Below are 110,296 nucleotides of genomic sequence, written 5' to 3'. Positions count from 1 at the left end.
TTCCACATCAGCTGCTATTGTTGTAGAGGTATCATAGCAATCATTTTGCACATGGCACCCATATAGACATGAAAGTAGACTATCTGTTTGCACTTCAAAGAAATAAAAGAAAGAAAGAAATGCATAATGTACTCCTTGTCCTTGTGGGGACATTTTTTTTGGTCCCCGTAAGGAAAACAGCTTATAAATCATTCAGATTTCTGTGATGTGTTGGTATAGGGATAAGGTTAGTGTAAGGGGGATAGAAGATACAGTTTGTAGGGTACTGTCTGTATATAAAGTGAGTGAGTGAGTGAGTGAGTGATTGAGTGTGTGTGTTTGGGTGTGTATGAGTGAGTGAGTGTGGGTGTGCTCTTCCACAAAACAAATAAAGTCATGCAGGTTTGTAACGACATCAGGGTAAGTAAATGATGACAGTATTTTTATTTTTGGATGAACTTTCAGTGTGGTTATAAACATTTAAAGAGCAGAAAAAACACGAGGGTGTTCCCAACTGGCTTCAGTTCAGGGGCATTCCCTTGTAATGAGCTCCAGACTATGGGAGTACCCAGTAACAGTTTCCATAGTGACTGTCACAATATTTATTCTTTTATAATTGATGAACAGCTGAACATAATATGTTGATGAACAGCTAATTGTCTGTGTTTTACCCCCGAGGGAATTGTAAGACAAATAAAGATTAGCCACATTACATGTACAAACTGTAGGACAACAGTGACATCTAGTGGTTAACATGAGATATGACCTGCATTTGTATTTCTAGAATGACTTACCTATTTTCTTGGCATGATGATAAAATCATAGTGATAAATCTGTGAAAAAGAAAACATTCGTCTGTCAACGTCTATTATTATAAATTTAAATAAATGTAATGTATTATACATTTAATGTTATTATAAATCTAAATAATATCTATTCTCATAAGTGACCCCTCATCCTCTAAATTGCCCTTATTTTTGATATACATATGACATAATAATTTTGACCAGGAATAAGTGCCTTATAGTTTGATGCTTTTGTATAATCTGTAACTGTTTTTATCTTTCGTTTGGCATACGCCTTTTGTATAATGGCATGCAAAAATATAATTTTTCAGGGTTGATACATTGTGAAAAGTAACTAGTATAATGATATAACATGATATTCGGCTCACTTTTTTAATACTCTTTTCATTATTTATGCATTAATTAATTGATTATTATTTATTTTTATTTGATAAAAAAACAATAACACTTTATTTGCGATGTCTTTGTTGCCTGTTACATACTTACTGCAGTAATAACTGTAAATTATACATAATCACAAGCAGCTAAACCTGCTTACTATATACTATCTTACTATACTTACCCTAAAGTAAGTAGCCTACGTTTAATTAATATCAATCAGTACGAATGTGTAATTACATTTTAACAAGGCCCACTTAAAGTAAAGCATTACCAAAACACAGTCAACATTTAATTTCTATTTAAATATAACAGCTTTATATATATATTTTTTTAAATAATGATTCCCTTATCTTACCTTATCGTGGTAAAGGGGTCATATAATGCCATTTTTGTACAAGCTAATATGATTCTTTAGGGTCTAAATATAAAGTTTGTAATATAATTTAATTAAAAATTGTTATTAGTATTGTAAGAAAACACAAATTTTACCTGGTCAAAAACAGCTCTGTTTTCAGCACGGCGTTTAAGTGCATGTGTCTGTAGAGCATTATGGGATCAAATTCCCGCCAAATATATAGCGGTCGTGTATAAAAAAATAATAAGCGTGAATCAAAAATTTAAAAACACATGTAAAAATATATTGCACAAACTGAAAAAAATAATGCAAAATGATCAGAATAGCAAACAACGTGGTCACGGATCAAAATATAATAAGCGTGAATAAAGAAATAACAAGCATGAATAAAAACTTTAAACACATTAAAAGTTATTTTGCACAAAACTTAAACTTATGGTCATGCTTTGTTAAAAAGTATGGTTTTATTACTGTGTACTTTGTGCTTTCTTGCATTTTCTGCTCATATTTTACTCTTTTGTACGCTTGTGATGTTTTTCTCTTCGCTCTTCTTTCTATGTTCTGCGCTTGCTCTTCCAAATGTTGCAGTTCGAGTTTCATGTAAATTAGGGCGGGCTTAAGCGTCACCATTGGTCCACTAGTTCTAGATTGACAGATACTCCTCTAGCCAATCAATCGAAGAGGGGAGTTGACGTCACACCAATGCGACTCGTGGTACAAGCTGTTTATGTTTGTACAATTTCTTCAATTCCATTATAATATACTAAAATGTTATTTTTCTAATACTATTATATACTGTTAAATTTCTTATTTGTGCTTTGATATGTGCATTTATTAAATTCATTATTTTCGCTTGGCATACCAGCGTGATTACGTCACCGCACACTTCAGTGGGTGGTGCGCGCCCGTGATGCACTTCATTCTGAGTAAATATAACAACAAAGAAGCACTGCTGCACTCTCTTTTATTTCATTTTTCTTTAACCATTATACTCCTTTTCAGGAGTGCTACACTTACAAGGGAAGACGGCAGTTCAATTTAACTTTACAAAGGCTTTCAAGCAGTAAAGCTATCTGATCTCTGGACATAAATAATTAAATTCATTTTTTTTTTAGATACATGAGAATGTTAATGTGCACACTGGTAATTGGTGTTAAACAATATTACTTGGCTCATGATGTCAATATGTTAAGGCTGCTTGTAAGCGAAACATCCTGCAATTATGAAACACTACAATTCGTTGCAAAAACTAAGTTAAAAACGGCCATTGTCTGAAGACTTTAGGACTTTGACCTGTCGACGCATTGCCTACCTTTTTTTTATTAACCTCGCCAAATTTGACAAGATTATTGAAAAAGATTGTGTTACAGAGAAGATATAGAGAAACCAGTTGAATTTAATACAGTGATTTATTACAAACTTACTGTGTTTACATACATAGCTACATAATTGCATATTACTTTAGAATTAATGTTTTAAATATAGCTTAAAATTTGAATACAGCAACATCTCCATCAGCGATAGGTAACGTTGTTTCTAGAGTGCCGCTGTCCAGCAGAGTTTAGCGTCAACTCCGATTAAAAACCTCACCTGTCTTAAATATCCTAAAGACGATGATTAGCTGGTTCAGGTGTGTTTGATTAGGGTTGAAGGAGCTAAACTCTGCACCCAGGACCGACATTACACATCCTTGTTATTGATTAAATATGAAAGTAAAACGGCCAGGAGGTGGTGGCTGCTCGGAGAAGATCGACGCTCGCGGTGCCAGGTCAAGTGCATTAGAGGTGAATGATGGATCATCAGACAGGCATAACTGTAACAGGTCGTTGTTAGGATGACGAATTTAACTATACCATATTGCCAGGTATACGTATACCGGCAACAGTTTGAGTTGCAGGCACACATGCAGTTTAAAGGTGTCCTGTTGATGGTCGTCTTCCTGTATAACAAGTAAGCATCAGTAGCCACCACGAGTCGCATTGGTGTGACGTCAACTCCCCTCTTCGATTGATTGGCTAGAGGAGTATCTGTCAATCTAGAACTAGTGGACCAATGGTGACGCTTAAGCCCGCCCTAATTTACATGAAACTCGAACTGCAACATTTGGAAGAGCAAGCGCAGAACATAGAAAGAAGAGCGAAGAGAAAAACATCACAAGCGTACAAAAGAGTAAAATATGGGCAGAAAATGCAAGAAAGCACAAAGTACACAGTAATAAAACCATACTTTTTAACAAAGCATGACCATAAGTTTAAGTTTTGTGCAAAATAACTTTTAATGTGTTTAAAGTTTTTATTCATGCTTGTTATTTCTTTATTCACGCTTATTATATTTTGATCCGTGACCACGTTGTTTGCTATTCTGATCATTTTGCATTATTTTTTTCAGTTTGTGCAATATATTTTTACATGTGTTTTTAAATTTTTGATTCACGCTTATTATTTTTTTATACGCGACCGCTATATATTTGGCGGGAATTTGATCCCATAGAGCATCACAGTCCCGCCCACAGCCCGAGAGCGCTTTGGTGCCGGAAGTAAATTTCCCATTCATTTCTCCCATGGCATTGACGTTTTCGAAAATCCGTATCTAAAGAGTTTTAGAGCATGTCTGAGGATAACCAGCTACGGCTGGACTCATAGGCATACAACATATCATTTCGAGTGAAAAAACGACGAGGAAACCCAAAAAAAGTCAAAGGTACTGTGTACATATTTTCATTTCCGAGCGAAGGAACTACTCATCCCATAAACCACCGCGCCTCACTGAAGTCCTGAAGCCACAACCGCGAAAGAGCCTTTAGAGCGACTTTAAAATCTGACGACAGCCACGCGAACTTTTTCTTGTGCCGTTTATAGCAGTTCTTTCAGTAGTAAGTTAATTGTGTAAATAGACTGGAAAGCATGGCTGGCGGTCCGCGGCTCACGGGTGCAGATCTGGCGGTCCGCGTCGTTCTGCTCATCAGTTTCAGCGGCCCACGGGCAGGTTGCTGACAAATGCCTCAACAATTTCCCACTTGTGGTCCATGCTCATTTTATTCATGAAGTTATAGTTCATCCTTAATTTTAATAACATTTAATTTATTTTCTTAATAACAACAAGTGAAAATTAAAAAGTGAAGGTCAGCAAACCAGAAAGTGCATCATATTCAGTTTATTAACTTGCCATGAATTATTACACAAATGTTCAGTAAATGCATGAAGAGCTCTCTATGGCTCTGGGTATGCCTAAGCTAAATATTGTTTTGACAGCATCATAAAATGCTTGATATGACTCATACCATATATGAAGACTCCTCGGTTCAAATGTCACATCAGTGATACCGTGCAAAACAACGCAACACAGTTTTTTTTTCTATTTATCTTGAGTCTTCACGAACTTTCGCGGGGTTTACACGAGCTCCACCAATCAGATGCATCACTGTGGGATTGTGGGATTGTTTAGGATTGTGGGCAATGAAGTACTTCTCCAAGACTTCGCGAATAAAAGGCATTTATCTCAAAACAAGGTTAGTGCCCCATGAACTTTTGGCGGTTATATGAGCATATATAATCGCTTAGTACAGCCGTAGCTGGTTTTAAGTCTACCATGTATGGTTACGTTTTTATGGCTTATATCACAACTGTCAATGGAGAAATTGTATTGAATTTTTACTTCCGGAACCGGCTGTGGGCGGGACTGTGATGCTCTATAAATGATAATGAGCTTTGCTCACCCCGCCCCTCTGTTCTGTGAGGCAGAACAAACCACGTGGAGTGTTGCCTTGACAAGTTGAGGGTATATTTTGAAGAATGGCAGCGGGAGTCTCTGAGGACACTGTGCAACCGTATCAATTTGAACCGATTTGAATGTTTTCCCTGCGAAAACAAACTCAGCCACTACGTCTTCAGCGGTTCGGATTTAGGAACATCAAAATGATGCTGTGTTCATTATTACACCCAAGAACAGAACAACACAATCGCTTCAACTCGCCTCGACTCGGCTCGCTTTTCGCTCCGTTTTCTATTGCAGATCGTACCTCAATAATAGTACCTGGTCGTCATAGCGACGCCGCAGGAAACCCGTGTCTTAATCTTCTACGCGACACACACCCGCTAACGTTACCCACACGCTAATGGAGGAAATCGAGTGTATGCTGTTTTTGTTGTTTTCAGCAGTCTGCCGTGTTTTCACGTCACATTTTAGTATCGCCTCAGCTCGCTCACAGTCACAGGTACAACTATTGGCGCTTTTCCGCTACACAGTACCAGCTCGCCTCGACTCGGCTTTGTTTGGTTTTCCACTGTGTAAAATTTGTACCTGTACCTGCTGCAGGTACTTTCTTTCGTACCACCTCCGGCGAGGTTCTAAGCGAGCTGAGGCGATACTAAAATGTGACGTGAAAACACGGCAGACTGCTGATTGGTCAGAGAGAATCGTCACTATTCACTGCGTCATCATTTCACTCGCCAGATGGAGTGTCCTGAATAAAAAACAGCAAAAACAAAAACATCCAAAAACAGCATACACTCGATTTCCTCCATTGTCCTGTGTGTGTGGGTTGCGGGTGCCTCGCGTAGAAGATTAAGTCACAGGTTTCCTGTGGCGTCGCTATGACGACCAGGTACTATTATGGAGGTACTATCTGCAATGGAAAATGGAGCGAAAAGCGAGCCGAGCCGAGTCGAGCTGGTACTGGTAATGGAAAAGCGCCATTTTACACAGTGGAAAACCAAACAAAGGCGAGTCGAGTCGAGCTGGTACTGTGGTACTGTGTAGTGGAAAAGCGGCATTAGATGCCATTCTGCTCATAGACACAGACAGTTCTCCAGCTTATCAACAATTGCGCGGACTATGATGACATATGATGACATGAGGGCGGGTCTGTGTTGAAACGCTGCTGTCAATCAACAATCGTGGGGGGGGCATCCGACCGTGTGACGTCACAAGGTCGAACGGCTTGATTTGAGAGAGGGGAAAACATATACATGGATTTCTCGGCGACGTCATCACTGCTTGCACACGCAACCAGGAGGCAGAAAGACCCGCGGTCTTGTACTGGAGTAAAGGTTTTAGGCTAATAGCATAGTGGTGGTGTTGTCCAAAGTCAAAATACCAAGGAGTTGTTGCGTAATTTATTTACATGCAGGCCTATCTGTTGTTTTTCTGCTCATTTAAATTATACATGTTGCAAGTAATTCCAAATCTAGGCAAATGGAAGAGTGGGACAGAAGGAGGAAGTTGTATGTTACTATATTCTTTCTATTCATAATTTGACGAGCTGCACATGACCACATAGCACGTAGTTGTATGCATCAAGGGATTTGTACGCTCTAATCATTTCTCTTGTATACACACACTTGCCTGAATAAGATAATTATGGCTATATATCAGGCCATACAATTGCTGGCCACTTCTTGTAATCCAAAGATCGCCATGTATTGTGTAGGGATCCGGCAAGATCTCACCATTGCTGAGAGTAAGGTTTATTTATTCTTTTTGTGGCGTAGTTTTTCACCTATATTTAACAGCGCTTCGTCAGAAGTAAATACAACAGCCGTTTTTTAAATCCTATCCAATGGTTGAAAGGAAAGGAGTAACACGGTCACTAGTAGGTTGTGACGGCTGTCAATCAAAATGTGGAGCGGTGTATTCGTTTCATGTGTTTCCTCTCAGAAAACAAATAGATAATTTGGTAAATTTAAATTTAACAGAATTTATTAACTTGTTGCCTGCTGTGGTTGTTTTAATTCACATCCTTTCTAAAAAATATGAACGTTTTTGGTTTAATAGATTCTTAATATATAAGACTGTCAATGATCTAATTTCATGTTTTATATTTTATTTGTTCATTGTTTATTTTGTTGGGTTTTAGTTGGAGTTGGTCAGAACTGTTTAAAAAAAAAGAATAATAAAAAAAAAAAAAAATATATATATATATATATATATATATATATATATATATATATATATATATATGCGCATGATGCCTGCTGCCTTTGGGCTCAGTGATGTTGAATTTAAATGACATGTAATGATGTAAAATAAAGACATGTTATGTTACATAGTGATGTAATGGTGTTTTCTGGAAGGAAATGAACTAAAGAACAAATAATTTTCATCAGCTGAAAGGCAGAATACAAATGTTTTTATTAATTTAGATAAATATTATATAACAGTTTCAGGTTATGTTTCGGTGTTGGTTACATGTCCCACATTGTCCCACCCAAACTTATAATCGTCCCACATTTGGTTTGTTTGATGGTGGTCACCCTAATTACATTACTAACTTAGTCTAACATGATAATTCATACATACATCACAGTATGTCCGGATTTTGATTCGTAAACAGTTGGACCTTTTACATCTAATGTTATATTAATATGAAACACAAACAAACAGATCCAACTCTGAAATTGCAGTTTATTATTGAGTCAACAAGAAATTACAAACAATGCGAAATCTACGTTAATTACAATGTTCTTTTACAGAACTCGGCATAACAGCTGGCGGTTTTCTGCCTCCTGGATGCGCGCGCATCGGGTATTGTTTGTATACAAGAAACCCGTGTATAAAGAGATAAAAAAAAAAAACACTGGATGGATTTTTATCATTTTATGATGGTTGTGTACAGGCACTGCCAACACACATTTCAGTACAACCAACTTGTAAAAGTGCATGTTTCATTACATGACCCCTTTAAATAAAAAATGGCTTCAATAATTGAATTCAATCTTGTCGGGATCAAAATGTAATTCACACACATTTCAGCAGAATAAAGTAAAAAAAAGAAAAGAAAAAGACATCAATACAGAATTAATTCACTTTCATGCAGTATAGGCAATGAGACAAGATTAAACACTCATCTACAGTGATTTGAACAGTGTTACTCAAAGGCGACTTCATAGTGGTGTTTTGGTAGGAGTAATTACAGCTGTAGATACCCTGATGTGAGACGCCTACATTAACAAGGCTGAAAGTCGCACTAGATACATGTTTCTCAGAGGACACAGATGATCCATTTCTGAAGAGGTGGAATTCAGCATTAGCATTGCATCTTGATTTAGGTGTTGTGCATCTGAACTGAATGTTTTCTCCAGGAGAAACAACTGCATGTGTGGAGATCAGGGAAAGAGTGGGCTTCTCCAGGTCACCTGCAAAAGAAATATACATCCATTTAAAATTACTTGGCACTGCCACCACACATTTCAGTACAATCAACTTGTAAAAGTGCATGTACCATTATATGACCCCTTTAAGATGTGATGAAATACATGAAGCTTAATGTGATTTCTATTGCTCATTTCTCCCATAAAAAAAGATTTGACTTACCTCCTGAACAAACAACACCAGCATCTTCCCCATGATTACAGTTGTTAACTCCTAGTCCTCCGTGTGAACATTGTATGAGTTTTCCTTCACCTCCCGAACATCCAACATCATCCAGCCAGATCAATCCTTGGCCTTGACCAAAAGCGGCATTTTGAGGAGCGCTGATGGCTGAGCCACACTGTAACTGTCTGCACACCACAGCAGCATCATTCATGTCCCAGTCATCATCACACACGGTTCCCCACTGGCCATTATACTGCATCTCCACTCTTCCACAGCATGAATCAGACCCGCTGACCAATCTTATGTCTTAAAAATGTAAGAACAATGTGATTAAAAACTATGTTGTAAGTATTTGTATACTGTGTGTGTTTCACATTGTTTTGAGCCAAGCACCAAACGTGCGTAGCCTCTTTGCTTTCTCTCATTTTTTTAGACAATTATTATTTGGGGCCAAACACTATAAGCTTATGTTGGTTTTAATCACTTTAGTACTTTTTTCATCACAAGCAAAACCGCAAATATACAATGCCATTTTAGATCTGTGTAAAACACTTTTACCCAGTAAGCAGACGACACCTGCATCTTCGTGATGACCGCAGTTATGTTCTCCAATAGGACGGTGTGAGCACTGTGTGAGGGATGATTCACTTCCTGAACATTCCACATCATCCAACCAGATCTGATCACTTCCCTGGCCAAAATAAGCGTCGGAGTGTGCACTAACAGCTCCTCCACATCCCAACTGTCTGCACACCACAGCAGCATCTTCAATGTCCCAGGAATCATCGCACACTGTTCCCCACCGGCCATCATGAAGGATCTCAACTCTCCCAGAGCAGTCATTAGTACCATTCACAAGCCTGATACTAAATCCACCTAAAAAATAAAACAACTATATTATGAATCAAGTCACATCTTACAACATGCTAGACTTGCAAACTAGCAAAAACCGTCAGTCATCCAATGTAACTCTGAGTTTTAAAAGAGTGACTAACAGTTTGTTACTTACCAGTTCTAGAAGTTAGAGCACTGGCTGTTGAGATGAAAAACAGTGATATTTAAAAACACTGTACTTACAATCAAATATTATAATTTACTTTAGTGTCACCATCACTAAGTTTCCGACAATAACAGTCTTTGAAAGACTTCGAAATTTCAAATTAAAATTTACAAGAGCATGATTATAAACACAACAAGACTGTGAAAGTAAACTAATGACATTAAAGGTATAGTGGAGGATTTTCCCGAATTTTAGAAAAGAACCGCCCTCTCCACTTTTTGAAAAAATGCACATGCGCAACACTCTACCTGCTCCAGAGAGGGAACGCCTATTAAACGTGTGCACGAGAGAGCATGCACGAGCCTAGTTCTCCTCGTGCACGCTCTGTTTACAAGTTGCTGTTGGCATGGCTCATGCAAGCCTACTATCAAAGTAGATTGTTTGGAAGGGCATCCAAATTTGGCTAGTCACGTTTGGTGGCACAATTATGTTGCAAATTATAAACTAACTCAAAAATATTCATGCAAGACAAAATGTCAAATGCCCCTCCGTGTTTTATTTACTTATTATATTGATCGATTGAGTGAGGATTCAAGACATGATCTGCAATGGAGAAGTAGCTTGTTGCATTTGTGTAATAAATATTATGGTGAACACATTGGAATTATCAAAAATGAACACACAAGGTTTTAGAATATTTCAGCGTGATACCTTTTACCATTTGGTCATAAGGCTACTTTAAACAAATTGAGATGTTTACCGTGTCTGTGCAGTGTGTGACTTGTGCCAGGGCTAGCATCGCTAATCATAGCTTACATTCACTTTTACTAGCAGTGATTTTAAATGGATTTCTCCAAATAGCATGCCAAACTTTACCTGTCGAGTAGAAACTTCACGACTGAGGCATCAGTGGGAAGCCCAAGCTGTGCTTTTAGCGCACGCCAGTGTGTGAAATATTCTCCCAAAAACACTCTGGTCTTGTTTCTTTCTTCAGAGGCCTTTTTCTTCTTGTCATACAATTCGTAGACACTTTTTCTCTTGCGACCCTCAATGAATTTGGAAAAACCCGCTTCAATGAATGTCTGAAACCATAGCTCACCACACATATACACCTAAAAGTGCGCATGCGCAGAAAGCGAAAACTACCTAGGGACGAGCACGTACGACGGCCTTGCGTAAACATATCACCAGAATGATTGACAATTAGGAGGACCAATAGTCTTGATGATCCACCCGGAAAAAGAAAATCCTCCGCTATACCTTTAAGTTTTTCTGCTTGTCTGATGACGCTTAGTGTCCCAAACAACCTATGTAGTCCCATTTAGCCACTTGTTAGCAACTGATTTTTCCAAGAAAAGACAAAAATCACAAGAGGGTATTACTGATGAATTTATGTCATACAGTACAACGTGAAAATATTTTGTGATTGTTTTAACCACAGGCCTTATTTCAGGCATATATTTAGGCTAAAACTCAATTTCCGAAATTTGGCCTACAAATATACATCATCCTTGCCATAGATATGTATACGTAGATGCCATATTCGACTGCTCCAGATATGTCGATGCATCCACCATCTTGGAGCTGTCAAGATTTAATTTAATTTGCTGTAGTCATCTCACAGTAAAATCCAATGAGTTTTCTCCAAGTATTGCGCAGCCTCTGGTTGTAAAACCACAGAGATTTAAATTCCTGAAGAAATGGGATAACATTTCACAGGTGAGAATGTGTTTACAGTATATGTGTATTAACTCAATATTACAGGTTTTTAAACTTTTTTAATGTTGTATTAGCAAACACCTTCGTCTTATAAAGCATTAATGATAAACTAAATCCATATGGAAATCATCTGCTAAAGTATATTGCAGACACGTCGTGTAGGCTATAACGTTTGCAGACAGTCAACCTTCCCTCGAGTGTTTACGGACTGGTTTTTACTGTTCTGATGACGCATCTATGAATATATACTTTGATCCTATACTCAATATTGTAACACCAGAAAAGGTAATGTGTGATGTCAGACTTAACAAGTCTGATTGGTTTGAGCTGTTCGGATCCATTTCACATTTCCAGGGTTCTCAGAAGCGGAAGTCGTCAGTTGGGTAAACTTCTAGCGGTGAATGGGAGATGACAGCAAATTGTTACTGCGTAATTTTTGAATTTGCGTTTGCTCTAAAAGCAAAAGCAAAAAAAAATCTGCGATAACATTCCCACGACTCTCAAAAAGAGTGAAAAATATAGAGATTGATTACAGCAGTCAGAAGAGAGAGAGAGAGAGATGTCTCATTTGCCGTCACTCCCTCTGTTGTTGTATTAGAAACACCCTCTCAGCAGCATTAATTGATTTTTCGTCATTAAGGGTTTACACAATTGATGTACTTAAAAATAGAAATGTTTTTCCTTTCCGTTTTTTGACGTTTAGCATACAGATGACAATTCGTGGTAACGATTGAACAAGGACAAAAACGATTCCTGGATCCACGAAAATGGCCAAAAACAAAACAACAACAACAAAAACAACAACAACAAAGCAAACTAACACTGAATGCCAGGCCAGTGGATGGCGAGATTGGCAATGTTAGAATAAGGCGTATGTAAATAATTAGGCTATGTCTCTGCTGGTCATAGTGGTGCAGTAAATCTACACTTTGCTGGAAAAGCATTAATAAACTCTAATTGAGCAGCAAAAACAGTCCTGTAGTCTGAATTTTTAGTTTTGTCCATTGAGTGCATGCCTATAAACTGAACATGTACATATGCGCATGATGTCACCGTTTTCACAAATTCACATTTTTATTTACACTGATTCAATATGGTAACCTATTGTTTTCAAAAACTTGCACTTTACAACCTGTTTTCAAAAGTTAGCATTTTCCTATAGGGGAGACCGGGGACAGTTGCATCAGGGGATGGTTGCAACATGTCATTTTTCTCCAATCAGAAACAAGCTATAGTGATCATAGACTGATAGTGATGATGACACTCACACTGCACATGCACAGTTAGACCCTCCCCCCACCAAGAAGACAGTAGACATATGGTTTGTGTTGCAACTGTCCCCTGGGTTGGGGTCAGTTGCAACATCTGACTTCTTCCATTCAAATAAATACTGTGAAACGATATGTTATATGTAATCATCTTTAAATGGTATGGGTAATAAGCAGACAGATGCAAGTTTAATATATACAAATTTGGTTAGTCTAGTCCAAATAGTCTCTGAGTAATTGAGAGAAATGCAAAAAGTGTTGCAACTGTCCCCATGCACTGTGAAAACCAGGGAGCATCGATGCTCAGTGCTCACTATGTTCTCTTAACGGAAGTTCTGAAGCACAAAATGTGAGTCAACTCACACGCGCTGTTTTTTTTTTTTTTTTTTTTTTTTTTTACAATACAAACATTTTATTATATTTCAGCATAAAACATGGCTAGACAGGTACAATCTAGCAAACATTTATAGCCTAATTTATCTACGGCTGAAACGTTGCACGGATGTAACAGGAAAAATATTTAGGCGTATCATGTATTTAAACATTAAAAATTATGTCATATTTCTGTTAGTAACCCTTTATTTTAGTTTATTGAACAGGTCATTTTCATGAAGCATTTAAAAGTTAGATAGAGCAGTTAAGTTGTTGGTGAATGTCTTTTCAAAATCAATCATGTCAACGCAAACATAATGATAATCAATGTTTTCAGTTTAAGGTAACTCTCTGGTATTAGCCACGAGTTTCAGATCAGTTAAAAAATAAGTGAAAAGCTCAGAGAGATGACGGAGCAACTATAAAAGATGTAACCTATTATTGCTAGACTTTTACAGTTCATAATCTTTCAGTAGACTGTTTTATTATGGATGAAACATTGTGACATAGTAGCCTACTAGCCTATACAATTATCATTTTAATCTGTAATAAATTAGAAATTGTATTTACCCAATATCAAAATGAGAAGACAAGGTCTTGGCATTGCAGTCCTTGCGTTGTTTCAAAGTGCCTATGAAGATAAGAGGGTACTTCCTGCTCACGAGAAGAGCTGATGGTGCTTTGAGAACTGAAACTAGAACCTAACACACACTGAGTTAAGTGTAACTGTGTATAACATCAATGACTGTGTGTGTATCAGTGATGCGCGGGTTGATCTGAAATGAGCGGGTGCCTGCGGTCACCCGCGGTTACCCGCGGTTACCCGCGGTTACGAGTCATCCAAAAATATTTTTAATGATATTCGGGTCGCGGTCGGTCGGGTCGTTTGAAATAAAGATGCCAATTAAACCTTTGTAATTGATATAGTTTTCTATGAATACGTTTTAAATTTAATTTACACTTTATTGGCTGAATAACTGGCGCGAAGATGACGCACGAGCTCAGTCTGCAGGTAGAGATGGAGGCGGCAAGAGAAAAGATGAAGACTAGGGAGTGGAAGCTCCGCAAATACACAAATAGAAAGAGCAAAGTGTGGGAGACATTTGCCGACATAATGAAAGATAATGACCAAAGTGCTGGCTTTGTCATGTGTAGGCTACTTCTTGCGATGCTATTTACACATTTAATAACCACAAAACTGGCACGACCAACCAGGCACGGCGCCAGGATTCCAGTTTTGGATAAGCCAGAGCAATTGTGGGTGGGCCTTAAATTAAAAACGTTAAATAAAAATAAAACAAAAAAACGTTATCCAATCACTGCTTAGTAAAAAATATTGACTAATACAGCCTATTGTTATATTATCTGTGCGTATACATAGATTTTAATAGCTTGATGCTCTTTAAATATTGTGTTGCATTGTAAAAGTAAATCCGCGATCGCTCTCCATGGTTCTGACCAAAGAAGAGCGCTTTGGAATCTCCATTATGCATATACCTGGGCTGCATTTTCCGATAACATTGTCTCTTAGCGCGCTGCGATAACTTAACTAAAGGTATACTACCACTAAAGGTATATCATTGCTAGGCGTCTTCAGGGCTATCATCCACTCGCGAGGCAGAGGCGCTGAGAGGCATAGTATGGGATCAAATTCCCGCCAAATATATAGCGGTCGCGTATAAAAAAATAATAAGCGTAAATCAAAAATTTAAAAACACATGTAAAAATATATTGCACAAACTGAAAAAAAGAATGCAAAATGATCAGAATAGCAAACAACGTGGTCACGGATCAAAATATAATAAGCGTGAATAAAGAAATAACAAGCATGAATAAAAACTTTAAACACATTAAAAGTTATTTTGCACAAAACTTAAACTTATGGTCATGCTTTGTTAAAAAGTATGGTTTTATTACTGTGTACTTTGTGCTTTCTTGCATTTTCTGCTCATATTTTACTCTTTTGTACACTTGTGATGTTTTTCTCTTCGCTCTTCTTTCTATGTTCTGCGCTTGCTCTTCCAAATGTTGCAGTTCGAGTTTCATGTAAATTAGGGCGGGCTTAAGCGTCACCATTGGTCCACTAGTTCTAGATTGACAGATACTCCTCTAGCCAATCAATCGAAGAGGGGAGTTGACGTCACACCAATGCGACTCGTGGCTACTGATGCTTACTTGTTATACAGGGGAAGACGACCATCAACAGGACACCTTTAAACTGCATGTGTGCCTGCAACTCAAACTGTTGCCGGTATACGTATACCTGGCAATATGGTATAGTTAAATTCGTCATCCTAACAACGACCTGTTACAGTTATGCCTGTCTGATGATCCATCATTCACCTCTAATGCACTGGACCTGGCACCGCGAACGTCGATCTTCTCCAAGCAGCCACCACCACCTACTGGCCGTTTTACTTTCATATTTAAAATCATATTTAATCAATAACAAGGATGTGTAATGTCGGTCCTGACTCCTGGGTGCAGAGTTTAGCTCCTTCAACCCTAATCAAACACACCTGAACCAGCTAATCATCGTCTTTAGGATATTTAAGACAGGTGAGGTTTTTAATCGGAGTTGACGCTAAACTCTGCAGGACAGCGGCACTCTAGAAACAGCGTTACCTATCGCTGATGGAGATGTTACTGTATTCAAATTTTAAGCTATATTTAAAACATTAATTCTAAAGTAATATGCAATTATGTAGCTATGTAAGTAAACACAGTAAGTTTGTAATAAACCACTGTATTAAATTCAACTGGTTTCTCTATATCTTCTCTGTAACACAATCATTTTCAATAATCTTGTCAAATTTGGCGAGGTTAATAAAAAAAAGGTAGGCAATGCGTAGCGGCGAAAGGTCAAAGTCCTAAAGTCTTCAGACAATGGCCGTTTTTAACTTAGTTTTTGCGACGAATTGTAGTGTTTCATAATTGCAGGATGTTTCGCTAACAGCAGCCTTAACATATTGGCATCATGAGCCAAGTAATATTGTTTAACACCAATTACCTGTGTGCACATTAACATTCTCATGTATCTAAAAAAAAATGAATTTAATTATTTATGTCCAGAGTTCAGATAGCTTTACTGCTTGAAAGTCTTTGTAAAGTTAAATTGAACTGCCGTCTTCCCTTGTAAGTGTAGCACTCCTGAAAAAGAGTATAATGATTAAGGAAAAATGAAACAAAAGAGAGTGCAGCAGTGCTTCTTTGTTGTTATATTTACTCAGAATGAAGTGCTTCACGGGCGCGCACCACCCACTGAAGTGTGCGGTGACGTAATCACGCTGGTATGCCAAGCGAAAATAATTAATTTAATAAATGCACATATCAAAGCACAAATAAGAAATTGAACAGTATATAAAAGTATTAGAAAATAACATTTTAGTATATTATAATGGGATTGAAGAAATTGTACAAACATAAACAGCTTGTACCACGAGTTGCATTAGTGTGACGTCAACTCCCCTCTTCGATTGATTGGCTAGAGGAGTATCTGTCAATCTAGAACTAGTGGACCAATGGTGACGCTTAAGCCCGCCCTAATTTACATGAAACTCGAACTGCAACATTTGGAAGAGCAAGCGCAGAACATAGAAAGAAGAGCGAAGAGAAAAACATCACAAGCGTACAAAAGAGTAAAATATGAGCAGAAAATGCAAGAAAGCACAAAGTACACAGTAATAAAACCATACTTTTTAACAAAGCATGACCATAAGTTTAAGTTTTGTGCAAAATAACTTTTAATGTGTTTAAAGTTTTTATTCATGCTTGTTATTTCTTTATTCACGCTTATTATATTTTGATCCGTGACCACGTTGTTTGCTATTCTGATCATTTTGCATTATTTTTTTCAGTTTGTGCAATATATTTTTACATGTGTTTTTAAATTTTTGATTCACGCTTATTATTTTTTTATACGTGACCGCTATATATTTGGCGGGAATTTGATCCCATAGCAGAGGCGCTGGCGCCCTCCAAGCAACGGCGCTGTTTTTGGTAAAACATGATTTTGACGACTTCATTAAGTTTTGTTTTATAGAAAACTCTTTTTAAAAGATTTTCGTTTTGTATAAATTGTATCTTAATTTTGATCAATGTTTTATCAATCAATTGCCCGTATTTATTAAATAAGAAGCAAATAGCAGACAAAATAAGGCGCCGGTACGCGATCACTGCATGTGAACTGGAGGGCGCTGAAACTCAACTTGTGCCTCACAGATTTGATAAATATAGGCTATATATTACAGAAAGCTTGAAATGTCTACTTTTAAACGAAAATATTCAAACCAAAATAAATAGGCTATACTTTCTGATTATGTAGGCTAATCCATATGTGCATCTCTCTCTGGCGTTCATGGCGAGTCCGCAATCTCCGCATTGTCAACTTCATCTTTGCAGCGACACAGAAAACACCAGTTTATTACTAAACAATTAAATGTCTCCTTGCTAATTTAGACACATTCATAATCATTAGGCTACTTTAACCGGTTCTTTGTGGCAAGCTTTAAGCGTGCGGTCATTACGCTTATTCCTGTAGGCTAGCCTTTAAGTAATTAATTTAATATAAAGGGGCGATTTGTCCACGAATGGCTTAAATGAACAACTAGTCGACAAGGGAAAAAAACAGTCGGAGGCAGCCCTTATTCATATTTTCGAACCAGCAGGCCATCTGGGTAGGGCGAGCGACCATGAGCGGAGCGGAATATTCAGAAATGCGCTCTCCGCTCACGAGCTCTGATCGGAACAAACCCGAACCTTGCGCAGAAACATCAAAATAGACATAGCCAGCTTTTTAAAATTGTTTTTAAAACTAAACATTTAAACTATTTTAGTACAAATTATGAGCTTATATTGACGATTTTTTATAATTCTTGACAAAATTAGAATATTAAGTTATAGGCTATAAGACGCTACGATGAGCATTATAGCTAGGCCTACTTTAAAAAGGAAGCGGGTCGGGTACAATATTTTCTTTTTCGTTTTTTTTTGCGGTCCGAGTTGCGGGCGGGTTAGTTGAAAACGTCGGTCAGTGCGGTTTGTTTATACATTGACCCGCGCATCACTGGTGTGTATGTAGGAACTGATCTGTTCAACTCTCTATGCCTTTGATTGGCTAGAAGGGCTCTCCTTCGATTGGTTATTTGATTTGGCCGTGAAACGTCATCTCACGTTCATGGCAGGCTGTCGGCTAGTTTATTCTGGTCATCTTTACCGCCAACAGAAGTGAATTATGTAAGTAAACAGTGTAAAGTGCGTGCCATCACATTTATATTCCAAGTTCACATTTTCATAGCATGTTTAGGTCGTTTTTAGATTAGTCCTAGCAGTTTGTGGTTACCCTCATAGTGTTTGCCTTAGATACACCATCTCTCTTTCTCTCATACACACGCCTTTGCACCACCCACCACCACCAATACCACCTCTCTCTCACTATCTCTCAGGGGCGATTCTAGGATTTTCATTTTAGGGGGGCTCAGCCCCCAATGAGGGTATGATGTAAAAAAAATTAATAATAATTTGTTTATGGTCTAATGCTCATTATTAACTAGTCTCATTCATTCATCCAGTAACATGCATATGGCAGGGTTTTAAAATCGCTGAGGTCCCGAATGTGAGGTATTTAGGGGGGTTCGGGGGCATGCTCCCCCGAGAAAATTTTGATTTCTCTGATCTACATATGTGCATTTTAAGATGTTTTGAAGGCCAAAAAAATTGGATGACAATAGCTTTAAAACCATGTGCGGGTAGCTGTTTATTTTTCTCTCCTCATCAGCATCACACTCTTTTTCTCTTTGTTTTTATCTTTTCCTCTCCTAAAGCTGAGCTTTGACTGATATAGGCTTTTAATTTTTGTCTGTCAGTGAAGAAAGTAAACATAGGGTCAACTGATAGGTTGATTTATGAATCATTTTCTCAGACAAAGCTACCAGGAAAGCTAGGTAACTAAGTCCATCTACAATGAAATATAAATTATTTTATTTTTTAAGCTTTTTAGCCTTTATAAATCAACAATACGGTTGGTTATTCATCAAGTCACCCCGTGAAAATCTATTTAATTTCAAATCATTTAACTAACCAGCTAAACATGTATTAATGTAACTGTCTATTGGCAATATGATTAATCTGTTCTATATTCTGTTCTAAATAGCAACATGAATTATCAATTTTCCACTTCTATAAATAAAGTACTTAAAAGAAAATCACAAATCCCTTTACTCTACTCTTACTCTAATATATGTATCATGGTACAATTCTCCTGATTCATTATTACTTAATACAAAACTATATTTATTAATACAAAACAAAATAACTCCACATGATGTTTCTCTCTCTGGGCCATCTAGTGCTTTCAGACAATGATGTGTGTCTTTAATCATTTCTGTGCATGGCAGCATAATGTAATGCCGAAATACAAAATAATATGTTTTAAAGTTTAAAAAGTAAATTAAAATAAATCATGATCGTTTTCTAAAGTATGTTTTCATGGGTGTTAATCGCTTCATTTTTGTAGGAATAAAAAACAACTATCACACTGATAAGGGCTGAAGGTGTAGCCTACGCAGCGAAACGTATGGTATTGGATGAGAAACCGTCCCGTGTTGCTCCCAATGCTCCAGTAACATTACATTATGTAAACCAGGGCTGGACTGGGACAGAAAATCGGCCCTGGCATTTTGGCCCAGACTGGCCCACTACATATGATCATAAACACCACCCATCTTTGCACGCCTTTGAATATGTTTTTGTTTAACTCCTGTTCATTAAAACCGCTAATGCCATGTAATGAGTGAGTATAAACGAGTGAGAGTTAACAGATGAAATAAATACAAAATTGTAATTTATTAATACAGTCGAACTATACTCCACAGTGATGAATCAAAAAAACAAGCTATAAGCTGCACTGACAGTGTTTCTCAAAGGAATTTTGGTAAAACTGTGGTGGGTGGACCTCTAGGGGGGTTTGGGGGCATGGTCCCCCTAAGAAATTTTTTTGCATTTTAATGTTAAATTCATCAATCTGGTGCAGTTTGAGGGTTCAAAATTAAAAGCTCCAACCCATATTCAGTGTGCAAGTATAACAAAGAAAACAAATCAAACCTCTTTTAATAACAGTGTCTGTCTATATTACACTACTACATAATAATAGTTATAATATTAATCTCATGATAGTAGCCTATATATTGTAAAAAATAATGCACCGAAAAATAAAGAAAACTTTCATAATTAGTTTTGTACTAATTTCTAAACTTGAAAGAGATAAGCACATGATCTTTTATTTTGACGGAAACTGCATCGAGCTTTTATTTTGGCGGAAAACATGGATACAAACGCGTCTCATTAAACTTCTAGTAAATTGCTGTAATTGTCAACTATGCAGATGTGGAAATAATCTGTAACTGGGTTATGGGTTCCTACACTCATAGCCAAAGTGTTTTGAAAGTAGTTCTGCTTACCGCGGACTCTACGTTACACTTTCTCATCTCTCTCTCCTGATCCTCCTCACTATCCTCATCATCAGCCACTGGAGCTGATGAAGGTCCTGCTGCTGCAGAAAACATATATATCTTGACACATTTTACAGCGTCTGCTTGAAGGGCCTGTATCTATTTTTCACGCTATTTCTCTGCACATTCCTTGCGTTTCCTCTCCATCTCTCAGACTATTTTGACAGATACACACTTGACACTGCACGCTCGCTCAGAGCCCAGAGGGGGAGGTGTTTAATGATGTGATTGGGCCAGCCCAGTGTCAATCAAGATAACAACCAATGGGCCGCTGATCTACGCGTTTCATGGGCCGGTCTGTCAGTGGAAAAAAAAAACTAACGCTTACCTTTTTTTTGACCAATGCATTACACCGGCACTAACCCAGCGCTGTCAATTTAACAAAACAAAACGAATGGGCCGCCGATGTACGAGTTTTATGGGCCGTCAAAAAAAAAAAAAAAAAAAAAAAAGTATGAGATGTATCGGCCCAAAAGCACGTCGGCCCACCGGGCATTTGCCCGGTATGCCAGATTACCAGTCCAGCCCTGATGTAAACTGCAATGCATTTATGACAAAGAACTGCACCGATGCAGATGTAATATCATAGCAATCTATCAATAAATGCACTCACGACACACCTCGTACTCTCTGATGTTCGCTCTGCTCGGCGCCCCTGCAGATTGAAAATGCGCTAAATCCAAGCAGACTCAGATAAGGGGAGGAGCCGGAACTTGAAGCAGTTTGCCGCCGTTTCAAATGAGTTTTTTTAAAGGGGACTGAAGCGATCAAAAATGTATTAATCAAATATTTTTTAGGGGGGCTGGGCAGAAGTTTAGGGGGGCTGAAGCCCCCCTAAAAAGGGCCTAGTGACGCCCCTGCTATCTCTCATCACAAAACTCGCTCAAACATCTAGGACTAATCTAAACACGATCTAAACAGGCTATGAAAATGTGAACTTGGAATATAAATCTGACCGCACGCACTTATCACACTGTTGGATTGACTTCGTTTACTTCTGTTGACGGTAAAGAAGATCAGTACAGCACTGCGGTCAAGCCAGTCTAGCGCGCGAGCCGACAGCATCACCACCACTACCATCTCTCCAGTGGTGGCTGGTGAAAAATATCTTAGGTGGGGCTGTGTCATATTCAGTCGGTTTCAATAGTCTGGTACCATGGGAGTCTTTTAGCGTAGTGGCTCCGAGGTTGTAGAATGCTCTTCCTCAAGACATCCATCAAACATCCACCCTTCTCTCCTCCAAAACAAATTCATTATCTGAATATTACTCTTCAGCTCGCAGTCTGTAAATTATACATTGTTATTGATATGCTATTTGTTTGAATCCCTCTTTGTTTGTGTCTTTAACCTAACTTTGTGAGTGACCTCTGAATATTAGGCCTACTTTCTGCCCTTGGTATTGTGCTTTGATGTTGGTGTTTATTTTGTTCTATTCCTTAACCCAGTCCCAGTGGTTCTCAAACTTTTTAGAGTTGTACCCCATGAGGCTTTTAACATCCTTCTGCGTACCCACACTCTTCAGTCACACCTTTTTAAGTAAGGCACAATATTTGCCCCCTTAAATCGATTTTCCAGTGCATTTTTACCTTTACAAATACCTTTATAAAATAAATAATGCTTTAAATAATAAATGTTCATAATAAATGTTCAATAGAGAAACATGCAATGATGGTAAAAACAAAGTGATGCTTTTACGCATCTTTAAATTTTTTTCTTCATCGGAATGGGATCACTTGGTAACTTTTGTTGTATTAGCTATGTGAACACACAAAAAAATCATGGACATGATTCGGATATGTTAAAGGGTCGAAACTGCTGATAAAAGACAAAATATATATATAATTTTTATTATGATTTTTTGTATATCTTTCGTATTTGTCATGGAATAACTCAGGAAGGAAATAAGGCAGGAGGAAAATTCTTTTTTAGTGAAGTCCCCCTACATGTTAGCTGCATCTGAAAAAAAAAAAAATTTTTTTTTGGATAAAGGAATCAAAAGTTACAGCATTTGGAGAAGAGACAGCCTTTTTGTACATTTGACACCCCCTCATTGGCAATTTTTTTCTCCATGAAGAATATCTTGTCATAAAAGCAATAGATTATGTTAATTTTGGGCTCATTTTAATTGTAATAATTTGCTGTAAAAAATGAAGTGCCATTTTCAATGATCTGTGAATGTTTCATGAGCTGTATGATGTTTTTGACACATTGCAGTAGGCTATTATTTTATAGATTATGAAAAAATAACTAGCAAATAACTCAGCAATACTTAAGATTTTTTCAAAGTGGATACATTCACTGTAAAGTTCAGACTCTAAGCTTTCAAATGACATCAACTTTGTGTTAATCAAGGCAAAATTTTTGAAAAATATGGTAATGAATATTTTCGCAGCTAGGTGGCGCCTGCTGGCGGTACACTCGGTTTTAGAGGGATTACTCAGCACTCGTTAGGAGGTAATAAATGAGCTGAGATCCTCCTAAGCTTTAAAATGATATATATTTTGTGTTGATCCATTCAGTGGTTGCTTAGTAAATAGATTTTTTTCTTTCCGAATGGGAATCAAAAAAATAAAATAAAACAAATAAATAAACAAGTAATAAGAACTCAGTGAGTGTTTTACCGCAATTTTCTGACGTCATGGGATCACAACACTAAGAGATAGTAAATCTTTTTTTTTTGTGCGTTCCCGAGATTAGACCTTCCTTAACATAATGCCGAAAACCCGAAGTCTCTAGGTGGTCTGGTTGAAGAGTAGATAGAAGTGCAAGATTGTTGCGCAAAGACAGAACAGAAATCATGAGTTAACAATCGCAATTTTGTCCGGTGGAAAATTGCGCTAAAAAGCTATAGGCAGCCGCGGTTACAGGACATTACACACATTTATATATTTTTAAAGGCACTAGATGGCGCTCTTCTCGTCTTTTTTTAGGCCTGCACTCTATTTTGATGTGAAATGTTGCATTTATTGAAAAATAAATAAAAATAAAATAAAAATATATATATATTAATTCTAATGGAAAAAAATAGCTCATAAAAATTATATAATTAATGCAAAGTATCATAAAAATCTTTAAAAATTCTAAATAATAATAAAAAAATATTATTGAACAAAAATATATTTCATTGGTTTTCCAAGTTAAAGTTAAATTTTAAGGCTTCGGTCTTTTTTGACCGGAAGGAAGCTAAGTGTAACCCATTTACGAAGAAGCCCAGAGGGTTAATTAATATCAATCATTCAGTACGAATGTGTAATTACATTTTAACAAGGCCCACTTAAAGTAAAGCATTACCAAAAAAAAAAAAAAAACAGTCAACATTTAATTTTTATTTAAATATAACACAGCTTTATATTTTTGGTTATTTTAAATAATGATTCCCTTATGTTACCTAATAGTAGTAGTTATCTCTAATAGGTAAATATTCTGTCGGGGATAAAGAAGGTTCATTGCTAGTTGCTTGTCTTTTTAAATTAATGCGCAAAACAATATAGACAATGTAACAACGAGAAGCAAAATGAAAACATAGCAAAGAGAAAAAAGAGGGTTAAAAAAAAAAAAAGTAAAACACTGACAAATAAATATATAATAAAATACTTACAGGTTTTGTGAATTACAAGTCAGTTAAACATTAAAAATAATTGAAAACAATTGTTTAAAAGCTTTTTTGCTTAGATATTCTAACGGTAGTTCTCAGCGTTGGTTGACCTGACTGGACGTCGTTACGTCAGTAGATACTGAGCGCTTACGTCTTGCGGGACGGGTGCGCGCACGTCGCTGTCACTCAGAGTTGGTTGTAGGAAATGCGGACACGGCGATGTCAGCAGGGCCGTGTTTATCTCTTCCAGCGATGTGGCCCGATTCCCATTTCAGGGAGTTTTCTTGACTTTCTCAAACGCAAATGCACAAGTGCACTCAATGCCAGCACTGATACGGATCTGTTTGCGCGCGGATGAGTGGGAACCCAGTGCGGAGCGGCAGTGTTTAGCTAACCGTTAGCCCTTCAACACACCACCCTCCACACACAGACCCCTAACCGCACTTTTAGGTTTATCATTTAAACTTTCCTATCGGCCCAGAGGCTTATCAACGGCCTGCCTTCACTGCGCCTTAAATCCGTTCAACGTCGGCGGCGGTGGCGGGGGGTCACGGCAACCGGTGTGGACAGGAGCCCCCCCGGCACGGACGGACAGATCCCTCAGCTGCGGGTGAGTCTGCACACTCTTCTCTATTGTCCTCTCTCAGATGAGACAGATGTGTCAAAACAGATCAACACTGTTAAATAACACTATTTTCCTGCGCCGTAATCGGGAAGTTGAGCTGATCGGCCGCACTGGACACTCTAGGCATGAGCTAGCAAGTTAGCAGGCCAGTTTCAGCAACTAATTTAGTACATTACAGTTAACTTATAATTTTGTATACATCGTATGTATCACGGAGTGATTGGTGATTCTCGGCATAATTAAGACACGTTTGATGAGAGGCTGTTGAATGACAGATCGGACAGCACGATTAGCTGCTTTAGATTAAACTTGGCCATCACAAATCCAGCTACTCCTGCGGGTTAAGTCTCAGGTACCAAATGATCACTTTATGACCTTGCTTGTGTGTCTTATGACTGTAGTCTTCCGTTTAAAAGCGTGATGTATTTTTGTATAGATGTTGGTCTTTTAGAAATGGAGGTTTCCCGGTATCCGGTACCACTGTATTATTGTCCAGTCACACCTCACATGTGTGGTTTTAGTCACACTGCGATTGACAGCTCGCACGTTTGCACCTATGCCTTTTTTAATAACTGTCCCTGAAAGTTATTTTGTGTGGTTTGTTTACATCTCATCTCGGTCCTCACACTTTAGATATTATTAGTCTTGGTCACCCGGAACGAGCACAGTTCATGTGTATGGGTGGAGTCCCGCTAAGTAGCATTGTCCGATTCCTGAACGAATTGTTCTTTTGAGCCGAATCGTTTCAGTGAATCTTTTGAACCGATTCATAAAATCAGTTCGAACGATTAATTTACGCTTTGGCCTTTTAACCAACAACAACTGAGTGACTGATTAAAATTACTCCAAGAGTATTTGAAGGATTTGACAGATGGGGAAGAAAAAATACATTACTTTAATCAAACAGCATGAATATGACAGATATATGATCGTTTATCTTCACACACGAGTTGGTTGGTTGAATAATAGCTTTAAAATCCGTTTTCAGCCAATAGATGTAAATGTTTAGCATTGTCTAATGTAAATGCTAATTTATATTTAGGTACCAAATGTCTGTTCTTTTAAAGATTAATTTATGAGCATTTTTAATTACGCCATGTCTTAAAAGGATCATTGAATCGTTTTTGCACCTGTCTGAAAACCAATTTGTGCAAATGAGCAAGACTTCCTATCTCTACCACAAAGACTTCCTGATGAGTTTTAGAGTTTTACAGTTAGGTTATTAATAGTTTATTGCACGATAACTCTTTAGTACACATTACTTTTTAATAGTCATCTGACTTCTGTGAATGTTTTATCAGCTTTTAGACACCCTTATAGTTTGACAATCACACATGGTTTGTGTTTCAAAACCTTGTGAGCTGTCTGCCTAGACAGCATTTGTGCTTTACATTCACAAGCATGTTTCGAACTTTCAGCCACGGTGCTTCTGTCAAGGAATCACTTCCTTTTTATCTCCTGTCAGCATGTGTACTCGGTACACAATTATATATAGATCATACGGAAGTCTATGAGCCAGATCTCAGTGTAAGAGGAAATAGTGGTAACCTGTTCCTTTACACTGTACCTAAACTAGATCTGTAAAGACTTGTGCAGCCCATCATATCACTGTTGTTTGCATCTGTTTAATTCATATTCATTGAGACTTTCTTTGAAACAGCTCACCATTGTCTTTACCAAACAATTGAAAGGTCCTCTGGTCTGAATGTCTCTTACTCTTTAGGATATGCTTAAATACAATGCTTCATGTCACGTGTTGTTACCCTTTATTTATTTTAGTTCCTAATTTAGATTTAAAACGATAATTAATCTAAACCAATTTATGCTATTTTAATACTTATTCAGCAAGAATGCTGTAAAGACATTTAAATGTTACTAAATATTTATTTCTCAGGATAAATTGCATTTAAAAGAATATTAAATTGACAACAGCATTATTTCACAAAATAACTGGTTTTACTTTATCAAATAAATGTAGCCTCGGTGAGCAGAAGACATTTAAAAAGCATTTTTAAGAAATCTTACCAAAACTTTTGAGTGGTAGTGTGTATTCTGGGTTGAAATAATACTCATTGTAGTTCTCTCTAGGATCTACAAGTTAAGCTGTCAGTTACTACATAAAATAAAGACTCATGTCACGGATTGTATAAGCAAACAAGAAATGTGTGGATATTTGCCCCATAGACTTCTATTGTAAGTGCATTTCTCTATACATTTTTTAAAATAATATTCCTCAAAGACATGTCATTCTAGAAGTCTTGTTGTCTTACTTGTAACAAATGGATTATTGATAGATGATAAAACAAATATTGAATAACCAACACAATCCTGTCTAGCTAGTGCGCTTCCCTAATGTTTATGCATTAGGTCAGTAGTCGGGAGAGTCTGCGGTCTTTTGCGGCTCTTCAAACACATTCGACCACATGAGTGGTTACACTATGAAAGCAAACTGGTCGAATGCGTTTTCGATTACCTCTGAAAGTGGTCAAAACGCTTGTTGAAACGCTTCTTAATACCAGGTTTAAACAGGGCCTTTTAAGTTGGATGAGACCAGCTTTGGAAACTGTGCTTATTTTCTGGTCTCTTAAACAGTTTTGTCATATTTTTGAACATTTCCATTTTTATGAAATACTATATTTCAGGATAATTTTTCCTCTCATTTATTTTAATTGATAAGAGTAGAATAGTATCTGACTTGTGATTATTGTGAGAAAGAGACAGTCAAAGGTGATCAGAGATTGTTTTTGGAGCAGCACACTTGAGTTTAATGCCTTTTAGGTGTGTATGTTATTATTTTAAGGTGAAAAAAATGGGAAAAATCGTATCTCTGAAGAGCTGCTGTGATATGAGACATGCTCATGGAATTTGACAGAAGATTTATTTGGTTCTTTTTTTATACGTTTGTTAAAGTTTTCTCTCTTTTCCTGCCAACTGAGAGTCTTCGTCACATTTAAACTTCAATGCAGACATTCACTTCTCAGACCAAAAGGGGCTTACTCTTTTAATGAAATGACAGCGTTTGTTTTTATTCTTGTATTTCAAGGAATAATAATCACTGACTCTGGTTTTGTCTCTCTTTGATCAGCTGTGTCATTGAGGAGCAGCTATGGCTGAAATCTCCGCCCTCACCCCCTCCCCTCCCAGTATGAGCGACCAATCAGTGCCTCCTCCCTCCAGCCCACAGCCTCTCCCTTCAGAAACTCCCATCCCAAAATCATCTCTCTACGGGGACCGAGCCGTAATGGGAAACCCGATGTTACAGGCAGGTGGAAAAAACTCTTCGTCTTGGGAGCCCACACCTGGCCAAAACAATGCAGCTGCCTCTTCAACAGCAACAAAGAGTGCTGTTGGACCACCAGTAGAGGTACTAGCTGCTACAGATACAGAGTCTAATGGGAAAAGTGATTTCATTGGCCAAACAGAACGGCACACTGAAGCACAGGGCTCAGAGCAGGAACAGCAGATGCCTCTGTCGCCTGAACTTAATCCCAGTCCTAATCTGTATCCCATCGTTCAAGTCAGCCAGAATTCCAGTCCTGCTCCCCCCATGGACGTTCCCCCTCAGTTTACCCCTCCTCCCGTTCCAGTCTCCAACCCGGCCCCCTCTCCACAAGATTCCAGGCAAACAGAAGCACAAACAGCCCCTCTGCCCGAGCCCATCCAAAACCCTGAACCCAACAGTCCCAGCATCGATAAGATGACCCCCGAGCCCCCCTGCACACCCTCCAGGGCCGAACCCCCAGCTGTACTGGTGCAGGACTCTGGTGGGTCCGTGTTTCTGCCCTCCACGTACAGGCGTCCAGCCCCGGACACGCTCAGCTACCTGGAGTCAGCCAGCCTGATGTCAGGAACTCTGGAGTCTCTGTCAGGGCTCGGCGAGGACGGCAGCTCGGTGGGGTCAGACTCGGAGATCAACGGTCCAGTGAGGCGCACTGATAAATATGGCTTCCTGGGAGGAGCGCAGTACAGTGAGGGAAGGTGGGTGGTTGTGAACCGAATGACACAAAAACACGTTCTCACATTCTCACGTAAAGACTAACCACTACAGATTATAAGAGCATGTCACATATTTCAGCATTTAATGTGTTAAAAGAGTGTTTTACAATGTATAAATTCTTCCCTTTCCTGCATATTGAAACTTGCCTCTATTTGCTTTTTGACTGTCAGCTGCATGCTTGTCAATTTATTTCTGATATTAATGTAATATTTGAATCTAATATTGCTCATTATAATTAATGTTACTACTTATATAATTATATTTAAAGTAAACTTGAAACACTGTTCATAAAACATTTTGCTTTAATTTTTTTTTAAACATATTTTTATTGAAAAACATGGAGCATAACAAGATTTCCAAATTTTGCTTTCATAATATGATGTGTTATATGTGGATCATGCTTGGCTGCCAATGTCTTTGCCGTTCATCAGCTGGAAAAAATCATTCTGAAAGTGATTCCAATGATATCATTCCTCTTTGTCATTAATATTGTTATAGCTGTGGTGTGGGCTTAGTGTGAATATGCCTTAAGAGTTGGTATGTTTGATTCATTTTTATGAATCAGTTCAAACTGTCATTTACAAAGAATCAATTTAAAACTTTGAATCCAACGATTCATTTTGCATCTTTCCTGCAAATATTACCTGAAGTCTTTGTTTTTCATATTAAAAAGTATATATTGAAATGTAAGAAGGTAAATATTGATATCTATTATATACATTTTAAATAAATATTTTTATACAATTATAATTTAATAGTGTTAATTTAGTGCAACACATTGGAAAACAGGCATTAATTATTTTAAACTAGTGTTTTACTGTTTTTAAGCCATTTCCGAACAAATACATAAAATTTATATTGATTATTGTGAAAGGCAGAAAGATATTGATCAACCCCAGCACATACGTTAAGAAAGGATTTGATTTCATGTTGAAACTCATATATTGAATATACTTCTGTTTGGCTCTACTTGGTTTGATAAATCAGAGTAAGGATTTATAATGAATGAGATTGATAGGGTAATTGCCAGCACCTGATGTGAAGTGTGCTGCTGGGGTATTAATAATTTACGCCTACAGCCGAGAACAGGATGAGCATTTGGTGCGTTTTTCCTGTGTCCGTCTCTCTCGCTGCTTATGTGTTCGTTGTAAGTGACTCAGATTGTGCTGAGAGGGCTCGTCTGAGTCAGAGTGCACTGACTGTCTCACTTTTTGTCTCTCTCTTCCCCCCGGCTGTCTCTGCTTTATCTCTAGTACTGAGTAATTGAACTTAAAATAGGCGCTAACACTGTCCTTTACATTTAAACGTTTCCTTTTTTAATTCCGGCTCAGCCTAACTTATTAACCACCACATGCTTTTTCAGCTATTTAAAAATGGTCAGTGTGGGTTAGTCTTAAATTAGACTTTCTCATATGCTCAGCGTGCTGTCTGTCAGATTTAGTTCTCTGCTATTTTTGTTTACAAGTTATTGTCTCTGTCAGACACGTTCACAAGTACCTGAATTAGTGTCTAGTCAAGTTACAAGTCTAAACAAAATCTCAAAGCCTATTTATTCACATATTTGCTACAGTTTCATTGTTAAAAAACGAATTTTGTACATTTAACTCATTTACAATTAGTAAATTATCTAAAAAATATACATTTTATTATACATTTTTAAAGGTATTAACTTAAATTCAATACATTTAAACAGTGTAGCAATGTTCTGAGATGTTATTTCTTGTCTGTAAGCTACTGACTTGTTCACTATGTTCACAAATTTCTACTTTAGAGACCGAGTGAAGGCTGAACTTAAGTAAGTTGAGTCATTTTTTTTTACTAGATGGTTTCCTGAATAGTGTAAATATTGGCTCTGTGCTGCAATCTTGTGTTTGAGCATCTTGACAAGCCCCAAATAGCGTGATTTGTTCAATCAGTGGTGTGAGTTTGGGGCGGGACAATTGTTTTTTGGTTTGTCCTACTATTATTGTTTTTGCAATTCTGTTTAGTGCCGCAGAAATCACACACTTTGACTAAGACCAAAGTCTCGACACGAGGTGTTCTATCTGTCTGGCATCACTACTACTTGGCTTGTTCATTTGGTAGATGTTTTATCTTTACAAAGCTACAAAACTGACAACACTTTATTTATAAGTGACATGGTTACACATTAGGCTACTACATGTAGTAATAACAGTAAATTATGCATAATTACAAGTAACTAACCCTAAACCTAACCCTAACCGTAACTAAATTAAGTACATGTATTTAATTATGTACAATGAAACTACGTCACCTTAAAATTTTGTGGAACCCAAAAACATATTAATTTACCAATAACTCTGAAGATTTCAGGGCTTTCTAATTAGTTTTGAGAGATTCCAAATTAGCAATTGTCTGTATATTAGATGTCTGTTCAGAGTAAACCATTTTGACTTTGAGCCATTTGTCAAAAACGCAACATTATCTCAGGGCTTGTGTGGGTGCTTGTAGGTTTATGCGTTGTATGTGTTTTATGTGTTTGTGAATCCCTCTCTCTTGTAGCGAGGCAGAAATCGCTGTGGCAGTGGCGAGACAGAGAGAGATGAAATGGCTGGACATGTTCAGAAACTGGGACAAATGGGTATCCCGGCGCTTTCAAAAGGTCTGTTTCTTACAGGGTCACAGAAGACATTCCTGACTGGATTAGAAAATACAGTTCTTATGAATGTTGATACAATCTGAGTTATGTTTTCTTTCTGATGCAGGTAAAAATCCGCTGCAGGAAAGGAATCCCTTCCTCTCTCAGAGCTAAAGCCTGGCAGCTGCTTTCCAACAGCCAGGAGCTCCTCGAATCCAATCCTGGAAAGTTTGAGGTATGGTCGGGTTGATACACCTACTGTTCGTATAGTCATGGCCCTAAATCAGCTTCTCCCAAGTTCATGTGCTATTGCTGTTAACTATTTAGGTTTTACTATCAAGAAGCTCCTGACTAAAATTGAACAATTAAAAGACAAGTCTGTATTACTGTATTACACCATTAATTGCATCTGCTAATCATATTGCATATTTTGTACCAGTTCACATTTAACAGTTAAGCTGTGACCACTAACAACAATGTGTTAAACGGGCAAGAAAAATGGCCACAAAACACAACCATTTAGTTGCAATTTGTAACCCTTTCTTTCCTTTTAAATGTTCTTATACTAGCAGTCATGTATATCTTAGTTTAGATGTTCAAAACACTAGTTTTTAATGTACAATTTTTTTTATTATAGACATATTTGTTCACTTTCCTTTTTTTGTCTCTTAGGAGTTGGAGCGAGAGCAGGGAGATCCAAAGTGGTTGGACATCATAGAGAAGGACTTGCACAGGCAGTTCCCGTTTCATGAGATGTTTGCTGCTCGGGGAGGACATGGGTAAATTCAGATGAGGGTTTTATCAAGAGAAAGAGTGATGTAAGGCTTTTATTTAGATTGTTACGCAATCCTGGAAACTGAAGGAAGGATTTTTTTTTTTCCTTTGTGTTTTTGGTTTGCTTTGTGTTTTTTTTATATTAGTCTTTATTCACTGCATAGTGCACATATTGATACCAGCACTGGCACTCTCAAGCCCAAAGGATACTTTGTTTTTTTTTACTGTACTGTACACATCTGCCTGATTTTTGTAACCAATGCTACTTGAAGGCGAGCCTGCAACCTTAGCCGAAAAAAGCGTAACGCCTGTGGTTGGCAGGGAGGACAACATGAGGCCGTTTTTTTTATGGATATATGTCAATGGAGGAGAGGTTCACCACGCTACAAACCGCTTTTGTGAGGAAATAGCTAATCATTGATGATTTGTCAGCCTATCAGCTAATCTTCAACATGTTTGCTCTTAAACATTGGTTTTGGATTGATCTATTTGCACTGAAAAATGCTGTTTTATATGAGAAGTCACGGACAATTGCGCGACAGTTATGATTGACTGTCGCATGACTCACGAAATAACTAAATTTAATGACGTCAAGGCTGTAATGTGATTGGTTATCAAGGCATGCGTGATCCATGTTTGCCGTTACGCATTTGCCAATGGTAGAGCCATGGACCCTCATATCTCCCAATAATAAGAACATTTTTGCGTCCGAAATCGAATACTTCCCTAATATATAGCATGCGAAAAACAGTACAGCAACAGAAGCTACGTGTGTGTGTGTGTGTTTTAAGTAGAATAAAGCTACGTGTGTGTGTGTGTGTGTGTGTGTGTGTGTGTGTGTGTGTGTGTGTGTGTTCAGGCAGCAGGATCTGTTCCGTATACTGAAAGCCTACACAATCTACCGGCCGGATGAAGGCTACTGTCAGGCCCAGGCACCAGTGGCGGCAGTGCTGCTCATGCACATGCCCGCTGAGGTAAGACAGAGTTGAACAAAGCTCAGTCTGGGTTGCTGTTCTTGGCTGATTTTCTTTAAAAGGACAGGATGAAGATAATATGACTAGAGTAATATCACAGGATATAACCCTGTCACCATCTTCACTGTTATTTTGTTCTAGCAAGCCTTCTGGTGTCTTGTGCAAATCTGTGAGAAGTTTTTGCCTGGCTACTACAGTGCTGGGTTGGTGAGTAACAAAAAGAGACTCTTACTGGGACCACAGAGGAGCGTGTTTATTTTTATAAACTCCTCTTTCTTCTCCTCTCCTGTCCATCAGGAGGCTATCCAACTGGACGGAGAGATTTTTTTCTCTCTTCTGAGGAGAGTGTGTCCCATGGCTTACCGTCACCTGAAGAAATTTAAGATCGACCCCATCTTGTACATGACGGAGTGGTTTATGTGCATTTTCTCCCGTACGCTGCCTTGGTCTTGTGTCCTGCGTGTCTGGGACATGTTCTTCTGTGAAGGTCAGTCATACACATTTCAGCAGTCTTCAGAGTCACATGATCCTTCAGAAATCATTCTGATTTGGTGCTCAAGAAACATTTCTTATTATCAGAATAAGAGCGTATTTTTTAATGTTGTTTGCCAGGAGTGAAGATCGTGTTCCGGGTGGGTTTGGTGCTACTTAAGCAGATGCTGGGGTCTGTGGATAAGCTCCGTGAGGTGCAGGGCATGTACGAGACCATGGAGCGACTAAGGAACATCGCCCCTGAAAGCATCAAGGAGGAAGTTCTGGTGCAAGAGGTGTGCACACAAACTCACTCTTACAAGAAAGCTCACAATAGAGAAGTAGCAGTGCAGTACGCTGTGTCCTTTCTCATGCTCTCTGCTCTGTTTTCAGGTGGTCTCTCTGTCTGTGACGGAGGCCCTGATCGAGAGGGAGTGCGGCATTCAGGTGCGTAAGTGGCGGGAATCTCGTGGAGAGTTGACCCACCAACCGAATCGTCGTTTGCATGGCACACGGGCCATCTTCGAGCAGAAACACCGGGCCGCTGCGATCAGCTCTGGCGGCAGCCTGTCATTTCTGGGTGGTCATATCCCTCCCCCCGGACCCTTGCGTGCGTCATCAAGCCTCCTGTCACTTCCTGGTCTTAGAAAGTCCAAGATGCCATTTCATTCACAGAATAAGAAGAGCTCCACCTCTGGCAACTTGGGCCAGGATATCGTCCCAATGCAGCCACTTGGGGGCAGCGCCAGTGCAGTAGCCTCAAAACCTCCAGTGCCGTCTGCCTCTAATGCTGGAGCCGGTGGGCGTCCCCCGGCACCGCATGGGCCCAGTCCTCTAGCTACAACATCTACTACTACCACGCCACCGGCTCCAACCGCACACGCGTCCAGTGCGCACATGCTCCAGCCGTCGCCTAAAGTTGTCTCTGAACAAATCACCCCCACCATCCCATCACCCACCGCCAACAACTCACCGTTACCCCCGGCCCCAGATACTCCAAAAACGGCAGTAGAGGAAGACGGGAAAAAGAAAAAGAAAACCAAGGAGGACAAAAGACGGGAGAAAGAGGAGGAGAAGCTAAAATCGCGGGAGAAGAAAGATAAGGACAAGAATGAGAAGGAAAGGCTGAAGAAGGAGAAGGAGAAAGCCGAGAAGGAGAAAAAAAAGGAGAAGGGGGGTAAGAAAAAAGACAAAGGGGGAGGAGGAGAGACGGAGGAGAAGAATGGAGCCGCAGCGGCGAAAGATTTGGCCTAATTCTGCCCCGTCGTTCCTTCAACAAGAAGAGGACTAGGAATCGAGATGGCTGCAGACTGGTGAAAAGAGACAAAGAGGGAAAGCGAACAATGTCCTGTAACGTCCATTTCATCTCAAGTACTCATTTCACAAGGATAACTGGATCTCTGCATCTGCCCCTGCTCCATGTCTCTCATCTCGTCTGCGCAGTGCTTTCACCCAATGCTACAACAGGAAGCGGTTCTTACTCAGCTTTTTATTCTTTTTTTTTTTAAGTTGGATACCTTATTGATGAGATCAGCTGGATAATTAGTTGTCAATTCTAGTGTACTGGGTGCCATGGTGTACATACAGTAGACCTCTAGCGCCATCTGTGCCAGTCCAACCACACAATCCCCCTCTGCCCGTCACCCGAGAGGTGTCTCAGCCAGAATACCTAAATAAAACATTTCTGCAGCGCGAAAAGCGCAGCAGTGTCTAGTAATAAGTTATGTTTTTAGTGTTCTGGAGGACCTATTTATTCATCGTACTGTTGCTTGTTAGTGTGTGTTCTTGTATGTCTGTGCCTTGGCAGTGTAGTGAATTGTGTCAGTCTCGTGCAGCACACGGGTCTTGTCTTTCTTCTCTCTTTTCAGTCTCCTTTCAAAAGAGCTTTTCGTTCCTGTTGTGCTCTGGTAGGAGGAGTTGATAAGTGTTGGGGGAGTGAAAAGTGAACAGAGGGAAAGGTGTGTTCTCTTTCAAAACTGTGGAAATAGACACTTTTAACTATCCATTTAACAAAAGTTTCAATATCCGAATTAACATAATTACTGAGAGGAAATCTAAACTGTTCTTGGTGAGTGTGCTTGTGCATCTCTGCTCAAAGACTGCAAACTCGTTAGATCTCAATCCATCATGTCAGCCTCACCAAATATTTCCTCTTGCCGCAGATGAGCTTATTTATTTCTTTGTTTCTCTTTTCGAACAAATTGCATCACATAAACTGCAGTAAAGGTTCAAAATTCTGCCAAGCGTGTAGATCACTCCAGATATCTGTGTGGTTTGATGTTAATTATCTTGATGTTGATATGGATGTAGAGTTCAGACTACGATTTTAATAAATTTATGCACTGATGACTTGATTTTCAGCATTAACCTTGATGGGTTCATTAACATAGGGCACTCTCTAATCCAGTTCACATGACTCCTTTAGTCCGCGCCTTCTTGGATGGGAAGGTTTTGGTGCAGCATTGTAGCATTAACCTTTGACCTTTGAAGGTTTCGGCCTCAGGCTGTTTTGATGTATAAACTATTAATTTAATCGGATGAAACCATGTAATATCTATTACGGCTATTATTAGTCTTATTTTGGATTAGATTTTTTTATTTTTCTATGCAAGTAAATGGAGGCCTGGTAGACTGGAATGGCAGTGATCTTTGTTTTAGGAGAGTGTTGTATTTAATCACAGGATTTATTTTTTTCTTTTATTTTCATGCGCTGAAAATGATTTTTGCACATTTTTCTCCCAACATCCTGGAGAACAAAACCAAGCGGTTGTTATTTATTTTAGACATTTTATAATCACTAGCTTGTCTAATTTTACTGCAGTATTTGTTTCATGAGAGATGATTTCATACTGATTATTACTTTTTTTTTTTATTATTATTAATTATTATATGTCCCATTGAAGGGGGAAATGATCCCAAAGAGTTTTGAAAGAAAAGGAATGGATCAATAAAATGTGTGCGAGGCATTTCTGTGGTAATTAAATGTTAAATATTGTCCTTAACAAAACTTTAACTCGAAAAGTGTTACTCTTGATGAACACTGGTGAACTGAACTCCACCATAATCCACTGACCCCTCAGTATTATGAATTATTCTGATACATTCACTAGGTGATTGGACCATACTTTTGCTTTTAGGGTTCCTACTCAGTATATAATGTTTTTTGTCAAGACTGAAGAAACCTGATGTGGTTTCTGGGTTGCAATATGGTAGCCAATACTCTGTCAATGTTTTAATGGCGTCTCCTGTGTTTACTGGACTCGTTGCGTCGTTCAGTTCCAACTGCAGGGGATCAACCCTCCTCCTCACCTATCAGTGGTGCCCTTACTGACCTCAGTGGTCATTGCTTCCTCTAAAGGCACTGCTGTTCAAATGAAAAGCAAGCCAATTATGTCTATGCAAACTTCGTTCCTAACCGTTTGCACAATGTAGATGTTGACATTTATGTTGTGGCCACCAGGGGCCTCCGACTACCTTCACTGTTGACACGAGCACTGGATCTGCTGAAAGTGGAGTGGAGTGTGATGTCCATGGCCTGTTACTTTCAGATAACCTGGGTGATCTAGATTAAGGTGTTTAATTAGTCTTAATAATTGCTCTAAGTTCTAAGCACTGGCATAAATCTGGTTTTGCACCTGTCAGGCCATCTTCACTAACACCGTCCTGTCTGTATTGCCAACCAAGGGTACGACCGGTGGACTTAAAATGGTTCAGACCCTGTGCTCACCAATAATGAATGAAAGGCCACCCAGTGTTGGTTTACTAACACTCTGAGACAGCTGGGACTGGGTGTGAAGTAGTTTGACTTGTCTTATGGATTTCTGCATTGGTAAATACGATGCATTGGTAAATACAATGATTTCTGCATTTGTAAATATGCATTGGTAAATTACTTTTAATCATTTTCATTTTAGTGTTTGTTTAGGTTAGTACTCTCATTCTGTCCTTTGTATGTCTCATACTTGTTTTTAAGTTTACATGAAACCATTTACAGTTGCGAATGAAATAAATTCATAGATGAAGACATCTGTTCTAAAACTGCTGAAGAGGAAGTTCACAGTGTATTTAATAATTAATTACAGGTGTGATGAATAATAAATAATATATTAAAATCTCCCTCAAGAGTGTTTTTTTCTATTGATGTTATGAGGTTTTTTAAGTGTAATTAATTAGTCACCATTTGACAAAATTTACATCACGTGGTTCGGGAGACGGCTACAAAGGATTAATGTTTTCAATTGAGGGTGTTGCAGGGGCTGTTTAATCGAAAGTCTCAGTTTATTTAATGAGAAATATATTGCAATTTCTTGTATATGTTAACATTATGTAGGAATGTAGGCTACATTAAGTACTTTTACTCAGATCGCACTTGACTCCAGAACGGCGCGAATTTTTGAGGTGAGGCATTTTTACCTAAATCGTCATTATTTTCTCATTATCGTCATCTCTTCCTTTCTGTGGAAGGAAGAGAAAAGGCTTGTTCGACTTCATGCAGCTCTGCGCAGACCGATCGGCGGCTGACTTGAAGCAGTGCATGCCGGTTAGAAATTTTGTCCGACTTGATACAGCGCCGACGCCACGTGACTGTGACGTATGCCATCAAAGTACCGCGAGAGCAATTCGAGAGTAGCCGGAGAACTCAGCCAGCGCAGCTTCTCAAGAGGTGTGTTCGACATCGGCTGCGGCTGGATGCACCCGATCGGCGAGAGTAGCCGCGTGCAGGCGGGGAGGAGCTGCAAACGGAGACGTGAAGTCGGACACTTTCTGGTTCCCGTAGTGACCGCTCACGTGGTGTTTGCATACTTTACCACAGCTGAAGTGAAATAAATGCAATATTTGCCAAATAATGTTTCAGAGACATTTTCATTCAATACTTTATATACTGCTTCTTCACACAGCGTCTGTTTGAACAAGAATAAAGTTCAACCTTCAACATAAGCTACTATCAATGAAGTGGAGTCTACGTTTTTTAATCAGTTTTATTTTGATAAACATGACACAATATAACATCGCAACTACATGAAAAGAGTGTTTACTGTTATAAAAAACTGATTTGTGCGCTTTAGAGGAACTAAAGGTGTTTGAATAAACACGAAACACACGTGATCGTTGTCATGCAATGGATCTGACCAATCGTGGAACAGCTGTGTCGTCATCAGCCCTCGTGAAGCCCAGTGCAGCCGCTCTTGAGAAGCTGCGCTGGCTGAGTTCTCCGGCTACTCTCGAATCGGTCTCGCGGTACTTTGATGGCATATGTCACAGTCACGTGGCGTCGGCGCTGGATCAAGTCGGACAAAATTTCTAACCGGCATGCACTGCTTCAAGTCAGCCGCCGATCGGTCTGCGCAGAGCTGCATGAAGTCGAACAAGCCTAAAGTGTCCGACTTCACGTCTCCGTTTGCAGCTCCTCCCCGCCTGCACGCGGCTACTCTCGCAGATCGGGTGCATCCAGCCGCAGCCGCAGCCGATGTCGAACACACCTATAGTGTTTGTTTCGGTCAAATGAGGGTAAGAGAGATAAGGCTTGTTTGAGATGCGCCTTGCCTCGCCTGAAATGTAGTCGAGAGTAGGCGGCTGCAGTGAGAGGAGGAGTGAAAAAAGCGCAGGCAAGCCGGACAGATCTCTCTTCTCGCAGTGGATCTGACACCTGTGAGATCAAAGATGGATATCGCGGGATTCACGGGATTCACGCTCGTGCACAGTGTTGCTAATAAACTGGATGTAATTCAAGTTCTGTTGCTTTTATATGGAAATAAATAAAATGAACAAGACACCCAAAGTACTTGTTATTTAATTCCATTCTAAATACATGTTTATCAATCATTTTTTCTTTAATACAGACATATGTGTTTTTATTTTTTATTTTATTTTTATAAAAATTAAACTGCATAACCCAAAGAGATCGCACTGTCAGATAGTTTGGGAATATTCACACATAACGTATACACATAAAACATGATATCAGAGTTTTAAAATCAAACATTTTAAAAGAGAACAAATACATCACGGTTGTTTAAACCAATGAGCATTAAGCTGTGTCGTCAGCAAGTCGTTTCCCATCATGCTTTTGATCAGCACAGTCGGTGGAGAGCAACTGCGCGCGACTGCAGAATCCGACAGGTGCGCCTTGCGCTCGCGAGAGATTTTTGACATACGTCAGCATGACATCAGAGCAAGGCGGACCGCACTCGGACACATTTCTAACCGGCATGCATCTCGCGCTGATCACCGGTGATCGATTCTGCGCAGATTTTGCTCATCTCAAACAAGCCTATAGATTCCAAAAATAATTGATTCCAAAGGTTGATAATTCTGAAAGAAAAATCGCCATGAATCTATCTAGGCCTATCTATAGTAAACGTGTGGAAAGTGTGGGCTACACTGAAAAACTGATTTTTTACTAGTGCTACAATCATTGATTTGGTATTCCAAGAAATAAACAATGTTTTTAATGCTTTTGTTTGAAACACTATGGTTCTCCACTTTTCAAGTGTTATTGGTTTTTTTTTTTTTTTTTTTTTTCTCCAAGTTGTGCTCACTGCAGACTCAGAGTCAAATGACGCACAGCTCCACCTCTCTGATGTCACGGGTTCAGTTCTGGGTACGGTTAGGGTGTGGTTGGATATTCTAGTTCCACCTATTACGCCCAAATTACATTCAGAGAGGGGGAGCCTTTATATACCTTTATATCAGGGTTCACCAATCTCGGTCCTGGAGGGCCGCTGTCCTGCAGAGTTTAGCTCCAACCAGCTCCAACACACCTGTTTGAAAGTTTCTAGTATGGCTAGTGAGGCCTTGATTCGCTGGTTCAGGTGTGTTTAATTGGGGTTGGAGCTAAACTCTGCAGGACAGCGGCCCTCCAGGACCGAGATTGGTGAACCCTGCTTTATATACTGTGGTCACGATGAGATTAGGTGAACAAGTTCATTCGGTCTTTCTTTAATAGTAAAACAAAGAATTGAAAGAAGTGAGGAATTGAACCGGCCTATAGCCTACTGTGTGCAATGTCCCACTTTTTACACTCATAACAAATAAATAAATAAATATGCTCAGAGAGAATGCAAAAGAAAATCTCTATTGGGTGAACTGTTCCATACATCACCTCGACGTTTAGTTTTGTTATGGATTAAATGTTAAATTGGACATTCACAGTTTTAAACCAAAGCAAGTGCTCTTCAGCTAGATGTGTTTTTCTGCTTTTTGCTGTTTTAATAATTAGAAAACAGGCAATTAATGCTTAAAACATTAAACCCTTTCGACTTAAGAGGAGGTTGAATGTAGCAGCTCTTTTATCATTGCCGTTGTAGGACTATCATTGTCCAGCAGGTGGCGCTGTTCACCCTTGTGGTTTACTGCATCATTATACTGCAGTCTTATGCAGCCTTCCCTATCTCACAGTATGAACCTAAAACAGACTAGTCTAGTTTCTTCCCAGCTATCACACACAGCCAGCAGACATAGCAGTACAAAAAGATGTTTTATTCACAGTTTGTGTCTTTTATTGGTTACAGAGGAGTTTCTGACAGAGCAAAGCAGGCCCAGATGCAGAAAGCAAAAGGATAGATAAAAAAAAAAAAACATGGACAGAGAAATAGTGAAGAGGAGGGGAGAGGGGGAGTGAAGAGGATATGTTTTCTTTCAGTCCCCTCTCTCCTCTCTTCCTTGGATGGTCTGTCTCTCTCACTCCCTCCGTGATAAGCTTGGCATCGCTTTAAGGAGGCCCAACTCTCTCGGTACAAAACCCTCATTTTCTCTTTTTTTTAGTCAACCATCAGGGAAAGAAACGAGAATGATGATTGGTTCCTCTATTATAGAGCGAGATCACTCCATCTTGCTTCTTTACCCCCCAGAGTGAGCTATCTTCCACATCTATCTAGAGAGGTATTTCAGCCCAAAGCTATAGATGCCTTCATTTCAACCCTCCAGACAGCAGCGTAAAATGCAGCAGCTTTCATGCATGCTTGATTGTAATGAAAGAGAGGTGGTCATGGGTAATGAGTGAGAAACAGAGAGAAAGAGAGAGTATGTGAGAGATATAGAAATCATGTTCATTTTATTGAAAACAATCCCATGCCCCCACTTGACAGACACTGTGGTCATGAGCCTCTCCACCCTCCCAATTCAGCCTCTTTGGAGAGATGGAGAGAGTAAGTGCTTGAAAGTAACAAAGATGATGGGAAGGGAGGAAGAAACACAAAGAGAAGGAGGACAAGAACAGCCTGGGTGAGTAAAGCAGAGAGAGAAACACGTTCATCTCTTTTATTTTCTGTCTTGTCTCCACAGCCGTTTACTCCTCCTTCTCCTCTCCGTGTGTGATGACGTAGCAGATGTTCTTGTAGTCAACATTGCCAGCCACATCTGGGGGGAAGGCGGCAAACAGATTCTTCATCTAAAGGAGGAAGAACAAAGAATCTAGGATTAAACATACATTAAAGTGACTCTAGACTCTAACTAATCTAGGAAAATAGATTAAAGTTGCGATGAAACTCAAGTAGCAACAGATCTGTTTTCTAAATTGTCACGGATTTTCCATACATCCGAGCGAAACTTGAAAAAAAATGTAGGATCAGATTTGGCAGATCTGAAGTCCTGCATATCTCATCAGAGAGAATGATGTTTTGATTAAAAATGATAATTTATTTAAGTTAAAAAAGAACTTTAAAAATAAAACATATACATGGGTGAATAATCTACAATAAGATAACCTGCATTTAGAAAATTAAACTTCTAAAGATGAGCAACATCTGATCTCACCTCCTCTGCAGAGAACCTGTCGCACTGAGTGGTCAGAAGCTCCGCGAGGCTGGAATGAAAGAGAAAGAGTAGCAGTCAGATAGGGACTTTTTCTTTTTTTTCTGCATGGGAATAAAATGTCAGTGAATATAGTCTCACAATTCCTTCTTGATGCTGCCAGTGCCCTCTGGGTCCAGCACCTTGAAGGCGGACACAATGACGTCTTCGGGGTCAGCACCTTTCAGAGACACAGAGTGAATTACACTAACTGAATGATTGGAAAACCAAAGGGAAAATGAACAGAAAAAGGGACTTTTGCATACCCTTCAGCTTCTCTCCAAACATGGTGAGGAAAACGGTGAAGTTGATTGGGCCGCTGGCTTCCTTGATCATTGCCTCCAACTCCTCATTCTTCACGTTCAGCTGACCTATAGAGAGAGATGAGGACGTTCAGCACAGACTCATGGATGTATTTACAAAGTACACGACTGACACAAATCATAAACGCACCCAATGAGGCCAACACGTCCCTAAGGTCGTCTTTGCTGATGATACCGTCCCTGTTCTGGTCAATGATTGTGAAAGCCTATGTGTGCAGGACAGAAAAAAGACAAGAACATTGTTACAGGAGTAGGTGGTGACGAAAAATGAGGCTGCTGACAGTTGCAAACCAATGACTAACGAGTCGTATCAGGAGATCTTCCCCTTGCGGGCTTTCTTTCTTGCCTGACAGTGTTAAAAATGTCCTTCTGAATCACGTGAAACTCAAGAAGGGGCTTGAATGCTTAACGGCAGCTGCTGCTTCCACCCGGCCCCCACGGAGACCCTCACTGATCCTTCTTTCCATCTGGGAGACGTGCTAAGTCAATCCCAACTGTAATGTCAGACATTCCTGAAGAGGAACTTGAGAAGGCTGTATCACTTACTAATAAACTACTCGAACCATTTCATATCCTTACTTAGCTCAATCGCACACTAGCCTGACGCTAATTCCAGTCCTTTTAGCATGTGCTCACATACTCTCCTACTTAGTGTTCGAGATAATCATGCTAATTCAGATTAATCATGTTTGAGACCCATAACTAGAGACAACTACTTTTAAATATCAAATTTTCTCCAGGTTTTATTTTGTGTGTGAATTATATGTAATTTCTGAGTCCACTTTCTGTTTTTTTTTCTTGCCAACCACTTCAAGCGCCCTAAAACATGAAACTTATTAACAATAGGGTTTTTTTTTTTTTACTCACACTTTCATTTGAGTCCAAGATAGAGGGCTGTTATTTATTACTTTTATCCATTAATCTTATTCTCTTTTATCTTGTCTAATATTTCACATTCTTTTCTTTCTTTCTGTCTCTCTGGCATGCACTGTGATCTTCAGCTGCTGTCCCATTGGTATCGGAATAGTGTCTGACAGATGGGAGGGCAGTGGAGAGGAAGGCTCTGGCATTTATATATATATATATATATATATATATATATATATATCTATATCTATATATATACAGTATATATAAATTAGCAGACAAGACAAAATGACTAGAATAAGACGATCTGTTGACTCTGTGCATTTGCGATACTATACAAGCCTTAATATAGATATGGTTCGACCGTTCTCTTAGTAGGGGTTACAAAAAATTAGCCTTTGATCATATTAGCATTAAAAGGCCTGTTATAAAGCAACGTCTGTGACAAATCACAGTGGTAATTTATTGCATTGAACTGATGTATACTAAAATTTACCCCCATCAAACTCATTCCACTTTGATAATCCACAATAAAGTGAAATAATGCAACTTCTAAAACAACACATAATGTTCTCAAAATATGATGTTTGTTAAGTACCAACGTATCTGACATGGTTGAATTAGTGTGCTTGTTGTTTTAACAAGAAGATCTGAAAAAATATTTACCTCCTTGTACTCCTGAATCTGGCTCTGCTCAAACATGGAGAAGACGTTGGAGGAACCCTCTCCTCCTCCTCCTGCCCTCCTCTTAGCCTTCTTGGGTGCCTACATATGCAAAATAAAATATATAATAAGAAGAAAGTTTTTGCAGTACATGCAAATAGAATAGATGTAGTGCTAATTTTTGACAATAATCCATATCAACATAATTTGAAAAGCAGAAAATTAGACACTCACATAGCAGTGCCACACAGAGCTTAGAGACACCAGACTCTCATTCATAAGACATTTGAACACATTTATTGATAATAAAACAGTATGAAAAGCTACATACTAATGAAGCAGATTTATATGAGTGATATAGCCTACATCCAAAAAATTATCTTTGCATAAGTTTGCAATGATTATTGACACTGTATTCAGTATTTTTGTATCTCCAAGGGCATCAGCTACTGGAAACTGGTGGATTGGATTCTGTATTGAATTTGATCCAAAGTACCTTTACATTAGTACATTAGCATTATGCTTTCTGAAACTTACAACTTTCTATATACAAACATATAATCTCTGTCCACTCAATAACTTTTTAATAAATTACAAAAAACTGCATTTTATGGGAAGTGAAAGCAAAACCACTTAGTTCTGCAGCTTAAGCATTAACTTCCTGGTTCCAGTAACGCAGGTTCAGAAAAAGTGCCCAATTTATCACATCCTGTTAAAGGTATTGTAAGTCCAGAGTTCAATTATCCAAGAATCAGACGCTGATTCAAAACGCGAGCTCTCCTCCACGTGACCCTGCCGAGAGTGAGGCTTTATGTCCTTGGTTCCTATGTGTCCACCTAGATGGTGTGGCCAGGTAACAGCTAAGGTACTGGTTACTCACCATGCTGGGACGGTGTGTGAAGTCTAAGAAGCTCAAGAAGTGAAGACTGAAGCCGCGTAGTGACCTGTTCCCGAGAGCCTTTTATACTGCCGAAGGCCCCTTGCTAATTATAGATCCAACCTTAAGTGTGGCTTGGGAAACAGCAGACAGAAAGAGGGAAACTATGAAAGGGGAGAGAGATGAGGTAGGGGGAAAGTGATGAAGGAACACAGGGTGGGATGCACTATCATCTTACAGTGCTTAGAAATAGCTATTAGAGTCTTGGAATGGGATGAATCTGATACTAGTGGCTGCAGTCTGCTTGTCTCACGTAGACTAATAAGGACATGGAGACGTAAGGGACTGTTTGAGCTTCACCCAATCTCATAAGTCAGTTTGAAATGAATGAGCTGTAACCATAGACACTGAGGAGGACACAACTCCCACCACTCTATTTAGTTTAGCGGCAGATCAATATTGGGAGATTGCAATAATAGATATGATTGATTTAAATCCAGAGATTTTTTGAGCCAATGATAAACTTGTGTACACGCCCACATCTGATTTATAAGAGGCAGTTCTGGCGTCAAATCACAACCCTTCCCATCGCCTCTTTCCATGTCAGCCCTAATTGAAAATAGGGTTTTAATGCCTTTCCTAGTATAGTGATGCCATAAGATTTGGGCCCATGTCCCCCTGCCTCCCCCTGCCTCATGGCCATGGCTATATTCAGCACTCTCTCTCCTTGGCGCTCTTTGACCTCACTTGGACACTCTACAGTCACTTTGAGGTGCACTTTGTGGTGGCAAAGGGGAAGCTGCTCTGTGAAAGGGCACATAATTAGGCTCTTTTCTTTTAGTCTGAGATGATCAGCACAATGCAGTCCAGTGAGGGGTTGGTAGGGCACACATGAAGAGAGGCTTAAAACAGGTTCTTTTGGGAAGGCGGGGGCAATGGACAGCTGAGAGCGACCAAAATAGCACAACAAACTTGTCTGCTTCTTGTGCTTGCCTTTTCTTCTCTGTTTAATCCATCAGTCATTTCCTCGACCTCTCCACAGTTTGTTGTACGTTCCTTTCCTCTTTTAGATTAATTTGATATCTTGTGAGTCTGTCCTTTACTTGTGTTCCCGTATCTAGATCTCGCCTAGATCTTTCATTGTTCTGTTTCAGCAATCTTTTCTAATAGAATAGCGCAGCTGTAAATATTTATGCAGCATTTTTATGAGATGAATTTTAATTGTTTTAAAATCAAAGTCATGTAAGTAGTGCATTTGTGTCCTTGATAAATTTTGATTTGACAAATTCATTACTATTGATTACCAATGATTTCCAATATATACATTCGCATTAAATGATTACATATAATTATAACAAAATTATTCTAAATTACAAAATTGTTCATTAATAATGATCTTGAAAAGGAAATGCATACATATACACAAAGTATTAAATTTTTCTGCATTTCCTGTAAATAACTGTATATATATATATATGTATATATATATATATATATATACAGTATATATATATAGTATGTGTATATTTATTGGATTGTGTATATGCATCTATTGTATTTAGTAATGGGGTTTGAAGTTTAAGTTTAAGGTAACATTGATAACTAATAATTGAATCATTGATGCAGCTTAATGATTAGACAAGTTCTCAAATTAGATATGTATAGCCAATGCTATATTAACACACCCCTCATATAACTATATATGGTGGAACAGCTTTCAAAGTGTGTGTGTGTGAGAGAGAGAGTGACGAGGAGGGAAGGAGGTTTCTGGGTCAGAGGATGTGTGGACCTTGATTTGAGATATTTTATGTCATTTCATTTTATTTTATGATTTAGGTCTTCAGTTTAGGCTTGTTAAGTATGTCCGCTTTATGACTGATATGGTTGTACACATCTGTGATTTAGTATCTTCATAGGCTGGCCTGTAGGTCACTGTGTTACTCATCTTTGTTTTGTTTATAGCCTGTCAAAGTTTACATGTCTATACGTACAGTAAGAGTTATGTGTAACATGATCTGATACGTTTCTTCAAAGCTGTTTATCATGACAGAGATGACTGGAATCCGGATGAGGTTAAATATGCCACACCATCGCAGACATCCCAACCTGCACAAAGTCATTTCCGGGAGTCAAGAAATTTCCAACGGGGGGGGGGTGCGGGTGCGATTCGATTATGAATAATTCGGTTCGAGAAATCTCCAACTGGGGGGGGGGGGGGGGGGTTCTGATTAATTCGGTTCGAGAGTAGAGATAAAATCCCGAGGCACACACGCACACTAGCGCACACACGCAAGGTCTCTCGCTCCCTCTCTCTGCCGTGCGCGCGCTACGCTTGCGCGCTCTTGCTTTCGGGAGATTTTAACTGATTTGCGGGCATCAGGGAGCCGCTATCAATATGCGGGAGACTCCCGGAACTTCCGGGAGACTTGGGATGTCTGCCATCGCTATAGGGTTAAACATACCTCAGGCCTGCAGTGTGCAGAGGATCTTCATGTTGCATCCAACACTGAAGGCGTTGGTAATTTTGTTTCTGTTAGTAGAGCTCTTATGCTACAGAATCTCCATAAATCTTCATAACCTGTTGTGATTTTATTAGTCATTACACTAACCACAATATCTGCCTATACTGAATGTTTGTATTACATACCATATAGTAAAAGATTAATTTTCCCACATTGACAATTATATATATATATATATATATATATATATATATATATATATACATATATATATGTATATGTATATATGTGTGTGTGTGTGTGTGTGTATATAAATATGTATGTAGTTGAATGAAGTACAATAAAATTGATATTAACACTCAAACTGAACAACCACTGATTTAAAGTGTCCTTATTGCTGCTGTGATGCAGTGTTGAAATACACTCAAAATGTTAAAACAGATCTTTACAGAATTTATTATAATTTACATCAGAGGATTGATACTAAAAACATTGCATTAAATTAATCTGTCAACAAATTATCATTAAAATAAATACTATAACAAAATGGATCTATATTAATTTAAGACAATGTGTTGTGGAAGCAGTTCATATAGAAACTGAATATATAAAAAGTTTAACACATCTAAAATTACTTCTATTATATATATATATATATATATATATAATTTGGGGCATTATATAATAAAACATCAGTTTTCTCACACTAAATGTACAGTAGGTAGTAGTACTAGTGAGGTGCAGTGCCCTCTATTAACCCTCTAACCCTCTGCACCTCAGAAAAGATTAATGCATACAAACTGTACAGTTTATTTTTAAATATTGACTGATATGACTGTCACACCTATAAAACCTATTACTATTAAATAATGTGTTGACTGTTCCAAATGTGTAAAATAAACTAAAAACAAAAAGAAGAAGGCACATCTACATCCCCAGAGAACTGAGGTGATGAGAAAGAGGAAGAGCAGACAGGGCGTGTATTTCAGTTTGTTTGTGAAACCTCCTGAACTGAGTGAAACAGGTTTTGTAAGGCAGAACTTAACAGTCACTTATTCTTTAGAAAATCACACAAGTTAATTTACATCCTTCTGTCAAATAAAAGATGAACATTGAGTACAAATCCTGACCTATTACATACACAATTCAATTACTTTAATTTAGGCTCCCACAGTACATAATTTAGAAGATGTAACAAGAAATTACATATTAATCATTGTTATAGATCTCTACAACTAGCATGTAATCTTAAATAAAGCAAATACTCAATCCCTTCACGAAACATGCATGACATCTGACCTCATTTGACAGTTTTTGAATTGCAATATTAATTTTTGCAGTTATGTCCGCACATAAATGCTGGCTGTAAAACTACTTGTGATTTGGGTCTGTTTTTAATGACAGTTGAAGCAAGAAGGAACTAGGCTGAGATGGGGGCTGAGACGTATAGGCTGACCACAGAGAGGAAATGAGAAACCTTTTACCAGAAATGCCATCAAGATCAGAAGTCAGTGCTAATCTACATACCTTCAACATAAAATTAAACAGACAGCAGGATTCTTCAGTAATACATTTCATGAATCCTTAATACATTCATTAATCCACTGTTTTAGAACAGGATTTACTATTTTGATGACAACCTAAACGCATGCATATGAATATGCATCTGCTCAAACCAACAGAGGTCACTCTAGCCAAGGTCAATGAGGTCCTCCTCAACGTATCCCACTTCCTCACGCTTCTTCTTCAGCCAGTTAGCTCTTAGTTGCTTAATCTCATTTCCATAGTACTCATGCAGTTTGCTAAATTCTTCCAGAGGATCAAAGCCCACAACTGGCCACTCCCCGTAAGATGGTGCCGGACCATTTAAGGGGGTGACGTGGGCATTTCTCTTGGGCCAGAGCTTTGGAGATCTCTTACTGGTAGTTTTTAATTGAACAGGAGGGGCATGAAGACTGTAGCTGATGGGTCTGCTCGGCATAGATGGGGGTGGTGCTGAACTAGCGCTGTAGCTTCGCCCATCTCTGGGCACTATGGAAGTCCCATGTACGAAATAGGGTTGTCCTGTATTCCAGGAAGCCATTATCTTATTGGATGTAGAAGTCTCTGCTGAGGTCTGGATGGAATCACAGAGGCCTTTGTCTCTTCTAGCTTCTGTTTTATTGAGAGCATAAACAAATTTCATTTAGACGAGATGATTGGATTCAAGCTAATACAGCCACACAAAACACATACAGTATGCAAGCACATAAACACACCTTGGTAACGTCTCTCCAGGTCTCTGACAATCATAGAAAGGTAGATGTGGCTAGCGCAGAACAGAGCGCCGATCCAGCTCTCCTGGCTGTGATGATCCTCAGCGGCTAGTCTATAAGTGCGGAGGCCTGGTCCGGTGAACACCAAAGAGAAACAGAACTGACCGTCCGTCTCACATGCCTGCACCATGCAGCCCTCCAGAACAATCACACCCAACAGGCTACGATCGCCTGGACGCTCCTGATAAAACAACAGATTCCCCTTCAACACAAACCAGCGGCGCAGGTAAGTGGTGTTCCTCTCTCTCTGTGGAAAAGAAATGTGGTAATAGTTCAGACACAGGTAGGACAAGGAAGTCATTTCAATTACGAATTGTTTAAAGAGAAAGAAAATGATTCTAGAGTGGAAATGTGAAACATTTCTGTAATGCACAGAAGACAGATAGACTTCTTAGTGTCAATAATTAAGAAATAGGCCAATGGCATGCTTTTAATACGTGTCTATCAAATGATAAGTGTCACAGCCTTGTTTCTCCAGTAGTGCCATTTACAGGTAGTGAGGTGGTTTATTTTTAGTCTGTTCAGAAATATTGGCATCAATATATTATATATGAATATAATATTATACACAGAAATGATATCTGTGGCGTGTGCACGAACTGTGATTGACAGTCAGATCTCACACAGCCCTGCACCGGTTGGACCAGAAGAACTGGAAATAATATATTATTTTTGCAAAACAAATAACAGGCTCTAGGTGGAGGTAGAAGCCCGGTTTCTTTTTTTTTATGTTGTTCTGTCGGAGCATAGTGTCAGTTTCAGTGAATATAATCGAAAAAATCTTGCCGACTGCAGCTTTATCAAATCATATAGTCCTGCTTGCCACCATCGTTTTTACTTTAACCATTTATTGTCACCCTTGGGGGCAATGTGTTTTACAACAGTGGAGTACAAGCGCATACAAAACACCACAGTACATTAAACATGAATAAATATTTCAAATGTACAATAACCTAAACATGCACCTTTTTCTATTTGAATTGAGCAGGGAAATAGAACAAATGGAAACTTAAATTTGTTTTTTTTCTAAAGGGACTCTATACAAGGATCCTGAAGGTAACGTCTGATTAGATGTGTCAGATATAATGTAGTTCGTAGTTCAACTAGGCAGTTTCAAGTAGTTACAGCACTCACCAGTGCATTTTATGGTTTCAAAAATATTTTTTGCATTTTACTGTTTAGAGTCAGCTTTTTCAAAGTAGCATTCTAGGTTAATTTAATAATATCTGGGTAAACTGACAAATCCAGGTCCTTACCTTTTTGTAGAGGTAACCCTCCTTATCTACAGGCGAAGTGCAGGACAGGTAATGGGTTAGAATCTTCTCATGGATCTTCATTACAACGCCACCTGGCGTTCAGCCGTGTCCTAGCGTGAGCACAGGGAGCGAGCTTACAGTCAGCAAAAGAAATTACAGCCCATGGACAAATCGAATTGGCTATCGTCATTATTTTAAGCAGAAGGAGATTAAAATAAAAATAAAATAAATAGTGGATTTTTTTTAGAAAAAGGAAACGTGCAAATCTAAACATGAGTAAGCATTAAATCATACGTGAACAACCTGTCTATCCGGTTCACGCGGAGTCAAAGCACTGCCACGTAAATATTATGTATCCATCTTAAAGCATCTCTATACGCTGTGTAAAAGGATAAACAAGGAAAGAAACGGTGAAAAGGAATTGTGAACTGAACTGTGACAGACCGCCTCAGTATTTGTCAGGTGCACCAACTTACTTCTGTCAATGCCTTTCCGGTGATTTATCGAGGGTATCCATACGACCTTAGTGGAAAAAAATAACTTAAGGCCAAGCGCCTCAATCCTGGCAAAGACCAATATTATTATTTAAGTTTCGTGTTACCAGCGCGCGCTCTCGCGCCAGTGTTCTAAGTGTTGAAATATAAATAACGCGACCCACTTCCTGGTAACAAAAGCCGATGTCCTATTCTCTTTAGACTTAATAGTGAAACTGCAGTGGCATGTGCGCTTTCACATCCCCAACAAATATTACTCATGGGCAAATAATAGGGGAAGTAAATAATTATTAATAAATAATAAAAACAGACCCACTGCGTATTATTGATTCATGTTTCTAATTTAGGCTCTCATTAAATATTTACTGGATAGATTATGTCAGAACTGTGCCTTTGCACAGAGGTGGCTTTTGCACACAGTCGCTGCTGTTCTGCATCCTAAATGCACTTTCCTGTATTTAGTTTCATAGACACGCGCATCATATTTTTCTCTTTCCAGAGAGTGAACTGTTTAAAGTCAAATGAATGATCATGTTCTCGTTTGAAAATAACAGAAGAATAATTGCTCGTCTGGACACGTAAATCAGGAGGTTATTGTTGTAAAAAAAAAAACAAGCATATCAAGTGATGGACGTGAGGTCACACAGAAGTGAATTAGTCGCACCGGTTCTCCTGTAGGTGGCGATAGAGACTCGAGCAGAATCACACGGATGACGTTGTTCCGGTTTTAGTTTTGCTTGAATGGCGCAGCGGGGAGAATAACATCCAGGTAACTATTATTCTACCGTGTGTTTTACACTTTATTAGTATTGGTTTATAGCTGACCAGTCCGCTAAGCGTGTGTCTAAGTCCAGTTAAAATTAATTTTATATGACTTTTGAACACGTTAGCTAACTGACACACACACGCTCTGAACGGACGCTCGCAGCATTAGCTCAAGCATTGCTCTGCAGTGTTGAACATTTTAAACAATTAAATGTGATACTTTATTCAATTTTGTTTGCAATAATCCCATTTGATCACCAATCCAATGCATTCCATACATGTTTGTGTAAGGTTTTGTAGATATTAAGGAATTAAGCCTATACTTTATACACATCTCATTAGATGTAGTGTATGTGTAGGAGCGCAATCAAGTGTCTTCTAATCCAGTCAACTGCAGTAAGTTTGGTTGTTTATGAAGTGTCTTTTATTGGCTTTTAAATCTTAAACAGTATGTACAGGTTTCATTAATTAAATCTGTTATGGAGTCCCAGCATCCTGTTAAGAATATAAAATATTTACCGTGTATACTAGACGTGTACATACACACACACACACACACACACACACACACACACACACACACACACACACACACACACACACACAACAAAAACACAGTGTTGTCTGATGTAGAGTCTTATGCCTCTTTTAGCATGTCGAAAAGGAAAGTGACCTTTGAGGATGGAGATGGGGAGATTACTTTGGAAGAAGTTGTTCCAAAGAAAAAGGTTGGTCTCATATAACTCTTTATATTTAATTACACTATGTGTCCTGTTATTTCCATGCATGTTGTTATGCTGATTAAAGGGATTGTAAAGTATTGTGAATGCCCATGCTCTTTTCTGCTTTATACAATGTCTTTTTACAGATTGTTGATGTTGTAAGTGGCCCAGGATCCAGATTTAAGGAGAAACACTCATTGGACAGTGATGAGGAAGATGAAGAAGGGGATGGAGAAAATACCAGCAAATATGACATCCTTGCCAATGATGACGTGGAAGGTCTGTGAATATTTGTTCTCATGCAGATTATCTAATAAATTAAGCGCATTGCAGAATGGTTTCTATCCTTCCTTTTAAATTGTTCATAAGGCTCTGGGATGTGAACATGTATGCATGAACAATTTTTATGTAATGAATGGAGCAAAAGGTTGACAAATGGCAGTATTTTGAAGCACAAGGTTGCTTGTATTTTAGTTATGATTAATAGTACTTAATATTTGTCTTTCGCATTCTTTGTGTTTACAGGTCAGGAAATGGCAACCATTGACTATGATGAGGGGGTACGCATCACCCCTTTTAACCTCGATGAGGAAATGCAGGAGGGTTACTTTGATTCAGAGGGAAACTATTTTGTCAACAAAGAGGAAGATATCAGGGACAACTGGCTGGACAATATTGACTGGGTACATTTTATATTCAATAAATTCTGATAAATAATTGGGAATCAAAGCTTAAGCTCAAAGTTCCAATGTTTTTCTCACACAGGTTAAGATAAAAGAGCAACCTGTGAAAAAGAAGAAAGGCCTTGCAGCAAAGCGTAAGAGAAGGGTTGGTGATGAAGATGAAGCAGAGGAGGAGATCAAACGAGAGGAGCAGCAGAAAGACAGTGAGGAAGAAGAGGTAGAGGAGGAGAAAGTGCCAGCAGAAGACCCTCTGGCTACATACAGCCATTATCAACTCACAGAAGCCATCATTCAGCTGCTGCTTCCTGGGGAAACAGTGGCTGCTGCTCTGAGAAGACTCGGCGGTCTTGGAGGACAGAAGAAGAAAGGGAAACTGAGAGGAGGAGGAGAGGAGGGAAAAAAAGAGACTTTGAACAGAGACGCTGATAAACTAGACAAACTGACAGCGTTGGCAGATAGACTGGTGGGGATTGGAGAGTTTGAAATCTATCAGCAGACGTATGAAAAACTGGCCTACAAGCTGAAGGGGTTGACTCAAGGAAAGGCAGCCAAAACGCTCGAGGATAAAAAAGACGAAGAAGAAGAGCTGGACATGTTCGCTGATGAGATTGATGATAGGCATGGTGCAGAAAAAGACGAGGATAAAGACAACAGCTTAGGTCAGTGATTGGATAAGAATGTTTTTTTGGTTTGGTCTAACTAGATAAATCTTAAATGAACCTGTATTTGTTGCAAATGATTTGTCGCGGTCACAAATAATCTAGTTTAGTTCAGATGCAAACAAATGAACTTGATCCAACATCAGGGAAACTACATTTTAAACATGTTTGTAATTTTACCGTCACTCTTCATTTATGATTATTTGATTCATGCTAATCCCTCAGTAATAGCAATGTTTCTCTCCAGTGAGTGATGAGGTCATGTGGGAGTACAAATGGGACAATGAGGAAAACTCTGAGCTCTATGGGCCCTTCAGCAGCCAACAGATGCAGGTAAGCAAACACACCCAAACTAGCATAATTTTTTACAACTAATTTTCCTTTATTTCTAATCTATATTAAATTTGCTATTAAAATGTAAAAACTGTGGCAGATGCAATATTGCTCTGTTTTTTAGAGCGTCTGACATTGGCTTAAAGGTATAGCGGAGGATTTTCTTTTTCCGGGTGGGTAGTGTAAACTATTGGTCCACCTAAGTGTCAATCATTCTGGTGATATGTTTACGTAAGGCCGTCGTACGTGCTCGTCCCTTAGTTTTCGCTTTCTGCGCATGCGCACTTTCAGGTGTTTATGTGTGGTGAGCTAGAGCTCAGCCATTCATTGAAGCTCGCCGTTTCACCGGGTCCTTTGAAAATGTCTGAGGGTCGCAAGAGAAAAAGTTTGTACGAACTGTATGAGAAGAAGAGAAAGGCCTCAGAAGAGAGAAACAAGATCAGAGTGTTTTTGGGAGATTGTTTCACACGATGGCGTGCGCTGAAAACACAGGTTGGGCTTCCCACTGATGCCTCAGTCGCGAAGTTTCTACTCGACAGGTAAAGTTTGGCATGCTATTTGGTGAAAAAGTGCAAATCTTCTTTTGGAAAGTAATCTTGTATGAGTGATGCCGACAGCAACTTGTAAACAGAGCGTGCACGAGGAGAACCTCGCACAAGTTTAATAGGCGTTCCCTCTCGGGAGCAAGTAGAGTGTTGCGCATGTGCATTTTTTCAAAAAGTGGAGAGGGCGGTTCTTATCTAAAATTTGGAAAGATCCTCCGCTATACCTTTAACCAATGACGTGACCAGCGAGTAGTAGACAGGCAAAACAAATTACATGACCATTGAGTAATATTCAGTATTACCTACATTTGTTACAATGTCACAATAGCCGCGTTTCCATTAAAGATTCGCGCAAAACTTTTTTTCCTCCTAAATATCGATAAAAAACTATTGCGAAATGACGGCGTTTCCATTAACCGATGTTATGCGACTAAAAGTAATTTTTTCCTCTCGCGATAAGTCATTCCAAAAATCATGCCAACAGACATTGGTAAGTTTATATGTATATCACAGCCACGTACCGCAGTAGACATTATTATTATTATTATTAGGGCCCGAGCACCGATGGTGAGAGGACCCTATTGTTTTTGCTCCGTTTATTCTTCTTCTTCTTCTTCTTCTTCTTCTCCAAAGTGAATCGCTTTTTAGAGGGCCTTAAAGGGGTGGTTCGGGATTTTTGACATCGGACCTCATTTTTAAGTCAGCCTGGTTGTTATTCATCAGTGGAGACATTTAAAAAAAAAAATTATCCAGTCCTTATATTTGGATAGTTAGCCGATGCTAGGCTAGCGCGAGTCAAGGGTAGATGTTAGCCAGCCATAAAAAAAACGTTTTACCCACTCCACAGTGCACCAAACGCAAATCAATTATAACACTAGACTATCGATGCAAATGTCCGTTGAGAGAATAATGTTAGAAATTTACCTTTCATCACATTCCATTAGTTATAATTTGTTCCCTGTAATCATAAGCCTTGTCTACAGCAGCAGCGGAGTGATATTGATTACCTAGGCAACCGAGTGAGCCGGTACACACATGTACTACACACACTGTAGTGCGCTTCTTTTCTGTGTTTACTTTTTGCCGCATTACTAACTGGAGCAAAGTAAAATTCCGCAGCTGCTGAGAAACTAGTTCCTTTGGGATCATTGAGATGAAAGGTAAGTTTGATTTCTAACATTATTCTCTCAACGGACATTTGCATCGATAGTCTAGTGTTATAATTGATTTGCGTTTGGTGCACTGTGGAGTGGGTAAAACGGTTTTTAATGGCTGGCTAACGCATCTACCCTTGACTCGCGCTAGCCTAGCATCGGCTAACTATCCAAATATAAGGACTGGATAATTTTTAAAAAAAAATGTCTCCACTGATGAATAACAACCAGGCTGACTTAAAAATGAGGTCCGATGTCAAAAATCCCGAACCACCCCTTTAACATGCTCGAAAACTCATGAAACTTTGCACACGCTTCAGGAGTGGTGAAAATTTACGTGTGATATGGTTTTCAAAATTCAGTAAATATGCCCCCACATTTTGCCCCGGCTCTACGTTTCACGCACCGGTATGAAATTTGGTACATACATGTAATGACCCAATACCTACAGAAAAGTCTCTTGGAGCGTAGCCCTAAACACAACAGGAAGTGAGCTATTTTGAGCTTCCTCTCAGATTTTGTGCAGTTTTTGCCATTTCCTGATGTTGTACTTTAACAAACTCCTCCTACAGTTTTGATCTGATCCTCTTCAAATTTGGTGAGTGTAATCTTAAGGCCTTTGCGACGTTAAATTGCGAAGATCTTGAGTTTTCGTTGAAGGATGTGCCCTCGGGGGCCTGACAAATGTTCACCCAATTTCGGCCTTTTGGTGATATATGCATGATCAGATAAGTTCAATATTAATGTTGCTTGCAGTTCCGATGTTGCTAGGCAACCACAGACAGCCTGCAGTAACTCAGGCATTCGATGTCCAATAGGCTCTATGCACGATCGCTTCCGCGTTTTGTCTCAGCCCGCCCAGTTACATCCGGTGCTGCGTCAGAAGCCGTTTTTGCATTAGGTGGAGATAATGGCAAATTACACTCTCTGTTTACAAGAACTTCCAGCGGTTAACGTGAATGATGTAAACAATATTGTGAGGCAGTTAACTGTCACAAATATGAGTAAGAAAGAGAAGTTCTTTAAATTAAAAATTTCGAGCTACATCGACAACTTTGAGGGTGAGTATTCTCTCATATCACGCGAAATCCGACTAGCGAATCAGTTTGTAAAATCGTTGTCTCCGTTTCTGAGAAAATGAATTTTATTAAAGTGAATTGTCCTATAGAATGCGCTATGCGGAAGTAAAGACGCCGGCTGAGATCCTACCGGAAATATGTCAGCAGCGTTCGTGCATAGAGCCTATCTGCCCCAAACTTCACATGTTTGATAAGAGTCCTGTCCTGAACACATGACCATGCTCATATTTGGTTATAGCAATAGCGCCACCTGCTGGTAGCAGGAAGTGTGGCAAATACAAAACGTGCTCGAAAAATCATGAAACTTTGCACACGCTTCAGAAGTGGTGAAAATTTACGTGTGATATGGTTTTTAAAATTGGGTGGGGCAAAATGGCATAGTTATTGCCCCTACATTTTGCCCCAGCTCCTGGTTTCACGTACAGGTATGAAATTTGGTACATACATGTAATGACCCAATACCTACAAAAAAGTCGCTTGGAGCATAGCCCTAAACACAACAGGAAGTGAGCTATTTTGAGCTTCCTCTCAGATTTTGTGCAGTTTTTGCCATTTCCTGATGTTGTACTTTAACAAACTCCTCCCACAGTTTTGATCTGATCCTCTTCAAATTTGGTGAGTGTAATCTTAAAGGTGGTATCAGCGATTTCAGGCTCAAACATAAATGATCATTCATCTAATATTTCGCTAGCTGCACGCCCCATAAGCATGCTGTCAAAAAACCGCGTCTCTCTAGGTAGCCTAGGCTCTGAGATCTGCACACAAAAACAGTTGGTATCAACATCACTCAAACCCAAAATAAATAGTGTTCCAACCAATCATCGACAGGGGCGGGTGTTGTGAGGTTTTGCGCTCGTGCACGGCTATGACGGCTGCACGCGAAAACCTCACAACACCCGCCCCTGTCGATGATTGGTTGGAACACTATTTATTTTGGGTTTTGATTGTTTGGCCAAACAGACTGAAAACAGATGTTTTTGTGTGCAGATCTCAGAGCCTAGGCTACCTAGAGAGACGCGTTTTTTTGACAGCATGCTTATGGGGCGTGCAGCTAGCGAAATATTAGATGAATGTGATCATTTATGTTTGGGCCTGAAATCGCTGATACCACCTTTAAGGCCTTTCCTAAAGGCGCCGGGTGGCGGTGGCAGGGGTGCGAGGGCCCTTTTCATCGCTGCTTGCAGCTTTAATTATTATTATTATTATTATTATTATTAATAGAAGGAAACGTAGGCATGTTAACCAAGCATTAATAGCGACACATATGAAGTGTTTCTGTGTTTTTCTCACTTATTTCTGCTCCGAGGTCTTGATTGTGGCATTTCTTTGAGGTTTAGAATTCATTATTCCCGTCATTCTTTTGTCTTATGAATTCAATAAAGAACTCCATCTCGTATTCTGTCCAAACACACCGTTCCTTCTAAGTCAGGTGACTGTAAATGCGCAAAAACTGTTTCCATTGCAGTTTTGCGAAATATTTCTTTTTCGAATTGCCTGAAAAACCACCTCATGCGAGCGTAAAAACTTTTTTGCGATAAATGGGAGTTTCCATTGAGCGTATTTTCAATTTGCGCAATTTGAAGGGTAATTGAAACGCGGCTAATGATTTTGATTATATTAAAGACAGACACTTTTTTTGTGTGTGAAAGTTTAGGTATTATGAACAAGAGTAGTTAGTGTATTATATATTGCTGTATCTTTTATTCCAGGACTGGGTGGATGAGGGCTACTTCAAGGATGGAGTATACTGCAGAAGGATTGACCAAGGAGGCGCCCCATTCTACAACTCAAAGAGAATAGACTTTGAACTTTACACATGATCTGTCCATGAGTCATGTTACTGATTTTATTTGATTTCTTCTGCCCTTCTGAGAGGGCTTCTCTGAAAAATAGTTTACTCTTCAGTAATTGTCTTTGTCTTATGTACACACATACACTAGTATGTGCACCTGTGTTTGATACATGATGTTTTAAAATAAAGACTTTTTTCTGGCTGGATCCAACCTAATGTTGTGTTTAACATATATTATATAGCTATCATGTCTCATGCACTTTTGTAATAGCACATTTATTGGATTTTCAGTGTCCAATTTGTTTTACAAGGCGCCGCTATTTTGCAACTCACGATATTCAATATAGCTACTCTAAATAAACCAACGAGAGCTTTTAAGTTTACATTGGGACAAAGACGACTGCTTATGGCATCTCTATTGGTTGCATTTCTCCCTCCTGAAACCTAATTGGCCAGTACGTTGATGCTACACATTTTTAATTGGCCACAATTTTAGAGTCTACCCGAGGGGCGGGACATGTTTTACTATGCAAGATTGTGATTGGCTCATCGACTGACCGGGAACGCGCTCGCATCGAATGATAGGTCTGAACCGTGAAGCGCAGTGGTGAAACCGTCGGGCGCCGTCCGGCGTGGAAATGTCACACAAACATCGGTGTTTTAGAAACAACGCCTAAAGGAGATGTTATCACAGCACGTTTGTCCTCAAACGATTTTAGGTTAGTGCGCAGTTTATTTACATAATTTACATCTGTTTTTTAAGGTACGAGCTGGTAAAATGCTCTTTTAATGTACTGTATTTGACTGGTTTATGCGTAGATAGCAGCATAGCCCAGTTAGCCGCAATATACGTCGACGACATACACAAAAACCACACCAGTGTCTGAAAACTAATATTTCTAATAAAGCCGCTGCTGAGCAACATAACTCATGACCAATGAGGAATTAATATAACGTTAGTTTTATCTTGTGTGTTTGGTTTTTTTTATGTGGGAATCTGTTTGACTGCGGTTATTGTATATTATTCTGTTGAAGTGAATATGCCTCCGATATGAAACTGCTGTTATTCGATATTTTCTCGGTACAATAGTGCTAAATGTCGAGTCGTTTAGCCGCACTGCATATTACATAATGAGAAAATGTTATAATTGTGTAAAATAATATTTCTAAATGCATACTAACTTTGGTCTCCGAACAAAATATTGGGGACCAAATTGTACCGAACGCAGAGGAGACTCCTAATAAGCTCCCCGTTATGATGTGTAGTTTGCAAGTTAATGAATTATGTATTTATTTTTATAAAAATGTCGCGCAAGCATTAGTAAACACGTTTACCTGACACCAGAAATGCTTAATCAAATACAGACAATACTATATTCCTACCGTACACATCATCAGTGTGTGATGATAACTAACTGAGGAGTTTCTGCTTTTATCTTCATTATATCTTTATTTTTTCTTTAAGTGGATGCCAAAAGCTCTTCTTTTTATTGTATTGTTACGCGCTTGTTGTGTTTGTTTGGTTTGAGGTGATTTGTTCTTTTACACATTACTGTGATGAAAATGAGAAATGTGACCCTGGCAACAAGCTGTTTTTTCTTCTTCTTTATATATATAAATAAATATATATATATATATATATATATATATATATATATATATATACATATACATATATATATACATATATATATACATATATATATATATATATATATATATATATATATATATATATATATATATATATATATATATATATATATATATATATATATATATATATATACATATAGCCTATATATACAGTGAGGAAAATAAGTATTTGAACACCCTGCTATTTTGCAAGTTCTCCCACTTAGAAATCATGGAGGGGTCTGAAATTGTCATCGTAGGTGCATGTCCACTGTGAGAGACATAATCTTAAAAAAAAAATCCAGAAATCACAATGTATGATTTTTTAACTATTTATTTGTACGATACAGCTGCAAATAAGTATTTGAACACCTGAGAAAATCAATGTTAATATTTGGTACAGTAGCCTTTGTTTGCAATTACAGAGGTCAAACGTTTCCTGTAGTTTTTCACCAGGTTTGCACACACTGCAGGAGGGATTTTGGCCCACTCCTCCACATAGATCTTCTCTAGATCAGTCAGGTTTCTGGGCTGTTGCTGAGAAACACGGAGTTTGAGCTCCCTCCAAAGATTTGCTATTGGGTTTAGGTCTGGAGACTGGCTAGGCCACGCTAGAACCTTGATATGCTTCTTACAGAGCCACTCCTTGGTTATCCTGGCTGTGTGCTTCAGGTCATTGTCATGTTGGAAGACCCAGCCTCGACCCATCTTCAATGCTCTAACTGAGGGAAGGAGGTTGTTCCCCAAAATCTCGCAATACATGGCTCCGGTCATCCTCTCCTTAATACAGTGCAGTCGCCCTGTCCCATGTGCAGAAAAACACCCCCAAAGCATGATGCTACCACCCCCATGCTTCACAGTAGGGATGGTGTTCTTGGGATGGTACTCATCATTCTTCTTCCTCCAAACACGTTTAGTGGAATTATGACCAAAAAGTTCTATTTTGGTCTCATCTGACCACATGACTTTCTCCCATGACTCCTCTGGATCATCCAAATGGTCATTGGCAAACATAAGACGGGTTTTGACATGTGCTGGTTTAAGCAGGGGGACCTTCCGTGCCATGCATGATTTCAAACCATGACGTCTTAGTGTATTACCAACAGTAACCTTGGAAACGGTGGTCCCAGCTCTTTTCAGGTCATTGACCAGCTCCTCCCGTGTAGTTCTGGGCTGATTTCTCACCTTTCTTAGGATCATTGAGACCCCACGAGGTGAGATCTTGCATGGAGCCCCAGTCCGAGGGAGATTGACAGTCATGTTTAGCTTCTTCCATTTTCTAATGATTGCTCCAACAGTGGACCTTTTTTCACCAAGCTGCTTGGCAATTTCCCCGTAGCCCTTTCCAGCCTTGTGGAGGTGTACAATTTTGTCTCTAGTGTCTTTGGACAGCTCTTTGGTCTTGGCCATGTTAGTAGTTGGATTCTTACTGATTGTATGGGGTGGACAGGTGTCTTTATGCAGCTAACGACCTCAAACAGGTGCATCTAATTTAGGATAATAAATGGAGTGGAGGAGGACATTTTAAAGGCAGACTAACAGGTCTTTGAGGGTCAGAATTCTAGCTGATAGACAGGTGTTCAAATACTTATTTGCAGCTGTATCGTACAAATAAATAGTTAAAAAATCATACATTGTGATTTCTGGATTTTTTTTTAAGATTATGTCTCTCACAGTGGACATGCACCTACGATGACAATTTCAGACCCCTCCATGATTTCAAAGTGGGAGAACTTGCAAAATAGCAGGGTGTTCAAATACTTATTTTCCTCACTGTATATATATATATATATATATATATATATATATATAGCTTAAAAAAAAGGTTTTGATCTTATTGTGTCCTTTGTTTTTATTTTAAGCTTTACTGATTAAAATGAAAGATAGCCTACATGTGTACACCACACACAGTGTGGACTTAAGGAATAGTTCAACAGTTTGTCATCATTTACTCACCCTAAACTAAAATAGGAGTCACACTAGCTAACCAACCAGTGACATGCTGTTCCACAGTTGTGATGATTTGGGAATAAGGTTGGCAAACAGAAAAAGTGGATTGCACCACGGGACCAGAAAAGAGACTCAAAGATGAGGCTCAGTCATCACAACCTCAACACTTGAGAGACGAAAACAGCATGGTAACGTCTTGTTTGTCATCCCTCAACTTTCACATTTCTCCTTTTTCATTGCAATGTTATTAGCTGGTTGCTTCTTCCTGACGACTTCCAGACATGTCACAACTTAATGAATTCACACAAGCGGATACAAGTAATAGAGATGCAGTCAAGAATAGGTTGCTCACAGCATACAGTTTACAAAACCATCCGAGGCATTACTCATCATACTCATTAGGGCTGCACGATATTGTAGAAAAGTGCGATATGCGATAATGGGATATTCGATATGTGACACGCTAATGCTTAAAGTGTGTAAAATAAACTAAAATTGTCTTTAAGATATATTTAAAATTATATAACCTACATGTGTGTTTCACATTCTTTTTGCTGCAGTGTTTTACAGTAGCATAAGAAGTGTTATTTTAACATCAGTTAGGGTTTCGGGTTATCCTACATTAGGTTTATTTAACAAGAGAAACTGAATAATCAAATGTAAAAATAAAACACTGCTTAGTTTTCACTGTATGAATTAAATATATAGGCTACTGATTCTTATTAAAGCTACAAAAGTTATTCAGCCAAGAGCAGTGAGTGATTTTCTCTTTGTCTTTTGTTCATGACCCCAGTTATTGCAAGCTGTTGCGATATGCATATTGTGTTATATACATTTGCGATATTTTGATAATTTCGATATGTTACTGTTGTAAGAGTCACTATGGTGTTAAGGAGGGAAGACTGACACAATGGAACTGACAGTGGCACACCTTTGTCAGCCATTCAGAGAAAAAAAAAAAACAATGGTAGAATAGTGTAGACGGTGAGGTGTGAAGCCAAAAGGGTAATTGTTTAGGTTTTGCACTAATGAGTCATTTAGTTCTGCCACTGTCGACGCACTGGTTCTGTGAATCGCATGACTTCAGTTATGTTCTCTACATGTTTCTCTGCTTGTCATTTATGTTGTCTATGTCTAAGAACCTGTAACAACTAAATTAGTTTAAAATTATGCAAAAGTAAAAAGTAAACCCAGATATGAGCAATGTAAGTTTAGTAATCTATATTCACATTTAATTAAAGTCAGTTAATTGTCAGATGCTATTTGCTGTTGTTTTTGATCAAATTGTGTGCAACAGTCTGGTGGTGATGGAAGTAAAACTCCTGTTCATTTTCTCCATACTGATCAACCATGAGCTCAGAGATGTATGCTTTTGTTTTTCCCCCAACTTTATTTGAAGAAAAATGTTTAATAGTTAAATTCTTGGTGAATAACTACACTTCCTATAGCAGCAACTCTGCTCCAGTGACGCTCTTCATGTCATGTGATTGAACAGTTACTGTAAGACAGTAGCTTTACAGTGTGTTTTATTCTTAATTTTTATTCTTTTTTTTTTTTTATCTTAACCTACTTTTATTTTTTTTCTTGTTTTTAGACAAGCACCAGAGTTGAAGCTGAGATGGAGCAATATTCAGAGTGAGTGTTACTGGGTCAGAAGGACAATCCGGATCTGTAACCCTTAGCCAGCAAACATGTTTTAAATATGTCTTTTGTCTCTTTATTTTAGAGATGAAAGCCACAAAACGGTATCCCCCTGTGTGATCTCACAGTTAGGAGATGGCTGCCCTGCAAAGGAGCAAAGCCATGACCGGAAGCCAATGGAGAGGGATTCCCCAGAGAGCCCTTCACCAATAAAACGATGGGAGATAGGTCCGCTTCTACAGTCATTCAAATCCAAGATGGCTAGCTTCACTGAGATCGTCATGAGCCCTGTTCGGCTTTTTAAGCCCAGTGAGTCTCTGTCCTCAGTCGTACGTCCTGAACAGCATGAACCATTAATAACTGAGTCAAATGTTGAAAATTCAACACGGACAGAGGAGGGCGAGACAGATGATGATAAATGTAGAAATGGATTGTTTCCAAAAAGGCCTTATTCTGAAGAACTGCAGTGCCACACTGCTCCAAAACGCCACAGAGTTGCACAGAGACTGAATTTTTGTACAGTTTCAACAAGTAACAACCACAAACCAGTATTGGATCATATTCAAATGCACAATGAGGTTGCACCAAATGAAGAAAATCAGATAGACTGTCCTTCAAGCCAGTCACAACAAGCCGTCCTTCAGGATGTGACTCAAGTTGCCAGTCCTTGTAAAGCATGGAGTCCTTTCTTCAGGACTAGACCAAATCTGTCCACAGACAAACCCTTGAGTTCTGTAAGTGCCATGCATGTGTCTAGTCAAGCAAATGTTCAAGCGGATGCCGTTGTTGTTCTGTGTCGGCTGTCAGGTGAGAGTCAGACCCCTAGTAGCACTCACACAGCCTGTGGACGTACTCGTAAGTCCTGCTTTTTAGAAGAGGGATCAAACTTGTTGAACCCAGAGTCAAACAGCAGCACAAACAAAACTTGCTTAAACAAGCCTGATCCTGGAGCATCCTTTTTTAGCACTTCCTCTAATTTTGACTTAGATAAAGACACAAGCACTGGTGGTTCGTTTGGCAACAAAGAATCCTATACACGGGTGGCCACCAGGAAAAGCCCTAGAAAGATACATCTGTCATGGACGGCTGAGTCCACCTCCAGTGAATTGGCCACTTTTGTGACAGGATCAAATCCTTTGGATGTGGGGATAAAAGAATCACAGTCTGGAAACGTTATGGAGTGGACGCACCACTCAGTTAAAGTATCAGACCCTCCAATGAGCACTACTGTCGGGGAAGTGAGGGCAAAGAGAAGCAGAGAAACTCCTCGGACAAGGAAAGACTTGCAGCCAAAGAGGAAATGTGACATGCCGAACGCTAAAGAGGGAAGACGTGTGAGGAATAAAAAGTTCAAAGACAATGGCATCACTCTGGAAATAAACCAGGAGGATGAAACCTTTATTCAGGTTAGGAAAAAGAAGAAAGGGGTTTCTATGACGCACTCGCACCTAGACTCAGATGTACCCATCTGTAGTAGTAATACAGCAGATGTTGAGATGAGAAATTCTGTAGAGACCTCAGAAGAAATGGGACAGGACAAGACGATGAGAAGTCGGTTGAGAAAAAATGTAAAACGTAGGATGTTACTGACCCCTAGCAATGAAGGTGATGCCACTGATGCAACATCCTCTCAAAACTGCACACAAAATGTCTCAATTAACAAGAGTGTGCACAGCAACGATTTAAATATCATGAATGGTCAATCAGAATCTCCAGGGTTTCAGCACCCTACGCTGCCACAAGAGCCAGAGCAGACCATTAAAGCTCGAAAAACAAGACGGCATCTTAAATGTTCAGGTAATGCTTTGCAGAAGAGAAACCTTCGTCCACCCAAGCATAAGTTTGAGGACTACAGGGTGACTTCAGTGGTTGATCCAGCAGGACCAAGTAAACCTTCAAAAATAACAGTAGTGCACCGCCAACAGTCTATTGCTGTGTCTGAGGAGCAGGCGACATCTCATTCTGGTCTTGCATCAAGAGAAGAAATAAAGGAACGTCTGTCACCGGATTCAACAGATCCAGTGCATTTAGAAAGAAAACTAAGCAGACCCATGAAGAATGTAAACCGGCCAAAAAGAAAAGGAGGCAAGGAGGAAGCAGAAGCCGTCCCAGTAGTGTCGTTGTCAGGTAGCGGCTCCAACCGCCTCCTGCGCAGCTACTCCTGCCCTGAAATCCCGTCCCTAGTATCCAGTGACTGTCATTTACCCCGGTCCCACACGCATGACAACAGCACTACCTCACCCAGCAGAAAGAGCTCACCCACTCAACTTCCCATCCACTATCACTCTCCGTCCAAGCGCACTCGCCGACACACTGTCTGCAGTGTGGAGATTGAGCGAGAAATTGCCCCTTTGTGTCTTCGTAAAGAGGTGTACCCTGCTAGTCGGGGTGGCCCTTTGTGCCCCTCTTCCCCTTATTCCCCTTCCACCTCTCTCACAGCCCTTGCCTCATGTTTTTTGTCCAGTCCTTTAGCTTTCTTGTGTAAAAGCTCAAGCCAAGGGCGTAGTCATGCTAGTGATGTCAGCACTGGCAGCATTTCAGCTGCCTCAAGTTTTGTTGCATCATCATCATCATCGTCCACCTTCAGTTCCCCCTTTACCACCCACACTTCCTCTCATGCTTTAACCGGCCTCTCCTCTGTTGTCACTCCCAGCCCTGAGACACCTTCTGCCTCTGTGTCATCACTCTGCAGGTAATTTATCAGATTCCCATCCACCCTATCCGAGTATACTCGCTTTTTTTACCCATTATGCTGCATGTACATTATTAATGTAGCATGTTGATGATTAGTGGTGCTCCGATCACGTTCAAAGTGCTATTGGCCGATAATTGCTTCTTATGACTTACTTAATTAGTGATCTCTCAATTTGTCGACCTCTTAAACTGATCTAATGCTGACGTCGCAAAAAGACACGTGCCTGCCGTGAGAGGTATGGCATTTATGACATTCTTGCGGTGGTGCCATCTCTGCCGTGGGTAAAGTAATAATAATGCTGATTACATGGTGATTAAATAACTCTTGACCAATCGACATTAACAGTAGCAGCTATTCAGTTGGAATACATGGAATACTCCAGAAAAACGTATATTATCAGCGTCCAACAAATTAAAAAGTCAGGAAATGTAAATAATTGTAAATAAATAAAAAAAACTGAATATTGCATATTTAGATATTATAATAAATTGGTGAATAAAACATAACTAATGAAATGACAATAAATATTACTAATTTACAAATCCCTAGGTTATACATCAATCTGGCATTAAACATTGTAGGCTCTTTTTCCTCAAAAGCCTATTTTTGTGTAAGCCTCTCTTTTAAAAATATTTACAATACCGTTCAAAAGTTAGAATCAATGTTTTTTTGTTTTTTTTTTGAAAGAAGTCTTTCATGCTCACCAAGGCTGCATTTATTTGATCAAAAATACAGTAAGAAATAGCCTAGAAATCTAGACGCACCCTAGCGGCAGCAAAATGTATTTTGCAGCCAGGGCAGTCTAGCAACTCTCCATTGACTTTCAAGCTGCAAAAACCTAAATTGGGTCAGGCCAATCACGTCACGCATAGAGAGTAGGCGGGGCGGGCTTAACATAATGACGACTGAGTTGCAACGGTTACCTGCCACTTGAAAACAAAGAATGGCGGAGCTGCTGGCGAACATCTTTCGAATCGGCTTTGGCCGCGACTCTGGAGGACTTGGAGTTAGGTTTTTCTTTGAGAAAAGAGCATAGAACAGCACTTCAGTCATTCTTAAAAAAAGGAAGATGTGTTCGTAGTTTTGCCGCCCAGATATGGCATCTATCAACTACCATCTATCAAATAGATTCAACTAGTTGAATCTATCAACCGCTGTTGGGAAAACGCTCTGGTTGGTTGAAGCGCTGTCCTATTGCGTGCAGAGGGAATTTGAAAGACAGCCATTTATTCCGCCCCTCGGATTGAGCCGTGTCTATGGTGAGTTGCCAGACCTAACATCTTGATGTAGGTCTGGCTTGCCAGGCTAAGTAAGAATATTAATATTGTGAAATATTATTACAATTTAAAATAACTGTTTTCTATTTTAATATATTATAAAATGTAATTTATTGCTCTGATGTATTGCTTCTGAATTTTCTGCATCATTCTTCAGAAATCATTATAATATGCTGATTTTTTGCTCAAGAAACATTTCTTATTGTGTTGAAAACAGGTGTGATGCTTAAAGTCCCCGTGAACCGGAAGTTGCAAACGACTTTTCTCCAGTGTTATGACGTATTTCCCAGTGAAAAGGAATATTGAACAGAGGGCAGGGTTTTACTCTAGCGCTCCTCCTCTCCATCTCTGCTCATAGCAGACTAACGGTTTGAGGGGAGTGGTTAAGCGTTGCCCAAACCAATTCCTCAAACCTACGTCATCAGAGAAGGTCCTCCAATGCAGAGGGGAGGGGCATTTTCAGATTTTGATTAAAGATTACCATGGTAAAAAAATTTTTTTTTAAATATTTTCTTGCACGGATTAATTGTTCACCACAAGACTAGTAATATGCGCTAACAAAGTAAATAGGGTCAATTTTGATTTCATGGGGACTTTAATATTTTAGTGGAAACTGATTTTTTTTTCTCCTAAATTCTTTGATTTAATACAAAATTGAAAAGGTTAAAACAATTAAAGTACAAAACATTATACCTTTAACATTCTAAAAGTATTTACTGTCACTTTTGATCAATTTAATGCATCCTTGCTGAATGTAGTAATGTATTAGTGTTCTATAGATAATGCTTCATGGTAAAAGAAGGCTTCAAATAAGACCCCATGAACAATGATTGGTATCGGCCGATACTGCTTCCAGTGATCGGTAGTGTTGGTTCCGAGTCCACCGAGTCGAGTCCAAGTCCTTAACAATCGAGTACGAGTCCAAAGAGGGCCGAGTCAGACTTTAGTCCGAGTCCTTAACATTCGAGTCCGGCCGAGTCCACAAAGATTTAAATGATTTGAAATGGACCTTTCACAAAGACTCTTAGTTACTGTTGCTACGTCCGACAAGCAATTCCATTCTCACTCCACATGGTCTCACACAGTGAAACATATATTGCGGAGCAAAGAGGACACTGACAATACGCCAACAGACAAGACAGAGCAGGCTACTTTTGGTATGAAATAAAGTCTCAGCTTTCAAATTTTGTAATTTTTATGAAATTCAAACAATAAATACTGTTTTATGGTGCTTTAATGTGTAGGCCTGTCAATCAAATTCCGGCAAAAGGTCTCAACACTGAGCTCTTAAATTAATATTTTAAACCTTACAAAATGATTGCAATCTATAGTTACAGTCATACTTAACCTATTGTACATCTTAAATCAGAATCTGCAAGGTAATGCTCAATGCAACACAATGCATTAAGAGCCAGGGGTAAACTTTCGAGCAAGATAAGGATTTTTCTTATTTTGTTTTACATGCTAATATCTTATTTAGCCTCCTGAAGGGCAGGACTAAATTAATTAATGAATTTTTAAACAAAATAAGAAAAAGTTTAAAAAGTTCAAAAGTTTACACCCCCTGACTCTTAACGAATGCTTCCTTCTTGAGCATCACTAAATGTTTGCAGGGTTTGTAATAGTTGTGTATGAGTCCCTCTGTTGTCACCAGTGTGACGAGATGGATCTCACAATCATAGTCACTGCTAGTAAGGAGTCAAATATGCAGAAGATGCTGGAAAAGCAAAGAATGTGCAGGAGCTGGAGGATTTTTTTCTCTCTCATGAACAACCATTACAAAAAACAAAACAACAAAAAACAGTTGTGGATTATTCAGGTAATGACACACAATATTAAAATCAAGCCTATGTGAAGTGTCTTGTATTTTGTGTTTGTATTTTGTCTTGTGAACTAGGCTATTAAACATCTGTTATGTGAAAAAGCTTTTTCAGGGCAGTACTAGATAGAAACAATAATTTTATGATCCTTATTAAAAAATAAATAAAAATAACATTTTGGAGATTCTGTAAGGTGTATGTAAACTCATGACTAAAGTGTAAATGTAACAAAAATCATAACATTATTAGACGCCAAAATCTTGCTATGTTATCACCTTCTCATGTTGCAATTTCCTGACTCATTTAGCGGATTCACTTCCTCATTTAAATGCAGTTATCACTCTTGATAATTTACAGTGTAAATTATTAACATAACCACTGGTCCTCTAGAAGCATGAAGAACAAAACTATTGTTTAGATTGTCAATAGCGCTCCCTTTAAGCCATCACTTACTTACCGCGTTCTGCACTCTCTCTAAAACTCTCGTCTTAACACTGAAGTTGTCCGCAATGCACAGTGAATCTCTTATTTATATTGCGTCTAGACTTTGTTGTATATGAGGGGATTTGTGAAAGGATAAAGCTTGTGCTGATTCTGAACATACTTTTTGAGCGAATTCTCCACATGGTGACTCAAACGCCTATGATTTGCCACTGTGTTCATGCGCTTAATATACATGTCTGTGATTGGCTACAATGCTCAACGCTGAAACAACACAAGAAGTTTTGTTTCGTTTTTTGAATAATAGTGTGTCCTCCAGTGCCCAGACTCGACTGTACTCGGAAAAAAATTTCCGAGTCTAAAATGTCCATGTCAAGTCCGAGTACAAATTCATCCGAGTGCGTGACAAGTCCGAGTTCATTCAAAATTGGACTCGAGTCCGAGTTTGAGTACCCCAACTCTAGTGATCGGCCCCAAAAATCCTGATCGGAGCACCGTTATTGATGATCTCAGACATTTTCCCCTTAAGAAGCAAGATGTCAGTAAAAAAAATGCATGTCAGTAGTTAAAATGCAACTTTTTCTTCCCTCAAAGTTCTTTGGAGGGAGACCATGGAGAGCTTCAGATGGAGTGTGGGGAGGCAGTAAATGAAGAAGAGAGATCCAACTTTGACCTTAAACTCTCTGCAGCCATCTCAGAGGAGAAAGCTTTATCCGATTCTGAAATCAAGGTGTGAGTTTTCTCTTAACTTTGGTTTGTGATTTAAAAATGTATCATTATTTTTAATCCTTTCTTCACTTTCTGTGTGAACAGACTGACATAAAGGATGGTCAAGGAGGAAAGGTGTCCTCTATTCGTATCCGTAAAAAGATTCCAAAGCCCCAGAATAATCTCACCCCTATGGGCCTTCCTAAGGTCATCAGGTGTGTATGCAGAGAGAAGGTCATGGACTTGGCCATATTTATCTTTTCTCTTTCTTTGTTTACATTTACCTCATCACAGCAAAGATGCATTTCTTTTTGTGTTTTACAGAATAAAGAAGAAGGATTTTAGCTTGGAGGAAATCTATACCAACAAAAACTTCAGCAAACCTCCTGATGGGTGAGACATTTTCCAAATGTGTTTTATTTTCTGGGTAGTTGAGCTTAATAACCCATTTATCGACTTGGTAGGTTCTCAAAGTTTTCTGGCCAGGCAACACATCTGATCAAATCAGACCATCCAAATACCACCTGAATTTATCAATAATTGCACAGACCTCTTTGACTGCAACCTTAAGAACATTAACACTAGGACAGCAATGCAATTACGGTGTGTATGCCGAGAGGCCAATTCAAAACCATGAAAACTAAATATGTTTTGAAATCATTTTTATGTAAAAACTTAAAACTTTTTTGTAAAAACACCCCTCAGACTGGTTGTATTTATTGATTTTTATTATCATTTATTTATTTGTCAACTCATTTTCAGGATTTCTAGTACTCGCGGGAGGGTAGACAGAATAGCCCCATTTTAGTACCTTTTAGCTCAAAGTGTTCTTGTACTGCCAGAGAACATGGGCTAGTGCAGGTTTTCCCAAACTGGGGTTCATGAACCCCTGAAGGAACTGCACTGAATTTGTGTGTTGATGAAAAGCTGTTTAAAAAAAGCTATTAAATCATAAAAACTTAAAGGAGAACTCCGGTCAATTTTAACATTGAGCTCATTTTTTTGTACATTTGGAGTGCTGTCAATACAGAGAACAATGACAAAAATCGGTGTTGCCTACACCGAGTTATTCTATTTTTAAAATTTGCACCCTGTTGACTTCAATGGGGCAAGTACTAAACCTGCTTTTAGCCTCTTAACATCCTTGATGTGTCATTACAAGTGCACAGAAAATGTGAATTTTCGGTTGAAGTCCAAAGTAATCGATTGCCGAGTTCACGCGCGTGATCATAGGTAACTAAACCTATGCGCGTGAACTCGGCAATCGACTACTTTGGACTTCAACCGAAAACAGGATGTAAACAGGTATTTGCGCTGGCTTAAATAACATCATTTTTATTAATATCTTTCACATCTACTGCAGTCAGATTCACTCGTGTTCACTCAGAAGGAATCACTCACATTTTCTGTGCACTTGTAATGACACATCAAGGATGTTAAGAGGCTAAAAGCAGGTTTAGTACTTGCCCCATTGAAGTCAACAGGGTGCAAATTTTAAAAATAGAATAACTCGGTGTAGGCAACACCGATTTTTGTCATTGTTCTCTGTATTGACAGCACTCCAAATGTACAAAAAAATTAGCTCAATGTTAAAATTGACCGGAGTTCTCCTTTAAAATTAAAACAATTTAAAATAATTTTTTTTTTTTTTTTTTTTTTTTTTATTATTTAGCTGCATGTAATTTGACCCTTAATCAACATCAAATAACCAAGAACATGTGCATGTGTTGTTAAATTGAATAAAAACCTCAGGGGTTACTTCAAGTAAATATTTTAAATTAAAGGGATTCAGCTGTCGAACACAGGTTTGGGAATCCCCGGTCTAGTGCATTATTTTTTTGTTGTATTTCATATCACATTTTGACAACGCTTACTTAATGTCAATCATCTACAGCCTTAAATACGAATGGCTAAGTAAAATAATTTTATGTAGCATATTAGGACTTGAATTACCTTGAGAGCATGGTTATGTTTTGAGATTTTATTCTTTCACTTTTAACATCTGGTCAATGAAGCTACTATTGCAAACTCTTTCAGACGTTTGGAAACCATATTTGAGGTGCCTCTTAACCGGCGAGATGGCTCTCAGGCTGTCGTGGGACAAAAAAAGGTGAAGCGCTTTTTCGAATTCCCTGAACTGGGTGTTACCAGGAAGCCCAAGAAACCTCTGGTGGGTGTAATGGCAGGGGGTGGAGCCCAGAGGAAGGCAGGAGGGAACTCTGGGATCTCTAGAACCAGACGAGGTGTCGGGGGCTCTTCAAAAGTGGAGGATGGCCTCACCTTGCAGGAACTGGAGTCACTCCTTTGCTCTAAGCTTGAGGAGCTTGACACCTGGATGGCACTTCAGCAGATTGCGGGCTGAAGCAGAGGTCTTGTTTGATCTGTACCAAACAATGAGCTTTGCGTGTAGAAATTTACTGTAAATTCATTAAAGCAACAAATAGACTCGCAAAGCTGTAAAATCTGTTTTTGATCACTAGTGTACTGTAAAGATCTTACAAATACATCACATTCTTTATATATTTTGCTAGGCATTTTGTAAATTGGTCTGATAAGCAAGAAACACCCTTCAAGGAGTTACTGTGCTTTTTTTTTTTTTTTTTGTAAATGTTCAAAGAAAGTGCATTTGTTTACATTAATCTGTGGCATACATATATATAATTCCTGTTTGCCACATCTCTGTATCAAAAAGTGTTTTAAAGTAAGATTCGCCAGATCACTCATAAACAATTCCTCTCTCCGTATCTTCCACATTTAAACATTGGTTTCATTGGTGCATTGGTTCAGTTGAATGCCTTATTAATACACTCTCAGTATGGCCTGTGTGTGTTTTGTAATAAAGGAGACAGCACAAAGGCTTTTGTAAAGTTGTAGCGGCAACATTAAATACAGTGAGTTACCAGCAGGACAAAAGTTGCTTTGTTCGGTTTTAAATTATGCTTTTTGCTTCTCATAGACGCATAAAGGATTTAAAGGGTTCAATGCATTCTGTGCTTTTACTCAGGTACTCTGAATATTGTCCATTCACTTCATTTACACTTTTGTTCCTCTTTGATGTAGTGACTTATAATACTGCTTCTGGTGTTTGAACATGTTGAATGGTTTGTGTGTAAAATTGTTTGATATGTATAGGTGTATTTGGGTTCTGTATTTCTAACAAAATACAATTGAGCTGTGTTTTGTATATTAGTGCCCCTTCCCCCAGTTGTTTTGTATAGAACAGGTGTATTTTGACTGTTACACATTTTATTACAAATCCTGTATGACATGCAATGTACAAAACATCAAAAGCACAACATATTGAAATTACTTATTTAAAAGAACAGAAAGTCGTAACCGCAATATCTCAACATTTGACTGCCATGCTCTCTGTGAGTGTCTCAATGTTTAATGTCCAATTTTCATTAAGACCCTAAATAAAAAACAGCTTGTTGAAATGTAAAAGTAGTTTTGGTCAGGATTGTGTGTGTGTGTGTGTGTGTGTGTGTGTGTGTGTGTGTGTGTGTGTGTGTGTGTGTGTGTGTGTGTGTGTGTGTGTGTGTGTGTGTGTCTCCATCTGCTGCATGTAACAAATTCCTGAAAGTTTCTGTACCATTTTTGAACTGCATTCAAAAAATTGCATTGGTTTAATTGCTACAAAAAGCATACATATTTAAAATGTTTAGCAAAGGTTGAGTTGTTGAATTTTAAATACCAGGTAGCAAGTTTTGGACTTTTGATCCAGACTAATGGCGAGCACCATTCTAAACCCACAAATACATTTAAATAATGACCATTAATGACCAGTTTCTTGTTATCAGGTACAATTTTGGACTGTCTAGATGCACAGTCCAATGTGAACTATAAGACACTGTTTCTACACTCTTACAGTTCATGTTTCTGTAGAAGAGCTTCTGCGGTGTCAATCTATGAAAGTTACAATATAGGACAGAAATCCAATCAGTAATGGAAAGATGACAATTAAAACCACCCAGGCCACAATGGACCCAATTCCCCATCTACAAGCTTTTTTGGAGTATCTCTCAGCCTTTTCCCGTGTTTCCTGACAATCTCCATGTCTTTTTCTTGTCTCTCGAGCCTTGAAAAAATGAAGAAAGAAGGTGTCAGATTTCCAGGTATTTTTTAGATTCTTGGGTTGTATTTCATCGCTGACTACAGTTCTCAAGTTTCATGGTTTTTGTTTTTGTCTCCTCTTTGCCAACAGTATCTATGCCGTTGGCAACAGATTTCAGCCAAGCGTCTTTTTACAGAAACTTAACAATGAAATAGGATTGTCTTAAGAAATTACTTAAGAAAGCCTTTTGAATCATTTATTTTCATTGCACATCTTGTGTGTTTTTCTAATCTTTCTCTCAGACTTGCATGGGTGGGTTATTAAATATAGTTATAAGTTCAATTTTGCATAGAGATTAGTGATGGTTATTACAATGTTAGTGCTTTAATACAACGGTACATCAATGACATTTCAATAATACTGTATTATTACCTTGACAGAGTACATAAGGGACATAATTCCAAAGCAGGAAAGGCCACATATGATACTGCATATGGCTAATTTCCGGTGGTCTGTGTCCTTACAGATGTTGCATAGACCATGATCGGTGACGCCGTGCTGGTCATCCCCAGGCTGTACAAGTGAAGTTTCAACCGTCACTTCTGTTAGTTCGTTCCCACTCATCTCTGTTTGGAGTGACAAATTACAAAGTATAAATGTAGGGAAGTCAGCATGGAAGTAATGGCACTTTACTGTATTTTGATGATTTCGTAGTGTACTAAATACAATAATATAAACACAGTGTAGTAGCCTTCTGGCTAAGTTCGGTTAAAAGCTTACATGGGAATTAATGGGACAAGCAGTGATTTAAAACAAGATGAACAGGTTCTTGACACTGTTTTTTTTTCTTTCAGTTTTAGGGATGATCTAAAATGTATATATCCAGATGCCTATTTATAAAAGTCAGATAAACAGAGTGAGAGGAAGAATAAATGTAAATTATTAGAAGAATCCTCTCAAAGCATTTAAGTTTTTATTATCTCTTATTGTTGTCCTGGAGCTTGAAAAACAGGTATGGACAGATATAGTCATGGTATGACAGAAACTGCCATTGTATCATAGTATTGTAAGATAGTGATGACAGATCTCACGGCTAGTTGTGGTTACGAGCCTAACAAGCGTTATTTGGCAGTAGCTGTTGTTTAATATTTTGATGGTATGACAAGCCATTTCTTTAACACTCTCAAAGTTTCTGAATGACCAAATGCATGGACTGAATAGCCATGAATCTAAAATCTTAGCAATGTAAAATCTGCATCCAGAAAAATGATAATCTTTGAATAAAGCAGCAAATGAAAAGCATGCCAGTTGAAACAGTTGCTGAAACTAAAGCTCAGTACTTACAGACTCGCCCAGGCTTGATCTTGAGGGAAGAAGGGTCTAAAATTCCTCAGGTCGACCAGAGATCCTAAGGTATTTAATAACCAACCCTGGTGTCTTTGCTTTGAAAAATATGTCTGTGATTAATGCTTTTCTAATTATTCTTTCAGTTTATGTAGAAGTTCAAGAGTCCTGTGACAAAACTGTCACATGTCGTTGTCAACTTGATTCCAGATGACTTCCCATCCAAACTTCCTCTTATTGTCAGTTATACGTGATAAGTATTTAGGACAGCTTCTTTAGCTCCAGTTTAGATCTCCGAGGAGGCAGGCAGAGTGTGAGAGGAGCGCTTTGAACCTAGTACAACAGAATAAAACACCACACCTCCTTTTTTTTTTTCATTGCTCCCTCCCACACTGCTTGGAATACTACTTCCCCTCACATTCTTAAAGTCTTGCGTTTATCAGTCTGTTTACCACACCTTGTTTCCCCTGTGAATCATGAGTAGCTCCTGCAGACTTTGTAACAGAGAAGCTCTGACTTCACGACACACTGTTACTCATTCTCTCTCTCAGCTTTTCTTTCTCTTTCTTTTTACACAGCCTCACAAGATTCAAGTTCCTGACATTGTAAGCTGAGTTCCATGTATTCTGCGTCATATCTCTGAATGATTTACAGCCCGTCATGTTTCATGATCAATATTTGACAGATAAAGTAATGTTTCTAAACTTCTTCCTTTTGCAAAAACATCAGGCATGCTTTTTTTTTAATAGACAGGACCTGAGAGTTAGATTTTAAGTCTGCATATTTCAGATGCCATGTTCAAGACCAAACATGCATGTCACTTGAAACATCAACATTCCATGTATAATTACATGAAGACATTATTCAAATATGAAGATACTCATCTCACTTTTAAAGATTTGTGTACAAATATTTTTACCTGATTAAACATTTTAGAGCTTGGCATATCTAGAAACGTACATTAACGTTCAAAAGTTTTTTTTTTTGTTTTTTTTTTATGTTTTTATGCTATTTGATCCAAAATACAGCAAAAACACAGCACATGGTATAAAAGTTTAGGGTTAGTACAATTTTTTTTCGTTTTAAAGAAATGAAAGAATTAATAGATTTAATAGAATTAATTAATTTCTATTTCAGAGAGTATGTTCTTTTAAACTTTCTTTTCATCAAATAATCTTGAACAAAAATTGTACATAACTGTTTTTCAACTTTGTTCATAAGAAAGTGTTTCTTGAGCTTCAAATCAGCATATTAAAATAATTTCTGAGGGATCATGTGACACTGAAGACTGGAGTAATGATGCTGGAAATTCAGCTTTGCATCACAAGAATAAATTAAATTTTAAAATATGTTCAAATATAAATTAGTTAAATTGTAATAATATTTCACATTATTATTGTTTTTGCTGTATTTTGGATCAAATAAATGCAGCCTTGCTGAGCACAAGACTTCTTTTAAAAACATCTTACAGATTAAACTTTTGAACAGTAGTGTATATCCAAAAATGCCCAATGGAATTGTAAGATTTTTTTAATTTACATGTCAAGTCACATATCCTGGGTTTTCAAGACAGTGGAATCCTGGTTGAGGGAATTTAAAACAATAAAATATTTTGTTGTTGTTGTTTTTGCATATTTTAATACTTGTTTTGTCTTATTCTAAAGCCATCTTGGGGTCCACTTGGTTTACTGATGCCCCCATGGGCCCGCCCCCCTGGTTGAGAACCACTGTTTTAAAAGATTGTTTTGAAATGTCATAAAAGTAGCAGTAATAAATAGTAAAATTACCTCTTATTTAGAAATATCCAAAACAGATTCTCTGATGTTTCAATATTTTTCAGTGCAAGTCTATGTCAATGCTGGCCTGACCTGTTGTTCTGTAATGGTCTCTATCAAACACACACTAACACTGACTCTGTTCTGCTGTGTGTGTGTGTGTGAAGGTCGGCTGTTCTGGGTTGAGCTGACACATTAACAAAGAGACAGACTCTGAGGTCAGACAGCTTGAAAACAAACACTGCTTATTTCCCCCCCTCTTGTTTCCCTTGTTAAGTTAATTAAAAGAAAGAGGAAATGAAAAAGAAAAGAAAAATGCAATTTACATCTGCACAAATTTATACAGAACAATACATTAATTTACAAAAAAAAATATATATATATATTGTGTATGACATAACCACACAAATTGGGAAATTAAGTGAACAAAACTACTACGGCATTTACATGCAGACCTGATGCAGACATTACAGAATCTTCTCTCTTTTTGTATGGTCTGTCTTGCGCCTACGTAAGATTCCATAAGCCAATCAGAAGCCGCGACATGCTCGTGACGTGGTGATACAATCTAAACACGGAAGAATGATACATGGTGAGGTGGGCGATTCTGAATCGCAAGGAGAAGTTCTTGTTATTGTAATTTTAGTCCTTAGCATTTTAAACTGCTCTGCGTGCTAACATATAAAAAGCACCATTGTATCTAACCATATAACTTGTTAATGATGTGCATGAGCTGCAATGTGTGAGACTGTGGTTACAGCTGAGTGTGAAAATTCAAAGTAAAAGTCTTGTTTTTTAATTTCACTTAGTTGCTCGATTGTTTCTAAATAGACTCGTGCTAACTGATGTGCAGATGGCAGAGATGGAGGACTGTGAAGGAGTGATTGCGACAGAGCGTTATGGCTCACAGGAGTCTTGGAAATACCTGTTGAAGGATAGGAGGATGAAGAGACAGAAGGATGCTATGGACGGCAGACTTGCGGGAAATTCAATCTCTGGCGTGTTTAAAGTGCGTGACTCGTTCAGAAAAGCATGAAAGTCTTTCAGAACCTATGAATAAAAATAAAAAAAATAACTGTGAGACGTCACTAACTGATCTCTCCTCTCCCAGAGTGTTTTCCTGCCACAGGGATATCCTGAGAGTGTCAGTGAGGATTACTTACAGTATCAGCTCTGGGACACTGTGCAGGTACGTGTCACATGGATCTGACACTCGTATGTCTTTTTTTCCCCATTAGCCAAACATCTAATCATACCATCATTGTTCAGTATCAATCCTTAAAGAGTCCCTGTGGTGAAAACCAAGTATTTAATGTTGTTTATATGTCTATATGGTGTTTTTAAGATGCTTTAAGACAAACCATGTGCAAAGTCATCGGTCAACACCATTGTTGAGTATTTTCTCCTTAAAGTTGCAGTGGAAAAAAAGACGCGGTTTGAAATCGTCGGTGTTTCTTACGTCACAAACTACCTTGTAACCAATCCCGTCACGACTCACGAGGGGGGCGGGTTTTGCATATCATTAACTGCTGCGGAGCAGTGAAGTTTCAAGAGAAGCTAGGGTATCCTGGCTTATTTTTCTGTTGATATGAAAAATTGGATACATTGAGCAATATAGCGGATTAATTACCTATATGATGTTTATTACGATGTTATGACAAACTATATTTCTTTCTCCACTGACGTTCTAAGTTTTTCAAATCGTTTGTAAGGATGCTGATGTTTAGAAGGTAACTGTCTGACTCTGAGATGGTGAACGGCAACATGGTTTGTGTAAAATTAGCAACACGTTATTAGCTGTTTGATAACGTAGTCAAGCAAAAGGATTATTACCATTATGTGTTCGACGTTGTAGAGAGCGATACATAAAACGCATTACCATTCTGATACATTTAAGTATATAGACAGCCTGTATAATTCACTCTTCCACTTCTTCTGAATCAGTTTCTGATTCAAACTTAATGGCTGAATGGAACCAGTATTTACAATTGCCATTGTGCAGCGTTTACTAACCAAGTGGATCAGGTATTCTGAGCTGCTATAAGTGAGTGGAGGCGGGGGCCAATTTGCATATTCATAGATCCACGTATACTAAATGATGAAAGGGTGTAGAGTTACATTCAAGCTACTTGAAGGCATGACTAAAAAATTTTCACAGAAAAAAAAAAACCGTTTAAATGTGTAGTTTTATATAAAATATATTCACATACACTAGCATCATAGCACTGTCTTTTGTTTTCCAAGGCATTTTCCAGCTCTCTGTCTGGTACACTCGCTACTCAGGCTTCACTGAGGGGTGTTGGGGTTGGAAATCAAGAAGCAACGGTTGCAGCTGCTACAATAACATGGCTGCTTAGGGGTATGTGCATGAAGTACTGATGTTTATTTCTCAAATGCTCACTTTTCTGACCATTTTCTCTCTCATTGTTCAGATGGAACAGGGATGCTGGGAAGAATACTTTTTGCCTGGCTCAAAGGGTAATATTTCGCCAGACATTTCAGATTGTAAATATGTTTTGGTTTATAGTATTTAATTGTTACCCTGTGTTTCAGGAACAAGTTAGATTCTGAAGCCAAAAAATGGAGGTATACAGTATACTAGGGACTTTTAAAGTTTTAGTTTGAATAACCATTTTATTGTAATACTTTTCTTAAACGCTTTCAACATCATAGATATGTCTTTTCAGGCTCTTCGCTGACATTCTTAATGACGTGGCAATGTTCATGGAAATTGCAGCCCCTCATTTCCCTCCTTTTTTTATTCTAATCGTCTGCATTGCTGGTATATTTAAGGTAAAATATTAACAGCATCTTGCTCTAAATGTTAACATGACTGTTCCTAAATCATCATTTGATAATGAATATCTAGGGTTATTCTTTGATTCCTGTCATTCCAGTCCATTGTAGGAGTTGCTGGTGGAGCAACAAGAGCTGCATTAACTGTCCATCAAGCTCGCAGAAACAACATGGCTGATATCTCTGCTAAAGATGGGAGCCAGGTTAACACTCAATATCTCTCATATACTAAATACTATACTAAACTAAACTATAAACTATACTAAATTTGCTAATTTCTTTCTTGATTTTCCCAGCAAATTTCCCTCTTAGTGTGGGAAATTGATGTCATTATCTGTGTCAGTGGTGTCATGTATCAATGTATCATTTCTCCGCCTTTCTTTCCTGATAAGGAAACCCTGGTGAACCTGGCAGGACTGCTAGTCAGCCTGGCGCTCATCCCACTTGTAACAGATAACCCATTGTGAGTAACACCCTGGTATGTAAGCCACGCTGTAAATTAAGTGTGTGCCAGATACTGTACTGATTTGTGCTCTTTCATGCAGGTTGACATTCATGCTGTTCTTCCTATTCACTGTTCTCCACCTGTTTGCCAATTACAAAGCTGTTCGTTCGGTTGTAATGGAAACCCTTAACGAGGCTCGCTTGTCCATAGTCCTCCATCGGTACCTGCTGAATGGTCAAGTGCTCAGTCCAGTGGAGGCCAATCAAAGGGAGCCTGTGTTCTTGTGTATGGCCTTAAAACCTAATCACCTTTTCTCGTTCTTTTAAGGATTAAAATGATTTGGGTCAATCATTACGCATCTAATCAACAAAATGCTCTCTCTTTTCGCAGCACTTGGAAGGACAGTTCCCATCAAGATGGGTGTGAGGCTTGGAGACATTGTTCAAGAGTGCGTTCATCTGCTTTTAAACACTGTTTTAGATTCATTCACTGAATTAGAAAGGATATATATTTTATTGTTGTAAAAACACTAGTGGCTGTAAATGATGTCTTTATGACTTAAAGGCCAGGAGAACTGCAGCTGGCGTTGAAGAACAACAACAAACCGTATCTCATTGGAATCAAAAATGGTACCAAAAAACTCCCCAATTATGCAATACGAGTAGAGGCAGACATAATAACATGGCCTAAAATTATATGAGTCAATTTATGCTTAACTGTTACTCAGGCAAAACAATGACAGATTTATGGGATGTGTTTTTCTTGCCAGCTACCGTCTGTGTTTGTCTGGGAAGTGATGCGTCTGTGCATGATGAAATAATGGCAGCATGTCAGGCCTTGTGTCTCCGTAATGTGCTGCACAATGATTCCTCTCTGGGTGGTGCGCTCAAACAGCTCGCGAACACTAAGGGTGAGCGCTTGTTCAATCGTGATCTGGTTCTGAATAGCGCTTGCTGATGATAGCCTCTTTTCTGACACTGGGTTTTATTTTCCAGACCCATGGGAGTTAGTATCGCAGAGTCATAAGATGATTGATCAAATTTTCTACACATTTCTAAAAGGTAAAGAGTTGCAGGTTGTAACAAAAAGAAACGTTTTATTTGCATTCAGAGACAAAATGTTATGGGAAATGTCTTTTGAAATTCATAATGGTCTGTTCTGCTTCTCTCTGTCAGAACTGGATCAAGCGAAGTGGCAGACAGACCGGACACTATTGGACTGGAACGAGTGGCGTGTCGAATGGAGGAAAAAGAGAAGCTGAGGCAAATTGTTAAAAAAAAGTAATGGGTGATGTTTTTTATTTCCAATGAAATTCACTGTGGAAAACAAAACCACATGTAAGAAATTTCAAACAGTTATTGTAAAGAAAAAAAACCCTACAAGTTTACACTTCTGTTTGTTTTTCTTTGAAAGTAATACTTGTATTCAGCAAAGATGCATTAAACTGATCAAATATGAGAGTAAAGACTTCTATTTCAAATAAATGCTGTTTTTTTTTTCTGTTCATCAAAGAATCCTGAAAACGTTTATCACAAAAATGTTGTTTTCAACATTGAAGACAATAATAAATGTTTCTTGAGCAGCAAATCATCATATCATGCTTTCTGAAGGATCATGTGACACTGAAGATGGAGTAATGGCTTTGTCATTACAGGAATAAATCACGTTTTTAAATATATTCAAATAGAAAACAGTTATTTTGAAATTGTAATAATATTTGCACAATATTAGTTTTTACTTTGTTTTGATCAAATAAATACTTGTTGAGAATAAGACACTTCTTTCAAACAACATTAAAAAAATCAAGAACAAGAATCCAGTGTTCTGCACTTTAAACGTTTTGAGTTTTACCACATATCTATTTTCCTTTGTTGGTTTTTATCATTATAAATGTATCATATTTTAGCCACTGATAATGATTTGGTATTTATTTCAATTTAGTCTGATGCAAAACAGTTGGCAATGCATCATATTAATGTGGGAGAAATCAATCATATTGGTGTAATTGTCATTTTGAGAAATTAACGAATGTTGTGATCCAAAGTCAGCATGCAAAGTTATACAGTCGTGGTCAGAATTATTGGCACCCCTGGTAAATATGTAAATAAATCTGCATTGTTTATCCTTTTGATCGTTCATTCAAAATATCTGCATAAATCTAACCTTTAATTGAAGTAAAAGAATTTAAAGTGGTGGGGGGGATCACATTATGAAATAAATGTTTTTCTCCAAAACACGCTGGCCACAATTATTGATACCCCTAGAAAATATCTCTGAAGTATATTCCCATTAATATTTTTAGTACACCAGGTTGACTAAGAACATAAAATTGTCCAGCCATGTCTTCTGGTTTCACAGGAGTTTAAATATGAGGAAACACAAAGGCCAAATTCCCTTAATCATTCATCACAATGAGTAAAACCAAAGAATATAGTTCTGATGTGCATCAAAAGATTGTTGAGCGTCACACATTAGAAAGTGGCTGTAAGAAAATAGCTAAAGAATTGAAAATCCCCATTTTGACCATCAGGGCAATAATTAAGAAGTTCCAAGATGTTACGAATCTGCCAGGAAGAGGACGTGTGTCTATATTGTCTTAATGCACGGTGAGGAGGAAAGTTTGAGTGGCCAAAGACTCTCCAAGGATCACAGATGGAGAATTGCAGAGATTACTTGAGTCTTGGGGTCAGGAAGCCAAAAAAAAAAAAAACAATCAAACAGCACCGACATCCTCACATGTTTTTTGGGAGGGTTTCAAGAAAAATCCAAAAATAAACCAGCATATTCAGTTCTCAGATAGGACTGGAACTTCAATGGTCTGAAAAAAAAGAGCTTTTTGGCAGCAAACACAATAGAAGTTATAGGGATAAACAGGGATAAAAAGTACCCCATTCCCACGGTTAAATATACTGCAGGATCTTTAATGTTTTGGGTGCCTATTTTTTTTGCTGGAGATCCTGGACATCTTGTTCAGATACATGGTATCATGAATTCTAGCAAATACCAACAGATACAAAATATAAACCTGACAGCTTCTGCTAGAATGCTTATAATGGGTCGTGGTTGGATCTTCCATCAGGACAATTATCCAAAACAAACATCAAATGAAGCTTCTGTAATGGCCATCCCAGTTCACTGACCTGAACCCTATAGAAAATGAGTGTGAACTGAAGAGGAGAGGCACCAACATGGATCTGGGAATCTGAAGGATCTGGAGAGATACTGTATGGAGGAATGGTCTCTGATCTCTTGTCAGGTGTTCTCCAAACTCATCAGGCATTATAGGAGAAGACTCAGAGCAGTTATCTTGGCAAAAAGTATTTAATAAAAGTGTGCCAATAATTATGACCAACATGTTTTGGAGAAAAGCATTCATTTCATAATGTGATTTACCCCCCACTTTCAACTATTTTTCTTCAATGAAAGGTTGGATTTTTGTACAATTTTTCCAAAATATCAAAAGGATAAACAATGCAGATTTATTTTTACAGCAGTCTTTGATTATATTTACCAGGGGTGCAAATAATTCTGACCAGCACTGTATAAATGCCCTTATCATACTGCAGCCAGCAAAGATACATGCTGTGAATTTAAAGCTCACAGGGCTGCTCCATAATGAACCTTCCTCAAGTGTCTTCTGAGATTCTCTGTTCGGTTGAACCGCCGTCCGCAGAGAGAACAGTTAAATGGCCTTTCTCCCGTATGAATGCGCTCATGCTTTTTCAGATCGGCTAAACGACTGAACCTGAACATACAGCACTTGCAAACAAAAGGTCTCTCATTTGAATGGCATACAAAGTGAGCTCCGAGGCTGGAGGGCGTCGCGAACGTCTTACCGCACACGTGGCAGCTGTGCAGAATCTCCCTGCTCTCACTCATGCAGGGGGCACTGTGAACATCCCCCGTGTGGACCGTATTCTCTACCCGTGACCTAAGAATGTGTTTAGAAGTAGAATTTAGTAGTTTACAAGGTTGGTTATAATCGACAATGCTGTCAGAAAAGGTGGAGACAGGCTGCAGGTCGTGTTCATTTGCTAGAGGAGCATCCTGCATGGGAACAACAGGAGCTTGTGTTGTCGCATTGTCTGTCTCCTCCGTGACAGAACATTCCGGAAGCTCTGATTTAGATTCCACCTTGATTTTGTTGGAGCCCAATGGGGTCTCAGTGTTGCTGGTTGCTGGAGTCTCTCTGCTGCCAGATGAAGGGTTGGGGACTCTTCTCGGAGGGCTACTCTTAACCCTGGAGAGGGGTCTTTGATTCGTCAAAGAGTAGTCACAGGTCCCTTGCAGAAAATGTTGTTGGTTGTCAACAGTAATATCATCTAAAACTAGCTTTATATGAACAGGATTGTCACTCAGAATCTCCTCACTCACTACTGAATCTCCATGATGAACGAGATCTTCCTGCACATGATCCTCCCCTAAATGAGGCTCATATGTGGGAAAAGAGACTTTCAGGACTTTATCTAAAATATAAAAGAGATTGACTGAGAAATTGTATATGACAGTAAATAGACAAGTTAATTCAAGAACTATAAGCTGTTCATAACATCACCTGAAGCCCCAGCCGTCCTCTCCTGGAGTTCTTTTAACTTCTGCTGGAGGTTCTGATTCTCCAGGCGTGTTCTGGCAGACTCCCTCTGATACTCTAACATAGCCTGACCCATGAGCTGCAACACCTCCTGTACAGCAGCAGTGAGGAGCTCAGCTACATTTGTGACGAGGAGATCCATCTGTGACATTTTGTTAGGACCTGCTCAGAGAGAAAACAAGCTAAAGGTATAGTTCTCCCAAAAACGAAAATTCTGTCATCGCTTACCCACCCTCATGTCATTCCAAACACGTATGAATTTCTTTTGTGGAACATAAAAGAAGATTATGCTGACAAGTGTGGTTTTTTTTTTTTTGTTTTTTTTTTCATGATTGTCCAAAACTGTTTGGTGACCAACATTGTTAAAAATATAACCTATTTTATGTTCAGCAGAAGACAGAAAGTCATACATGATTGGAACGACTTGAGGAAATAATGACAGAATTTTCATTTTTGGGTGAACTATCCCTTTAATGAATCTGCCTCTAAACCATAACAATGAATAATAGAATGACAACTATGTTACATAAAAATTTGGTACTGTATATAATTAATACATCAAAATTAAAATGACACAATAACACCTACCTTTCTGTTCTCAAGAGCAATGACAGACTAACGTGAATCCTGAAGCTTCAGACTGTCCGCGAGCTAAACCGTGAACTAACGTCCGGGAACAAGAGGTCTTTCATGATATTTATATCTTCATACTATGTAATTTTTATTCTACAGCATAACGTCGAGACTGACTGTGATAACAATGACGGAGTGTCCATGTTGTGAAAACGCTGGTTGGTGGCGTACTACTTCCTTTACTACGAGCGCGCACTGTTTCCTGTGTGTGTTGCCAAATATTTGATATCGCGTTAACTTACCCGTTTACTGTTTCTATGGCTACAACCAATGACCTGTTTGAACATGTTTCTCTGGCAAGTGAAGAGACCAAAAATGGGTGAACTGTCATCATTTACTCGTTTCATACCTTTCTTTTGTTAAAAAAAAAAAATTATATTTCAGTGTTTTTTGTTGTTTTTGGTCCAGACAATGGCAGTCAATGGTAACTAAAAATGTTTGGTTAGGCAAGGCAATTTTATTTATATAGCACATTTCATACACAATGGTAATTCAAAGTGCTTTACATAGAAGTAATTAAAATAATCAAAAAAAAAAAAAATAAGAATAGTTTATAATAAAAAGGAAAGGACTGGAAAAACAGTCGGACGAACAGTGGCACAGTGATCATTCAGTAAATGCACAGCTAAACAGAAGTGTTTTGAGTCTGGATTTGAACATAACAACCGTAGGAGCTCATCTGATCTCCTCTGGAAGCTGGTTCAGCTGCGGCTGGCATAATAGCTAAAAGCGGACTCACCATGCTTTGAACCCTTGGTATTTCTAGCTGATATGATCCTAATGATCTGACTGATCTGTTAGGTTTATATTCAGTGAGCATATCTGCAATGTATTGAGGTCCTAAGCCATTGAATGATTTATATACCAGTAATAATACTATAAAATCAATCCTAAATCTAACTGGGAGCCAGTGTAAACACCTGAGGACTGGTGTATGTTCATATTTTCTGGCGGCAGCGTTCTGTATGAGCTACAACTGTCTTCTGGTGTTTTTGGGAAGGCCAGTGAGGAGTCCATTACAATAATCCACCCTGCTGGTGATGAAAGCATGCACAAGTTTCTCTAAGTCTTGACTGAAAACAAAGCATCTAACTCTTGCAATATTTTTCAGATGATAGTATGCTGATTTAGTTATTGCTTTGACATGAATACTGAAACTAAGGTCTGACTCTAGTGTCACACCAAGATTCCTGACTTGATTTTTAGTTGTTTGACCCCTAGAGTGAAGGTATGCGTTCACCTTGAGAACTTCATCTTGTTTCCAAACGCAATGACTTCAGTTTTGTCTTTGTTTAACTGAAGAAAGTTTTGACACATCCAACTGTTGACTTCATCGATGCATTGGCACAGGGAGTCAATGGGGCTGTAATCATTAGGCGATAGGGCTAAATAGATCTGTGTGTCGTCTGCATAGCTGTGGTAAGAGATTTGGTTCTTTCTCATTATTTGGCTCATTGGGAGCATATACAGGTTGAACAGGAGTGGCGCAAGAATTGAGCCTTGAGGGACTCCGCATGTCCACTCAGACTTATGGTCTCCTATACTCACATAATAACCTCTCCCATCTAAGTATGACCTAAACCATTTTATGAAATCAGACATACTGTAGTAACTACTGTCTGAGGTTGTGGTCTGATCTGTCTGACACCCACGCAACTCAAGGATCAACTTTCTGATATTATTGATTTTCTTAAGCAAGTTACCAACATACTTCAAAATATCTTCTTTTGTGATTCATGTGGGTGAGTAAATGAGAGAATTTTCTCCATTGTTTATTACCGTAATATTTATATCCAATGAACTCACAGAGCTTCATCAATTTAAACAGTGACTAAATTTATTTTGGAGGAGAGACATAGAAAATCAAGTGCAACACATGCTACTGACATATAGTATAGTCTGTGTTAAATCCACTATGTGTCATTTACAAGTGCATCACGGTAATTCTATGAGCTAAATTAAGCTATTCTGGCTGCTCACAAATTACACACTTGCTGCAATATATAGCCAAAACATGCTATAAACTAAGCTTTCACTTAATAGTTTTTGTTGTAGACTTTTGAAAAAAAAATACGACAATGAAGGGTAAATATATCATATTTACTACATTATGTCTGTTCCAAAATACAAGTTAGTCTTACTTGAAATAATAAAATATTATTTTTTACTTGCAGTGACTTTGGCTAATGTCAAATAGGGTTGGAAATACATATCTGGTTAAGAGGAATTTAAAAAGAAACAAGAACCCAATTAGAGGAGTAAAGCTCTTCAGCTCACAAAACAGTTAGTGGCAGAAACACACAAATATATAACAGTCAAATAGTCAATTCTCTAAAATAAAGAGATGCAATTTTTTTAACTGTGACTAAAAACAACAGTAAAAACAATTGCCTTTTGAGCATCAAACACTGGTACTCAACTCAAAATAAGTTAGATGATAGGATCTCATATGCAGCAGTTCTACAATGCATGTTGAAATGTGTTAAACATGTTTCAAAAACCTAGAATAAGACAGTTAAGGTAACTCTAAATGCTAGCTGCATCATGTGACAAACACGATTCAGCTAAGATTGCAGCTTTACTTGTAACTTCCTGTAACAAGAAAATGCTTTCCTATTTGTTAAGCTTTTCCTATAGTGAGCAAGACCTGCTAAACTACAGCAAACAGGGAAGAGCATGCAGATTATTGTCTTATGTTCCTTTGGGTGGGCTCCACTTCAAGGCCGTAGGGTCAATAGTCTTGCTGCTTCCACGTTTTGCCTCTTTGGTTTTCCAATCATCAATCAGATCCTAAAGATCATTCAATCATTTAGATGCATTAGAAACCACTAAATAAGATTCAAATAATAAACCTATAATTCATGTTAACAGTCAGGTACTAAAATCACCACAGGCATTACATTACAATTACCTGTCTTTTTAAGATCAGGTGCTTCCCTTTCCAGTACTTCAGCATCTGGAGTGACTGTAAAGTGCTGACAATGTCAACAGGATTGACAGCTGTTTCTTGACTGATTTCTGCTCCCAAGAGTTAATATTTGAGAAAGAAAGAAAAAAAAAATCACTATTCAGTATTAAATCTTTATGATAAGCATAAAAGAAAATATGTTACCGTTCAAAAGTGTGGGGTCGCTAAGATTTTGTAAAATCATTTTTCATCATTACTCCAGTCTTTAGTGTTAGAAATCATTCTAATATGATGATTTGATGCTCAATATGTTTTATTATTATCAATGTTGAAAACAGTTGTGCTGCTTAATATTTTTGCGGAAACCAGAAATGCTTTTTTCCCAATCATTATTGTAACATCACTACTATCACTTTTGATCAATTTAATGCATGCTTATAATGTCTTTCTTTCTGACCCCCAATTTTTGAACAGTAGTGCGTGTAACACTAAGTACCTTTAATGGAGATTTCTTTGCCCTGGAAGTTGTGCAGGTAGCGCAGGAGCACTTCTTTCCAGTAGCTCCTGTAACTGATGAGGCCGAGATCAGAGAGAGGCCGTTCAGGAGAGCCAACCTTCTCCTCTACTTTGGACAGCAAGTAACCTGTGCAGATACCAGCCATTCACACACTAACATGTTCATCTCTTCCATTAATTACAGCATCCAAAAGTGCACGTGACCACACAGTAAAGGAAGTTTGCCTTTTTTTTTTAAAAAGTCTGCTTTTAAAAAAATAACATAACATAAATTATGTAATCTGTGGTTGCAATTGTAAGTTTAAAACCACCTATTTGCAAGACCGATCTTTTGTTTAAGCTTAAACACAGGAATAACAAAACGTAGATATAAAAGGTCTAGATCTACTGCACTCACTGAAATCAATCAGCATCTTGCCATAACCCTGCCTCATATACTGTGGCATGGTCAGGATGCAGGAGACATTGTAGTTCAGGAATGAATTCTTTTCCTAAATCCAAATACGTATTTTGATTACCACAAAACCATCACTTGCAAGGTAACTGAAGTTTGTGGTGCACCGGATTCACTAACAGAGTACCTTGGAGAAGTATCCTACAAGATGGCAGCCGGTATTGTCAGCTTCAGTCATCACATAGAAGAGGAACGGCTCCACGTCGTAGTACAGTGTTTTGTGGTCCAGGAAGAGTTTGGCAAGCAGACACAGGTTTTGGCAATAAATCTAAAAAAAATAAATTAAAAAAAAGCCAGTGTCAGTGAGCCAGAATCACAAATTAATATGTGGACTGTCTGATATTTGATAATCAAGAGTCCTGGTGGAAGGTCTACCTTGTTCTTCTTGCCATCCACTTCAAAAACAGATATAGCCCCCTTTCTGTAAATCTCATCACCTGGTGGATGTTTCCACACACATTTGGCCTGATCGCAAGTGAAATAAGAGAGAGGTCTATGTGTGAATGCAAAAACACACACTTATCAACGTAATGATTTAGAGCTGGGGAAAATGTATGAATCATAATTGGAGTCGTTGTCTCCTCCTTAAGTTCAAATTTAAACCGTTATTAACTGAACATGTGGAAAAGTTACCATGTGACGTCGCAAAATAGTCTGACTCTTCATGTATTTTAGGCAGAACTCGCACATGTAGAGACGGCCAAGGCGTGCGTACTCTTCGGGGTACGGCGAGTGGTACCAAGTGTCCAACTCGTAGCGGCCGAACACAATGGCCTTTATCATGTTGCCGCCCTCTGTGACCTGTCCCTCGAGCCGGAGTTTTTCCTGCAAGGACCAATGAAGGGTGGGAGAAACACAGGTCTGACTAGAGGAAATGACCACACTCAGTTAGAAGGAAAAAACCCTGAGGCCTACCACAGAAGATTCACATGTGAGTGAGGAGGTTGAGACATACACTACCGTTCAAAAGCTTGGGGTCAGTATGATTTTTTTTTTAAAGAAAGAAATTAATGCTTTTATCCAGTAAGGATACATCAAATCAATCAGAAGTGACAGTAAAGACATTTACATTGTTACAATATTTCTATTTCAACTAAATGGTTTCAACTGTTTTCAACATTGATAATAATCATAAATGTTTCTTGAGCATCAAATCATCATATTAGAATGATTTCTGATGGATCATATGACACTGAAGACTGGAGTAATGATGCTGAACATTCAGCTTTGCATCACAGGAATAAATTACATTTCAAAATACATTCAAATAAAAAAGTTATTTTATATTGCAATAATATTAGGGCTGTCAAAAGATTAATCGTGATTAATCGCATCCAAAATAAAAGTTTGTGTTTAAATAATATATGTGTGTGTACTGTGTATAATTATTTTGTATATATAAATACACACACATGCATGTATATATTTAAGAAATATTTGCATACATATACTGTATATATTTATATATAATTTATATTATATATAAATATATTTTTTTTATATATAAATTACAAATTTTTCTTAAATATATACAAGCATGTGTGTGTATTTATATATACAAATTTAATTATACACAGTACACACACATATATTATTTAAACACAAACTTTTATTTTGGATGCGATTAATCACGATTAATCTTTTGACAGCCCTAAATAATATATTTGACTGTTTTTATGGCGGTTTTAAAAAAAATCTGATAAATGCAGCCTTGGTAAGCATAAAATATTTCTTCAATAACATGTACATTTTTTTACCAACCCTCAAACTTTTCAGCGGAAGTGTACATTTTCAGAGAATGTCCTAATTAATAAATGTAGAAATTAAAGTTAAGATAGAAATCAGCTGGAGAAAATAAGAAGGTGCATGTAATGTCCACTCAAGTTATTATTATTCTTTTCTCTTAAAGGAACAGCTCAACCAAAAATAACAATTCTGTCATTACTTACACACCTTCTTGTTGTTCCAAATGATTTTTTCCCCAGTCAAGCTCTAAAAGATAACGAAATACAGGTTTGAAATGTCATGGTGGTTAGTAAATGACAGAATTTCTGTCCCTTTAAGGAAAGGTGGTCTTGGCAGAACAGATAAAGTATTGTGCCCTAAAACTTTGAGTGACACTCCATGCTACAGATGAGAGAACGGCAGCAGTGTGGAGGCTACAGTGGAAGAGAGTCCAGCGGGGGCCCATTGCATATCCCAGAAATCAGTGGTGCGAAGGCTCATCCCACCTGCGATCTTTACAGATTCATGAAAATGAGAGGGGAAAGGAGAAAACAAGAGGGGCGAAAATGTGATGGGTCTTCTCTCTTACAAGATCATCCGAAGCACGTGCCTGGGCTTTTCTAAACAGCTCCAGGTCATAGTCACTTGTGATGTTCTCCAGCAGAGGCTCACGACTGCTGCCATGGGCCGGTCTGTGCTCCTGGAGGGAGTCAAACAAGAGCTAAGCGATTGATACATGAATCTGCTGAGGGATCTTTGTATATGGAGCATGTGACACCCACCATGTACTTGTCTTTTTGTGGAACAGAGTTTCTCTTCCTCCTCATCTCTGTCACCTTCTCCTTATATCGCAGCTGCCTCTCTGCCTGGGCCTGGAGGGAAGCGGTAACTCAGAGAATGTGAGTGCTAGACACTATTTAATTGACACGTAAAGTTCACTGCACATAGAACCTGAAAGTAGCTCTTAAAGAATGTCATACAACAGGGATCATTACTAGGGCACATACCGGTTCACGAGTGAGGACGTTAAAAACTTGGTGTGCTGCTTTACCTGTTGCCGGGCGGAATGACGGTTCTCATCCTGCCGCTGTGACAGCGTCCTCTCCTCCACATGTTTGTCTCGGGAGCTTGCCTTCACCTGAGTAAAATGTTTGATTTTTAGGCAAACCTTAATGTTTCAGGAAACTATAATCTGGTTAAAGGTTTCGTCGGTAACGACCCTTACCTTACACTCGTCTGCTGAGAGGTTATGGTACAGTGGACATCCAGATATTGAAAAGTGCCTTTCATGTTTCCCTGTCAGATGTCCTGAAAGAGGAATGTTTGTCAATATTTCAGTGTTTTAATACTGCATTAAAAAAGTCTGTAAACATAACAAAACCTATAAAATAAAACCACTATTAATATGTAAATGAATAACAGAAATACACTACCGGTCAAAAGTTTGGAGTCAGTGAAAGTCTTTTATTCAGAAAGGACACATTAAATTGATCAAAATGGACAGTAAAGAGATTTATGATTAAAGAATCCTGACTTTTTTTTTTTATGGTTTCCACAAAAATATCAAGCATCTCAACCGTTTTTCAACACTGATAATAATAATAATAAAGGTTTCCTGACAGGTTTCCACAAAAATATTTAGTGCAAATGTTTTGATATGATTTGATATCAACAATGATAATACTAATAGATGTTTCCAAATCAGTATATTATGATTTCTGAAGGATCATGTGACACTGAAGACTGGAGTAATGATGCTGGAAAATCAGCTTTGTCATCACAGGAATAAATCGCATTTTAAAATATATTAAAATAGAAAACAGTTATTTCAAATTGTAATAATATTTCACAATACTCCTGTTTTTACTGTATTTTGGATCAAATAAATGCAGCCTTGGTGAGCATTACAGATTTATTTAAAAAATGTTTGGACCCAAACTTTTGAACGGTATTGTAAATATTCTTATAAATTAAAATAGAGGACCTGAAATCCAATTACCAAGTGAATTACAACCAGGTGTGGGGCACTTCATGTTAAAGTTGTAGCTCTCATGAAAGCGCCGTCTTTTGGGCCGGTGAGCAAGGCCGGATTCTTTCAGTGATAGTTCCTTGGCCAGGCTCTCATCATGAGACACATTTGGGCTGGACATGTCAATGTCAGACTCAGAGGAAGGAGCATTGCCTGTGGGCGTTCTGGGTGGGGACTCATCATGGTCTGCGCTTTGCTTAATGTCTGGATGACCAACACAACAGAAAACCGGACCGTATAAAGTCTAGGAATGTGATAAGGTATATTCTAATCATTACATGAAAACTAAATATAAATGAAAACTGTATTAAATGTGTAACCAACTACAGAGGAAAGGGAGGATGAAACAATGTCATAACAAGAGGGGGTAAAAGTGAAAGTATAGCTAACTACATACAGTACAAACCACATCTCTTGAAAGTTAGGATTATAATATTGAACATATTTATCAGTAATCTACAGTATAAATCAATCTTGTAAAAAAAATGGATTTAATAATTATAATAAAATGTTGATTGTCGTTGTCCTATAATTTCATGGCAATATTAGCAAAAAGACAAGTCTACAGTTTTTTATTTTCTCCAGACAAATGTAATACATTTTTCAACTTTTAAAATTAAGTCAAATTTAACTAACTTCAAAAGACGGAATGCCTTTGAAATGCAACATATGGTAGTTTTATTAATGCTTGAGACAATTTTTTTTTAAAACAATTAAACTGAGTTAACTATTTTAGGGTGTTTGTTTGTTTGGGTGGTGCATATGAATTCAAATTATAGCAAATGACAATGGAAAAAGTAGGCAAAAGCCACAGAATAACATGAAATGAGATATGCATTACTCGAAATAATAATTTTTTTGCAGCTTAACAAAAAATTATGAAAATGATATAAACTGCCGTTCAAAAGTCTGGGGTCGCTGAGTTTTTTTATGTTTTTGAAAGAAGTCTCTCATGCTCACCAAGGATTCATTTATTTGATTAAAAATACAGTAAAAACAGAAATATTGTTACAATTTGAAATAACTGTTTTCTATTTTAGTATATTTTAAAATGCGATTTATTCCTGTGATGACAAAGCTGATTATCCAGCATCATTACTCCAGTCTTCAGTGCCACATGATCCTTCAGAAATCATAATATACTGATTTGGAAACATTTATTCGTTTTATCATTGTTGATATGATCAATTATCAAATTATATGAAACCATTTGCACAACTTAATATTTTTGTGGAAACCGTGATACATTTTTTTTTCAGGATTCTTTGATGAACAGAAAGTATTTATTTTTAACAGCATTTATTTAACATAGAAATCTTTTGTAACATTATAAATGTAACTTCTGATTAATTTCATGTATCCTTGCCAATACAAGTATTCATTTCTTTCAAAAATTGTATCTAACTGACCCCCAACTTTTGAATCTTAAGAGAAAACCTGTGAGAAAACTCATGTTGTGTGAAGTTAACATGTTGTATGAACTCTGACTTGTCATTAATAAAAATAAAAAAAGAGCAAATGAAGAGAAGCACATGTGAGCAGAGCTAAGCATGGAGATACTCAAATGAGAGAAGGCATGAGTGAAGAACCATGCGGTTTTCTCCTCCTACCCCTCTCTGAGATTTCCCCATGCTGCTCCGTGTCTGAGCCAGAAGAGCGACTCTGCCTCAAGGGGTATTTCTTGGGCGAGACAGTCACCCCCTGCTGTTGACTACGAGTCACACGGCGGGTGGAATAGTTCACCACCTCCTCTGAAACCGGGGCAGAAGTGTTCCCCACAGGACTGGAATCTAGAAACAAAGCTCTCAGGTTTGTTCGTTCATTCTTTTTTTTTATCTCCACCAATCACGCTTTCTACCAGTCAAACCATCACCTATTGGTGCAAGATTACAATTATATTTTTATGTTGAGGCAAGTAAAATCACATGATAATGTCATAATTCCTACAGCCCAATGAAAAAGTAAATCACACTTTTACAGAAGAGCTCTTAGTAAGTCATATAGCAACGGCTGCTCTCTCGTGTCCTACCTTGCGAGTTGCGGCTGAGTCTCAGAGAGGATCGAGTGAGTCGGGTGTTTCTAACCGTGTGGGTGTCACTCTCTGAGCTGTCTGTGTGCTCAGCGGAGAAATCTGAATCCTCTGTACCTTCAGAGCTACTGCCCGCATTTTTCTAAGAGTCAGAAACATCAAAAACCTTTTGGTCACTGAATACAAAATGTATCTTTTTATTGTTATACAGACACTGATTCATATGAAATAAAATTACCTTTAAAAGGATGGCAAGTTTTTCATGAAAATGAATACTTAATTCAGTTAATTAGAGTAACTTAACTGTAACAAAAAAAAAAAAAAAAAATCTAATGGTTCCACTTGACCTGTGACAATGACCAAGGTGAGTTTCTCCTTATGTTTCCTCAATTTAATCACACAAACCCTGGGGTTTCAACCAGGGGTCCCAGTAGGTGCTCCACAGGGTCAATTCATTCTTAGTATGTAGTTATATATGTTTATATTCTTAATAAAACTTAAGAATATTAAATGTATTACATTATCTTCAATAACAGAAAACTATATTAATAAAGTGTTACTGAGCTTTTTTTACACTGGGGTCCCTGACTTGAAGGAATCAAAATATTTTAACTAGATTAATATAGGCTAAAGATGTTGGTGTACACAATGAACCAAAATCTAATAAAAATGCCATGGGCTCTGATGCTTCAAGTCCGGTCAAGTCACCTTTATTTATAAAGCACTTTTTTATTCAATACAGAGTGTTTACAGTGATAACAGGAAATGATGCATTTCGGCTGTTGTTCAGTTTCATTGTAAGGTCAGAACAATCATACAAGTACAGTCAGATCAATCATATTGCTGAATATATTAAGTGTCCCCAACTAAGCAAGCCAGAGGTGACAGTGGCAAGAAACCCAAACTCAGAGGTGACAGAATGGAGAAAAACAATCTTGGGAGAAACCAGGCTCAGTCTCTTCTGGCCAATGAACGAACACAGTGTGATTGTGATTCAGGCTGCATCACAAGTCAGAATCATTATTTTGGGTGAGCTGCAATGCATCATGAATCCTAATACCACAGCAGGAATATTCACAAGAATATATTATCCTGATAGTAAATATTGCATTATCAGCACGAATAAAAACATTAGATATTAGGTAATTACAATGACTGTGAGAAAAATGACCACATTTGAGCCATTTTCCTTGCATCACAAAAATACAACTCTGTCTGAACTGATGTGTGTGATAGGCTATGTGACGGTATTTTATATAGGCTATAAGCTTAAAATATATAAACATTTAATTTGTATTTTTATAAAGTGTTTGTGCTTATTAAAGGCTGGAAATATCGTATTATGTAATTACACAGAAATGTTCCAATTAACTGGTACATTTCGAGCCTAAACTTTAAAGTTTTGACTACCATCTACACATTCCCCGCACAAACAAATTAACTTGAAAAATCATGACAGTCATTTGCAAAGGATGACTGCGACGGCGCTCATGCAAACTGCTGGATCTCGTGATGACACACACACACACACACACACACACACACACACACACAGGTGAGTGATGCGAGCGCTATATGAGCATGTACGCAGCGCAGCTGGCCTTCTTCATACCTTCCGCCGCGGCATAGCGCTTATCCGCGACTCTCCCTCACTGCATCCGATACACACGGGTTAAATTTGTGCTTGGTTTCTTCATGCAGTTAGATCGAACAAACTTGTTGAGGGCGGCATATGTGATGCATTCCAGTGGAATTGAGGGAAACATTAATCAGGTGTAAGGAAACTGTTTCATCACAGACAGTCACGGGTCATGACTGCGCGCGCCTGTTGTTTACATCCTCCACTTCCGGTAGAAAAATGTAATGTAAAGGTCTCACGGAAAATGATAAGCACGAGGAAGTAACTATTGCATTAAATACATATGGACGATTTGTTTATAGTTATTCTATTTTTTTTCAACAGATTACAAACGCCTATCAAGTAAAAACATAAAGAAAAATATATTTCTTTACCGGTGTGCAGTTCCTCTTTTAATACTTCTGTCGCTAGATGGCGATACTGAGTCGTAATGTCACTGATGAAGACATGTTGTCCATGTCGTCTATTTATGGTTTTTCACATGAGTTTGATTTTTTAAAGGGTCCTGGAACTAGATATCAATGTTAATACATTTAAAACACTTGCTTTTCCACAGTCGATGACACTTTAAAATTGTTCATTTATTATGCAAATAATATATTGTTATTATGTGCAACATATCATGGTAAATGTATGTTCAAGCTCAATTTAAAAAAAGTGTTTGATTCATATAATGGGGGTTACCAGGGCTAGTTGTAACCACTGATTGTCATTATATAGATCAATGGTTGTAACCCTTTTTACTTTTTTGTTTAGTTTATTTTTGATAGTAAATTTCTCTGTAGGCACACTGAACAAACATTTGCTTTTTATAGAGAGGTTTTATCACACCAAATGGGGTAAGTTGTCACAACTGAACCTGACATTTAACAGCCTATTTTAAGATCAATTTAAACAGTAAAACAATTATGAAACACAAACTAATTTATGAGAGCAAAATGTAACACAAACATATCAAACGATTATGTTGAATAATGTAATATTCTGCATAATAAATGTGCATACATTTTGACTGAAAACTTTATTGTTACTCAGATGTAGCCATCTGATCTTTCTTTCACAGCTCTTTCAATATATTCATGAAATATCTGCTCTAATTTGTATACATTAAAATCCAAAGCATAAAGTAATATATATCTTTTTTTTATCTAGAATAATACAAAACAGGCAATGTGAGAAATAGTAACAGTAGACTTAATTGGCAAAAAATAAAAAGTTTAATGTGCTTTCATTCTGTGGTATACATTTGCTAATGTGCTCATGCAGTAAGGTACAACACTTATTGTGGTTAGAGGCACAGTGGCGCTCTTACAGAAAGAAAGCGCGTAGAAGAGAGCATTAGTGCTAGTTGGTGGTCTGAGTGAGTCTAAGAGGCTCAGGAGTGGCAGTGTTGCTGCTGTACAGGTCAGTCTGTAAACGGCGCTGTTTCCACCACTCTTGTTTTTTTGCAGATCACCATGAATAGGCAAATGGAGGCTCAGCCCTAGGCCGAACAGGGCCCCGGTGTTGCGGAGGAGGCCAGCGAAGGGTGTGGTGTCCAGATGGACCCATTCAGACTGAATGCACCACTTCTGTGCCTTCATTAGGCTCCAGTAGGGGTCTATTGAAGCAGCATCCAACAGAGCATAAAGCCCCAGCGCAACGAACACGAGACAGAGGATGGTGTGCACATAACCCTTCAAGCTTGCTGAATAGATCCAGGACACTCTATTAAAAGCCTTGGCCACTGCTATTCCTGTATAGTGAAAGTAAACAATCGCTTAAGAAACTGTATGCTGAAACCAAGAGAAGTAAGAGATCTTGTATTAGGCAGACTAATGAAAATGAAACATATTTTTTGCAACTGACCCGAAACAACTCCAGCAAAGACCTGATGTGGGAAATGAGCTGCAATGAAAACTCGAGAAAGACTGACACACACCTGCACAGTCCAGAAAAGAGTCCAAAGAAGACCCTGGACACACCTAGTATATAGCACAAATGCAAAGGAAGAGGAAAGTGCATTATTAATATTAAACAGCAAAACAATGACATGAAGAACCTGTTATTCTCCAAAATGGCATTGAATATCTTTGTGTGAGTGAACTTGATATGGTGAAAAAACAAAGCTGCTAAGATAAATGAGTTCACAGGCTAATGAGGAATTTCCATTGGACTGGAAGCCATGCAGGGAAGATACTGTATATATTGTGATATGTTGTGCTATCCCCCAGATTTACTTTCCTTCCTCTTTATCTCATGCAGAGTACTTTATCAAAAGGGGGAAGGAAGGTTAACAGGACTGACTCTCTTACCATCTTTTTAAGGGGTCACATCCCTGCAAAATTGGCAGCAGTGATGTGATCATGGCGTAGTAAACCCCTGCAGCTCCCATCGCATGACCCGATGGACTTCCTTGAAGAGGGGACAGAATCCGTAAAACCTGTGAAATCTGCTTTTGATTTAGTGTGTTGGTTTGTCTATAATGAGAACCATCAGGAGACACTCACCAGGGCCAGTCTCGCAGGTCATGGGGAACTGTTTGATTTGTGGTAGAGTCAAGTTGCCATAATAAACAGTTTCTTTAACCCACCAATAGGGACGCTCGCCAAACATGAGCCTAATGATTTAATAAATAGATCAGATTAGAGGACATTTCATGAAGATAAATTATTTACATTACAACGAAAGATGTTCAATGTTGAGAGATTGCTTTATTTGTGATAATTCTATTATTTTGCTTTTTTCATTTTTTTCTAAAAGGGTATTCCTGAATGTTTACTGAAACAACAACATTTACCACTTACCACTTGAGGACTAAGTTGAGCCAGTCTCCCACAACAGCAACCCAGACCAGCTTCACTCCCACTGCTGATTGTAGGTGGAACCAGATGGGAAAAAAGAATAAAAAGGTTGTACGCAGGTCTGCCACAGTAGACACAAACATAAACCAGCCTTGGGCATGCCCATAATGGGTCTGCAGGTATAACGTACTGCTTATCCCATACCCATACAAGACTTCCATTACTACTATAATACAGTCTGCTATAAAACAACAGTATTATGGATCTTCATTCTCAGTCATACTGTTGTCAGTCTCGGCGAACACAATACACTATTTGTAAAATCTCATCATCTTGTTTCCAGTGACTTGAATCCAGACTGTCATCGCAACAACGACCTGCATGAATTCAGTCTGCTCCTTTTATCCATCCTCTCAGTTGCCTGGTCACTGGGCACCGCCTGAGCTTTGGACTCTGGAGTAAATAGAGGGAAAATTGTCTCTAAACATTAAACGCTGGTCATTAAAGGGGGCCTGTTTTGTGCATGTCTGTAAAGTGGCAGGTTTTGTGTGCTAAATTTAGCTCTCGATTATGAGAAAGAAACTCGCTAAATGAATGAGATGATAACATGGATAACATTGAATGACATGTGTCACATGATCTTTCAGAAATCATTCTAATATCATGATTTGATGCTCAAGAAAACATGTTGAAAACAGTTATTTACATTTTTACTTCAGGATTCTTTGATGAATACAAAAAAATCCATTTCAGATAAATGCTGTTCTTTTGAACTTTCTATTCACCAAAGAATCCCTAAAAAAATGGCACACAACTGTTTTCAACATTGATAATTATCATAAATGTTTCTTGAGCATCAAATCATCATATTATAATGATTTCTGAAGGATCATGTGACACTGAAGAAGACTGGAGTAATGATACTGAAAATACTGCTTTGATCACAGGAATAAATTACATTTTAAAATATATTAACATAGAAAGCAGTTAATATAAATGGTCATAATATTTAACAATATTTCTGTGTTTTTGTGTGTGTGTGTGTGTGTGTGTGTGTGTGTGTGTGTGTGTGTGTGTGTGTGTGTGTGTGTGTGTGTGTGTGTTTTTTTGTGGTATTTTTAATCAAATAAATGCAGCCTTGGTGAGCAGATGAGACTTCTTTTAAAAACAATAAAAATCGGTTACACTTTATTTTAAGGTGTCATTGAATAAGGATGTCATTGAATACATTACAATTATGTAATAATAATTAACAACATGTACTTACTATAGGGTTAGGGTAGGATTAGGATTTGGTTTAGGGTTAATTGCATGTAATTATGCAGAATTTACTGTTATTACTATGGTAAGTACATGTAACATATGTAACAAGGACACTGTAAAATAAAGTGTTACCTAAAAATCGTACCGATCCAAAACTTTTGAACAGCAGTGTATAAAGGTTGGGATCTGTACGTTTTTGTTTTGTTTTTGAAAAGTATCTTATGCTCACCAAAACAGCGTTTACAGCATTTGATCAAAAATACAGTAAAACTTAAATTAGATGCTGAAATCTAGTCTTCAGCATCACATGATCCTTCAGAAATAAGTATAACATGCTGATTTGCTGCTCAAGAATCATTTATTATTACTACCAGTGTAATACACAGTTGGGTTCGGTCACTGCTGCTTCCAAAGTATTAATTTACTGACTACGTTTCGACCCGAAGGTACGTTTACTCTTTTGTTTAACTAAAAATGAAATGAAATGAAACTAAAATGCTTGATTTGATCGTTTGAAGTTTTCTGGATTTGCGCATACTAGTTAGAAAATGTTAAAGAACATCTATTTGAAATAGAAATCGTTTTTAACATTATAAATGTTTTCACTGTCTCTTATGAGCAATTTAATGCATCCTTGCTGAATAATAAAAAAAAATCTTCATAAAAACCATAACAAAAACAACAACAGAAAAACTTACTGACCCCAAACTTTAAACGGTAGTCTATAATATGTAATGTGTACTGTATTGAAATTTAGGGGAAAATGATGTGCTATGACAAGAAATTGAGCTCATTTCTGGTTCACTAGTGTGGTCATCAAATGAAGAAGAACCAGGAGTTTGACCGAGACTTTCACGTGACATTGTTTACATGGACTTGACATGATGGCTAATTTCCAGCAACCTCTGGAGGCCTGTTCGTGCAAAGACTCACGACTTTGTGAGATAGCAAATTTTCCACTGGCTTCCAGAACTTCTGAGAGCAGTCGCTAGAACCACTCAACCATGTGGAAAAACAAAGATGGAACATGTCCAGAGCAGACTGTAAACAAGAACACTACCTGCAGGTTGTTAAGAGCTCCACAATGTTTACAGATGCCATACGGAGACATGTTAGCCTAGTCAATGTACAACATGCTGCATTGATAGACATTGTGCTACCATAATAAAATGTCTCATTTGTGATGCATTCTTGCATTTTGATTTATGCTGTTAAACATGCATTTTAGGCCTACTGCAGTCAACAGTTTTGTTCAAATGAGCCAAATGTAGCTCGCATTCACAGGAAGACATACAGGAAGTGTTCAGTTCAACAAAGGGCAGTTTAATCTCATGCTATCAAATCTAGTCTCTGAAGAATTTCCCCCACAAAACAGCGGATAACCAAAAAAACAAAAACAAAAAGTCCCTGTGGGCATTCAGCTCTGAAAATAAATACTGTATACTGTCCACCACATGTTCTCCTGAAATGTGTGAATTTATATTTCGCTATATATATATATGCTGGTCTGAAAAAGGAGAGGTTCCAGTGAGAAAGAAGATCATCATAAATGTAAAATGGAGTAGAGTGTATGTAACACCTGTCTCTGAGCGTGTTGGATAAGGAGACATGTTACAGAGTGACACAGCAATTTTCTTAAAATTAGTTAGAAGCACTTGCTTTGCTTTCCCTCTTTATTTTGCATGGTAATATCCGTGTTTGTTTGCTTATGTGTTGGTTTTGCATGTCATCATCGATCATGAAATTATTAAGATAACTTTTTCTTTTCAAAGTCCTCTTTATGCAGTCAGCCTTAGCCTTTGATTGACCGCTGAATTGAACTGTAACTGTGCAGCCCACAGTTGGAAATCGTGATCTGTATTCCCAGTGGGAGTGCTGAGAAAGTTAAAAGCAGCAGCTGGAGAGCTTGTGCAACCCTTGGAACCTATGGAATTCCAAGAACAAGCCAGAGGACATTACTCTTCCTGGATTTCTCAGAATTCTTGCAATGATACACAAACACTTATCATCCCTCCTGTGAAACTATGGGAAACGCAGCAAAGCTTGGATGAGTTGATTCTGTGCTCTGTTGAAACAGGTCTTAATGCAGTATTATTGCAGTAATATTTATAAGCTACAGTACAAGTAAATTTAGCATATTATGCTGGATCAAATCTTCAGATAAAAGTATTCTCACCCTATCTATTTTCAACCCTTAACTGAATTACCAATCCTACATTGTTTTTCTAAGCACGGAATATAAACCAGCCTCCCACAGTCTTAACCAATCTTTTTTTTTTTTGGACATTGTTTATAGTTTGAAAAAAGATTGATGGGGCTGCAGAGTTCATTGGCTGGGAATGATATAAAGATTGTCACAGTGTCTGGTTTGTGTTTCCCTGGGTCCTCTTTCCCCACGGTGTCATTCACTCTTACTACATTTCCCATCATCCTGTTCTGTCACTCATTGTATCATTGCACACAGCTGTTTCCCGTCACCTCATTAGTATCTGTGTATATATACCCTGGTTGTTTCAGTGTTTGTCACGGAGTCCTTGTTTAATGTCACAACACTTCCTGAGGTCGGTTTCTCGCTTGTTTCTCGCTTGTTTCTCGCTTGTTTCTCGCTTGTTTCTCGCTTGTTTCTCGCTTGTTTCTCGCTTGTTTCTCGCTTGTTTCTCGCTTGTTTCTCGCTTGTTTCTCGCTTGTTTCTCGCTTGTTTCTCGCTTGTTTCTCGCTTGTTTCTCGCTTTGGATTGCCTGTATGGTTTTGACCCTTGCCTGGACTGGATTTACGAATTACGGATTACCCAATAAATATTGCGATTGGATCTACCTTTTCCCTGTGTGTGTATCGTGACAAAGATATACCAGTCTACTTCAGGAGTGTTCAAGAAATTCAATTAGTCAAAGAAAAACATGTAAAAGCACAAAAACAAGTGTTGTGAATTCTTTACTTTTATTTGTCTCTTATGCCTTTATATTCGGTAAGAGCTTGTATTTATGGAATTCCAACGCTGCCAATATTAAAAATAAATAAATGCATTAATAAATATACAAATAAATGTAAAAAATAAAAATAAATAAATATATAAATAAATATACATAGAAAAGCAAAAAAACGAAAATAAAGAATTATTTATAGATTTATTTCCTTATTTATGTATATATTTATTTTTTTCCATATTTATTTATTTATTCTTTTATTTATTTATACATTTATTCATTTCTACATTTATTTATTTATACATTTATTTATTTTTACATTTATTTATTTCAACATTTATGTATTTATACATTTATTTATTTATTTATAATAATAATAATAATTCATTACATTTATATAGCGCTTTTCTCGACACTCAAAGCGCTTTACATAGAAGGGGGGAATCTCCTCAACCACCACCAATGTGCAGCATCCACCTGGATGATGCAATGGCAGCCATATTGCGCCAGAACGCCCACCACACACCAGCTTACTGGTGGAGAGGAGACAGTGATGAAGCCAATCGGTATATATGGGGAGGATTAGGAGGCCATGATGGACAGAGGCCACTGGGCAAATTTGGCCAGGATGCCGGGGTTACACCCCTACTCTTTCGAAAGACATCCTGGGATTTTTAATGACCACAGAGAGTCAGGACCTCGGTTTAACGTCTCATCCGAAGGACGGGGTATTTCTTCCTACATTTCTTCCTGCGCAGGGTAATGAGGAGGGCGTGGTTTACCTCAGACATAGCAATCGAGCTCAGAGTAAGTGAAGACGAAGGGTTGAGGCCACAGTGACACCCTGTGGCGAAATACAATAAGTACACTCTAAAAAATGCTGGGTTAAAAACAACCCAATTTGGGTTATTTGGCAACCCAGCGCTGGGTAAATATTGGACAGAACACATGCTGGGTTATTTTGACCCAGCAGGCTGGGTTTTTATACATTAACCCATCTGCTGGGTTGTTTTTAATCAGTGCTGGGTCAAACAACCCCCATGCTACAGGTTATTAATTTTAGATAATAATAATAAAAAAAACGAATAAAAAAATATTATTAACAATAATAACACTACTGTTTATTGATTCAATTAAAGTGTTTATTCCAGGAAATTAATATAATCAAAAATACATTCATGTTAAAAAAAACCAGACATCTGTAACATAAACGGAGGCCCACAAAAATAAAAAATAGCACAAAAATTTTGTGCTAAAATGTTGATATGTTAAAATATTATAAAATGGTAAGATTCTCAAAATTCAAAACTCTTCACTTATAAACTGTAAAATAGCCTACAGCTTAAGATTCTATTCACAAAGAATACAATAAAAAACACGTAAGTACATACATTGTAATTCACTTAAATAAGCAATCATATAGCTCACTGACGTTGATGCGGTCTGTGACCGCGAGGTATATGTTCAAAATCCTAAATCTTACTGTCTGTGTGACATGGATAGGCTACTCTTTATTCCGGACATGGCCGTAGAACATCGTTTGGTCTGGATTTGTAAAATGTCCTGGGCTAACAAACATGAAACAGGGACTCTGAAACGGAAGCGCTTGATATTTTCCATTTTTCGGTCAGAACTCACGGAAAGGAAGCAGGGCACATATAGGCTACAGTGAAGTCGACGCAAGCATATTGACCAATGCTTTTGAAACGAGACCATTGCATTTTAATGTAGCCTAATTTCCAAAAACAATACTGATAGCAACAGAATTTTTTTTTTATTCTATTAAGCGGTGGTAGTCTTTAGCATAAACTTATGTCCAGGGGCAACCTTATTAAATGTATGAACGTCACGTTAATCCACATCGATAAATTCAGTTAGAGGATAAGACTGTAGGGCAGTGTTAATTTCGTTAACGAATAATTTTCGTCATTATTTTCGTCAACGACATTTTTTCACAGACGAAAACGAGACGATAACTATGACGAAAATCTATTGACATTTTCGTCAACGAATAAAAACTAGACGAAAATGTTAGATAGTGACGATTTGGAAAGCGATCCAGTACGATGTCCTGCATTTGTGGTAGATGCGCACAATTACAGTAGATTTAGTCGACTAAAATATAATGGGTTTAAATTGAAATGCATTAATTTAGAATTTCTCTAAAATTCCCAAACCCATATAGGCTACTCCTGGAGAAAACATATAGCCTATTAACATGCTAATATGAATGATTTTAAAGTTTTAACATGCAATACAGATACAGATTTAACTAGCCTACTGTAACTTAAAAAAAATATCTTAAAATTAAATAAAACCACTTTTCCTAAAGTAGAACACAGTCTTCTTTTCAATGAATGATATATGCATTCTTTATAACTACTTGCATACATCATTCTCTATTCTTTCAAGCAGACATATTTATTTGTATAAATGAAATATAATTAATCCTTATTAAAGCTATTAATGAGCAATGAATGCTTTTCTCTTTTGCTTTTGTTGGTTGATCAATATTAAGGACAGACCGCATTAAGTTTATTACTCACTGAAACTTTAAGACATCGAATCATGTCCAATGACATGCGGATCCAATTGCACTGATGCACATCCGATACACTCACAACTGTTTAAGATATAACCGACATAATTTACGTGAATACTCTCCAAAACTGACATTTAGACATAATGTTGTGTGTATTTGTCCATTCAGACACGAAAGAGAGCTCAATTCTGTACTCGCGCGCTGTATAGGTGTCTGTGAATGGCTGCACGCTTCGGGTCGGGTGTGTGCGCACAGAAAACCGTACCGGATAGAGATCTTTTTTGCGTCGTCACTCTTATTCAGATCTACATGTCTGCTCTCCTCATTCTCCCAGACGTGTACATGTTTTAACGTTTTATGAGACATGCAGCGCATGCCAACTCGTGTGCCGCTGGGTAGATCATGTCACAGTACAATTGTGCGCATCTACCACAAATGCAGGACATCGTACTGGATCGCTTTCCAAATCGTCACTATCTAACATTTTCGTCTAGTTTTTATTCGTTGACGAAAATGTCAATAGATTTTCGTCATAGTTATCGTCTCGTTTTCGTCTGTGAAAAAATGTCGTTGACGAAAATAATGACGAAAATTATTCGTCAACGAAATTAACACTGCCCTACAGTCTTATCCTCTAACTGAATTTATCGATGTGGATTAACGTGACGTTCATACATTTAATAAGGTTGCCCCTGGACATGAGTTTATGCTAAAGACTACCACCGCTTAAAGGTCCCGTTGCATGCGATTCCATGTTTCAAACTTTAGTTAGTGTGTAATGTGGCTGTTAGAGCATAAATAATATATGTAAAATTATAAAGCTCAAAGTTCAATGCCAAGCGAGATATTTTATTTAACAGAAGTTGACTACATAAAACGGCTCGATTGGACTACACCCCTCTACATCCTGCATTAGTGACATCACCAGAACCGTTTCTTGACTAACCTCCGCCCACAGGAATGCTCCCTCAACTCTACTGGCTGCTTGCGCACTTCTTATAACTTAGGCTACTGTGTTTACTCAGCTCTTACGGTGATTTTCTGAAGTAAAACTGACGCTTCATCTTTTGTGTGATGTACAATAAACTTTATTAAACTCATCAGTACATGTTTGATCATCATTCAGACAGCAGACTTGTAGGCTGTTAATAAATAATGGATACATAGCCTACAAGCAGATGACAAATACGTTATAATAACCGTAATTAAACTACTAAACCATACCTGTTTCATCTCTATACAGCACTCTGACTCTGTAGGCATTATTGTCCGACTCGAAATGAACGCCGTTACTGAGAGTTTCTGATATTATCATCATTCCGTGAGATGAATTTTTCCTGACAGACTGAGCACGAGCTCATGAAGCTCCGCCCCCTGGGTCGTCCAGCAGCACCTCATTTGCATTTAAAGGGGACACACTGAAACGGCTCGTTTTTCTGAGCCCCAAAAAATGTCAATTTAAACATGCTGTAAAAAATGATCTGTTGGGTATTTTGAGCTCAAACTTCACATACACACTCTGGGGACATCAGAGACTTATTTTACATCTTGTGAAAAGGGGCATAGAACGGGACCTTTAATAGAATAAAAAAAAATTCTGTTGCTGTCAGTATTGTTTTTGGAAATTAGGCTACATTAAAATGCAATGGTCTCGTTTCAAAAACATTGGTCAATATGCTTGCGTCGACTTCACTGTAGCCTATATGTGCCCTGCTTCCTTTCCGTGAGTTCTGACCGAAAAATGGAAAATATCAAGCGCTTCCGTTTCAGAGTCCCTGTTTCATGTTTGTTAGCCCAGGACATTTTACAAATCCAGACCAAACGATGTTCTACGGCCATGTCCGGAATAAAGAGTAGCCTATCCATGTCACACAGACAGTAAGATTTTGGATTTTGACCATATACCTCGCAGTCACAGACCGCATCAACGTCAGTGAGCTATACTTATTGTATTTCGCCACAGGGTGTCACTGTGGCCTCAACCCTTCGTCTTCACTTACTCTGAGCTCGATTGCTATGTCTGAGGTAAACCACGCCCTCCTCATTACCCTGCGCAGGAAGAAATGTAGGAAGAAATAAATGAATAAATAAATAAATGTATAAATACATAAATGTTGAAATAAATAAATGTAAAAATAAGTAAATGTATAAATAAATAAATGT

The 110,296-nt window shown here is 38.3% G+C and overlaps 10 protein-coding genes across 36 annotated transcripts; 4 read left to right on the top strand and 6 right to left on the bottom strand.

Moving 5' to 3' along the window:
- Nucleotides 1–7,904: 7,904 nt before the first annotated feature.
- LOC308689135 (scavenger receptor cysteine-rich domain-containing protein DMBT1-like) lies at nt 7,905–21,416 on the bottom strand. Its single transcript, XM_081362701.1, has 5 exons — nt 21,323–21,416; nt 9,845–9,868; nt 9,394–9,711; nt 8,833–9,141; nt 7,905–8,654 (listed from the first exon to the last, which is right to left on the bottom strand). The coding sequence occupies exons 4-5, from the start codon at nt 9,092–9,094 to the stop codon at nt 8,317–8,319; spliced, it is 600 nt and encodes a 199-aa protein (XP_081218827.1). The 5' UTR covers nt 9,095–9,141; nt 9,394–9,711; nt 9,845–9,868; nt 21,323–21,416; the 3' UTR covers nt 7,905–8,316.
- A 3,048-nt stretch (nt 21,417–24,464) lies between these two features.
- On the top strand, nt 24,465–37,847 carry tbc1d10b (TBC1 domain family, member 10b). 2 transcript variants are annotated; one of them, XM_081362054.1, is made up of 11 exons: nt 24,465–24,907; nt 28,008–28,900; nt 30,691–30,714; nt 31,443–31,542; nt 31,646–31,753; nt 32,191–32,297; nt 33,152–33,266; nt 33,408–33,473; nt 33,564–33,753; nt 33,879–34,033; nt 34,131–37,847. In XM_081362054.1, the coding sequence occupies exons 2-11, from the start codon at nt 28,029–28,031 to the stop codon at nt 34,989–34,991; spliced, it is 2,598 nt and encodes an 865-aa protein (XP_081218180.1). In that variant the 5' UTR covers nt 24,465–24,907; nt 28,008–28,028; the 3' UTR covers nt 34,992–37,847. The 2 variants fall into 2 exon arrangements, with proteins under 2 accessions (XP_081218180.1, XP_081218181.1); XM_081362055.1 differs by lacking the exon at nt 30,691–30,714 and having other exon boundaries at nt 24,482–24,907.
- A 3,917-nt stretch (nt 37,848–41,764) lies between these two features.
- On the bottom strand, nt 41,765–45,329 carry mylpfa (myosin light chain, phosphorylatable, fast skeletal muscle a). Its single transcript, XM_081362717.1, has 7 exons — nt 45,261–45,329; nt 44,384–44,482; nt 42,981–43,056; nt 42,794–42,898; nt 42,630–42,708; nt 42,492–42,540; nt 41,765–42,126 (listed from the first exon to the last, which is right to left on the bottom strand). Exons 1-7 carry the CDS (start codon nt 45,261–45,263, stop codon nt 42,025–42,027), a joined length of 513 nt encoding a protein of 170 aa, XP_081218843.1. The 5' UTR covers nt 45,264–45,329; the 3' UTR covers nt 41,765–42,024.
- A 3,379-nt stretch (nt 45,330–48,708) lies between these two features.
- On the bottom strand, nt 48,709–52,006 carry pheta2 (PH domain containing endocytic trafficking adaptor 2). Of its 5 annotated transcripts, none has more exons than XM_081362567.1 (5): nt 51,767–52,006; nt 51,585–51,669; nt 51,291–51,400; nt 49,978–50,281; nt 48,709–49,873 (listed from the first exon to the last, which is right to left on the bottom strand). In XM_081362567.1, exons 3-5 carry the CDS (start codon nt 51,369–51,371, stop codon nt 49,410–49,412), a joined length of 849 nt encoding a protein of 282 aa, XP_081218693.1. In that variant the 5' UTR covers nt 51,372–51,400; nt 51,585–51,669; nt 51,767–52,006; the 3' UTR covers nt 48,709–49,409. The 5 variants fall into 5 exon arrangements, with proteins under 5 accessions (XP_081218693.1, XP_081218690.1, XP_081218691.1 ...); XM_081362564.1 differs by having other exon boundaries at nt 51,594–51,669; nt 51,767–51,978; XM_081362565.1 differs by lacking the exon at nt 51,585–51,669.
- cd2bp2 (CD2 (cytoplasmic tail) binding protein 2) lies at nt 51,890–59,722 on the top strand. Of its 4 annotated transcripts, none has more exons than XM_081362344.1 (7): nt 51,890–52,553; nt 53,202–53,277; nt 53,418–53,550; nt 53,797–53,954; nt 54,037–54,613; nt 54,861–54,946; nt 59,434–59,722. In XM_081362344.1, exons 2-7 carry the CDS (start codon nt 53,203–53,205, stop codon nt 59,542–59,544), a joined length of 1,140 nt encoding a protein of 379 aa, XP_081218470.1. In that variant the 5' UTR covers nt 51,890–52,553; nt 53,202; the 3' UTR covers nt 59,545–59,722. The 4 variants fall into 4 exon arrangements, with proteins under 4 accessions (XP_081218470.1, XP_081218468.1, XP_081218471.1 ...); XM_081362342.1 differs by lacking the exon at nt 59,434–59,722 and adding an exon at nt 55,238–55,504 and having other exon boundaries at nt 52,426–52,553; XM_081362345.1 differs by having other exon boundaries at nt 52,551–52,945.
- Nucleotides 59,723–60,021: 299 nt separating this feature from the next.
- Nucleotides 60,022–75,123, top strand: prr14 (proline rich 14). Of its 3 annotated transcripts, none has more exons than XM_081361985.1 (8): nt 60,090–60,235; nt 63,165–63,289; nt 64,696–64,736; nt 64,828–67,434; nt 71,570–71,705; nt 71,789–71,898; nt 72,008–72,076; nt 73,721–75,123. In XM_081361985.1, the coding sequence occupies exons 2-8, from the start codon at nt 63,287–63,289 to the stop codon at nt 74,043–74,045; spliced, it is 3,291 nt and encodes a 1,096-aa protein (XP_081218111.1). In that variant the 5' UTR covers nt 60,090–60,235; nt 63,165–63,286; the 3' UTR covers nt 74,046–75,123. The 3 variants fall into 3 exon arrangements, with proteins under 3 accessions (XP_081218113.1, XP_081218111.1, XP_081218112.1); XM_081361986.1 differs by having other exon boundaries at nt 60,126–60,235; nt 63,123–63,289; XM_081361987.1 differs by lacking the exon at nt 63,165–63,289 and having other exon boundaries at nt 60,022–60,235.
- Nucleotides 75,124–79,370: 4,247 nt separating this feature from the next.
- On the top strand, nt 79,371–83,892 carry rusf1 (RUS family member 1). 6 transcript variants are annotated; one of them, XM_081362285.1, is made up of 15 exons: nt 79,371–79,448; nt 79,710–79,865; nt 79,968–80,045; nt 81,101–81,215; nt 81,289–81,334; nt 81,410–81,442; nt 81,544–81,649; nt 81,754–81,855; nt 82,045–82,115; nt 82,198–82,382; nt 82,488–82,545; nt 82,662–82,726; nt 82,867–83,007; nt 83,093–83,158; nt 83,273–83,892. In XM_081362285.1, the coding sequence occupies exons 1-15, from the start codon at nt 79,446–79,448 to the stop codon at nt 83,356–83,358; spliced, it is 1,311 nt and encodes a 436-aa protein (XP_081218411.1). In that variant the 5' UTR covers nt 79,371–79,445; the 3' UTR covers nt 83,359–83,892. The 6 variants fall into 6 exon arrangements, with proteins under 6 accessions (XP_081218411.1, XP_081218414.1, XP_081218410.1 ...); XM_081362288.1 differs by having other exon boundaries at nt 79,405–79,448; nt 79,688–79,865; XM_081362284.1 differs by having other exon boundaries at nt 79,407–79,453; nt 79,688–79,865.
- Nucleotides 83,370–87,518, bottom strand: LOC308688974 (uncharacterized protein). Its single transcript, XM_081362461.1, has 3 exons — nt 87,277–87,518; nt 86,653–86,850; nt 83,370–86,563 (listed from the first exon to the last, which is right to left on the bottom strand). Exons 2-3 carry the CDS (start codon nt 86,837–86,839, stop codon nt 85,695–85,697), a joined length of 1,056 nt encoding a protein of 351 aa, XP_081218587.1. The 5' UTR covers nt 86,840–86,850; nt 87,277–87,518; the 3' UTR covers nt 83,370–85,694.
- A 1,884-nt stretch (nt 87,519–89,402) lies between these two features.
- On the bottom strand, nt 89,403–98,849 carry kat7a (K(lysine) acetyltransferase 7a). Of its 12 annotated transcripts, none has more exons than XM_081362100.1 (16): nt 98,595–98,836; nt 96,983–97,124; nt 96,564–96,743; nt 94,924–95,157; nt 94,150–94,232; nt 93,976–94,062; nt 93,707–93,796; nt 93,514–93,624; nt 93,153–93,191; nt 91,833–92,024; nt 91,575–91,664; nt 91,327–91,467; nt 91,143–91,236; nt 90,726–90,872; nt 90,233–90,339; nt 89,403–90,111 (listed from the first exon to the last, which is right to left on the bottom strand). In XM_081362100.1, the coding sequence occupies exons 1-16, from the start codon at nt 98,607–98,609 to the stop codon at nt 90,013–90,015; spliced, it is 1,851 nt and encodes a 616-aa protein (XP_081218226.1). In that variant the 5' UTR covers nt 98,610–98,836; the 3' UTR covers nt 89,403–90,012. The 12 variants fall into 12 exon arrangements, with proteins under 12 accessions (XP_081218226.1, XP_081218230.1, XP_081218236.1 ...); XM_081362104.1 differs by having other exon boundaries at nt 93,535–93,624; XM_081362110.1 differs by lacking the exon at nt 94,924–95,157 and having other exon boundaries at nt 98,595–98,849.
- A 972-nt stretch (nt 98,850–99,821) lies between these two features.
- On the bottom strand, nt 99,822–102,008 carry g6pc1b (glucose-6-phosphatase catalytic subunit 1b). Its single transcript, XM_081362452.1, has 5 exons — nt 101,408–102,008; nt 101,111–101,220; nt 100,916–101,015; nt 100,470–100,585; nt 99,822–100,356 (listed from the first exon to the last, which is right to left on the bottom strand). Exons 1-5 carry the CDS (start codon nt 101,623–101,625, stop codon nt 99,839–99,841), a joined length of 1,062 nt encoding a protein of 353 aa, XP_081218578.1. The 5' UTR covers nt 101,626–102,008; the 3' UTR covers nt 99,822–99,838.
- Between the last annotated feature and the right edge of the window lie 8,288 nt (nt 102,009–110,296).

This window comes from Scardinius erythrophthalmus (assembly GCF_964197995.2).
Source record: "Scardinius erythrophthalmus genome assembly, chromosome: 1".
Lineage (NCBI taxonomy): Eukaryota > Metazoa > Chordata > Actinopteri > Cypriniformes > Leuciscidae > Scardinius > Scardinius erythrophthalmus.
This window is presented reverse-complemented; position numbering and strand designations above follow the sequence as displayed.

Excerpts from the sequence above, each read along its gene's own strand:
- LOC308689135 (XM_081362701.1), bottom strand. The coding sequence starts at position 9,094 with ATGCAGTATAATGGCCAGTGGGGAACCGTGTGTGATGATGACTGGGAC. Across the intron at positions 8,655-8,832 it reads TGGTGTTGTTTGTTCAGGAG|GTGACCTGGAGAAGCCCACT; the intron begins GTAAGTCAAATC and ends TTTCTTTTGCAG.
- tbc1d10b (XM_081362054.1), top strand. The coding sequence starts at position 28,029 with ATGGCTGAAATCTCCGCCCTCACCCCCTCCCCTCCCAGTATGAGCGAC. Across the intron at positions 31,543-31,645 it reads TATCCCGGCGCTTTCAAAAG|GTAAAAATCCGCTGCAGGAA; the intron begins GTCTGTTTCTTA and ends TTTCTGATGCAG. Across the intron at positions 33,754-33,878 it reads GGACATGTTCTTCTGTGAAG|GAGTGAAGATCGTGTTCCGG; the intron begins GTCAGTCATACA and ends GTTGTTTGCCAG.
- mylpfa (XM_081362717.1), bottom strand. Across the intron at positions 42,709-42,793 it reads GTTTGGAGAGAAGCTGAAGG|GTGCTGACCCCGAAGACGTC; the intron begins GTATGCAAAAGT and ends TGTCTCTGAAAG. Across the intron at positions 42,541-42,629 it reads GGCAGCATCAAGAAGGAATT|CCTCGCGGAGCTTCTGACCA; the intron begins GTGAGACTATAT and ends CTTTCATTCCAG.
- pheta2 (XM_081362567.1), bottom strand. The coding sequence starts at position 51,371 with ATGAAGATCCATGAGAAGATTCTAACCCATTACCTGTCCTGCACTTCG. Across the intron at positions 50,282-51,290 it reads AGGGTTACCTCTACAAAAAG|AGAGAGAGGAACACCACTTA; the intron begins GTAAGGACCTGG and ends TCTTTTCCACAG. Across the intron at positions 49,874-49,977 it reads CCTGGAGAGACGTTACCAAG|AAGCTAGAAGAGACAAAGGC; the intron begins GTGTGTTTATGT and ends TCAATAAAACAG.
- cd2bp2 (XM_081362342.1), top strand. The coding sequence starts at position 53,203 with ATGTCGAAAAGGAAAGTGACCTTTGAGGATGGAGATGGGGAGATTACT. Across the intron at positions 53,278-53,417 it reads AAGTTGTTCCAAAGAAAAAG|ATTGTTGATGTTGTAAGTGG; the intron begins GTTGGTCTCATA and ends GTCTTTTTACAG. Across the intron at positions 54,947-55,237 it reads TCAGCAGCCAACAGATGCAG|GTGTTTATGTGTGGTGAGCT; the intron begins GTAAGCAAACAC and ends GCGCACTTTCAG.
- prr14 (XM_081361985.1), top strand. Across the intron at positions 71,899-72,007 it reads GGCCTTCCTAAGGTCATCAG|AATAAAGAAGAAGGATTTTA; the intron begins GTGTGTATGCAG and ends TGTGTTTTACAG. Across the intron at positions 72,077-73,720 it reads TTCAGCAAACCTCCTGATGG|ACGTTTGGAAACCATATTTG; the intron begins GTGAGACATTTT and ends AAACTCTTTCAG.
- rusf1 (XM_081362283.1), top strand. The coding sequence starts at position 79,446 with ATGGTGAGGTGGGCGATTCTGAATCGCAAGGAGAAGTTCTTGTTATT. Across the intron at positions 79,493-79,687 it reads AAGGAGAAGTTCTTGTTATT|ACTCGTGCTAACTGATGTGC; the intron begins GTAATTTTAGTC and ends GTTTCTAAATAG. Across the intron at positions 81,335-81,409 it reads CTTTTTGCCTGGCTCAAAGG|GAACAAGTTAGATTCTGAAG; the intron begins GTAATATTTCGC and ends CCTGTGTTTCAG.
- LOC308688974 (XM_081362461.1), bottom strand. The coding sequence starts at position 86,839 with ATGTCACAGATGGATCTCCTCGTCACAAATGTAGCTGAGCTCCTCACT. Across the intron at positions 86,564-86,652 it reads GAGGACGGCTGGGGCTTCAG|ATAAAGTCCTGAAAGTCTCT; the intron begins GTGATGTTATGA and ends TTTATATTTTAG.
- kat7a (XM_081362100.1), bottom strand. Across the intron at positions 93,192-93,513 it reads CACGTGCTTCGGATGATCTT|AGCTTGACTGGGGAAAAAAT; the intron begins GTAAGAGAGAAG and ends GTTATCTTTTAG. Across the intron at positions 90,112-90,232 it reads ACCTGATCTTAAAAAGACAG|GATCTGATTGATGATTGGAA; the intron begins GTAATTGTAATG and ends AATGATCTTTAG.
- g6pc1b (XM_081362452.1), bottom strand. The coding sequence starts at position 101,625 with ATGGAAGTCTTGTATGGGTATGGGATAAGCAGTACGTTATACCTGCAG. Across the intron at positions 101,221-101,407 it reads CTCAACTTAGTCCTCAAGTG|GCTCATGTTTGGCGAGCGTC; the intron begins GTAAGTGGTAAA and ends TTAAATCATTAG. Across the intron at positions 101,016-101,110 it reads GACCTGCGAGACTGGCCCTG|GAAGTCCATCGGGTCATGCG; the intron begins GTGAGTGTCTCC and ends CCCCTCTTCAAG.